Source organism: Pleuronectes platessa, chromosome 23 (assembly GCF_947347685.1).
Source record: "Pleuronectes platessa chromosome 23, fPlePla1.1, whole genome shotgun sequence".
Lineage (NCBI taxonomy): Eukaryota > Metazoa > Chordata > Actinopteri > Pleuronectiformes > Pleuronectidae > Pleuronectes > Pleuronectes platessa.
In genome coordinates, this window is record NC_070648.1 from 8529304 (window position 1) to 8671142 (window position 141839).

Here is a 141839-nt window from a genome sequence, read left to right on the forward strand (position 1 = left end):
TTAGACCCAGCCACCACCTTCTCGCTCTGCATGTTGAACACACAAGCATTCAGGTATGACTTTACAGGTCCAAAACAGGGCCATAGTATGTACTGTACATGTGTTGGTTTCCCTGGCTAAACATACTCAGAGCAGGTCAGTGCCCCCCTTATGAGTAAGCTTGTTGTCTCCCTGTAGCTGACACCAAACACAGCCGTTTGATCAGTGATATTTGGCCTGGGAGTCAAAGCGCTGCTTGTCACATGCGTTCAAAGAGAGGGCAGGAATTTGCCAGATACCAGCGAGAGAAAATGCCCTTCACGGGACACCAGCTACCTTGTTTTTGCTTTAAAGAGGCAGCTACTGCAACCGATTTTTGCTCCCAAGCGCAAACATCTCCAGATTTGACACTAGGCAATTGCAGAAATAGAATGAAAACATATAGAAACGTTTGCCATTAGGGGGAAATATACTTATTTGCTGTTTTTCCAAGACTTGGATGAGAAAACAGATTCAAATTGACTGTGTATAGAAACACACTAAAATATGCTTCTATACCCAGCTCAAGGACACTTCAGAAGGCAGACTGGAGGAGCCCGGGATCAAGACATCCTGCAACCACAGCCGCCCCAATGTCTGCCTTTAAAACATGAATTCAGTGACCGGTTCCATTCGGTTATCGATGGCGGTCTAAGCTAAGCTGAAAACTGGAAACAGGACAAAACTCGAAAGCTGCACTATAAAAAATAAGAGTACAAATTGACATCCTATTCCTTCAGTTTTGCACTGATCCAAGAACATCTACCACAAAGTGATAATTAGGGAGCATTAGAAATGTCCTATAAAGCACACAAACTCCTACGAATGTTGTTGTGGCACCTTGTTATAGCTCCCACTCCCTCGGCATGCAGTCTACAACCACTCGGTTGCCTTTCTCATCTGTCCCCGATTGCCTTTACTGCCTTGTGGAATTTGGCACACAACCTGTATGTGTGCGTGCGTGTGTGTGTGTGTATGTTTTTGTGTGTGTGTACCATGTGTTTGTACGTGTGTCTGCTCATGCTTGAGACTCCAGAGGAAACGAAAGCTCTTGCCATCGCCGGGCCGCACTGTCCCGGGAATGCCAGGCTTGCTAAGGGTACAGTAACCTGTCTGTCTGTCAGCGCAGATCTGTTTCAGCTGCAGTCATCGCGTTCCGTCAGGCATGTCACATCCACTGCTTGCTGTCTGAGGGCATCGTGCCACAGACCGCCAGTCCAAAAAAGCCTGCACGGCGGACACAACACTCCGCACTCTGTTGCCAGGGATCAGCCAAGCCTGTCTGATAACCCAAGGGTATAATTTTTTCCCTATTTCTTCAGGGAAGTATCTAATTTCATACAAATCCTTGCTTACGGCTATAACCAAATATGCTGCTCGATGAAGGTTCATAAATTTGCCTAAAATATTTCGCGATGGATAACTTTCGGCATCGAGTTCCACGCAATGAGATTAGCGGCATTCTGCACAAATCCAGGATTTCCTATTATCTAGTGACAGAGTTAATCTGAGATTCTGTATCTGATGGGGCCCTCATCAGATTTTCCGAGGATATTACAGCTCAGCAGAAATCAGAAGAAAACAATCAAGCAGCTCGAAAAAAGAAAGAAAGAGAGACGCAGCAGCAGAAAAGGATATTGTTATGTTGTAGATGAGGCTGTCTATTGTTTCAGTAAATATGCTGCAGGCTGGTTGCTGGTAAAATAGTTGAACAGAGAAATGTAGGACAGAGAGAGCTAAACAACCCCCGGGATCAGTTTCATCCATGAGAACAAGGCAAATAAGCGCCAAAGCACATTCTTCACCTTGTGTTCCACCTTCATCTTCAGTGCTGTTTGGGGGATTTTTTATTCCATGCTTCCTCTTGGTCAATTTTAATTAGTTTAAAGCAACACTAAGCAGCTTCTTTTTTAACCGGAAATAGCACCTTCAGAATTAGTTTGATGGTACACTGACTTGAAATAGGGAGAATGGAGCCCCTCCCATTCCTACTCCTCACCCTGAACGTCTGTTCTTGCTCCATCTAACTTTGGTGAGCAGGTTTGATTACTTAAGATTCCTATTTTTCCTATACTGTAATAAAGTAGTTTCAAGTCTTACCTATATTTTAACAAATATTCAGTTTCTCTGTTTTGTCTTTGAACTTGAAGTCTCTTGACTTCCTGTACATGAATCTCATTGGTCAGACATTAATAAGAGTCAGTTGCTCCGTGCAGCTTTCGGGGCATAGGGATAATCAAGAGTGCTTCCTATTGTGTCGGTACATCACAATTCACATGACTCATCTCCTTCATTGCCTTGAATCGGAAAGAAAAACGAGCCGTTGCTGAGTAGAGATGATAACCACATTGAGGCTCCTGCAACACTTCTGCTTCAAACCAGACCTCGCAGTGATTTCTGCTGCTTCCTGTGTGGTTTTTCAAATTCCAGCATCTTGTACTGGACTGCAGGCCACGGGCTACCCAGGGAGACCACCTGGGCAGAGTTCTGCTCCAGTGCACGACCTATCTGTGTCAAAGACAAAGCAATGACAGACAGCTTGGCACGGCTGTCAGCTGCCACTCGCTTCCCCCATTACGGCTTCTCCCATGTCCAGGCACCCCGTTTTGGTTTGCCTGCACGTACGCCTCAGGTACGGTGCTGGCCGCCCAGCTGAACATCCGTCTGACAAAGACACTGCAAAAAAAAAGCCCGGAGAGAAAGCAGAAATGAAACGAGGGCCCGTTTCCCACGTTGTTCTTGGCTCCTGTCTCCACCCGAAGACTCGGGCGAACACTTCCAAAACAAAGAGATTGTCTGTGTAGGTGCCCAAATAGCCGACCCACGCCTGTATGCACACTTGCGCACAGAGACAGAGACACACTCAGACGCTGGGACACAAGAAATGTTATTCTAATTCCTCCTAAGAGCCTATTTGAGCAGCTGTTTTCTGTAAACACTGGCTCAGACGGCACAACTCGGACATTTGGTTTCAGATCATGCTCAATTATAGCATAATTACCCTGACTCGGTTTGGTTGACAGCAACAGCAACCCAGAAAAAACAAAAAGCACAAACAGCCCGCCTGCTTATCCCAGCACGGCTGGAAGCACGGTGTTGTCTCACCTCCGATGTGACCCATTCGATGAATACGTTTCGTTGACCGGACGATTATATCTATACCTCGCGATGCTTTTCAAGTCTATTTTTCCCTCGCTAAGAAAATCATCATCACGGTGGATCGGGGTCAGGGTGTGGCCCTGCACGCAACACACATCTCCCTTTCAAAGCCAGGCTGGCCACATGCTGACCTTTTCTCACACTTTTAACCCTGTGCAGTTGTTGACTCCCTTTCTGACGAGACCCTCTCAGTGGGATATGTGGACGGTTAACTCGGATGGTGTAGCTAATGAGCCCAAGTCATTATTAGAGGATTATATCTGACAGGTGCACAGAGCCCTGCTTAACAAGACTCTTGTCTATACTGTCGCAGCAAATCTGCGGTTAATGCCTAAAGAAATATTGTCGGCGTTGATCTGCGATTTATTAAAAAGCTAAAGTAATGGTTATTTCAAGAGGGCAGCCATCATTTTGATAAGATGTATTTCATTTTTGCATGCACGACCTCCACAGCTCCGGGGTCGGGATGAAGCTGGGAAGAATAATAGTGCCAGATTTGGCAGTAAACGATTTGCAGCTATTTTTCGGCCCCAGATGTTGAAATGACGGCGTAAATTCACTCTGACAAGAACACAGCCAATAGTTCCTTTGCCCGCACTCGATCAAAATGACACCCAGACTTTTCTTTGTGATGGTAACGATATTCATTTCCTGTCCCTCTCCAGGCTGTTCCTGTTAAAACTGCAATTCTTTTTCTGTGTTGCGTCACTGTGCTTTGGTTGTGCAAATCTAATACTAATATTAATAATTTAAAAATAAAGTATTCTAAAAAAGGCAAAACAAAGGAGTATGCTTTGAACCAAGTGAACAGAGTTCAGCAGACAGCTGCAGCCATGCCTGTGACAAATTTGAATGCCGCTATGTTGTTGATTTTTTTATTTTCCTTTTCTGGCTCACTTATCCAACTTATAAGTTACTCATGGGTAAATACAGTAAGTTGCATTTGGCCTAATTTACATTCACAAAAATCAAATATAAAATTCTAGCTCTGTAATTTGCATGTCAGAGTTGTAGGAGGGTGCAGTTATTAAAAAGATTCTATCTGTAGTTTGATTCCTAATCCCAGTGTATTAAATGAATCCAGAGGTCCCAGATACATTTGGTGAATAGAGCAGCCACGAGGGCTGCAGCCTGACAGCAGACGATGTTTGAGGCAGCAGCAGCTTTGAGGGTATGAAGTGGGAGCTCACCAAAGCATACCACTGAACCAAAGACTTGTCACTTTCTTTCTCCCCTGCTTTAAAGCCACATGCCTTCCTCCGTTCCCCATGATCCAGAGAGCGTGAAAGGGACAGCCGCTCTCCCCAACCCTCCTTCTGTCTCTGTCTTCACATAGGGCCGCTGACGCTGTGTGAACTGGGAGAGTGACACTTTCCCAGTGGCCCTCAGATATCTGTTACTCACTACCAGACAGGGAAGCCATGGCACGCAGCCCACAGCTCTACCTATCTCAGAGAGCACAATGGTGGGTCGCCATGTGCCGAGGATCTCCTCTGCAGTCAGGCCAGAATCTATGAGTGCCACCTGCACTGCGGCAGACCCCATGGGAAACAGGAGGGCAGCGCCGCCATGACTGATCTGTCTTTTCATCTCTGCTGTCTGTTACATGAGAGAAGAGGGGAAAAAACACTGTAATGTTTCACTCAAACATCAATTTCAGCAGATGAACATAAATGATGATGATGATGATAATAATAACACTTTAAAAAATACATAACTCCATAAAAAGTAATTGACTCATACCGACTCATACGCAAGGTTTAATTCCACATGTTGAAGTTCAGGCAGAACTTTGCTGCTTTGGCGCCACTAAGTGGCTATCTCTTGTAACTACGAGGAAATATTCTCACAAAACACCAGCAATAAACCAGCACTGACTGGTATGGCCATCAGGTATTATTAGGGCCGAGCACTGACAGGCACTAACAGACAGTGAGACCCTATTGAATTGTAAGGATTATTATTATTTTTCAGGCGAATTAATTGGCTTTTTGAGGTTTTTCTTACCAAAATTTGTAGAAAATTAGAAAGTGGTGAAAATGAATGTATTCTGGAGGAATTTTAAATGATCTTCACAAAAATCAATACACAGATCTATCATGATCTGACAAACAAAAAAGTCTGAAGGTGCAATTGGAAAAACAGGAAGCCTGCTATTTTGCATTTAGTGGCTATTTTGGCCATATTCCACATTTTTACTTTGAGGTACTTGTACCAGGGCTTACATCAGATTAACTTCAAATTGAGATGAGTTTCATCACAACAAGATGGAGATCCAAACTAACTCAAAGATCGATCATCACACGGTGTGACCGTGGCGTGGCGTCAAAGTTTGATTCGCGGACATACATGGACCATGAATCCTTTGATGCTGAGCCGTCAACAAACAACTCCACTCCTGCAGTGACAGTGGTCCTAGATCTCTCTGTACACCAACTCTCTCGGCTCTGTCATTCACTCACAAGGCTTTTCCTACGATAGCTATGCTGATGACACCCAACTCATCCTGTCTTTCCCCCGATCTGAAACACAGGTAGCAGCATGAATCTCTGCCTGTCTGACTGACATCTCTTAGTGGATGTCTGCACACCACCTGAAAATTAACCTTGACAAGACTGAACTACTTTCCCTTCCAGGGAAAGACTCTCCCACCCATGACCTGACTATTAACTTTGACAACTCCGTGTTAACCCCCACTCAGACTGCCAGGAACCTGGGTGTGACACTCGACAGCCAACTCTCCCTTACTGCCAACATTACTATAACAACACGTTCCTGTAGATTCATCAGTGGCGTTTCTACATTAGGCGCACATGGGGCACGGTCCATCTTTAATTAATTTCTTCTCTGAAAATGTTGATTTTATGCGTCATTTCTTAAGAATAAACATTTCTAGGCAGAAGGATGTTGAGCCTACAGTAACCCTTTAAGGCCAATTATTCAAGAAGGTAAAATATAAGACACATTACACCTCTGAAAACCAGAGAGAGACATTATATGTTTCATCAACTCATCCTGATGAGTCATGAGTCCACATCAGATGCACTTTGATTGCTATAAAATCATATCAAAGAAAATCAATGACGACGATGTGACGTGGACGATAAAATATCATTAGATCAATGTCCAGTGTGCATGTGTGTGTGTCGTATTGTTAACTGAATAAAAATAGTTTTTGAACTAAGTACAAATAACAAATTTGGGCTCAGATAATAATCAAGGACAGGATGTTGATCTTTAGGGGTCTATATAAAATACGATACAATTAAGATGTGTATCTCACCATGTTCCTACAAAAATGTGCAAATTTGAAGATTATGGATGTTTAATATAGGAAGTAAATCATCTTATTTATTCTACAAACAGTACTGTATGATAGCGCTGGTTACAATTAGACTTTTAGGATTTATATTTTTATACTGGTGTTGTCCCAGGAGTTAGAAATCAAGTTTTCCGATGAAGTTTCTGTCTGTACTTAACGAATATGTAAGACTAATGTTATTTTCTAGATGACAACCTCTATAAAAATGTTATTAATCATCCTGTGATCAGGAGAAGCCAATGTCTTATGAAACCATAATAAATCAGTCTGCAGTCATAGGTCACAGACTCGTGACGGATGATTTCACAGGATTTCCCCAGCTCAACTTTTGGCCCCTTTACCTTTGGCCCACAAACCACGCCGCGTAAAATCTCGCGATAGTTGCGCACTCTATAAATCCAGCTGCAGCTCGTCATGCGGCATCAGTTCACTGAACGGGAAAGAGACAGACAACACTCGGTGAGTTTTAATGACTGATCGTCTCATATTGTATTTCAACCTATTGTAGCTTTTGTAATGATGCCTTCACGTAATTTTTTCAGTTTATCAAACTTTTAAAAGTTGTTATCTTTCAGGAGACATGGCAGCAGCAGACGTCATCGTACATCAGGTGAGTGTAAAAAGACTTCGATCTCCTGTTTTCAACATCACACTTGTTATTTAGGTCAATTTCTGTCAGCTGACAAATACCTAAATAAAACGTCCTTTTCAAAGTATGGAAAAGTAAGAACTTTCTGCCTTATTACTATTGATTTGAATACACCTTGACGAATTTTCAATCCATCTGATTATTGCCTTCCCTCTTTATTATAATCTGTTACATTATAAACCCTAAATGTGTATTATTTAGTTGAGTTAAATACTGAGTTTTATCCAATTCATATGCAAACAAATGTAAAGCATATCATAAGTTTACATCTGGAGAGCGGCTAAATTAATTTGGGGGGAATCGAAAACAAGAATACAAATAAAAAGTTCTAAAAAAATAGAAATCTATCTGTTCAGCAATGCAAAAATAATGTATGTGGCACATATCAGATGTTCCTCCCACACAGTATTCAGAATTAAATATGAATTACCCCATAGGAATAAGTATATAACATGAAAAACATAGATATGTATCTGTGAAAGGAGGCACCTCTGGACCAAATCACAGAATAATTTGAATAAACTAATGTTTCCTGTTTATGTCCGACAGAATGTGGTGGAGAGGGTGACCAGCCTCCCTCTGGTGAGCTCCACCTACGGCTTGGTGTCCAGCATGTACTGCACCACCAAGGACACCCACCCTTACATCAGGAGCGTGTGTGAGGCCGCCGAACAGGGAGTCCGCACCATCACCTCCGTGGCCCTCACCACTGCTTCGCCCATCATGGACAAACTGGAGCCTCAGAGTAAGAAGCCTTTGGTGGGAATTTCACTTAACTGGCTGGCCTATGTACGTAGGCGTGGCGTAAAACTTTTATCTGACTAAAGTGAAACTAAGAGAATAGTTATGTGCTGACTATGTGAGTCACACAGGATGTTCAAGTTGGGCTGCTGGCTCTGGCCCTTCCTGAACTTTCACCCAGTTTATCTGTTCCCTCATAATCACACTAGAATGAGCGAAAATGTACACTATAATCAAGGGGAACATTTTTATAGAATTGCAAAGCCTAAAGATTAAATCTGATCATGTTATTTGCTTTGTTTGTTGTTTGCAGTTGCCATTGCCAATGACCTCGCCTGCAAAGGTTTGGACAAGATTGAGAAAACCTTACCGATTCTGCACCAGCCGCCTGAGCAGGTATTAACTGGATTTCCAAATTTCAAAACTTCCTATTTCACAGTCGATGTTGACTAATCAGAGTTCAGCCACGTCTGATGTCTGGTCTTTCTCAATCGCTGTCTCCCAAATGAATAATTTATTTATTCGTCCATGTTTCTGTCCCCCGTCCAGATCGTTTCCAGTGCCAAGGATGTGGTGAGCACGGCCAAGGACACGGTCTCAGACACGCTAACCAGCGTTGTGGGGAGAACTCGGGAGGCGGTGCAGGGTGGCATGGAGAGGACCAAGACTGTGGTCACTGGGAGTGTCAGCACAGTGCTGGAGAGCAGAGTGGCCCAGCTGGTCAGCAGCGGAGTGGACACGGCGCTCAGTACGTCCGAGAGCCTGGTGGAGCAGTACCTGCCTCTGACGGAGGATGAGCTGGGTGAGTGGGGTGGCCAATTCAAACTGAGCCAAAGCACCATCACTGGTATTTACCTCCCTGGTAATGTTTCAGGCTTTGGCCCCTCTTCAGACGAGCCAATTAAAGACTTAAACAAAGACTGGTCTATTGTTATAGGTTGTTTCATTCATTTTCTTAGAGGCCTAGGATCTGATTTCATAGGAGGAAAAACATTTATATTAAAAGCTGCTCAATAGAAAGGTGTAGTTTATTTCCTATTCCATAAAAATATCCTACAATCATCTATATAATACTAAATACCAGGCTAAAAATACACAATCTTATATAGAGTTGTTTTTATTACATTGAGCAGTTTTGGTTTTAATAAGACACAAAATGAGAGTAGCTGATGAAATAAGAACTTGTTTATTTGTAACAGGCTGAATCAGGGGCCAGTTATCTTAGAGTACGTTGTTTAAGCTGGATTTGTTCAGTTTAGGGGGGGGAAATCTAAATTTGCATTGCTTGTTTTTCTCAGTCATAAAAGGAGCAGTTGTTTAGAGTGAACTGTGACCTGCAGAAGATTATAACAAGCCTGTACACTATGTGCTTCTCTTTTCAGGAATTAACCAGTATATACGTGTCGTGGCTTTAATGCTTCCAGTTACTTAAACATGCAAAATGCCAACATCATAGCAATTTATAGCAGACGCCTTCACGATTAAGGATCAATAACTTAATTGCCATCAATTTAGATTTTATTTTTTTTAACTAAACATGTTACCTTTCCCTCCCTCGTGACAGAGCTGGAGGCCAAACTTGTGAACGGCTTTGATAGGAGGAATGTGAGCTACTACGTGCGACTGGGTTCTCTCTCCACAAAGCTGAGGAAGCGGGCTTACACCAGGGCTGTGGCCAGAATCCAAGATGGCAAGCAACGCAGCATGGGATTCATCTCAGGGCTCAACTCCACTGTTGACATGGTGGGTCCGCTGGCTCTCACAATACGAAACATTCCGTTCATGAGACGTCTGAGGTCTCTACAAAAGGTGGATCAATTGCTCAGTTGCGTTTGTTTTTCCAGATTGAATACGGCAGAAAGCATATTGGCGGGGCAAACCAGATTGTAAATGACAAGCTCAACTCTTTGGTGGCCTGGAAGTCCAACAGTCCAACCCAGGAGCACGGGCACGACGCAGAGGTGAGGAGGAAACTTGGCTTGCAGTACAGTGCACCAAATAAAAAGACAACGAAACAGTACAACAAACAAATCGAATGTCTTGTTATGTACTGAACAAAGTGCAACACCACAAACGTGTTCTATTTTAATTACTAATATAGACCCTCAAGTGCAAATTGAGCAGATTTTATGCATTGGGAATGTTTCTACTTATCTTGCACTTCTAAACGACTGCTCTAAATCTCCAGCCTGAAAGAATGACTTGTGAAACCATTCTCCATTTCTTCCTCGCAGGTAATTGAGTCAAACACCTTGGCCCTGGCACGTTCCCTCACCCAGCAGCTCCAAACCACCTGTCTGGTCATCGTCTCCGGCCTGCAGGGCCTCCCCAATCACGTCCAGCAGGAGGCGCTCTCCCTCGGCCGCTCTGCCTCGCAGGTCTACGGCACCTTCAGCCAGGCCCAGGTGCTGGGAGACCTGCCCGACAGCATGCTGGCCAGCAGCAGAGCACAGCTGGGCAAAATAAGCAGCTCTCTGGACAACGTCATGGATTATCTGGTCAACAACACGCCGCTCAACTGGCTGGTCGGTCCCTTCCATCCACGACTGGCTCCTGAAGAGACGCAAGCCCAGTCCACGTCGTCCAGATCTCCCTCGGCCCCGCCACACAGCACAGCGCCCATGGAAGTGGAGATGGAGAAGCTAAAGTGATGCATTACAGCTGTGGTGTAGTTCTCTTAAGATTAAAAAGAAGTAGGTAGTTTGTTGTGACTGGGTCGATTTTTCTTGACATATTTTACAAACATGATCTTTGACTGTCTGCTGAACTTTTTTTATGAACCTGTATTTCTAAATGTTCTTTAATTTGGATTAAAAGGTTCAGCTAATTTAATCACAGGACTTTGTTTTTGTCATTTTATGGACTAAATCATACAAATGCAGCGTGTAGTCACATGATAAGGCAAATAAGCTTTATTATTTTATTTGTTAAAACACTTTAAAAAATCCTCGTGTCTCAGTGGACTTGCTCCGGAATCTTCACTCATCGCTGGCAGCGATTTTGCCTGGACAGATACTCCATCAGATTCTGAAAGTCCAAAATCCAACAAGTCGGAAAACGGTACATTTCAAGATGCTTTTGTTAACTCCTTTTGTTCTGGTAATGAACTTACGGACACCAATAAATCACATTGAAAAAAATAAAAGTGCACCACTACCGTCAGCTTCTGAATCTGGCACCATGCCACGTCATCCAGCATTTCAAGGTTTATTTCCTCCTTTGTCTCTTCAGAGAAGCTGACGGTCTAGAAGGAAGAGAACCACATGTAGAATCCATTCAGTACATACACGTTGGCAACACGTGCGTCCGGTATTAGCAGTAAAACTAAATATTAGCAAGAAGGCCAGATGTGTCTAGTCTATGGAGCTTTTATATCATGACAGAGGGATAAGCGTTTCGGTCGGTATTACATTGTTTGGTCAAATCCACAGGCCTTAAATTGAATAAATACAATGGCACTCAAAGGGATTCCCTTAAATTAGATCAAGCTGCACTAGATTGCACACATTCAAAGATATCAGTTCCCAAAATATGCCAGATTTTTTTTCCCCTTCAGAGTTTTCCTCAGCCCATATCCCATCAAGTTTAGAGAAAATCAGTCCAGGAGCTTCTCTGTAATCCTGCGTTTAGCACCATACCTGCCCCTGTGCTGTGGTGACGGTGATGTGTGCAGCCGAGCCGGCCATTGAACAGTGCAGATCACCAGCAGAGACCACCGACCTGAGACAACACAAGAGTCCAATTAACTCCTCATGTTAAAAATGAACTGGCCTTTAGAAGCCAAAAAGGTACAAATATCAGCGGCGGTGAAATGATAACCCCCCCCTTCCCAAAAACCTGAGTTTGGGTTTGGTGACTGGTATCTGCTCGCTGGTTTTTGTCAACCGGCTTTGAGTCCTCTTGGCAGTGACTGCGGAACCCCTGTAGACAAAAACAAAATAAAGAAATCAACGGCAAACATCAGCAGTCTACACGAAGCTCAGCAGAAGTCAAACATTTCTACACGTCCTACCGGATGTTTCCTGTGCTGCTACTGCCGGCCAACGTTCGGGTCCTGCTTGTGCCGTTTAAGGCCTGCAAGTAAAAACTAGAGTTACAAACCTGCAGGTATAATCTTTGAGTCCAATAGGCGACTGGTCAAAATTAAGACTGAATTCGGGCAAACTTGAGATATGTTCAAGAGGCTAAAATCATTTTTGAAAGGAATCTCGAGGCCTTTCGCGGATATGGTTTGTTCTGGATGCAAAAAAAAAAGAAGTTTGAGAGGAAACAGTGATGTTGACCTTTGACAGACTAGCTTTAAAACCTCTGAACATATAAAAGTATTAGATCAGTCACATCACTCAGTGCACACATTAGAAAGCTTTGGTCTTCTTTAACGTGCATGTGCAAACATCACCTGCTACATCATCAGATACCTTAGTGGTCTTGTGTGAGGCCCTCTGGACTGAAGCAGACTGAACTGTGGTAGAAGCACTTGATTGGACTACAAAAATAAAAGCACAAATGCCCATTGAACTATTTAAATTGGATTTTGAGCACGATTTTCAAAGATAATGTTAGTCAAAAAAAAGTCACCTCTTTTACTGTGACACCTCCTGAGGGTCTGGTGCATCTCGAGGGACTCGTTCTGCATAAAGGGAGGGACAACTAAGCCGGTTAAAACTATAATAATTTAAAAAATTAAATTATAAAAATGGTGAGATTTCTGTCAGCTCACCTTCATGGCAATTGATACATCACTGGCAGAGAGTTCCTGCTCTGTAACACAGGACCGTTGGAGAAGGGAAAAAAATCAAATTTGGTGCGATTTGGACAGACGATAAATACAATATTAAATCAAATTTAAAAAGGGGCACTGCAGCAGTCAGTGAGGGCGGGGCAGTTGATCATTTATATTATGGCAGAGTGTGTTGATCTCTGTCATAGCAACAACATTCATAGAATAACTTCTTCTTTAGCAATTTGTCTACAAAGTACAAAACACACAGTTCATTTTGTTGCTGCAATGCTCCAGAGCTTTTGGTTCAAATCTTTTTTGAACTGGTCTGAAGATTGACTTAACTGACCTCTGAAATAGTCAGCATGTAATGAAAGAACATAACACTAACTTACATCAGAGACGCACATGAACAGGAATAAAAGGAAGTTGAGTTTAATAATTCATTGCAGATAAACCAGGTAGGATGAACACAAGGTTTTCCAACTTCCTTCTTCACACAAACAATAACAAAGTCACAGTAGATTGTAGAACTAGGAGAAATACATTTTATGAACTCATTAAAAAGAAACACTCACCTCTGATTAAATCTCCAATGAGGGTGTTTTGAAGAGAAGGAGGCATCTTCATCAGCTCCACCTCGAACACCTTGTCCACCGTGGACAGCATGTTCTCCAGTTTGGCCTCCAGCTCATTCATGCGCTCTTGGGCTGGAGGACAGAAACGTGGGTGTTTTAGGGACAACGGTAGGACCCTGTTGAAGCGGGAACATTAACCAAGCTGAACCCACCTTCTTTCTCAAACTGCTGGATGAACAGAGCCAGTCTGCTGCGTCTCATCTGCTCTTGGTTCGGGATGGTCACCGCGTTCCTTGTGCGTCTCGGCGCCATCTTCCGTCTGTTCTCACCGCCGGCTCACCTGAGGGTCCGCGTGGTTAACCGTGGATCAGCTTTAATGGAAACACCTGCACCGGATTCACGAGCCACGCCGGAAACACGGCAGTTCTCCGAGAACTATGTTGCATGGCGGAAGGATATTGATGATTATAATGTCACCCGAAAGAAAGAAATTTAGTTCAAGTTAAACACAGGCTGAAGACGCTGCCTTTAATGATTACTTAATTATGAAATAAAATCTATTATTTAAGTATCACTAAAAGTGTTGTTTCTATTATTATAGATATTGATAGATATATAAATATGTGTTATATGAGTTATAGATAAATAAAGTAATACAGAGAGTGATTATAGATAGATATAGCTTTGTGGTTTTTGATCACTACATACAAGCTTGTGAGTACATATGGGACTTAATATGGGATATCATATCAAAGAAACATCCTAAATCACAGAAACAATAAAATAAAAGAATATATAGGGAAATATAAAAGGCTGAGGTAAAATTATCCCTGCAGTTTTAAAAATAAAATCGAAATGTTATATTATGATAATCTGCAAAAAATCAGCTTAAAACTAAAGCCCGTTGGACTGTTTGTGATTTGAGGAGAAATCATGTATGAAGAGCAGGTCTGACACTTTAGAGTGGGGATCAACGCAGATGAGATGGTGAAGGACGAAGACGAAAGAAATGAGGTGAGCAAGATGGAGGATACAGATTGACGCAGACCTGAAAATGAATGTGGACAGAAGGGAAAGTGTCGAAGATTTTCCGGTCTGCCGATTTAAAGTGAGTCATAAATACAAGACGGTATATTTGTGTGCTTGAGAACAGAGCTGAGGAAATAGGTACAGCACAACACCCCCATCGAAGCAGGGACAAAAACACGGACACATTTCAGTTTCGATCACTTCACAAATTCATTTATTGCAGCGCATTTAAGTTTAGACATTCAATTCCTTTTCCACAGGACGGTAAGAGATCACTTTATCTATCATTGTTAAAGAACAGTCTTTTCTGTACACCCTCTGCCACGAGGAGAACACATTTACAAAGTCAGCACAGGGGGGCCCTTAAGCCCTTAAGAGAGATTCAAAGGGAAAGAGGGGATTGTTAGTCTTAAAAATGCTAAGTTACTAAACTGTCTGCAGTCCAAATGTCAATAATACAAAAATAAATAATTGAGAATTTTCTTTTTGCTTTGTTTATTGTTAATATTCTGAGGAGGTCTCGTCCCGTCATCCCCTCGGATTTAGGTCAGGTTTTCATCGATGCAGTGCAAATTAAAATTGTTACATCTGTACAAGTCATCGTCCCATTCCCCAAATCTACAGTGGGACCATCTGCTGGCATTTCCCAGCAGTTCAGCGCAGCACTTAACTTTTATTTTTTCTCCGTCTCTTTCGGCATTTAGTGGAATGTCACGTTTCTTCCTTGACGCCGTATCAGCTGTGCAGAACGCCCCCAAAAAGTTACCACAAATATTTAAAGCATCCTGTCAGCAGTTAATATTCCTAATTAAAAAAAAAAAAGAAAAAAAAAACTTTATGCTACATTAAAGGATACATGTAATTATTACATTGCAGCTCGAATTCATAATAACAAGGCGGCGTGTAAGCTGGACAAGTACAGTGAGCTACTGTTTAAAAAGATATTTAAAATACACTGACACAAGAGAGCATGTGGGGGGGATCAGTAGTGTGGCACACGTCTTTACTTACAATTGCTTTTTTTTAATATTTTTGTTAATGGTTTCCCTCCAAATAGCAGGTTTTAATCACATGGGTGTGGTTGAAGAGATCAATGCTTCTTTAAGACCTGTCTTGCTCACAGGGAATGTGGAATGTCGTGTATCGATTTAAGCGACGATTAATTAGTGATTGTCATCGACAGTCGTCTCCCATGGACACGTCTGCTACCGACACGTATTTACACGTATATTCGACCTGTACATACGCAACGAAACATTCAATAAGACTTGGATTAAACAGTTTAGACGTCGCAAAAAAAATAATATGCAACTCCGGTTTCAGATTTCCCTGAAGTAAAAAAAAGATATGTACAAAAAGACAGGCGGACTTGAGTTACTGTTTTGTTTGTGTTTTTTGTTTGTTTTTGTTAGAAAGTGCAGAAAGGAACAGTTGGGGTGTGTACACAGCTTCAGACAAATCTCACTGAACTAATGTGGGCATAAGCAAAGTGTTGAAAAGGCTACAAGACAGAGAATTGACTCCATGATGTCTCTCTCTCTCTCACTCTTCCTCCCTCACACACACACACAGCAGATATATCGACCCCACATGGGGAGTAGATACATTCTGTACAGCGATTCATCATTCTATGCACCATCTGATTATAAAAGCCACGACAAGCTTAATAAGAAGACAGTAGGCATCTTTCTAGACATAGGGAAGAAGTAGTACCATGTAAGGACAATTGAAGGTGTTAAATTACAAATTATTTTCCGCTCACACCCCGCGCCACCAACTGATCCTTCCCGGCGATATTTTCATCTTTGCTGCTCATGTTGGCCCGTCAGATGAACGGGGCTCCGAAGCTTTTAAGACACCACTGAACGCTGGGGGTGGGCGGCTGATCGATGCGGTGCAACGACTTGAGCTGCTCGGGGCTCAGCTCGTCGTAAGCCAGGCGGTACTCCCTGTCGAAGGCCTCTGCAGGTTTAAAGGGCAAGGGGGTGGGGAGATTCACAAAGTCAGAGGAGCAGTGGTTGTCTGGGGTTTTCGCATTAAAATCACCAATGATGGTTTAAAAATATGTAAACAATGAAACAAAGACTTGGGTTTGAACCTTCTGGTGTGAATACGCCCCTGAACCTTAATGGTGTTGAGGTCATACACTCACCTACATCGATGTTCTCCCGTCCCAACGACACCAGTGACAGAAACAGTATTTCTCTATAGATACTCCTGAGAGAAAGTAACACCACACAAATGAGGCATAATACTTCTATTCACTGACACTACATGAATCACAAACGTGGGAAAGTAAAAAACAAAGAACGGGGCTGACCTTTGCCGTTTGGTCCCCTCCGGGCACTGCTTGATCTCTCGGAGCAACAGGTTGATTGGTCCGTAGACATCATTGGTCTGGATGCTGCGAACAATTGTGTTGAGGAGGGTGCGGATCTCCTGGTGGTCAGTCGGAGCCAGCGTCCCCTTCTTCTCCACTAAGAAACACAAACACATAAAGATCCCATAACGAATTAGCCACATTTCTGACCCCTGCTGACCAACAATGATTTTGCACAGTTATATAAAACTGTCTCAGAAGATAAAATAAAAAGTTGAACATCTGATTGTGGACAACATGGTGTGAAACTAATATGTGTCTTTGTGTGCACACTCACACAAGCTCCTCCAGAGCAGGTAGAGGGGTTTTCTAGGTTCCTTGTGCAGGTTGATGTTGTCCCACAGGAGCTGGACGTACACCTGCTTACTGTCCTGGGACAGTGACGTCAGAGGGAGCTGCAAAAACATTGTGTGGGTAAGTATCATCTTGCTCTAGCAGAACCAACAAAACAATCATCATAGATAAATGATTAATTATCCAACCTGTACTCCATTGTTGCAGTGTTCAGAGGTCAGAATTAGACCGGGTAAGTGAGTGGGCAGGTCCAAGCGGCGGAAATACCACACCAGGTTCCAGAAGATGATGGGGTGCTGGCTCAGGAACTTGTGGGTGTAGATCACCTGGATGGACAAAGAGAAGTTAGACAACAAACGTCTATAAAGCTTTATAGCCCTACTGTCAGAACATGTGGATACATATGTGTGCTTACCTCATCCCCCTCATTCTCCATTAGGGTCTCCAGCTCCTTACGTAGCACCAAGGGGCTGAGGTACGGCACAGACACAGGGTTGGGGTTGGGCCGTTTGGTCCCCATGCCATCCTGACAATCACACGCACATTGCATTGCACCCGTTAGTTTCACTGCATTGCAAATACAGGGTTACCAGCCACATTCATAAGTGATAAGGTTAGTTTGTGACACTGACCGACACCTCTTGCAGGCTGCAAGGCAAGCTGGTTGTGGATACACCGGGACCAGGTCTCTGGGAGTAGTCCAGGCCCTGCAACGGTCCTCCAACACTGTTGCTGCGCGTCAATGACGTCCCACTGCATCTCTGCTGCTTCCCTTCAGCGTGGTGCTCTAGCAGACCCAGAGGGTCAGACTGCACCGGCTCCGGAATCAGACTAGAAACAGAAACAGAGAGCTCGTATAGGATACAGATATTAAGCTTTTTGCAGGATTAATCCAAGTGTGCCTAGTGGAGCATGCAAGATTCCCATGAAGCTGTACCTATGAGCTCCGGGTCGATCATCTGGTGTCTCTCTATGTTCCTCCTCAGGGAAACTGATAAGGTCTTGTGTCTTAATGTCAGCTGAACTGCTGGCTGTGGGATGGGCGCTGTGGATACTGTCTCCTGAGGCACTGGGATTCATATAGAACCTGAAAGAGATAAAAAAAAGTGTTTGTTCATTATTAGATAGATCAGATTATCGATCATTTGTATTCGTTAAGACGTCTTTTCCAAGAGGAAGAAGTTTGTGTAATTCATCTGAACGCTACTTTAAAATAAGTACAGGGGTACAGATATGATGGACGACAAGATATTCCTACCCGGTTGACGTGCGCAAGTCATGAAACTCAACGTGCAAAAAGGGAAGGAAGGCTGCTTGACAGAAATGACAGTTGGTATTGAGGTTGGAGTCATCGGCTGTCCACCCTGCCATGATCTCCTCATCATACACCAGAGCCTCACAGGAGCGGCACTGGGAGCAGCTCGACATCAGCACCTGTCAGCAGAGAAATAGAACATCCCGGTTACTAATGTGATAAGCCTGGCAGCACAAGCAGCAGCACAGTAGTTTGTTGTATATGTTAAGTCTGACCTCCAATGCAAGGTTTTGGTAGATGCTTGAGGAGGAATCGTGATGTAAGGAGCTTTGCTCAGAGTCAGGACCCCTGCCTGCTCGTCCTGGGGTTGGATCTGCAGACAGAGAGAGAATTAGACTTTTTTTTACAGCCGATACCGCAGCTCTCCCACCTGATTAAACCCAGCTCTTCTACTTCTCTCATGTCTATGCTAGAGTGTGTGCTTACGCGTCTGGTGGGTCCCTCGGCCTGTGTCGCTGCTGCCACTGCTGCTGCCTAGGCTGGTGCAGCTCTGGTTCAAACCATTGGCCACCAAACCTGGGATGACCCCTCTATCAGGACTCTCATCGACATCGTGTGCAGCCAACGTGTTCTCATCCAGATGTGATGGAAAGCCACCGCCAGCACCCTGACCTTGTTCATCCTGCAGAATAAAGACCGATGGAGCATATATTTACAGATTGAATGAGGAAAATGCCTTGGCTTTGGCCACAAAACATTGACAAAATAAAAATGGGTTTAAAAATTTTGAATTATCCTTTAAGGAGCCTCACCTCATCATCTGAGTAGGAGTAAGCTGATGCCACTGCCCCCCACACTTTGCTTGCCACATTTGCCGCCTGCTTCATGCTAGACTTAAGCACATCAATTTTAGGGCCAGACAACAGAGTGTCCATCTTGATTCCTGAAATAGAGTTTATGACTGAGCCCAGAGACCCTCCCTGGGAGGACTTGACTAGTGCTGTCAGTGAGGATGACCTATTACTCGGGCTGGCGGTGGTGCGGGCATAGGTTTTTGTCTTTGCGACAAATGTCTTGGAGCGAGTGACAGTGTTGGGGCTGCGCTTGGGTGTGTCGCCCGGTGAGCCACTCGGAGTATTGACAGGAGGCACGGGAAGGCTGGACCTGCGCTCTATAGTCTTTTGGGGCTGAGGGGGGTCAGTGGAGTCTCCCTTGGACTGATGGAGTTCCATGCTGGAGGACTTGGGACCCAGAGGACTCCTCAGGCTCATGTACATTTCGATCTCCTCAGCCAGGTTGCGGGACACCACGGCTGGCACCGAGCGCGGCTGCTCCTGGCTGGTAACAGAGGCCGACTCTTCACTCTCTGATACCAGGAGGGAAAGTGGGTCAGCCCCCACCTTCACGTCTGCCCTCTCCAGAGTTGCTCCTCGCACCCCAGATTCATCTTCATGTGCTTCAGTTTGCTTTATTTCTTCTTTTTCCATTTGTTCCTCACTCCCTTCCACATTACCGTCATTGTCCTTCCCTTTTTCTGATGCTCCTGGCTCGTCTTCCGCTGGTAGCTTCCCATGCATCAAGCCCTGATCGTCTTCAGGTTCCTCCTCCAGATCTTTAAAAAGTGCTTTGGACACACTGCTTGGAGATGGAGTTTGGCCGGCACAAAGCGCTGCAGCCAGTATACGCGCATCGGCGCCCATCTGGCTGGCCATGTGGTCCACGCCTTTCTCTAGGAGCATTCCAGCACGACTTTCAGCACTGAAGCTACAGCTGCGCTCAGAGAAGGATTTCTGCCGCTGTGGTTGAGACTGGCTGGCCACATCCCCTGATGTCAGAGGGGCGTCGTCATCAGTGAGAGACACTTTATTGTTCTTGCTGTGTCTCCTGAACAGCTTCCCTGTAACTGTAGAATATGTGCAGGTATGAAACTTAAAGAGTTGAAAAGTGAAAAAAATAAAGAATCTAGATAGATATTTAAAAAAAAAAAAAGGCTGAGAAGTTTGGGTCCTCAGTTCAAATTAAATGCTCATCTTCCTCCTCACCTGCTTCACCATCATAGTTCCCTGTAGACGGCTTTACAATGCTCGGGACAGATGAGGGCACATCAACAGGACTTGGGGGTTCTGATACTGCGACTGCACTGTCCACTGAGCCGGCGATGTCGCCCCCTGGTTGTACATAATAATACACACTCAATGCTGATGTGCAAAAAGTAAAATTGAGGTATTTATATTAAAACACATACAGCACATGATTATGAAAGTAGCTTCTCTCACCGTTGTGTTGTGCTTTGGTATTTTTACTCTGTTCGGACAACAGGACGGCTGCATGTGAAGGCTCTGCCAGCTCCTGGTGCAGCTCATCCTTGGAGCCGTAGCCTTGATCAGATTGCCTTCCTGTGGGTCACACATATATTATAATAAGTATATTGTTAAACAACCAGTCTGCAGCGTTGTATAGACCTCCCTTCACCCCTTCATTTCCAAGCGTGTAGGAGAACCTATTGAGGACGTCAGGTAAAATAAACACATTAGGGAGCCAGTTTTCTATATTTATAGGTATTGATCTGAGAAAACGTATTAATTATAAATATTACATAAAATTCTGTCAGCAAATCTTCCTACATTCTACAATATGGTTCTTTAAAAGGAGATCAGTTTCTTTTTTTGACCTAACAGTTTCGTCGTTTTTTTTTTTTTTGTCATTTAGTTACAATGAATATTTTACCGATCTATTTTTATCTAATCCATAACTAAATATGGGACTACAGTGACTTTGCTAGATGGTTGATATAACTGGGTTCTATGGGGAATTTGTTTACAACTGGATTACTGCTGTGACTACCTGTGCCATGGCATCTCCAGAATTAAGCAATTGTCAGATCTTCGAAAATCTTTCCAGTGCAGCGTTTTCTGACCATCAGTCTTTAGAGATTGAGACCTGAAGCACTGCAGAGTCAGTACCTGTAATACAGTGGTTTACTGTTGCATCTCCCATGCCATGGCTGTGGGCAAATAGGTTATGTTCCTCCCCATTGACGCCATTCGAGCTGTCAGCACTGCCATGACTCAAACCGTCAACGTCAGCGTCTGCTGATACTCCTTTTGATGCAGCTGGAGTAGAAACACAAAGACGAAAGGAAGTGTGTCAGATATCATATTGACATGACACATAAAATCAGTTAAGCAGATTTTTTTCTCCCACTGTTTAGCCCCATCATATTGTATGTTCCTTTCCCACCTGTGCCACTAAGTGTGGGTCCCTTCATGGCAGTCGTTGGGCCAAGAGCTTGCTTGAACTGGGCCACTCCTCGAAGCACATTGCGAAGCTTGGTCCACATAAAAAGGCCACTGCGGTTTCGACTTGGCCAGGGGCTTTCCAAGACAGCCTGCAGATGGAACATGATGAATGATGAGTCTGCTTTTTAAATGTTTTTTTTTGTACTTAGATTGTGTATTTCGAGTGAAGTAATTCACAGAATACAAGAGCAAACAGCAGCTTCATTCAATTTAGTTTGATGGTTCACTAATTTGAAATAAAGAGAATGATGTCGCTTTCTTTCCTACTTCTCAGCTTAAACTGCCAGAAACTGGTCCAACAATTTCAGGAGTAATGTCGTACTGTAGATCAGTTAAAAGACTCAGACGTCATTAAAAACCAGGGTTTAACCCTAACCCTCCAACATTCAGCGAGGAAACTTATTAACTATGAAGTATTCTAAACTGAGTTTGGTGTATTTGTGACAGCAGCTCTCCAAATAGCAGGTTTTTTTAGTCTTCATGATCCCCAGCTTCATGAAGACTATCCACTGTTTAGTTGAGTTTCAGTTCAGTGAGTCGTACTACACAGTCAGATCGTTTGGACTAAGAGCCCAACATAATTAATCACAACATGTAGCTGCAGAGGGCGCTGTTGCTCAATAAAAGTTACATTGTGTTGCTTTAACATGACATGCAATTATTATGTGATATGTGACCTTGTTGTAGTATCCATATGTGATGGCGTTGGGATGCACACCGGCTTTCTTCATCTCAACCAGGACTCGCACAGCCATAACAGGAAGACCCCACACACCACAGAGCTGCATAACAACTCTGTAGCACACCTAAAGCCAAAGACATGAAAACATTGACATTAAATAGACATTTGAAAACACAAACGTATCATTAGATACAGATTTTTTACGATAAGTCGAAAATCTCTTGCATATAATGTAACCGTACCTCATCCAGCACCTCCACCTCAGTGGTCCTCATCTTCAGGAGGACGTTGTAGGCCTGCTGCATGGCACGGCTCTTGGACTTGGCCAGCCGCACGCCCGCTGGCAGGCAGATGAACCACATGCTATAGCAGTGACTGAAGAGACAGCGGGCCCACAGCGGAGGGTTGGAGTAGAAGCGCTTCGCCATCTTGTAAGCGAGCTTGATCTCCTGTCAGGTTGGAGGCGATACAGTATTGAAGGCATTTTGTTTGAAACGTGACCGATGCACAAGATGATGGAGACAGAGGATGAGAAGAAGAGAAAGTTCAAGTGACTCCGTGAGCATGTACACACCTGCTTCGTCCTCTTTGCCAGTAGAGCAGGGCTGCTTGACAAACTGGCCCCCGCTGCACTGGTGCTCAATGCTGGACGTAACCCTCTGGGACGGTCAAACAGATCTATCTTCAATCTGGGGAAACTTTTGTAGCTGGAAGATGAGAACGTTTTTCAGTTAAAATAAACCCACGAGGAAGCATCACACATGTTTCTATTTCTATTTATTGAAGCATTCATAACTTGCAATTTGAAAAAAAGACATACGTGTATCGAGGGGCAGGGCCAGTTCCATCATCAGGTGAAGGTTCGGCAGGCATCACAAACACGGTGTGCTCACTCTTCTGTGATTCATCCAGCTCCAGAAGTCTTGTGTCCTCCGATGACTCGCCTTCAACCTGCAGTGAATGTCACATCCGGAGCTTTAGCAATACTGAAATCTTTATCTTGAAGTTCACAAACAGAACACAATGCAGGTCACTTCCTGTCTGATGAGAGTAAACCAGTACAAGCATATTGCACTCTGATAACAGACAAGCAGGAAGTAAAACATGCTTTTGTCGTTGTGGTTTGGATTTAAGGATACAAGAAAATGGGAAATCCTCAAGCCCCTTAGCAGTGGGAAAATGGTTAATTTATTTACCTTTAAATATTAAACACAAACAAAAAAAGCAACATGCGAGGAAATCGGATTACGGTGTAAAAGATTACCTTGGTGCCCTTGTCGGTGATTTTATCAGAGGGAAAAAGCTGCAAAAAGAGGAAATAGAGCAAAGGCAGAAGAATGAATCAGAGGAAACTTTAGCTTCCTTGGTCTCCCAGCGGACACATGTTACTTTGCCAATAACGCGACATGAAACAAAGGCTTATCCGTGGATAGAAACCTTCAGAGGAAGAAACAGACATGAAACCAGCAGGCAGCGTGAAGACTGGACTGACGTCAATAATCACCTTCTCCACGCAATCGTCAAAAAACGCCAATCCGGTGTCCTTGTCGCTGACGAAGGTGCACTCCTCGATGAAGCGGATGAATATCTGGGTCTTGGTGAGCTGGGAGTAGAACTTCTGATGGGCACGGTCTCTGCTTTTGAGAAAACCTGCAGGAAGACAGGGAAAGGTTGTGAAATTATCTCTCAAATTTAACTCAAAGCAAGTATCATTCTTGATTCGGGAATTTACGGTAACATCAACATAAAGAATTTGAATGATTTGATCATATGGATTCACTTAAAGGAGAAATAAATATTTATTATTATTATTATATGTGTGGTTGTAAATTGGTTGTTTGAGCATCCTCCTTTAGGTTTTAGTGTATCTACTATCCCTGGCGACCTTCGTCTATCGACGTGCAGCTATTTACAAAAGTGCTAAAAAGAAAATGATGAGCTAATAAAAGCGAGGACCAGTTTCCCAGCAGCATTAGTGATGTCTTATAAATAGCCGAATTTAAAAGGTGATTGATCTTTAAAAACACTTAGGTTGAGTAACAGTTTGAATGCTCCTTGAAAATGAGTCGCCAATAAAAAGTAACATTAGTCAAAGCTTTCTGAGTGAAGGCTATAAATCATGCACGGGTTACAAAGCCAGGAAGTCATGAATAAATTCACGCCGTTAAACAACTCCATGAAAAGGATCCTTATCTTTATCTTAAGGTTCTAACACATTAACCAGGTTATTTCTCTTCTCATGAAAAATCTCCACTTTTAGTCAGGGACTTGTGTTTTACCTTGTAGGTCATAGAGAGAGTCGGCAGCTGTGGCCTTGACAGAGGGTGCCTGGGTGATGGGTTTGAGGTAGGAGCGGTAGCCCTTCAGGATGGAGGCCATGAAGCGCAGAAAGGTCTCCTGGATCTCCATCTCCAGGGCCGTCTTCTTTTTGTGCCAGGTGAAGTCCGCCTCGATGGGGGTTATAACCACTGCCGAGTCCTCCTCAACTGTTTGACACACGGAAACTAAAGAACAAACCAAAAGGGATTTTTACTATTCATTAGCTGACATGGCAACTATGGAGTCTTTGCTCTTATGCAGACACGAGATGTTGTTTCTACCGGTGGCCAGCTGGTGGTGCAAGTGGCTCAGTGAGTTAATGAGGCTCTTGCCAGGCTTTTTTGGGAGGTTCTTCCAGTTGTTGTGTTTCTTTTCATCAGACCTGTAACACACAATACAACTGACTTAACCAGCGTGGAGAAACAGGGGAGCTGCACAAAAAATGGAATATGCTCATAGTTTAACAAATGTGTGGCAGCAATGTTTGACACTGGTGTAAATAAACAGTACAAGGCAGAGAGAAACGCATGTTTTAGTATCAAAGCAACATCATACAGGTAGATAGTGTTGGTGTCCAGGTCCACACAGACAACATCTGGCGGGGGGTCATAAAGGTCAAAGTAGCGCGAGTCCACACCCACTATGAACGGACAAGGAGCGTTGAGGACACCAGCTAGAGAGAGTGGGCACAGGGGGATGTAGGGACACTGCCACTGGAAGGGAAAGATCATCTGAGGAGAGACAAGAGGGAGGCGCAGATTAAAAAGAGGCAGGGATAGGTTAAGGTAGAAACAGTAAAAGTGCCATAAATCATCATCTAATTATGTTTGAATGATACGTGGGACACTTGTAGGCACTTAACATAATAACAAAACTGCCTAGAAATGTCCCGACCAATCAGAATGAGCCAGACACTTCTAGGCACTTATCACTGAGGCAAAATGCCTAGAAATTTCCCACTCTTGGTGTTAGGGAAGAACAATACGTGGGACACTTGTAGGAACATTTTCCAACAAGTTTTTTTAAATCCTAACTAACAATACTTTGAGCAGAATAACATTTGGGCCACAATTCCAGCTCTGGTGTGCTAAGTGTCAATATTGTGTCAATTCAAATGCCCTTACGGGATTTTTGGGGATTGTGACATTCTGCAAATTCAAAGAGACATGCAGACAAAGTTCAGATGCCAGTAAACAAGTGATAGAAAAACACTGCACAAATGAGCGTGTGTTACAACATACTCATCAAAAGCCTCTTCTCTCTTCATGTTTTTCTGTGTTTGTAGTTCATCGCATTAAACTGTGTGATCCCAGTATTGTTAATTACTCTCATCCAATATAAAGTAAGTAGAGCAATTGATTCAGCGACAGCTTGGTGATTATGAAACTGTGTTTTTTATTATCTCCTAATTGATGCTTTTATTTATATGTATGCAGATGATTGGATTACAGTATATTTTCCTTCCAACAGAGCAGGTCAATTGAAAAACAAATTTGATGAATTTAAGGGAAGGTCTGGCTTTTAATGGCCGACTGTACACTCCTGAACATTTTTCATCTATGGGGTAATTATAAAAAAGACCATACAGGATTAAAGAGCCTCTTACATCAATGCTGTCTGACAATGTTATTTTGTGGGTTGGGATTTTAAGACGCAAAATTTATGTTTCTCAACTTAAACATACTCGCATGTCAGGAATGATAGAAATGTGCAGACTGGACATGACTAATAACTCCCTAACCGAGGCATTTAAAGCTGTAAACAAACTGTAAAACTGTGAGAAGTGTTCGGAGCCTACTCACAGCCACAACAGACTCGGCCACTCCGGTGAGCACAGCGGGCCGGAGCGAGTGCAGCAGGATCTTGCTCTCGAGGAGGACAAAGTGCAGAAGTGTGGCACAGTTCTCCGCGCCCAGGTTCATCAGGAGCGTGCCGTAGTCGGCCCCACTGACGGGGAGGGAAAGAACAGGGGAGAGAAGTGTATTCAGAGAGAGCAGTGAAGTTTCATGATAGAAAAATGGGATACAGGAGTTAACGGAGTGAAATGTTATGAGACATGCTTGAGCAATTTTGATATCAATATCTGAAACAAACTAAAATATGCAAAATAACAGTGTAGTGGAAATATAATAGAATCAACTTACAATATAGTGAAGCTTACAATTTCAAATCTCTTTTGAGACTGTGTTGCACTAATACAATTTGACAGTCGTGTCTATAAATGCACAGTAGTTTCTAATGTTGTTAAGACATTATACCATTAGGTGTCTTATGCTCAGTGAAGCCAAGAGTCGACTTGATCCACTGATGTTATTTGCTAATGCAGTTTTCTAATGTTTACATATGCTGTGAAGAATTTTCCAGAGCTTAAAATGAAAGCCTCGGTAATTGATCTCTTATTTAATTTTCTTTCTTATCTAATGTTTCAATCCAACCATTGAGAATCACAATCATAAAGGCAGCAGCAACTGCAGAAGGTCACATTAAGGTGAACTTAATTTAGCAGTTTGTGAGAGTATTGATAAAGGCCTGGAAGTCACCATCTTTGTGAGTTTTTAATGTTGCATAAGGCAGCCTTGACAGGTATAAAAGGGTAAGCCAAATATTGAGTCACAACTTGAATTGCTTTTGCAAACAAATTACACTTATGCAATGAGGCAGCGGCGAAAGGCTAAATACTTTTATGGGCCTAGGTTGTTTTCAGTGTGAGGATTTGATCAAGAAAATTAAAGCAATGAACAAACTGAATATTTTTCCAGGTGAAGGATAAGAGCTTAAAATGGCTCGAATGGGAACAAAATGTCCCAGAAAAAAAAAAAATATTGAAAAAGGACATATCGGAACATACATGTTGAGAAATGTTCTGCATGGCAGCGCTCATTGTACCTGAGGGGTAAAGGTGTGCACACGGGCTGGGAGAGGATCAAGTTGTCATGTGCTGAGAGCTGAAGAAGAAATTCAATAATGAAAAAATATATAAAAACACAAATGAAAGTATATATATGATTGGCAATGATATAAGGGGGAAATCACCTGGACCAAGATTCTTGGCCTCTGAGGGGAAGGAAATGACACATTGTGCATGAAGTGGGAGATGTGCCTGTTGACAGAAATATATAAAGACAACTCAATAAAACACAAAGTGACATTTTTGAATTCTTTACAAACATTGTCAGCAACTACATTAAGTCAGTCGAACTGTCCACACTTCTTACTTTTCAATAGGCAGCGGGTGCGGGCCCGACACAGACAGTTTGTAGAGGAACATGAGGAACTTGCGGAAGGACTCGAAGAAGGGCCAACGGGAGAGCAGACAGATGCACTTATTGGTGTTTACATGCCGGTTCGGGATCATCTTCTTTTCCACTGTGGTCATCAGGCCCAGCTGGATCTTCTGTTTCTCACTCAACAGATCCACGGAATGCGGCTCGTAGAACTGGATGGCTGATCCGTACACCTGGAACCAGAAATGGAACAAGTCTCGTCAGTATATCTTGTTTTCCTTGCCAGCTTTTAAAAGAGTACATCAATTAAATCAACATAAATCTCCATTTATATAAAAGGATTTTTAGCTGTTGTCCTTGTCAATTCTCCATCTATGAGAGTTGTCCCCGAGCGGGCTGTGTCTTACCTTTTCACCAGATGAGATGGTTAAAACAAACGTGGAGAAGACAGGCAGAGGGTTGCGTGTGTTTGGTGCCCAACACTCGATATTGGCGCCCATAGGCAAACAAAACAGGGGGACTGACTCGGACAGAGGGAAAGACTCGTAGTCCTCTTCTGGGTAACGAAAGATTAGACCTGGAGAGTGAGAGAAAAACAGGAGTATAAACTCAAGGATTCAAATAATGTAATGTAGCAGCATTGCTCATCCAACTTCAGTTTAAAGACCAGGTACAATTGAAACTCAAACTTCCTGACAGCCGATAATTATATCTCTATTTCTCTGTAAGACTAGTTCAAAAGACTAAGAAAAAGGAGATCAGTATTTTTCAGCTCAGATGAAGAACAATCATCTGCCTGCATACTCTGGTTTCATTATCAGGAAATAGGTGTTCTGCTTTTCGGTTCAACTTGTTGTTTGGTGAGCTGCCGTTCTGACAAGACGCTCACACGTGTGTACCCAAACCTGCAGACCCGAAAATCTTGGTCGTGGCAGTTAGTCCTGTTGTCTGACATGAATAAACAGTCCCCTTGCAGATAAAAGACTGGCCAAGGAGATAAAGCTAGCATGTGTGAGTCTACATGTGTGTGTGTCCACATTCATATGAGCATTGATTATATGTGTATAACACAATTAATTATCCTGAAGGCCATAGCTGTTCGGGAAACATTCAGTCAGTGAAAAGGCCACGCAACGATTTAGAAATGCCAGCTGCAGCTATTACCATCTACTGGTTGATCAGAGATAAACAATGATGGTGTCACTCCCTGAGACTGCAACAGCACACAAAGCTGCAACCATTTCTAACTGTTGCATATCTATTTATCAAGACACTGCATCTTTTATTGTATTGTATTTTATGAACTGCAAAATATGTTATTGTTATTTTACTAATCGCTGCATCCAGTCCATACAGGTTGTCAGTCTAGTGTTTTTTCAGTCATGTCACATTCTATTAATCATTTATTAGATTATCTAATGTGAAAAAACAGCAGCGGTAACATGAAAGAGTAGCCTGTTTTAAAGTAGTTTGGAAGATATAATCCCTACTGTAAGTGCTCTTAGTGGTGACTCTTGCAGGGAACATAATTAGAGGAGGAAAGCAGACTACGTTTGATTCATCTGAAAGGCATTGGAGGTGAAAGCTGATGAATGACATTACAAAAATTACTGAGTAAAGCAGGTTATAAAATAGAAAAGTGTTAAAGGTTCGGTGTTTAAGATTAAGGTGAAAGGGATCTTTTGGTAGAAAATGAACTAGTGATGTTTTCACAAGTATTTAATCATCTAAATGGTACAAATTATTGTTTTCGCTAGCGTATAATGAGCCCTTTATATTTAAATACTTTTGTATTTAAATCAGGAGCGGGTCCTCTCTAACCAACACCTAGACCTACACTAAACACATTTTGAGTTTTTAATGCCAACTCAAGGCTACCACAGGTTCTCTCTCGTGTTTGAAAGGGGAGGGTGAGGTGAGGGTTATTCAGCTGCCACATGCAACTTCACCACTAGATCTCTCTAAATTCTACACACTCATACTTTAAAAGGGAGAAAAATAACAAAAGACAAAGTATCTCTCCGTAGATACAGAAAATGACTGACAGCTGAAGATGTGATGGTATTATAAAAAGATATAAAATGTGAATTTATCATTGCAGAACATTAGAAACGATTAGATCTTTACTCACCAGCTTTGTAACTGATGGAATTGGACGCAGATACTGACTTCTTGTAACAAAGGAACACATTGGAGCCCCACTAAAAAAAGGACAAAACACAGTTGTATAAATCTTACAAATTAGAAATGATGATGCAGAAGTGTTCGCCAAGAAAATAAAAATGAGTCTTACCATGCCACAGTTGAGGTTCTTGTCCACTTTGCAAAAGGTATGTGGCGGCGTCTCCCCTTTGCTGGTGACAATGACGCAAATGTCCGTCACTGCCAGGGAATTCTGAGGCTGGACGGGCGGCGCTCGTCGGAGGGTGATGAAGATGCGCTGCGAGGTGGCCGAGCTGTTGTTGACATTGGCGCAGCGGCCGTATGGTGTGGCCTGGATGACCTCGCAGCCCTGGATCAGACGCTCCTTGCCCTCATACAGAACCCTGACGAACACAACAGGCTGTGAGCAAATGTGTAAGATTGACAAATCACAAGGCAGCATGCATTTTGTGCCTCAATAAAGAATGAAGAGGAGATAATGTGGAAAAGGAAAGGGGACAGCGGTTCCATTAAGCCTGCCCTCCACACTACTTAACAGTTTTCGATTGCTTGAAACGGATACGTTTGCAATTGTTGCAGGAACCGTTGTCATTTACAAACTTTGGGGCAGTGCTTGCTTCCTGATTGGTTCTTATCAGTCATGACTCGACAACAACCGGGTGAGGGCAAAATGTTGTAAACACTTCATTCCAATTCCACCTCGTCATCGGTCTAAGAAAAGTAATCCCTACTCTTACTTTTAACCATTGTTGTTTCTTGTGTATACTGTTAACTGTAATTATGCAAACAACTGCAGAGTAGACAATCTGCTTGCTGTTTACAGTGGCACGCACATGCCCAGTGTGCGTGAATGGTCATGTGATATGCATGTTCAAGCTTGTGAGCACGGACGGGGATTTTTACTGATACGGAGCTCAAACCCCTGTTTGAACGGAGATCGTTTTAGGTTGAAAAGGCAGTTTTCAAACTAAAGCCACATGGTATGGATGTAGCCTCAGACATAACCTCTGAGAAAGTCTATACAGCTGTGCCAAGGTGTTCAAAGTGGTGCGGAATTAAGATGGAAGATAGCCGAGCAGTGCAAAGACCTGGAATCATTCCTACACAAATTACAAAGCCCTCTAGAGAGTTAAGTGGCTCAGAGAGAGAGAGAGAGAGCGAGAGCGAGAGCGAGAGAGAGAGAGAGAGAGAGAGAGACTGTCCTTCCTTCCTTCATGATGTGCTGCCAAAAGACAAATAACTTGCATTCTAATGATGCAACTTCTTCACGGCACTACCATTCAAGTTTGAAAGTAAACAGTATAAAACAAGTTTGAAGCCGACACCAAGACAGAAAGTCCAATATAATATAATAATATACAATACTGCCTTATGACAATTTTATCCATAAACAGATTTGGAAAAAAAAAAAAAAAAAAAGCAAAATGCACAGCTATGACTCAACAGTGAAAATAATCTCTGGTTATCCTGTTTTACAGGGACAATCCATGAGTGTTCAGCATCGCCCACTTTCTCTTCAAAGCTCTTGTTTCTCTTTGAGGATTTGGTGAGAAGCCCGTCTTCATTGGATGACGTGATTCAGACATATTTCCCAGCTGACTCAGACCAGTTCCAGACATAGTAAATCAATATTTTGAAATCCAACTAAGAACATACTTAGGCATTAATATGGATTAATGCTTAAATGTTTTCACTGCTGCTATGGAACTTCACACAACTAAAAGAAAGAAAGAAATAATTGTGCCACTAAGGTGGACATCTTTGCACAACTGCACGGCTTCTATGAAAAAACCTCCACGTCCTCCATTTCCATCTGCACAATGCCATATGGGAGGCCAAAACCTTTGTTTGAGCCCCTCTTTAAACAAAACCGAACACCAAAACCCATTTTTCATCTTGTACAGGGTCCAGGGCAACCAGTGGAGAGACAATAGTCCTGCAACACTCCATTTGCTCTAAAAGGGGCTCTGGACAAACCTAAAGAGGCCAGGAGTACAGTTGGCAGCAAATTCTCATTTAGGCAACAAAAACAGAGTCCTAATGGGCACAGTGAGTCGTGACGCTGCGCAGCCCTGGGGCTGGGAATGCAAGTTTCACTGTGTTAGAATGCCTGAGCAGTCGAGGCGTCCAGAGAGGAAAAACACACGATACAGGTTAAGTTCAGGCTTGAAGCTATTATATTCACTCTGGTGCACAGGTGATACAGCATCGACCCACATCCTCAGACTGACTTCCTTGTATATAGATGGATGTCAATTAATTCAGCAGGCACATAATGTCCCCAAGAACCACCACATATTTACATATACAATTAATAAACATTTATCGAACAAACCACCGCGAAACAAATACTATTAAATGTCATAATAAAAAACCTACTAGTTTGAATGAACTTCCCCCTTCCTTATTAGTTTAACCCTCGTGGAACTGAAGTGAGCAAGTGACAAATGCACGCATTTACGAATGTTTGTTTTTTTTAAACCACATAACGATCGTTACATGACTAATATGACATGATTAATAATCGACCACACATGCATGAATTCCACATTGGGAGTCTCTAAATATCTGTCTGCAGCAATAAAGAAGCTGGTGAAATCCATTTTTCTGCCTTATTAAGCTGCATGACTGACTGATTTGTTGTTTCAGCGACTAAAAACACAACACATATTAGCTTCAGAAAGACCGTGAACTCTTGAATGTAGTATTTTCTCCAGCCCACACTTGAGGATTGCACAATCTCTTCAAGGAAAACATCACTTGACACATGATCTTCTTTTAGTGCACTCTGCACCAACAGCTGCAGTGTTTTGTGTAGTTCTGCAGTTTAAAGCTGCATTTAGAAGAAGAATCTCACACGAAAACAACCAATTCAATGCAGAACACAGCAGGAGGCAGTCAGAAGCATTTTAAATTCTTCTTAGAGTGTGAGTGTGTGTGTGTGTGTGTGTGTGTGTGTGTGTGTTTTGTTGGGGGGTTATTTCAGAGTGAGCACAGTTATGAACTGGAAACTCCAGTTTGTTAGTGGGAGACACAAAAAGGCTTCTGACAAAGACTAAGGTGTGTGTGTGTGTGTGTGTGTGTGTGTGTGTGTGTGTGTGTGTGTGTGTGTGTGTGTGTGTGTGTGTGTGTGTGTGTGAGGAACTAGAAAGCCACAGGCTGTTGCATCATAGTTCTGAATAGACATTATTGAGAGGTATAGTGCTGCTGTATTTACTGCAAACAAGTTATAAACCCCCGATGATGAAATGCCATGGCAGCTTAAGGTAAATCTACTGGATTAGGGAGAGATCAAAATGGAGTTCCTTATTATAAGACAATAAAGGGAAGCAGTAAAGTTCATATGAATGGACAGGAGCCAGGAGGTGTGGCAGAGAGGGACAACTTCATGATGAAACAAGGCAGAGGGAATGAAGCCGTTAACACACCTACTTCCTTCCATCTCTGAAAGAATGTTTTGTTGTGCGCCATCAAAGCTGATGGGACTGTGACAAACTGAAAGTTCCTGCAAGTTCCATTCAGAATCCGGCTAACAATAAGGGCCTCCATCAGAGTGAAATCGTGTGAACGTACTAGCAGGTGGCGGGTCCACGTTTTCAGCGACTGATAATGACTCATTTTGCTGCTGTAACATTCCTGATTACTAAACAAAACTGCTGACTCACCCGATGTCGATAAGGGGAGGCTTCCCCCGACCCCTCCTGTAGCACAGGAACAGCTCGGGGCTCTTAAGGCTGCCATGGTTCAGGTTGGCCGGCTGGCCGCTGTAGGTGCTGTCGATGCAGGTGTAGCCCTCAGGCACGGTCTCTCCTGCCGACCTGTTGATGACGGCCAGGTCTGTGATGGGAGCTTTGGGCCCGCTGGACTTCGCCTCTGACAGGTCCTGCTCCAAGGGCTTGGACTTGTCTGTCAGCCCGGCCACCACAAAGTAGTCGGTCACACGGTGACCCTTGTCCTCCAGCATGGCTAAGTGTACCTGGAAGCGACAGAAGAGAGATGGGATTAATTTAGAACGATATTTATACAGCCAAGTGTAAATTTGTTCTGTTAGACAATAAAACCTCTCGCACCTCGTTTGTAGAAGACATTAAGAAACTCTGTGCTCTGGGTAAATAATGTCACACAGCACAGTGTATTACTTAACACTCCCTACAGGCTATACACGGCATGTTAGTGAAAGCAATGGTCTTACATCTCACTTTGGGATAGTGGGATTGGCTCCACATGCAAACCTACACAGAATTAAATAATACTGTGGCCAAGGAAATAAAAGGATCCTTTAAGGCTGCTGCACAACAACTTAGCAAACAAACTGCGGGAAAACACAAGGGCTAGTGAAGGGACTGGCTCTGTTGACGTTCACAAACACTCTTGTCATTGTATATTAGTGCACTGCTCCAAACATGTTGGGAGAGTTAAAAGCTCTGGTGCCTGCGGAGAGCCAAGGGAGAAGCGGTGAGCCCGGAGGAATGCTCGGAAATGTCACCAAGAGCATAAATCAGAGCAGATCACCAAAGTCTTTAAACACTTGAAATAGGGCCACGAAGTCAGCTTGACTAATGAAAAGTATTAATATAGGATGAGCTACAGTCATTTCCTTTATGAAATGGTCAGAGCAAAAGGTTTTGGAGGTTGATGTCCTATTTTAATCACCAGAAATGTTCTATTTCTAGGGCATGCTCACAGAATATTTTAGTGTGCAATAAAAGAGACACAATAAATCTCATTTATATTCTATATATTAAGGTGCAAAGAAATACTGCTTCTGTTGCCAAAGAAAAGCACTTGTCTTATAAAGCCTGGCCCAAAATACCACTGGCTGTTCAAGAAGAGAGAGAAACTTCAACTCAAAGCAGATACGTCTCCATTTCAGAGCTGTTCAGACCAGTCTATGGTTCAGACTTACACAGGAAGTTCAGTTTTCCAGTGAGTCAGTAAGCTGTGGCAGGAGGAGGAAAAAGAAAAAAGAAGAAGGCTCTTTATAGGGTCACAGCAAGAACAGACAGCCCTGGATTTCATGACGCACAGTAATATCAACCATTGTAGTTCTTTTATTTATATCCTGGACTGGATGGATTACCACAAAACTTAAGGGAAGGATGCAATATGTAAAAAAAACATTACATTTTTGTATGGATCCAGGAAATTAAGAGATGTGTTTTCAACTTTTTCGTTGATTACTCAGAGAAAACCACATAAACATCCATATCTAGTGAATTTAAAAGAGGGTTCATAAGGGGACTGCTGAGATTTTGCAGAGGTACACACCCTTCTAGTTTTAACCATGCAAACACAAATTATCAGTTTAAGGTATGAGAAAACATGTAAGGCAAATGTGAAAGAATCAGTGAGGATTGAAGTAAATCTGTTTGCATTAGAAAATGATGGTGTGTATGAGCTGCAGTACAGGGGAGTGCATCAATTGGCTTGAGCTGTGCAAGGAGTTACCTGCCTGGGAGGGATATTGTTCAGCCAGGAGACAGCTGACACACTTGTCTAGACTTTTAGCGGTTGATTTCTTTCAATGATTCCGGGACAAATTACCAAACTATCGTCATCATTTAGACCAGGATATCGCATCTTATCTGAATGATACACGCAGTCCCCTTTTTGTCCTGAGCTGCCAAAATGGATTCGTTTCAAGTGTACGGCCAAACTTACAGTCCAGGTAGCTCTGAAGAACTGTAGCTGGACATTTGCCCAGAATGTGGCCCTGTTTTTCATTGCCCTTTTTAAAAGTATGTCGGTAAAACACTCGGATCAAAGAGCATGCCGTGTAACTCTGAGAGAAAGCCTCAGGGAAGCAAAAACAATACAGTCTGAATGACCTTATTTTTTCACAAAAAGAAGTGCTTGGCTGAAGATGGGATGGACGCACTTTACGCAGTGAAGATGTGGAGACCAGCTCAGTCTGGGGTAAACTTCATTGCACAGGTAAAATAAATATTATGCTCAAAGTGGGTGTAGTGTACATATTAACTTTTTTTTAAAAGGCCATCCCTATTATTTTGCTATATTTCACAATTTGTTTTGGGACATTTACTCGTTCTGAGGAATGTCAATGAAATTAAAGCTTTTATTTGTTCTCATAAATAAAATGTTCTCAAAATGATTCCAGATGTGGTTTTGACAATACAATGTAGCCTCATCTAAAAGCCACACTGCTTTAGACTGGATCCAGCTCTTGTTTTTGTGATCATGCACAACAGCAATGCAGACACAAAGAGCCGTGTTGAGACTTACTGCTCTGAAGAGAATTATCAGACTGTGTCCATGGTAACATCTGAAACCCTATTCAAAAGCAAATTGCTGGATTTTTCTTTTCACTCTTCATTCACTTTATTATAAACTTCACTGGTAAATGAGTTCTCACAAAAGACTGGCCAGTAAATGTACTCTGGCCTATTAGCCAGGGACTGGATGGTCTTCCTGTGTGGGGGGGGGATGAATTAATGTCACTTTATAGCTAGAACAGATCTCACAAAACTGAGCAAACAAGTTTATTACACAATTTCACAAGAGTATAACTGAGGTAGACCCTTTGAAAATCAAGAAAATATAAATAGCAATTCTGTTTCTGGGTCTTAATGTCATTTGAACAGTGGTTGTTTAGTTAATATAAACTGTATTTGGAATTCCACTTCAATCCCAGTTCACATCAGTGCGTAAGTATGACGTCTGGAGGGAGGACCAGCTTCTATTATGACTGTTCCACTAAGGACCTGGAATCTGCCCTCTCTTTTACACTTTTACACTGCTGACCTCTATTGTCTCCATGTCCAGTTGTTCACATATGATGGGGCTGTAGGTCAGCTAGTGGCACACAATCGGGCAGTTGCCTGCATTCCACCTGTTTCCAACACTTCCTTTGGTATTTTATTTTCAGAGAAGAATACTGTGGATTTTATTCCCTGATTTAAATGTTAATGTAACACACTTGAGCTGAACCCGTGGCATATAAGCTAACAAGTGTTTTTATAGTATATTGAACAACATTAATAACACTGAAATAACTGATTTGTTTAAACATCGTTTACGTTGAGGAAAAATAAAACAGTATTTACCTACTGGCTACTTGATGATTAAGTCCAATATTTACTCTTCTTTTAGCACAGTTTTTGGTCTCCACCTAATCCTGAGGGAAATATCTGATTCTTTAGTTGCTAACTTTTTCTTGTCTCGTTCTCTTGCTCGGAGTCAGTACGTTGGGTACAGTGGGTTTTTAAGAACATTTTCCAGCCTCCTCTTGCCATAAGCGCCACTGTGAGAACAGCGAGGCTGAACCAACACTGTTAGCTGTCCGACTGGAAAATCTAAATAACAGAGCTGCTATAAAGCTGATTAGAAAAATCTATGACATGAAACGTATTAATTTGATCAAATGTTTACATAAAAAACATTTATTATAGCCGCTTTAAAAGCCTTGAGGGAATCAGGCCAGTTCAAATGTGTCAGATAAGCAAAGACTGCCCAGAGCCAACAATTTCCAGTCAATACAAGAAAAAAAATATATAGATATCTTGAATGTTATGCTTTGTATGGGACAACTGTTTAGGTTTAATACTTAGCTATTCTAAGCAGTTTAAAAGCTGCTATACCTTAAGTGAAATGTAACTGCATATAGTGCCGCTGTAGGAAACATGAGATCACCAACTCTTCCCTAATTCTAAGCCAGGTTCTTTTGTATTAGCAGGTAATGTAAGTGCAGTGCCTCCCAGAAATAAATATTTTCATGTTGAGGAAAATAAAGGACCTTTCCTTCAGGCGCTTGTAAGGAGAGCAAAGGATATGTTTTCTACCTTTATTCAGTCGGGCATGTTGGTTTGTCCTCGACAGTTCACCTTTGTCAAACCAAAACTGACTTACGAAGAGCTGGAACTTAATACATCTCCTCTCTCTACGCTGCAAAGGGCCTTTATACATCTTTCTGTTCTTCTCCTTAATCCGTTTTTCATCTTCAAAGCAACTCAAGGTTTTCTGGATCAGTAACACCATCACCCCTATGGGCCTCTTCCTCTGTCTTTGTAATTTGTGGTATTTTCTTAATCTGCAATCAAAGAAATACATTGTGCTGCATACCATTCACATTTGAATCTCTGTCGTGAAAGTAGTTGCAACTACTTTTCATCTGCTCCAAAATGGTAATGCTGGCATGAAAAACATCAAGTCTGTGAGTCACACGGTTTCCTGACAGGAGGGGCGCAGATCACCACAAACCTCACAGCAAGGAACAAAGCAATGTTCGTGGAAAGAAAAGAAAAGCAAACACTACCCTGAGTAATCAGCAGATCTGTTAGGATCTGACTGGACTTTGAATACTGCCCCATAAATGTTGGCCAAGCCAATGAGACTCACTTAAAACACTCCATCTTAAAACTATAAGCGACAAATACTGCAGCACCTCACATACGAAACCACTGACACCTGCTTCCATGTAAAAACCCAACCACAAACTGCATCAGAGGTATGTGTAAGTGAACTCATTCATCTCTAGTATTACAGTACATGGCAGGCTGTTCTGAAAATCATTTTGTGTTCTAAGAAAACTGGAGCTACAGCAGCAACACAACACATTATTTGTTGCCTTTAGAAGTAGGATTAGTCAATGATACACGTCTGTCACGCAATATCGCTTTGGTGCAGACAGGGACAACGAACAGGGTCACCACCTTGTAGGTATCTGCCATTTTCTGGACTGTAACTGAGTCCAAATTAACATCACTGACACTGAAATGAGTCATCCCGTTTCCCTACGAGGCTTTACACCACCCAGTGCCATTACGTCTGTGGCGGGCATGCTCTCAATGCTGGAGCCCCAATGGGGCAGCCCCCTCCAACTCCACCGCACACCTCACAACCACACAAATATCTATCTGTGACAGCCCATGATAGGCTAACATCGATGCTGCCAAGGCAACCCAGCCCAAACAATGCCAGGCAGCGCGACCCTGAGCCACGACTTGTGTTATTCTAGCTGAGGAAATTGATCTGTTTCCAAGGGTACATTTAGTATTGCTGACATGTTCTCTGTAGTCTGAGTCAAAGAACGTCAAAATGAAGCTCATTTTTAAATGGACAGATAATAAAACGGCTGAAATGGCCACTATCACATTATGTGTGGCAAGTAAACAAAACATAGTGGTGGCCATAAACTGAGAAGGGGCTGACAGGGTATTAAACTAAAAGCTTTTAAGACTTGTAAATACAAGCAAACTTTACAGTATCTCTTGCCTTTTTAAAGCAGGGCGGAGAATAATCACATCAAGGAAAACGTTGTACCCTTAAGGCAAAGAACAGTGCTTCTTTGGTCATGCAGTAAAAACAATAGTCAAACTGGCAGACAAACTAGTCCCTTCAATTTTCAGTGCGTGAAGTCTTGTGTTGTAATCCGAGCCCCAGCTTCTAAAGGTTGTGCTCTGCCCCTCCCTTCCCATGTGAGAACCTGTTCCTCTGTTACTCCTGAGCCCCGGCGATCGAGTGTCAGGCCTCTTTGTCTGAGCTGCACACTCAGGGAGTAAGGTCACTGCGAGGCATGACAGAAAAATGCTACTCAGCCACAGTGGACACAGTCTAAATTCAAAAAGCCAAGGCCTTGATTGGAAGTGAGTCTCCAGTGCACAGACAGCACAGACTGTAATAAGTGATTATTTGTTATTACAATGAGATCCAATGTTAAGTTGTTTTTCATGCTGCTTATACTGTGATATTTACTAAGTTAGTATCAAACAATTGTGACAGGTCCAGCTTCGTAGATACCAATATTGGGGCTCATTAAAAAATGATTTTAACTCAAAATATGTCCCATTAGTGTTGAACCATGCAAAATCGGACCAACCACCATACATTCATTCATTTGAATCATGATCTCACTGCCTAATCTCCAACACACAAACATCTGATGCCGGATGTCTTTTGAAAAAAATACAAATTCTGTTAATTGAGTGATAAGTTTTCTAAACGGAACCAGACGTTTGGAGATCAGATGAATTAGGACTGACAACAGAAATAGTCATCTTTAACAAAGTAATTTCAGCTCAGCAGACGTACAAATACTTGTTTGTGATATTATCTAAAGTTTCAGGTAATGAGTCACAATAGCCTATTCTTTTTAAATCAGTATCTATACAGAGTAATATATACTTCAGAGGAGCAAATGTAACATGACAACACTTATAATATGCAAGTATGTGCCATTAAAGGTATTAAATGTGTGAGATATTAAATACAGGTCACAACTGGTGATCAAAATTAAATGCGTGATCACTTTTCCTCCTGAAATCCTGCCTGAGCCTGACTGGACCAATCGTCAAGGCCTCTGGTTTTCCTGCACTGGAAAGAATTGTTCCTCGTCACTTGTGTCTCAACTTGCTTACAAACGTGCCAGAGGTTGGCCGTGCACAACAACCGCCCCTGAGGGTAGAAGAAAACTCTTCAGCTTCGATAAGTAAAACTGGGGTGGTCCTACTCTTTACATTCTTGTGTACCAAATCTACTATTTGTTCATTTTTAGCACATGTCTGGTGTTGATGGCATTTCACTTGCAAGTTCCTGAATATGCACTGTGCCAGTTTCAACTTAGGCAAAGCTAAGAAAAGCTGCAGAGACTCAGGCACAAACAGAAACAGAGATTTCTCTATTTAAGTATAGTGACTGTAAACCCCTTACTCCATCCCCCATGGTCTGCCCCACAATGATCTCATCCCTTTCACACAAAAGAGCCTGGAGGCTCGTTCCCCAGGGGAAAAAGAGCCGTCCTGCGGGTGCGCGCATGCACAAGTGTGTGTGTGTTTGTGTGTGTGTAATGCTGGGTGACAGACAGTGCTGTGTTTGTCTCACTTATTTCTGCAGGAGCCCTGTCAGGAAGAAACCACTTGCAGCTTGTCTGACACAGCAGCTGAGCATGACACATGTCTCTGCAGGGTACTGTACCATCAGACTTGAACTTCGGTTTGCCCCAGTTTACATTTCACATAAGAGGAACGCAGCAGGAGATTTTCCAGATCAGAAACGTTCACAACAACAGGAAAATGTATTTAAGATCCAGACGAGTGGGTGGCACCTGGGTACAGAATGCAAGAGGCAAAACATGACGGATACATTTTGCTCTGGAAAGCGCAGTGTTTTTGTTAACAGCACATTGACACCGACGTCTCCATAAGCTCTTGAATCTTTGTCGTCTTTGCCCATTGACATCTTTCTAGGTGTATGGCATCTCTTTTTCATCCTGAGATATTTGTAACATTCCAGTTTCCCGTCCGTTGCGTGTTATAAACAACAGCAGTGGGTTTAGATGCAGACCTTTAAGAGGACAGGTGGATTATTCAGATTACTCCTCTCCTGTGACAAGTGTACATGTATATGAGCCTCTGCACCTGTGCTAAAATTCCTATTCATGCCCTTAAGATCATTCGAAAGTTCAGAGATGCACTACGACATCTTCTAAAAGGAAACGGTGACTTCTATTTGACGGTGAGGTTACCCATTGAGCTTCAGTGGAAGGCTCTAAAACACACTGCGTGTCAGCCTCCACAGCTCCAGCCTCGGCCTTAAGTGCCACTCTGTAACTCTGGAGGATCTGAAGAGCACAAGTGGCCCTCCCTGGAACCTGTCAACGCAACGTGTCGTCCGTGGTGAAAGCCAGACTTGAGAACAAGGTGCCAATGAGGTGACAAAACCTCGACGGCCACAGAGGGAAAAGGGAACAACGCTCATGTGTGTTTCCTCCCTGAGGTGGAGCGTGGCTTTCTGAGGAGGGATAAACTCACAATAAAGCCACTGGCGTTTTTTTGTCTGATTGAACTCATATGTCGCAAGCTGCAGTGTGTGTGCACAGAGTTGGCTGTGACTGTGGTGTGTAAATACCTCACTCTGCTAATTAACCCTAACAGCTTGTCGCGAGGGAGACTCCCAGCCTTACTTGTCAGAGTGATCCCTCAGCCTCAGGTTTACAACACAGAAAGGAAGAAAAAAATGGACTTTGACGTTTACTCTGAAGGAAAAAAATCCTCAAGAGCAGGAAACATATTGTTCAATATTTGCTCTAGAGTGAGAGGTGGAGCGTTCACGGTCTATCTGCCCGTTTGGCTCCAGATAAGCCTGTGCAATACCCTGGCATTATCACATCCATGTGCTAACAGCGTCTCCCTCGCTCTGCAGCGCCTCAACAAAGCAAAAAGACCAACGGTGAACCCCTTTTCCTCAGTCGTGTTTGTTTAACCCTGGCAGCTGTTTTGTTTTATAAACAGACACAAAATCCAATTTCACCGAGGGGCAGGCGACGGCTGTCAACACGGCTCTCAGAGCGGGTATCTGACTGCCAAAACCACACCGATAACAGACGTGACGGATAATCAACAGATGGTTGTTGTTTTCTATGGGTTAACTAATTTATTTCCCCCCCTTTGGCCATAGTCTGTTGGTTGTGTATGACGTTTCTTAAGTCCTAATTGAGCAAAACATTTCTGCCATCTGATTAAAATAAAATCATAAGCAAAGGAGTATACTTAAGCTGCAAAACATTTTTTTAAATCAATGACATAAATTTCTGATTAAATTATTATTTTAACTACTATTACTTAATTTATCATATGGGAAACAATAACAAATGTCCATTAACTTAAGTTTCCATTTTTTCACCAATTGAAACATAAAAACTAATATTTTTTACATTTTAGAAAGCTTCTTTATTTGCACTTTATACATAATTATCAAAAACGTCTTTCCTTACGCGAGTCAAACTGTCTGTTGTGGTTTGTGTCGGTCCCCCGGCACTCCTAACTGCACTGGATCCTTGTTTAGAGTTTTTTCAAGTTAACATCAAAGCAAACGGCGGCAGCAACCGGTGACTCAAAGCGAGATCAGGGGAGAAATGGCACCAATCCAAATAAGTGAAGCTGAAGATTACAACTTTTTTCCACTAGGCTTACTTTTCCCCTTTCTGGTTGATCGTCTCTATTTTTCCTCCTGGCTGATTTGCTGTTGATGTGAGCACATTTATTTGCTGAGGTGTGTCAAAAACAACTGCTGCCTGCAGAGAGCCGACGGCAGCAGCAGGTAGGTTGTGTCTCCCACAACATGAGACCTCACTGATGGAGGGTTTTTCACATCGAACGAACCATTGTGCAGTACATGCCTCTCAACCATACACACACACACACACACACATCAACAAGCAAGGGCAGTTTGGGAATTAGAATAGAGCCCGACCGATTTTTGGCCGAAGATATTGATCTATAGAGTCCATCGGCCTTTCACAGACACATTTGTATCAGCGTTTATATTTCTTAAACCATTTTTTACAGAATAAACCATGTTTAAATTGTACGTAATAAATAGTGTTTATTTTGTTAATTCAAGTTCTATATATCGGGCTGTATTTGTGTTTTCCATTTTTCGTCTGCATCTTCTACTCTTAAAACACCTCTTTCAAATCTTCTTCATTTCTATCAGCTTTTTAGTCTGATGCAAGCCATCGACATGCCCAATGTCAGTGCATCTCTGAAGCAGCTTTAGTCATAAGGGTTTGATAACGACATCTTATATATAATTATATATATATCGTTTGATATGGTCAGTTAAAAACATCCTGGGGAGACGGACGTATGATTAGCGGCTCAGAGCAGAGAGGCCAGGCTCAGCTGCAACGTCACAAGACTGCCTCCCTCCTGGAGCGTGACAGCCCGGCAGACACAGAGCATTCTTTCCACTCCGAGGAGAAGGCAGAGAGGGCAAAGTCATTGCCCCTGCTAACAAGGGCTTAAACCAGCTGAGACGCAGGTTCACTGAAAGACGGTGACTGGAAACACTACCGGCACAGCACACCTAAGCTCAAAGGTCGGAGGAAGAAAATGGGTAACTGGAGAGATTTTCTGGCTGCATTGCAAGATTCTCATTTTTGCTCTTTGGCTAGAGATGTCTGCCTGGAGTTAATGTGTGTTAAGACAAGCGAACAGACTGATAAGCAATACGCACTGAGGTGTTTCAGGGAAGCGTTGACTCAGGAGATTGTAACTTCAGTCGTCTCTGCATCAAATCGGGAGTTACTTCTGGATAATTGAGTAGAAACGCCAGGTTAAAAAAAACATACATAAACTGCTTTCAAACATTAACTGAACTCTGAATAATCTCCTGTCAGTGTCCGGGGGGGGGGGGGGGGGGGGGCTGTCTGCAAGGACGCAGATGTGCAAATGAGACAGTCCATCTTGTTTACACCCAGGACATGTGTCATTCATGCATTTTGGTAACTGCTGTATGTCAATGACGCAAAATGCTGTGAAAAGTTCAACAGGGCTTTATAATACGTTTAAGACGTATTGCTACAAAAGGTCAGAATACTCCACTTCTTAATTTGATTATGCTTCTTCCAAGAATGATCTTATTCAGGTTAAGATAATGCTGTTTCCATGGCAGTGTCTTATTCCAACTATTAAATCGGGTTAACATCGGAATATTGGCGTCCTTCTAAACACAGTTAATGTCTGAGCTGTAATGTCACCTGAGGAATAGCATAACTTTAAGTTAACTCCTAGTGGACTGACCTTCCTAAAAAAATCGGCACTAATCGTTTACAGAAGACATTTCACACAGTCACACTTGTTGCAGCTTTTCTCACACTCATAAAAATCCTACTTGACTTTTGCCTAGGCAGCCACAAAGTCCTTGGCCGGCCTCCTGGTCAGCTGACTGAGCCCGTGAACGACCAGGAGCAGTGACAAAGTGCGAGGTCAATGTACACACAGCCGCAGCGAGTGCAGGCATGACCCACTTATTTAAACTGTAACAGTTAGTAGGAGGCAACAGTCATTCCACTCCCTTTTTCCAGCGGCTGTCAGGCCAAGCCAAGGTCAAGGAAGAGTATTTTTTCCTCCGCTGTGGGTCAGCAGCTCAGTGCTGATGCAACTAAAACTTGCACGATTGACCTGCTCCACCGGCCTCGGTTATTCTCACAGCCTGGCCTCCCTGCTGCATCTTCAGGTGGTAAAACACTCAGATGAGTGCCACCGGTTCATGGCAAGCGGAAGTTGCATCATTGGGCTCTGCTGGGACTCGTGCCAACGCTGTCACAACAGGAACGTCACACACACACACACCGTGAATCATGGTGGGAAGCCGGAGCAGGGAGAACGACGCTGCCCTTAGGGGTTATAGACTCCTGTCAGCTGGCAAACAGTCAAGTGCTGAGGCATAGATATGTGAGCAGCTTGGCATTGCATGTAGTGGCATTAGCTCTAACCCCAACACACACACACACAGCCACAAAAAAAAACTGCATGTCCTAGGGTTGGGGGTCCCAGAAAAACAGAGACACAACTGCAGCATCAAAGACTCTGCAGGAGCAGACAATAAGAATGGCCACTGCTTTAATATAAAAAATTATGATTCCATGTTGTTTTTCTTTGAGCACTCGATCAAATGGTCCCTCAGTGCATTGGTGTTTGGCTTGCGTCCGACCATGCATTTGATCACTAGCTCCTGTTCAACAACATTGTCAGGTGTTAACTAATGATATCTCAGCAACTTTACAAACCAAGGACCAAGCTTTCTGGAGGTCTTGATGATATTATAAACCATAACTTTAGTGAAGTTTGACCAATTTTAAATATTTTTTGGGGCAATTCAACTTTAAAAGTTATAATCGATCAAAAGGCTTGTTTGTTGTATTGAGGAAAGCGTACTGCAAAATAAATGAATTGATCTTGCACCATTTTCGACTAGTTGTAAAAATGCCTCATTCTATTTTCTTGTGGTTATTTGTTGCCATTGTTTTTGTTTTTTCTGAGAGTTTATTTATCTGTATTTATTCTGACTGGAGGGAGAAGCCTCTTTGTACCCGAGCGAGGTGACAATGAAGATCTTTAAACCTTTCACATCGATCAGGCTGTAATCGATCGATGTTAACACTTGTATCTGTTTATGATCAGTGGCCATATCGACCACGCTGCACTCAGGGCAGGCACCTGCAGGGCTGGGGGGGGGTTGCAGGAGGTAGAGGAGGAAGAAGAGGAGTGGGGGTGTTTTGTTCCAACTGTTGCATCTGACCCACAACTCGATAAACATAAACACAAACATGTCCTCCCGTGTTGAGCCCGTGCAGTGATACGTGGCTATGTCCCTCTCTCTCTCTCTCTCTCTCTCTCCGCGGCTGCAGGACACACGGTGAGAGGAGAAGCAGGAGGACGAGGAGGCGACATTTCAACGCAAGACCTCAGCGACACTAAAGTCCCTCAAACACTTCACCTGAGGACCCGCGTCCTCCTCGGTTCACTCACCAGCTGTTTACTCTGCGGCCGCGGACTCTGTTGACATGGAGGCAACTTGCTGGCTTCGTCTCCCTCCGCTTGTTGTAGTCCGTGTTTCTCTTTGCGCACAACAGGTCGAAGCAGGAAGCAGCGTCCAGGAAATCGAACACACACACACACACACGCGCGCGCGCGAGCAGCACCTCCGGAAGAGTCTTCACAAAGTTTGATGGCCGCTTCTTCCCCCCGCCTTACTTTTCATCCGCTGCTGGGGCTGGAGGCCGCCGCCATGTTGGTGTCTGAGAGTTTACAGGCTTGTTGAGCTTTTTCCTCCCTAAAACGAACGGACCCGCCCAGAGGAGGAGGAAGGAGAGAAGGAGAGAGGGGAGGAGAGAAGGGGAGAGGGGAGGAGACAGGGGGCACAAGAGAGGGGACAGAGGGAAAGGAGAGAGGAGAGGAGACAGAAGAAGAGGAGAGAAGGAGAGAGGAGAGAAGACAGGGGACAGAAGAGAGGGGAGAGGAGAGAAGAAGGTGATTGTTCATATATTTTGTTAATATTGATCCAAACATAACACTAACATTACTAAGATGTTTTATTGTGTATATTAAATGACTTCCGGTCTTCTGTCACTGTTGCTTTGACTAACTTGATTTTTATTTTGTCTTTTTTTTTTATTCGGTCTCTGCCGCCCCCTGCTGTCTAAATATAGCAATTACACTAATTTAAAAAGCAACAGGTGTTTTAGTTTTTGTTGCTCTTTGTTGGACATTTGGAGCTTTTATCTGAATAAAGAAACTAAGTTAATCTGTTCAATAAATGTAATTATATTATGATATCGTAATGGCATGGTTTTAAGATGTATTGTGCTGTAGCAGACAGAATAAATGAGAAGACCTCCGAATTAAATGTGGTTGTATTTGTGATGTGGTATTGGTTCAATATCGGACTTTAACCACAAGAGGGCGGCATTTTAACACAAACACATTTCCACAAAGGAGAGAGGAGAGATGAGAGGAGAGAAAAAAGGAGAGAGGAGAGGATAGGGGAGAAGGACAGAGGAGAGGAGAAGAGAGGAGAGGATGAGAGAGGGGAGGAGAGAAGTGAAGGAGAGAAGGGACAATGAGAGGAGAGAAGGCGAGATGAAGAGTAAAGAGGAGAGGAGGAGAGGAATAGAGACGGAGAGAAGGAAAGGAAAGAAGAAGAGAGGGAAAGAGGAGAAGACAGAAGGAGAGAGAGAAGGGGAGAGGGGAGGAGACAGGGGACAGAAGAGAGGGGACAGAAGGAAAGGAGAGTGGAGAGAAGGAGAGAGGAGAAAGGAGAGAAGGAGAGAGGGGAGGAGACAGGGCACAGAAGTAAAGGAGAGAGGAGAGAAGAAGGAGAGTGTTCTTATATTTTGTGTTAACATTGATACAAACACAACACTAACGTTACTAAGATGTTTTATTGTGTATATTAAATGACTTCCGGTCGTCTGTCACTGTTGCTTTGACTAACTTGATTTTTGTTTTTGATCGGTCTCTGCCGCCCCCTGCTGTCTAAATATAGCAATTACACAAATTAAAAAAGCAACAGGTGTTTTAGTTTGTGTTGCTCTTTGTTGGACATTTGGAGCTTTTATCTGAATAAAGAAACTAAGTTAATTAGTTCAATAAATGTAATTATATTATTATATAGTAATTGCATGGTTTTAAGATGTATTGTGCTGTAGCAGACAGAATAAATGAGAAGACATCCGAATTAAATGTGGCTGTATTTGTGATGTGGTATTGGTTCAATTCGGACTTTAACCACAAGAGGGCGGCATTTGAAAACACATTTCCACAAAGGAGAGAGGGGAGGAGAGAAGAGAAGGAACAATGAGAGGAGAGAAGGCAAAGTAGAGGAAAGAGGAGAGGAGGAGAGGAGAGAAGAAGAGAGGGATATTGGAGAAGAGAGAAGGAGAGAGAGAAGGGGAGAGGGGACGAGACAGGGCACAGAAGAAAAGGAGAGAGGTGAGAAGGAGAGAGGAGAGAGGACAGGGGACAGAAGAAAAGGAAATGGGAGAGAAGGAGATTGTTCATATATTTTGTGTTTACATTGATACAAACATAAAACTAACATTGCTAAGATGTTTTATTGTGTATATCAAATGACTTCCGGTCTTCTATCACTGTTGCTTTGACTAACTTGATTTTTATTTAGTTTTTGATGGATCTCTGCCGCCCCCTGCTGTCTAAATATAGCAATTACACCAATTTAAAAAGCAACAGGTGTTTTAGTTTTTGTTGCTCTTTGGACATTTTATCTGAATAAAGAATAAAGAGTTAATCTGTTCAATAATTTTAATTATTGTATTATGCAGTAACTGCATGGTTTTATGATCCATTTGGCTGTAGCAGACAGAATAAATGAGATGACCTCTGAATTAAATGTGGTTTCATTTGTAATGTGGCTTTGGTTCAATAACGGACTTTGACCAAATGAGGGCAGCATTTTAACAAACATATTTCTCTACTGTTATGATAAATCTTAGTTTATTAGACAAACTTCACTTTAATAAAACAAACATGTTACTATACATTCTTGGTGTCTAATGGTGCTTTGAAATTCAGTATTTGTCATGTGATGGCTTCATAGCTGTTAATTCAGCAGCATTCAGGTTTTCAAGATGATGCTTAATGGTAACAAAATCAGAGCCATTTAATTTTAGCTTTAATAATTGACCTGTTAGTGATCTAAGACAGATACATGATATCTCTCACACATCATCTTTTCACAAAAGACGCTCGTAATACAATGAAATGTTGCGGGGAAAGGAGGACAAGTGTTTCCTCTCACTTAGAACCACTTGTTATTCTACTTGTTAATGACAAACACATCGATTAGAAACATCTCTTAAAAAGCCAGCTTCAAGTTGACAAGAAATAAACACATTTGCACAATTTTATTAAGGCAGTCCATAGTCTTATTTTAAATTAAAACCAATCAACTCCAACACAGGCAACTAGTGGCTATTTAACAGTTATAAATTGATATTTTTACATTTCAGGTTTCTTATCAAAAACCAAGTCAGGCAGTTTAAGACATTAAAGGCTATCATGTGCATATGTTTGACTGTCTGTTAACACTTCATGTTGTCTATGGGAGAGAACGTGATGAGTTGGGGGAGGCTGAACTCTGGTGTCTGTGGAGGCGAGGGCGTCGCCAGTGTGTCGAGGTCGAGTGAGAAGACCTGGTCCGAGGCCTCCGCCGACTGTACGGGCGTCATGAGCCAGCTTCTGTCCACACCAGACACTGTGTCGCCCGAGAGGAGACACTCCGGTGTCTTTGTACTACGTTGGATAAAGGAGCCACCGTCGCACACCTGCTGGGTGTGATCCCGATGAGGCGTAGGGTGCGGTGACAGCGTGGCTTCAGTCCTTAGCGAGGGGATGAGGAAGTCGTCATCATCGCAGCTCTTCATATCGACCGCTTCATCGTCAAGACTCAGCAAACTGTCGCAGCTCGACATCTCGGGAAGCGTTTCTTGGTCAAGGGTGAACTTCACTGCGCTGCTGCCGGTGCCACTCGGGCTGTCGAATGTGTCGCAGGTGTCCCACAACAGAGTGGTTTTGAATGAGGCCCCCTGCTGGCAGATAGGGGGGTCAGTGCTGAGGGAGAGGCTCTGGGTGTACGAGCTCGTCGAGACATCGTGACCCTCCTTGGAGGAAGCAAGCAGCTGCGTGACGCTGTCATTAAACTTGGCTGAGCGTCGGAGCTTCTCTGTTCGGTCCTCTTCAACTGCCTTCCGCCATGAGGTTTTCACATCCTCTACTGGTTGAGGAAACAAAAAGAGCCAAACATTTGAGTTCCTTAAAGAAAAATAAGCAGTTTATGCCACTTGCATAGAGATATAAAGCTTAATAACATCCCGTGACTTACTCAAGCTCTCAGGTGTACGAGTCAGTTGTTTTTTAGTAGAGAAGGGATCTCCCTGAAGAGTGGTGAGGAGACCCTCCAAGTCCAGACCTTTGACCCGGACCTCTGAAGGACTTGTGGTAGTTACAGCATCTGCAAACTAACACATGCACAAACATGCTTTAGTGTTTAGAAAGTTGATGTAGATGAGGATGAAAACTATTTGTAATCCCATATATAAAACAGAATAGGTTATACAGATTTATCTCTAGTGTTCTCACATTCCACAATCTAAATACATTTCTAAGCCTATAACATTTCCATTCAGTTGAGTCATTGTTATACCTGATCAGCGAGGTTATCACACTCCATGTCCAATATCTGAGTCTTGGTCCTCATGGGAGCCACCTTCTCATGAACTGGAGTCGTCTTCCTCACACTGGTCTAAAAAAAAAGAAAAAGAAAAATGTTACACATGATTTACTCCAAAAACAAAAATGTTGCACAGATAAAAAAAAAAAAAAAAAAAAAAAAAACCAAGGATGGGTGAATGAACCACTCACCTGAGGTGGTGGTGATGCTGGAGCGCAGTGAGGGGGGGACGGAGGGGTGTCAAACAGCCAGTCGAGGGAGGTGTTCGCTGGTGATGAAGCTTCAGTGGGGCCAACGGGACCATCAGTCCCCTCAGCTAGTGCAAAGCAGGAGCTGTTTCAAGAGAGACCAATAATATATAAATACTAAACAAGTTCCATTTCCCTCACAATTCAGTCCATGTAAAAGTTACATTGAGTTTCTTTAAGCGAGTAAACACAACTATTTCTTGTTATATAAATAGAGAAATTACAGTACAGGCACACATTTCCTTTACAAAATACTATGTATCAATAAACTGACTATTGAATACATTTAATGTCTTCTGTCTCAGGGAAAACTAAATGTATCTGCTCCGTATCTGTCCGTGGCGATTTCTCTCAATTCGCCTCGGTCATCAGAGAGCACGTATGTTCTAGGGAGGACTAGTGACGGACAGATCACAGATCAGAACTGCCCAGGTATCTGCCTCCCAAAAATCTGATTTATTTCCTTTAAAAGCCGGATTACATTACCGTTTAATTTCCGAATAACTCGGGGTGGCGGCCTCATGCGATTTACTCTCTGCAGAATTCTCCTCTGAAAAATTTATATAGTACAATTACAAACAAAATATAAAATTGCAAACCTCTATCAACTGAAGTGTAATTGGGTCCTGCTTACCAAGAAGTTTAGCAGGATACTGGGAGAAGACACTTCTTCTGTAATTAGCTTCAGTCATTGGCTTAAATGACAACGGTGCCATTGGGGAGAGAAAGCCAAGAGCCTAGAAACCCAAAAGAGATTATAAATAAATCAAGCCTTGCAACTTCAGTGAAAAAGGTGGTGTTGTGGTGAGGAGCAAGATCTCCACCAACTGAGATCTGTCTCTAAATCATCAAATCATCCCAATTTAGCATTTGCCTGAAGAAAGTAGGATTTGATTGGTTTCAACACTCACAGGATCTTCATTCAGAAAAGAGAAGAGTGGCGTTTCTTTGAGGGTGTCCCTCCACTTCCTGTCCCACTCAGCCTCCAAGTCTCTGATGGTACCACTGACCTCGGGAATTTCTTCCTTAGAAATGTTCTGCCTGAGGAGAGAAGACAAAGACATCAATACACAGATACTCAGGTTATTATTCTCAGATTAAATTATTCCCTCAGGTTTCAAACATAACACAGCCTGTACTGGACATTCCTTATTGTCTACGCGTCTGACGAGGACCATCTCGCTGCGTTCTTCACTTGTGTGAGGAAACCCCACTAAAAGCCTTATCCTAGATCTCAGCACCAGTTGTAGGTCTATGGGAATGTGGGTTGGTGTATACCTGATGAGGTGGAGGTCCTGCAGCACACGGGCCATCTGCTGACACTTCTCCTGCAGGTTCTGAGGACTGAGCTGAAGCTTCGGGGCGCGAGGGACTTGAGAACGCTCGTCCTTAAGGATCTGCAGCGCGTGGTTCATCAGCTCCAACACACACAGGAGGTTCAGCTGGCCGGCCTCATAGACATTCCCTGAACTCAACTGGAAGGCACACACACAGGAAACAGGGATTTATTCATACTGCAGTGCATCCCCTGTAGCCACCAATAGTTTCTTTAAACATTCAAAGTACCTCAATCCAAATGGAGGTAAAAAAAAGACTAACCATAAAAATGTTATGTGGAGATTTGAAAGCCTCAAGAAAAATGCCCACAAACAATAATATAAACTAAAAACAAAGTAAAACAAATATACTTGTGTACTATGATTCACAGGCGCCCCACCGGCCAATCATCCGGTCTAAGGTTTAACAGAAACTAAATGTATCTGCTCCGTATCTGTCCGTGGCGATTTCTCTCAATTCGCCTCGGTCATCAGAGAGCACGTATGTTCTAGGGAGGACTAGTGACGGACAGATCACAGATCAGAACTGCCCAGGTATCTGCCTCCCAATAATGTACTATGTATAGAAAATCCACAGGCGCCCCGCCGGCCAATCATCTTCACTCTCACCTGATGCGGTAGACGTTCGATTCTCTCCAACAGACAACGGGGAATTTTGAGCTCTCGATCCGTCCCATCCAGGACATGTTTGTCAACGTCTCCTTTCAAAACACTTGCCACCGCATTCTGCTCCACTTTGGTAGTCGACAGCATTCGATCAATGTCTGACCACAACGAGCGCACCTTTGGATGATTAACTTTCTGTGAGTTATTTGAAAAAAATACCAAGGTCCCAACAGAACAAGGACTTACTAAAACATGTTTGACTCCTAGAATGGAAATCCCCAACATGCATCCTGTCATAGTCTGATGCTTGTGATCAGAAATGTACAATTAAGACTAATAACACTAATATTGTAAACGTTATTGTCCCCTAGATCAACACTAAGACACATTTCAACATGGGGTAACCCAGAGATAAGACAATATAACGCATGATAAAAATGTCACATGGGGATAACTACCTTCTTGGTCTTCTCAGAGAGAGAAGCTCCCTCCTGTGCAGAATCGCTGCTGTAACGCCTAAAAGAGGAGAATGCAAAGTGTTTACTTTGTCCAACAGCATTAGTCAGAAGTACAGACAGGGGAAAAAGCCATACATACTTGAGCAGGTCCCCATACTTTGCACCCTCTTCTCTCAGATCCCTAATAGACTTCACCAGAAGCCTTCAGGAGAGAACAAACAAAACAGCATAAATAAGTAGAATGAGACTTCCGTGGGACCTGAAGCTAAACCGATTCCTCCACAGCAGACGCATGCTTCATGTGCAAACCTCTACCCTCTTCAACATTAAGTAGTCTTGTGCACATGGCTGTAATCACACTGATTGCCGACACCTTCCAGCGGTGGGTTTTACCAATTAGTGCAAAGGGGTGGGGCATGAAACAAACAGCCAATCACATGCAACATGAACAGCAGCTTCTAATATCGCACAAAACAAAGTGAAACAGCCAACGTTTTATAATAAATAGACAGACAATGCTTGAAATTATTTATTTAAAAGTAACACTGTTGCGAAACAGAGAAATTAAGAGAAACTGAAATACTATGATCAAATTTTTTGGGTATCTATTTTAAAGAGATCCTCGCCATTTTTTGGGTGTATTTAGTTTTTGTTAATTAAAAAGAAGCTGGATTAACTGCCCTGTACGTTTGATTGCAATGCACGACTCAGATTTATTCATAGCTTGCTTCCTGTGATGTAATTGTAAACAGCCAGGGACTTCACAGGACTTACTGTGCTCGTCTATGATACTCCTGGAGAAAATGATCTTGATCCACCGCTGTTTTCAAAAACCTTCTACTGGTCAGGTCGAGTCTCCTCTCTGCCATGTGCAGGGAGGAAGCGGGCATTGCTGCAGCCTCAGGAACCCAACTGTCTTCTGCCAATGACAATATTCAAGATTTATAGACTCACAATTCGTTTGCATGCCAACTTTGTAACAAATACAATTAAATGAGATTAAAGAAAGCTTGGACATTTTTGTTTCGTTCAACACTTTACGGTTGTGTTAAGCTTGTGAAGACTTGCTACTGGTGGTGAAATGTTCTCTTATGAAGACCTACCTGTGGTGAACGTCTTCATTTCCTGCAGCATGACATAGTTTGCCAACTGAAGCATCAAGCCAATGAACTTGGGGCCTCCAGGGGAAAGGAACAAGGAAGCAACCACTTTGGATCCCGCATTTGCAATTTCATCCTACACAAGGTTAAAAACTAATTAATGTATATGTATCATATAGTACACTAAACCTGTATTTGTAAAGTTAAATACATTTTATCAACAGTTTTATACATTTTGGGATTAAATGAGCAGGAAACAGCTGAGAGGAAGGCAGGAAATATCTGTTGAGAATGGGATAACATGCAACTAAAAGATCTCAGCAGTTTCAAACACTGGACCCAGCTGTTTACATTGTATGCATCTAAGATCTTAGGCCATAATTACACACCAATATGAAAAATTCGAATTAATGTGACTTATATGTATTTCAAAAACTGTACACAAAAAAAGGGTGAGGACCTTACAAGAATGACAGGAATTCATAAGGAATGAAGCAACAGAGAAAACCTGATCGTTACCCTCCCATTTCCAGGGACGTAACTGGATTATATCATCAGTGAAATGATCTTTCAGAACAGACCAAAAACATGAACATAAAAGTGTAACACCCTCAAGAGCTCACCATGATTTCTCGCAGCCAGGCGCAGGTAACTTTGCGGAACTCTGCGTCTGCTTTGGGGTTCAGAATAGGCCAGCAATGCCTTAAAAAAAAGAAAGAAAAGATTAGATCAACTTGTTTGATCACAGTTAGTAAATGTATTTGTTACAGCAACAGATTGTCCCAACGAGATCAGAGCCAAGAAACCAAAACAAGAAGTCAAGTGAAGATACAAACAGTATGTTTAATAAACAGTGAATCCTGCACATATTTCTATAGGACTGGGAATACATGATCAAGCATATATTTACCTGTATGCGTCATGAAATCGTGTTGGGCTGAGTTTGACCAACAGGAAATGGATTACTATGTAGGAAGCGTCTTTGTTTGGTTTGTCAAACATGCTCCTGTTGGAAATAACACCACACGCAGTTAATATAAACTTCATTTTAGAGTATCGTGAGTGACATTTTACGTGTTACTTGAAATCGAAGTAGAGTGGATGGCGTTTAAAAGGTCATAATACAGCAAACAACACAAGACTGTCATTGTTGTCCATCCTAAAAGCGGACTCACGGCCCCAGGTTGATGTGTTTAGCATTGATGTTGGATTTGGTGATGGACGACGTCGCAGTGTCCGCTTGAAATCCGAGTCCGAGGAGAGAGAACCACAGATGTCTCCCGTTCTTCTTCTGCAACGACGCCGGGTTCGCCATTATTCTCAGACGGAGGAAGAAGCGACGTGAGCGTCCGGTTGTGATTTAGCGGAGAGCCAACATGGCTAATACCACACTGCTAGCCGGCTAGCTTAGCCGCTAGCCACACAAGTTTAACTGTTAGCGGAGTTAGCTTCAGAGCTTGTCAGCGCACATTTCACAAAGCGCTGTGAAATCAACACGTGTTATAAGATCTGTTAAAGTTGTCCTGACGTTGAATAACACGTTTATTAAAGTTAATTAAACTAATCAGCTGTCGGGAAACGCAGCGATTCGAACGCCACCCGCCAATTTCTGTTCCTGGAGTCACCCGGAAGTTGTTAGCAAGTACTTCCGTTGAATGATACTTTCTTCTTCTTTTAATGGTTTATTTATAATTTTACATAGTCTGTGTGCTTTTTCTAGCATCTTCGATTAATACATATTATTAAAAAATAAATAACTTTTACCTATATTTATTAAAATATATATTGTGAATATTTAATATAATATAATGCAACATGACTATATAAAAGTTGGATAATGTTCAGTGGTTCCACAGTATCCTCCAAAGAAATATTACTGATTTACACGCAGCATTAACAAGTTTTGAAAAATCTTAAATAATAAACTATTTACTCAAAGGACTTCAACGTGTAAATTAATTTTTTTAATCTTAGAAGCAATCTCAACAATCTCACTGTCCACAAGTGCGACACAGCAGTTTCTTTTCCAAAGTTAGAATTTGAAATCACTTGCCCTGAAATACGATATTTCACTGAGGTATTCCTCCAGTTTAACATGTTACAGTGCTACATGACGGTAGGAAAAATATAAAACATATTTGGCTAAATATATATTTAACGTCTTAACATCTTTAAACCACGTGCCTTTAACTCTTCTATTTGCCATTATATTATTATAGCATTCAACCAACAAATTAGTTAATGAGGAGATGAAATAAAAACGCAGACTAAGCATATGCAGTGACTTCATTTGTCCTTTTTATATTACAGAACATACATTTATTTAAGTCTCCACCACAACTGATCAAGCAGAACAGAGCAACAGTAAGAAAGACGTGCTCTTTTGTGTTTTCTAATCAATTACCCCTATTGCATTTCTTTTAAAACCAACTGGCAACACTCGGCCACCTTAGTTGAATCAGACACTGTTGAGTACTTGGATATCTGAGAATTGACCCCCAATGAGCGAGCCAGGTCCTTGGCTGATTGGTCTGATGCCACTGTGGTTCCCAAAGCCACCAGCAGTCGGAACACAGCCTCTTTGTCTTGCACCGTCTCCAGAGCTCTGCTGGCCACAGACAAGCACTGGGCCTTGGCCTCAAGATCGGGTTGGCTGTGCAGGCAGGCGGCATAGTTAAGCACCAGAGTGGCCAGGGCAACGTGGATGTTCTTATTGCTTACGCTGGTCAGGTCAGCGGCACGTGATAGCACAGTCTCACGCTGGGCCATGAGGAGGGCTCGGCCGTGCCTTCCACTGAAGCAGTTACACAGAGTCCGCAGCGCCAGCATCTGGTTGGCAGGACGTCCCTCATGCCTCATGAGGCTCAGCAGAAGGTTGCACAGCTGGACTCCCTCTGCCTCGCCACAGAGGCTCTCGTTAACCTGCGGGTGGCGCACCGCCAGCCTCATTATGTCCAGGACAGGAAACACTATGTCTACAATCCAGGGGAGAGGAAAAGGGAGTTTGGTTAGTGGATATTATTGTACTGGAAAAACTTTTGGATTCTAATATTTTGGAATAACTTTGCAATAAAACATAAAACCAATGAACAAAGACCATCATAGATTGGGTTTGAAAGCTGTCGCTGTACCTTCAGGCCAGTGACAAGCCTTCCAGAGGAGGTTGATCTGCTGCAGGTTTGGAGGATCTTCAGAGGAGTTCGGTGCACAGACTGACACCAGCAGCCGGTTAAGGCTTTCCAGAATCTCTTCAGACAGCTTGTGCTCCTGAGGGGCATGTTCATTCAGCTCCCTCAGCTTGTCTGATAAAAACAAATTGGGAAGCTATATGGTAATGGTATTTTGTCCAATATCCTCACGAGAAGAAGTGCGTGTGTAGTGTTTACTTTTGAAAATTATGATAACCTAAAGAAACACAGCTCACGTGTATATGCAAGTGTTTACAACAGCTACATAGCCAACATTAGCATTAGTTCAAATTTTACAGATGCATTTTAAATCTCCAGTATCTAATGATAATAAATATAATGAATTAATAAAGACGTTTTGTCATTACAACTCATTCAGCATGTTTTGAAGCAGACTGTAGCTGCACATCATCAAGCACACAGAATACTTACCAATGATCTGTATGACATTGGCCTGCTCAAAAGTCACACCATCAGTCTTAGGGAAATAGATGTTGGTTCCGATCTGCCTGCGGGTTGCTGAGGAGTAGGATTCTCGACCTGTCAGGAAAGAAAATGATCTGCCTTGTGCTTGTGCCATTTAAATATTGTAGACATTCGATTGACACGGGTTTGTGTTATCTACTCATATCATGATTCATCAACAAACTTAGAAGCCTCATGACCTCATCTTACAGAGTGTTTGTATAGTTTGTGTTTTGTCAACATTAAATGTCCAAAATCTATCAGGTTCCATAGCAATGAACTCACCTGTGAAAGGATCTGACCCACCTACAGGAGCAGTTGTGGTGTCACCAGACCCCGGGATGTAGCGACCAGAGCCTGTGGTGAAAATAGAACACACACACCAGTAAAAAAAAACCCCATCTCTGGTGATGTTCAACTTGTGGAAAACCTTTACAGTAAAAATACTGTACCTGTGAAGGGGTCAGCTCCAAAGCCTTGTCTGTTATCAGAAGCCCCAGGAATATACCGAGCTCCTCCTGTGAGATTAAAAGACAGAACATTTTAAGGACAATTTAATCTTAAATACGATAATTAAAATATGAAAAGTGTACAGTTTATAAATCACAAAACACTAGTAGAAAAACAAGTGAGTATGTTTTGTCTCACCAGTGAATGGATCACCACCAGCAGGCTGAGCTGGTCCCACCACGTGACCTTTAGTGTTCTCGATGATAAAATGGGCAACCTGGTCAAGGAACATGGGGCTCAGGTCATTCTTCTGTAAGAAGTTGTGCGCTGTCAGCCAAGGGTCCTCTGACAGGTTGTAAGGCAGCTTCATGGATGGCCCTCCCTCGTTCACATCGATGGTGAAGACGTAGTCATACTCCTGGGGGAAAGATCAGGAGTCAGTGATGACTTTTCTCATTGCAGAGTTCATACCTGGTCAATTGTCTTGTGTCCTTACCTTTCCTTCATACATCACACTCTTGGAAGTCTGGTTTGAGCCTCCCACCACATCCCCGATTTTTTCCCAGCGGGCATTGTTGACACTCCACTGATATGCCTCCACCTTCTCATCCTCTTTAATGAGCCGTGTCTGTCCATCACGATTTCCTGGAGGAATAAAGAGAGCAAAACTATCCTTAAGCAGAAGGGCTACTTTCTCTTTATGCTTGTGAACCAGTGACACCAGATGCAATAATGTGAAACATGATAAAATACATGTCTATTTTCTGACAATATCTTTTCTGGTATTCATCTTCCTTCATCATGAGTCCTACATGTTCCATTTAATTATATGTTTTAATAAGACAGAGGTACCTCCAGTAGTTTTGATTTATGTTGGCTTTTCTGCCCAAACATTTGATGGAATATCAAATATTAGTATGACAAGATTTTTCAATTTTGTATCATATGTTTTCCTCAAGGACTATGTACATATGTCACCAAGTCTATTTAGCTTTGTTGCTTTTTTGTATATATTGATATTAACGTAGATAGTGAGCATTTAAGATAAATCCTTTAAACAGGAGCTTCTAGTCGAGTAGATCTTCTCCTTTTTTTCAAACGTTCAGTGATAATTCCTTACCAGGCTCATCCAGGTGTTCCCTTCCAGGAAGATCCTCCACTTTGATGTCTCCAAAGTCGCCTGTCTTTGGGTCAATGGTGGCTCTGGAGAGCTCATCCTCAAAGGCCTGTATGTCCTCTGCACTGGCTATGCGGTCCTGAGCTTCCGTAAAAACACGGATAATTCCATCACTGTGGGCAGAGAGGCAGCATCTGGGTTAGTCACAAAACTACTTACTCTAAGGTCACCTAAGAATCTACACCACGTTGTTTGGACAAAACATTAAAAAAAAAAAATGCTGTGAAAAATAGTATGAGAAGGTCTTTAAGTGTTTATGATGTGACAAATGGAGAATGGATGTGCTTTGGGAAATGGTTATTGACTAAATATGCTACATTCAGTTCTGTTACCTGGCTCCAACAGCTATATCTCCATTAGGAAGGATACAGCAGCACCAGACAGACTGGGCAGGCAGGCGGATGGTCTGGGAGCACTCTCCCTTCCTCCATATCCTCAACGACCTGTCCTCTCCTGTGCTTACAAAATCTGACAGGGAAAAAATATCGTCTGTGGTCAGTATGAACAGCATAAGAAAATGGATGTTGGTTGAAGTGGTTACTTACGCCCACATTTCCGGCATTTAACTAAGAATGTAACACACCTTGGCAATTGGGGAAGACGGCTATGCTGTAGATGTAGTTGGTGTGGCTGTAATAGACCTCTACACATTCGCCTGTCACCAGCCACCTTCTGATACTAGCGTCATTGCTGCAGGAGAAGAACTCAGTGTCGCTGATCACTGCGAGTCCCCTGACACAGTCCTCATGGCCTAAAATGAAAGAAAGAAAAGATTGTTGTATTTGCAGCTTGTAAACCTTTAGCTCCTGTACAATTCTACAACATTTGTTAAAATTGGGAATGTGGAGAATGGAATGGAGGAGGACATTTGGTTTATTCTCATCAAACTATGACTGAATTTGTGTTATACTACAAACTTCTTCTCAATGTGTGTTCTTAAATATGGCCCTAATACGCCATTGTAATTTACTCAGTTTTAACTTTTGCAAACATTCACCTGTATATGTTTTCTCACAACGACCAGCCTTCCAAAGCTTTATGGTCTTATCTGCTGATCCAGACAACATGAGGCCTTGTTCAGGTAATATGATCACTGCCCAAACTGCTGCAGTGTGGCCCTGTATTCAAAATAAAAAGCAGACAATATCCTCTGTCACAATATCTAATCATGTATTTACTTGTCAAAGGTTCAGAGGAAAAACAAACATATTTTTTTTAAACATTCAAAAGGTCAGCTACAGTCAGTGTCAAAGAAGAGACGCATTGACATACCTGCAGGGTCATCATGCACTTCTCATTGAGCCAGACTTTGGCCGTGGTGTCCCAGGAGCCGCTCAGGAGTGTCCCGAACTTCCCAGATGACAGAGTGCAGACTGAGGAATATCAAAAGTTAGAAAACTTGAACCAGGATACACAAACTATCAACACGCAGAGCAAATATAGGCTGTTTACTTGTGTGCTTAGCCGGACCCACCTGTGTTTTTGTGACCCTTGAGGGTGAACAGGGGCTCCGGTCGGTCCAGTGAGAAGACACATATGTTGTTATCATTCCCACCTGTCGCGATGAGTCCTCGGGGATATTTGTCACTGGGTGTGATCATACACACGCAGGATACAAAGTTTGAGTGGCCAGACACGCAGTGCGACTCTGTGAAGCCTTTGTCTGGGCTGTCAAGAGGAGGGCACAGAGCAAACAGTCATGTGAGGTGAAGAAAAGTGGGAACAAGTACCGTATAAGGGTTTTGCTGATCATAGTCAGGAGACACAGTAAATGGACTAACAGGCACAACACGTGAACCAATGGCGGTCCGGTGAATAAAGCTGTTACCACAACAACCCCGAGTTACAGCTGAATGAATGACAAGGCTAATTTGAGTGCATGTTAGCATTGCGCTAACAAACACGGCTACCAACGTTAGGTGACACCTCTGACAAGTGGGTTACTTGCGTGGTGGTTGCTATTAAAGCTTTTGTGACCAGTGTATCTTTTCCTGAGGATAATGTTACAGGGAAACTCGCTTAAACAGCAGATGGCTTCCCCGGGTTGTTAGCTGGTAGCAGGCTAATGCTCGCTACCTCGGTACCCAGACTCTTCCGGTTCGGTCTCTGGACACGGATACGAAAGCTCCCTCCGGGAAAACAGCAGCTGCGAGTCCCCTGACGTCCATTTCGTGTCCCGGTATGGAGCAGCGGAGTTTGTACGCGCTTGAAGACGCCATTTCAACCCCCGACAACACCTCCAGTAAGGACAAGCTCAAATCGTGGCAGCGCTAGCTTGTAGAGGCGCTTCCGGTGGAAACAGAAACTGCCACTGATATGGAAGGGCAGCCCCCCTCGATGCCACACTGTTTGGATGCAGCTGTCACAGTTGCCACTAGTGTTTTGGGGCAGTTGTCCCTCATAGTTTATGAACGTTTATTGGATAGTTGATGCTGCCCATGGAGTCATGGACAACAATATTGATGCCGGCTGGCTAATCTTTATAAAATAAAGTGAAGTGTATTGATATTGAAGCAAACTGTTATTTATATTTCCTTGCTAACCAGTAATTTCAAGTACATCGCCACCGATGTGATTGCTTGAAAATGATTATTAATATACATTTTTTGCAAATTTTGCAGCTAAATGGAAACAAACAATACAATATAAAAGCCTATCAGATTTGCCTATATGCAAAAAAGTCCAGATATTGATACAGATAAAGAAATGCACAATAGGCACTAGGCATATGGAAATACCGGAATGTACAGATGGTAAAGTGAAGTGTCCACTTCTCACTTGTTGCACATTGTTTCAGTGCAAAGTAATAATGATGTTCTCTAAAAGTTCTTTTGATAGCAGTACATGTAATATAGCATCAACGTATCCAACAGTAATATCACTTAATTTTTTTAATGCAGTTCAAAAAACATAATTACTAAGCAATATGAGGACAAGTTACATAAATCTTTGATCTTTAGGGAAACCTTGTGTGGGTAGCCCAAGCGCTCATCTACATTATCTGCGACTAGTCAACTACATTTTCCATGGAGAATGGATTTCTTTGGCGTTAAAAATATTATGATGGTAATTGTTCTGTGTCGCTGTTAGGAGTCTGAAGTGTGGCAAAGTCAGTAGACAAAACTAAAAGAACTAACATGACATGGAGCCACAAAATGCTTGATAAATCTTGTAAAAGTTTAACTAAACCAGTCAGATGAAAACCAGTAGCCTACATCTGGATATTTAGTTGAAAAAATATCTATTTGGAAATTCTGCCATATTGAAATACACTACATATGAGCACAGAGAGTAGAAAATAATCAAACAGATGTGAAGGGATGACACCATAACACCATAAGTTCCAGTTCAATGACACAAAACATAGGCAAAGCATTGACAGCATTTAAGCAGAATCGGTACAAATATGACAAAGTCATATCACATATAAACGAGCATGTTTTTTTCACATTACAAGTGGAGAAATACAGATCAATTATTCATGGTGCTCAGAGCAGTAACACACTGCTAAACATTCATAAACTAGGTATAGATCTCAGGGATTAAGTCATAAACAGCGGTAGTTGCCCTCAAACAGGGTGGCAGCAGGGGCAGCTGCCTTAACAATTCAGAGGCAGTTTCTGTTGCCTCCGGAAGTGCTTCTACGAGCTGCCATGATTTGAGCTAGCTTGTCTCTCTCGACCAAACGGCGCAGCTCCAGCTGCGTTGTTACTGCTAGGTGACGTTGCTGTCAACAAACACCGGCTGCTAATGCTAGCGAAAGTAGAATTATGCTATTTCCGTGGCCGTTTTACGTAATGTTGTTTCATTCAGTTGGATTATAAACACGTGGCGTCGGATGCAGATCAATATAAATTAGATCAGTCCTCTTTGTATACAGTGTATGGATCAGACACATTTTAAAATCCAACAAAGTTACAAAACACGCCGCACCCTCACGTGTGGTAACCAGTCTATGGTGGTAACCGGGTTTGACAGGCAGTTTGCACTTCGCTGCACCGCCCACCTGCACACAGATGCTGCGTCAAGTTAGCGTCGACCACCACGATACTACTGCTGATGTTGATATAAACAGCATACAAATAAGTAAATAAAAGCTAAACTGAGAAGATAACAGTAGTGAATTGAGGCCATTTTGCCTCAAGAATGATGTCTTGAAAATAATTTTGCTGCAGGTTTATTGCTTATGATCAACCAATCATTTAATCGAATAATTGCTTTATTGTAACCAGTACCAGAATTAAATTACCAAGCTGTTGGAAAATTCATGCACAAGACTTTTTATTGTTAAACTTTTTATACAAGAACAACACTTCGCTTCTTTATCATAAAAAGATAAGGATGTCATATAATGAGAATACTGTATGGACATAATGGGCACTTAATATTACGATATACATGCAGGTGGATTTAACGTTTTCCATCAGTCACTATATTTAAAAAACAATTAATAAATCAATTTAAATCAAAAAGAGAAATTAAATACATTATACATTTGTATTTATTCATGTGTTTATTATTGTTAGTATAATTACTATTATTATTTCAATTATTATGCTTATTATAATTCTTCTTCTTCTTCTTCTTCTTCTTCTTCTTCTTCCTCTTCTTCTTCTTCTTCTTCTTCTTCTTCTTCTTCTTCTTCTTCTTCTTCTTCTTCTTATGATTATGATTATGATTATTATTACTTTTGTTCCATAGAGTGTTGTCTGATTTGACAGCAGGAATCCACCGGAAGTGAGCCTATCCTCTGCAGGTAACGCCACTGATCCTGTCCAGCCCACAGATGCTCGGATGAGGAAGTAGCTTCACTGGTTCCGTCGCTGAACCGGACAGCGATCACATAAAAGTAGGTTTGTTTCCGTTGAAGGGTTTAAAATCATGACTGGCGATAAGTAAGTGGGACTGTTTCTGTCTGTACGTGAAGGCGTGTGTTTTGAATCCGGTTAGCTTAGTGAGGTTAGCTAGCAGCACAGCAGGGCTACAGAGCCCAGCCCATCACAATGTTTCCTGTGTGAATAATGCTAGAGCAACCTGCTCATAATGAACACCGGCAGTGATGTGGAGGCGGATTCAGACTGTGTGGATCTGTGAGGTGTGAAGTGTTGTGCAGGTAAATGAGGCTGAGCTTGTTTACACTAACCTGCTTTATAACACAGTACTAAGGCCTTTGTTAAAAAGGTTTCATCTCCAGCAAAATATGACTTTTTGAGCACGTGTCAGGTAGTGGTGTTCTCAGTCAATGTGTTTAATAGATAAATAGATAGATAGATAGATAGATACTTCAAACAAAACAGTCAAGCACAAGTGCATAATAATAATATTAGGCTGAAATGTGTCAAGAATTTATTCACTGCAGTGAGATGAATGTCTCGCCACCAGAGCTGCTACAAAGCTGCTCCCTGTAAAGCACATGCATTAGTATTGAAGCCAAATATAAATACAGATTTAAAGATAAATGACTGAAGCTATCCAAAGTTGTTCATTAGACCAACATAGCGTTTAAAATTATGGCACAGCAGATGTAAGTGTTTTGTTTATTCAAGTGAAAACATTGCAAGAATAAAACTTAAAATCAAGACCAGAGATATACAAAATATAAAATCAAATAATGGCTTTGTGATAGATATTTTATTTAAAACAGCATTTCTACAAACTCCACACTAATAGTAATTGTTGACTCACACACACTCACACACAGACACCAAACACACGTTTAAATCTGCATGTGCGTTGTGGTCTTCTGTAGGTTTCCCCGGAGCCCCCCCGCAGCCATGAAGCTTCGACTGCACTTTGTGGTGGACCCAATGGGGTGGTTGTGCATCAGTATGGTATTTGGGATCTGGCTCTACAACACTTTCTTCATTCCCAAGCTGGTTCTGCTTCCCCACTACAATGAAGGACACATTCCCTGGGCCATGGTTGTTTGTGAGTGTCCTTTTTATTGATATGAACAAAGAAGGTGTCTCATGCATTACTTAGGGGCCACAGACAGTTGTGACATATTATGGCCACAATAATAGTCGACATTGGATTTCTTGTGTGAAAACGCAGAATAATTACTCTGGATTGAAAGTGCGTTGATCACACTCTGTGCATTTCTTCAGGTTATTACATGTCATCAGCCCTCTGCCTAGCGGCCCTCTTCAGAGCTTCCACAGCAGATCCCGGTCGCCTTCCTGTGGACCCCCACATACCTCACTCTGGTGCGGAAACAGTAAAGCCTACCTTACTCTCCTCCTGCTTTTCTATAATGCAAAGTTCCAAGGTGTCAGATAATGCATATTTTCACTGTTTACCCATAAATCATTACACCTGTAAATAAGTGACTATGATCATTAAAGTGACATCTCTCCTTGGTAAAAATAGATTGTTTGTAGATTGTTGATTTATTGTGTCCCTTTGTCATTTGTTAGCCAGTTTGTTAACCAGTAATAAAGTACATGTTGTTGTCTTTATGTCACAGAGCGGGAGCACTGGGAGCTGTGCAATAAGTGCAACTTAATGAGACCCAAAAGGTCCCACCACTGCAGTCGCTGTGGCCACTGTGTGCGCAGGATGGACCACCACTGTCCCTGGTAAGGATGCACACCACTAATGACATTCTTGCTGTGTATCTGGACTGTATCTATACAGCACTTTTCAAGTCGAATCCACAACTCAAAAGAGATTTACGCGACGTCGCATTCACCCAGTAACACACACACATTCATACGTACTTTTGTGCTACGTCAGACCAGATCTTGTTATGTATCTTATTATCTTTATCAATATAAACATAGATTATACAAGATTATTGGCTAAATCAAGTTTATTCCCAGGATCAATAACTGTGTGGGAGAAGACAACCACTGGCTCTTCCTGCAGCTCTGCCTCTACACTCAGGTGTTAAGTTTGTTCACGCTGGTGTTGGACTTCTGCCAGTACTATTACTTCCAGCCACTGACGGGAATGGACCAGGTATGTGCTGGAATATTAGTAAATTATATCATCAAAAATGCATCTGCTGCTTCTATTTACTTATCTGAAAGCTTGTGTGTCAACATTACCACAATAGTTGAGCTGAATGCTTTGCTGTATGCCTTAGGAGTCATCCACAGCACTTGTGAAATATAAAAGTTAATAATACACTCATAAAAATGCATCAGATAATAGCATAAAACATGGAAACGTCACCGCTCTCTTTTCAGGAGAAGTTTACAACACGCCACGAACTGGCTCTGCTGCGGGTGTCAGCGTTCATGGGCATGGTCATGTTTGGTGGCATGGCCAGTTTGTTTTACACCCAGATGACGGGCGTCCTTTCTGTGAGTACTCAGTAACCACAAAAGGGATCATTATCTTGTTTCAAATTACATTCTCTGAATGTAATAGAGGTGTGTAGATAATGAGTGAATTTTCATTTTTGGATGAACTATTCCTTTAAGTGACGTGACAAAATCATTTTATGACAACCAAATGTAATTTTTAAGCTTTCACAGTTGTAATGTTTGAGATTTCAGAACTTAGCCTCCATGATCAGAGCTGTCAACAGGAGTTTGTTGTTTTGGCTGATCGTGGGACTCTCCAATGATTCATCATGAAGGAGCTTCTTTGGTGAAAATACGCATTTATTTTGTATTGATCTTGGCTTTTCTGTCTTTACAGGATACTACCACCATTGAGAAAATGGCTCAGTTCTCAAATGACGCGTGAGTCTGCTTTACTTACCCTTTTTCCTGTCTTTATGCTAAGCTAAGCTAACCAGCTGATGGCTCCAGCTCTAAGTTGAACCATGGACAGCTCCTCAAAAATTAAGCCAAAGCGTCTTGATCGCTACTGCGCCTGTCTCCCCCTATTGTTACCGTGCAGGCACCAAATACGGAAGACGGCAGCGTTCATATATGGGATATTTTAGCTTAGCCCCTGGATAGTTGGAGATGCCTCACCCATCTTTATATACAGTCTATATGTTGAACAGAGACATGAAAGGGGTATCTGTCTTTTTAGCATTACAAGAAAGCAAATAAGGGCGTTTTCCAACATGTTGAACTCGTCCCTTCCATTGTTGTTGTAATGTCCCTTTGACATCAGTAATTACCTTTTTCTTTCCTCCTCTCAGATGTGGCTCAAAGAGGTCCTGGCAGTGGGCACTAGCCGAAGTTTGCGGCACACGCTGGAAACTCCTGTGGCTGCTCCCGCTCCGAGTCAGGCAGCCGCTTCATGCCAGCCACCTCTTCCGCACCCACGTGTAGGTCAGCAGCACTACACTACCTCCTGCCTGCACGGATGCTACAGGCTGCCACAATGAAGCACTGTATGCACACTTAGAGAATTAATTTGCTCGCCTTCACTGTCCTCTTTTGTGCTATGGGAGCTTTGTTTTTTCTGTGGATACTGGAAGCTTTTATTTTTGTGTGTGTTCTTTAGAAGGTTTTTTGCCTTTCTCTACAAGACCCAGACTGGCAGTAAACAGGGTCAAGAAACACCTTTGGGAGTGATGGGAAAGTTTTGCTTGTTTTACTCACTGTGATGGCTACTTTCAGCATTTGGAAACCACTTTAACGGCTAATTGCATCAGAAGGATGGAAGTCTTCACCTGAAAGCTGCTGGCGAAAAAAGGGACCCCTCTCAGGTTACGTTAATAAAAAAGAGCCTTTACTACTGACATTTAATCAACCACAGACAGAACTAGGGTAACTCGGGTGTGTTTGTCAGAAAGGCAATTTTTTGTATAAGATTTGTGCCTTGTTTCTTTTAGCTATGTCTATTTTATTTGTTACGCATGAGCAGTGTTTCTGCTTTATGTTTGCTGGTTGGTGTTTATCCACTTAAGAATTTCCGTGTGAATAAGGGATCTGGCGTCAGATGCTTTCTAATAACCCCTGATCATTTAATGATTCATGAATGTTTCTTTGAACGTTTTATCTCCGAAAGGATGTTTTATGATGTGTGGTCACAGAACAAAGTTGATAACTTGAATGCTGATGACACAGGAACAGCCGGGTATGAAGATATGTTATCACAAGCTGAAGGTTAACCCTTTATCATGCCATGGGGAAAATAATCCAGATTTAAAAACTGTATATGTCATAGACCAACCAAGTGTATAATCCATTTGTTTAACAAAGTATAACAAACACTCCACTGCCAATTAATATCATTATCCCTTAAATCACTATGTTTATCTTAAAAGGACTAGTGGTCGAGGGGTAGAGTCAAGAAGTTAAATTCCACTGTCTGCCTATATGTTAAAGATGAAGCTACAGCCAGCAGCTGTTTAGCTTGGTTTATACAAATGTATTTGATTTGTATTTAAAACAAATTATTTGGACCTTCCCCTACCCATTTACACGGAGGAGGCGGGTTTATGACTTCTAGACGTTTTGGCTTCACTTTTTGTGAGCAGCCATGTCGTCCATCTTCATATACAGTCTATGTTTCAACATAGACGTAACTTGTTGATAAACACATTTTGTTTACTTTTTACGTAGCCAGGCTATGCTAAGCTAATCACTTGCTAGCTACAGCTTCACATTGACAGAACAGACAGGTGAATGACATTGAGCCCATACTCTTGTCTGTTTAGCTTAAATCTGCTCTATCAACCAAAGCAACTTTCGAATCAAGAGTAATTTCTCCTTCTCATCTTAGTGCTGCCCCTGTCATATTTGCTTGTGACATACACCTTGTTAAATTGACACACTGAAAATGTATTTATGTGATTTTGCTGTTACTCTATGGTACCGATTAGAGATTTTTTATCAATTCTTTCAACGGATAAGATGATTCTGCATAATATGCATAATAATACTAGCATAGCATGGTTGTCATTGTCTATAATACTTGGCAATCGCTTATACGTAAACAAAGCTTTTCATGTGTTGGAAAAATTACACTATCCAAGTAGTTTTAAGTGCCTATCTAGGTCTTCTTGTTATGCTCACATTACATCATCATCATCATTACCATCATCATGTTGGTCTCCATAAAAGCCAAAGACCTTGGGAAATGTTGCAATAGTCAGCAAGTATTCAGCAAATGCATGTTTCACCAAACCTTTTCAGAGTGGTTGAATATTATGCACAGATTTTTCACGTTAGCAACTTAGCATGCAGTCTGTTCCACTGCATCAATCTCAGAAGAAACATGTTCACTTGAAGTTGTTTTAGTTGACGTGTATGCTTTGCTCTGTTCATACCTCGTAGTCGAGTTGATCACGTTTGCATGAGTGTGTGTTGATAACTTTGCTCAGTGGTTTTTATAAATAGATTCAGGTTTTTGGATGTTTCGGAATTTTTTTGTGGGGGTCGTGGGATAAGTGGTGTGATTGACAGTAAAAGGAGAGGGTACTGCTGATAAATAACACTCTATTTCTTTTATATGATTTTTTAAAAAGCAATAAGCATTGTGGGTTTTTAAAGCCATCTTTATTGTTATATTGGTGTTGAAAATCTGATATGTATTATGAAGTATACGAAGTGGGTGAAAGCAGGTTTTTGCTTATTTCTCACTAACCCGTCGTAACTACTTGATTGTTTGTCAGAACTTCTTTAACCTCAGCCAAGACAACTGCAGCTGCTGTGTGTAGTTGTAAAGGATTTCTTCAATTATAACACGTCAGCCACATTCATTTAATGAATACTTAAGAACTGCAGGAGACTGGAGATGGAAAAATATCGGAGCCATTATATGGTGTTCACCAGGGCTCTCTGTTAAGATCTGTTCTCTTTTGTTCACAATGTTTATTGTGTTTTCATGCTGTATATGTATATACTTTTTATTCAAACCTCATTCACTGGAACAGCTACTTTTTGTGGACTGAATTAATGCACCATGAACACAGTATGTTATACCCTAATGATGTCTAGAAAGCTGGTAAACATTCATTTTCAGTTAATTATATCAGAAAAGTGTGTTGTTTGTGATTATAGAAAATATCATATTGGTATTCATGTTCCTAATAAATTAGATTCTGAATAGGTCTGAGCTTTTTCTTTTCTCCTTTTTCAACTTTCTCCACAGCAGCTCTAGCTCTTTCGCCAAAGCTGAAGCTTTTATTTCCATTTCATGGAAATGAGGAGGGTACTTAATAACCTATAGCATGCGATATGTCTATTTTCATCTACATTTAATTATTGTATTGTATTATAATAAGATTATGTAGAAGTATATATTCAATTGAATTACTGAATTAAAGTGCAAATGTCTCGAAAAATATTACATTATAATCTACTCAACACGGTGTTTACCTATCTTTAACTTTAAAATGTGTAATGTGATGACATACATTACACACAGTTAAATATGGCAACGGTGATCCTTCTGACTCATCAAACACTATTTATTATGAATCTACAAAATGATAGAATATCTTGAATCTATGCAGCAAATATGTGTCATAGCAGGAAACATTTGGATGTAAATGATAACAGTAAAAACGGTAAATGCATTCCATTTAGATGACCTAGATCCTGGGTACTAGTATTGTGCATGCTGTCCAACAGGTATGGCTTACTTGGAAGCTTCTTGTGCATGAGTCATTGTAATGACATGTCCGGTTTTTCCTGCAATTATAAGTCAAAATGTTGTTGGGAAGAAGCTTGATTAGCTGTTTAATATTCAATATAAACTATTAAAATGCACCTATATAGACTATAGTTGTTTACATCAAAACATGACTGCAGCATAAAAGTCTGACTACATGAATGCTTCACTTTCTGTTTGGTTCTCTCTGCACTACGTGTCACATTAAGAGCCCAAGCATCAGTTCAGTTGTCTCATAACAAATGGCCATTGTCCTAAAAAGTCCTTAAGTCCCAGTGAGGCGTACGTAATGTGTGCATGATCCGTGAACATAATCTATGAGTGTTGTCTAAAATGGTTGCATTTTATTAACATTATCTGCACACACACACACACACACACACACACACACACACACAAACACACGCACACGCACACAGACACGCACACACACGCAAACACACACGCACACACACACAAGCACAGTATTTCCCTTGGCAAATCCAACATTAAATATAAATCTTAAACTGTACACAGCCCCAGCTGAATTATTCAAGTGAGCTAAGAGAAACTGATAATTTAAGCATAGTGATAAATCATCATTGGTGGAGGTATCTTTTAAATAGGATATAACATAGCTTTAAACATCACCATGAAATACAAAGCTTGAGCCAGTTATTCTATACTAACCTTGTGCTCACTGCTTGGTCCTATTGTATGTTCTTTATTGCATTTGTTTGGTGATAGTTCATTTAAAGGACAAACAGAGACGAACATGCTCCCTAAATTATCACATGTCTATCGTACTTTTTAAATCTGGCTGTGTCTTTAAATTGATCAGTTTTAATATCAGTGGTGTTTCTAGAAGTCAAAGCAAGTACCTATATCACACCAAAGAAAGTAATCTTCAATATATCTGCAATAGAGATATTATCTACATTAGTGCTGAACCTCTAGTATGTTTTAAAGTGCCTGGGTTGAAATTTAATTTGTCAATTTAAGCCTTATGATAATAAAAATTAAGGGAAGTCCTTTCTAGATAATAGCAGGCGGGAGCAGCCTGAGTTAAATGTGCTCTTAATCTCTGGCAATTGGTTGGTCAACCCAACTAATTAAATAAGTGACCACCTGCTAGTTTTACAGTCTATGACATCTGGCTGAACAAAAGAAATAATTGGCCACATGCTTGATAAACATAAACTGCGCTCGGAACAGTTATCGCTCACATACAAGGCTGTTTACCTGTCTAGGATTGGAGTTATTGGCTTGGCGTGTTCTGCTGCCATTTTTTGCCAAAGCCCAGACACGGATTAAGTCTACACGATGGAACATAGAATTTATTATCTGATCACTAATTATGGGTAGCGCGTTTTTTTTAGTTTACCATCCATATGGGCCATATTTCCTGTATGATTTGGCGATTAGGGTCACCCCCATCATCAGCTATGCTTTACTTTGATGCTTGTTACGTATTAGAGAACTGTACATTTGAACGGTATCTTCTTATAATTTGAGAACGATCCACTTTCTTTATACATATGAAGGAACATACAGTTATCAGAACTTCTTTTAAATTTAGTTTTCTAATTAAAAACTAAAATTCCAACTCTTAAAATTAATACAGTGACCCCAACTCTTAATAAAAGCATGATTACGTTTGTCAGACTTCATTGAGTCACATGGGTGGGCCTCCATTTTCCCTCGCTGCTCCACAGCTGAAGTTCCTGAACAAGGAGGTATTGATTGGCATATTGATTTTCAAATAAGCTCTCATTGTAGAAAGTAGAAATCCAATTAAAAGTTGAACTTGAAACGGTTAATCCAATCAAGACTATGAAACTTATCGATTTTACCCTCAAAATCAATAAGGTGCATGCGGCGTTCGTCTATGAGATCGCCCCAAACATTTTCCTTTCTCCATAATCATGGAGCGCGTTTGGCATCAGCTGAATAACGTGTCAGAAATGTTGTTCTTTTGATTTGCTTAACAAATTTTTTCACAGAAGTGATCAAACTCTTGAAACTGGGTCCCGTGACCTATAACACATTAAAGAACAATTTAATTCCAAATTAAGTTATAATTTATTAAATTATTTTTACATTAATAATGTATTAGTTGGCCTCACAGCAAAAAGGTTTGAATCCCAGGTGGGCGAGGAGTTTCTATTTTCTCTCAGTATCTTTATGGGTTTTCTCTGGCTTCCACCCTAAATCCAATGACATGCAGATTGTGGTGAGGTTGCCTGGAGGCTCTAAATTGACTGTAGGAGTGAATGGTTGTTTGTCTTGTATATCAGGACTGGTGACCTGTCCAAGGTGTACCACTCCTCTCGCCTAATGTCAGCAGGGACTGATTCCAGGACCCCCTGCGACCATTCGGATATCATGGTTGGATGGATGACTGGTTTTAGCCTCTTCACATTGGCTTCCAGTACATTCTAGAATTGATTTTAAGGTTATTTTAAGAACTTACGAGGAACTTAATGGTCTGACTCCAAATTATAACTTAAGGAATAATAAACAGTTCCATAAGCCTCGAAAGATGCTTCTTCCAAATACACAGTTCCCATCAGCTGTTTCCGTAGTATCACTTCTGATAATATTAACACACTCAGTGTTCAGTGAGAGTTTATATTTCTCGTCTTTCCTCCCCCACAGAGTAAAATTCATCTGCCTGTTCTGTGTCACGAGCAGAAGACATTTGCTTTCCATGACGACTGTGGAGTGTCTCATTGTTCCCCATGCTTAAGAACCAATTAAGTTCCCCAGCTCCTAATTAGGCTCCTAATTATCGCTTTATTAAAGTGCAATGAAAAGGTCAATTCGAGCAGGTACTTATTAAAAAGCAGCTACACAGAGCAATCAGCCCCATAACAACATAACATGCAGCTGGTTGTCTGCACCACATGTGCACAATTTGTGTGATTAAGACTTCATGTTTCTAACTTTAGGTCATTTGAAATTAACATAGTAAGATTGAACCCTATACATCGGAAAATATAGTGTTCAGTAACCTCTGACTTCAGTGGGCAACACAATCAAGTGAAGTCCTTGTCTTCATTTCCACAGTTTTCCCTTTATCTCCTCTATTTGTTGTAAGTAATGCTAAGTTACTGTTGCTAAGTCCACCCACCTTCCCCGTGGGGAAATCCAGCTGCCACTGAGCGGCCTCGGCGAGGAGGATCGGAATGCGGTGGTGGAGAAAAGGCCTTTTCAGCCGGCGTTCAGATAACATTTACATGGACACGCCAAGACGTCTTAATTCATGGATCAAAATACAGTCGGCCCCAGTGAAGCCCCACGCAGAGGCTTAGGGGGAAATCTAACGCAACAGTTCTCTTGATAACTGCTTGATCTTCAGGATTGGTTTTAGTGCTATTCGACTGGGGTCACCTTTGAATGTAAAGAATACTTTTCATTGACATCAGATAATCCTTTCACACAATACAGCGTTTTTATTCACAGGAGTCAGTGGGATCTCAGTGTCTGAAAGGAGCTTTGTGTCAGTCACAAAATTGGATATTTCACAGTAGGCGGGTTTCGTTTACTTGAAAATAAGTTAAAACTGAGAGATGTCAGCACTGACCAACAGCCAGCTTGTTTCTGACTCTGAGTAAATTAAGATAGATAGATAGATAGATAGATAGATAGATAGACAGACAGACAGACAGACAGACAGACAGACAGACAGACAGACAGACAGACAGACAGACAGACAGATAGATAGATAGATAGATAGATAGATCCATCTGCTCCTGCTCTCTGCCACTTGAACATTAACTGATTCTTTACAGTCCATCAAATTCCTTTAATAACAAAACCATCTAATTTCCCTTGACTGCTTCATTTTGACACTACATATCAACATTGTTGTAATTCATCTAAATGTCCTGTGTAACTTCCTCTGCAGAACAAATGCAAAAGAGGGGAGAGGGGGTTAGGGACAGGGGAGGAGGTTTGTTTAGTGGGAGGGGGGTTGGCGAGGGTTGCAGGGGTCATGGCTCTTGTAATTACCACAGTCAGGTCCAAGTCCCTGGTCAAGCTGTTGCTGATTTTTTTTCTTTCTCTCTCCTCTCCCCCTCCCTCCATAATTCTGTGTTGTCAAGGACCAGCCTTCATGTGGCACAGCATGCCTCCACTGCTGATGCCCCTCTGATTTGGTTTTCTTATCTTCCACCGGCCGGGTGTCGGATGAGAGCCTGGGAGGGAGTGCAGCCATGGCCGGGAAACTGACAGAGAGGTCCATCAAATGGCAGCTTTGTTATGACGTGTCAGCCAGGACGTGGTGGATGGTGAGTGTGGTGAAGCTCTTTTGTCTTGTCTGCCTCCTCTTGGTTCCCTTAACCTCAAAAAAGGTTGGCAGGGTTTTTTGTCATAACCTCATTTTGTAAATTGTCAAAATCTAAAAGTGGGTGGTGACACATTTGGAGACTTTGTGAATACATACAGCTGATTTGGGATGGCAACCCTTATTGATTCCACCTCCTAACAGTCCTGTCATAAATTAATTTACTTTTATTTTAACCTATTTTTGGTTTTTTTTTGATTATTTTATTGCTAATGGGTCTTTGGTTTGAGTCTAAATTTGTCTCTGCCCAGGACCAGATTGACCAGATTGACTTTTGTGAGGGATTTTTGTAGAAAAGGTTTCAACGTGTAACTATATAGTTGACTACAGCAACAATTAGCATGTGACTGAGTGCTACTTTTTACTTTAAAATTGCTATAATTGTTTTACCGAAAAAGTCTAATTTTTCTATACGATCATGTGATCCTCAAGGCCAGTATTCGTGACTTTCCTACTCTTCGATTGACCGGCAAAGAAATCAACGATTTTAGAGGTGTGTGTGATCAAAATGTGCTCAAAGGCTATATATTCTCCTGTAGACGAACGACTGAGAGACCCACTTTGTCTTCAGTAGAAGCGTGTTCCTCAACTGCACCTCTCTGTGCACCCTCCGCAGTGTTGATTTGATAGTGTCGAACAAAGAATCCTTGTCCAGCCCGCGCCTTTCCCATGCTGAAGAGGCAACACGGGCTGACATTTCATTCTGAATATTTATTTACTCGCCGGACAACAGGCGTGCTTTTATTGTGCCCCATCTCCAGGGTTTGACCCGAGGTTGGTTTGTCTGTCTCGATCCATGTAGGCTGAGAGAAATGACCCATTCATTGCAGGCCCTGCTGCTCCTTATCTGCTCCTCTGTTCTGCCCTCTTTTCAGCCAATGTCTGTTGCACTGGCTACTTGACTTTACGCCCTTTAACTGATTTTGTTTCAAAGGATGACACAGAATCAGTTTCCTCCTATATCTGCAGCTTGGTATGAAAACCGAGGCTAGGTGCTTTTAATAATTAATGCAGGAGGGATGAAGAGAGAGCCGTCCCTGCAAGCGCCCTGCAAGTTGTTCAAAACTTCATATAAAGATAAGAGATTGAGGGATTAAGCAGGTGAGAGGCTGTGTTGTTATGAAAAGATACTGACTGGTTGAGGAAGGCCCAGAGGAAATGGTGCAATGGGAGGAAGTTGCATCACACACACTAAAGCCCTCATAGTATATCGAGGACGGGGGCATCTAAGGTCACAAGATATCTTTCAAGCTTTATTTGTCACATGTGACATGTCTACTTTGGTTCATTAACTTTATTTTCAAACGTGCTGATATATGGAGTTGTATAATACCACACTGAAAAAGTATCTTTGCCCAGTCAGTCAAAGAAGTAAATGATGGCACATCTATCAACTGCTTTTTCCCCGTTCTATGAAACAATATTCCAACAAGTGATCATCAGCAGTGGTTTGGCTGCAGTGTCATCGTTTTACTGCTCATTTCACTACATGTGGTGTGCATGTGTGTTTTCTTTAGCATTGTTTAGTGCTTGATACGCCTGGGTCCATGTTGTCATATGTCATAAAGTTATGAGATTAATTTATGCATTATGAATGGTATGTGTCTGTGTATGTACTTCTGTGTTTTTCATAAATGTGTCTGCAGATGAACACTAGACTGGCTGGTCAATATGATACATTTACATGTTGGACTTAAGTTTGCATGTTAATTAATATGGATTGTACTTTTGAATCAATAGAAATAAACTTATAATATTTGGGACAAGGTTGTAACTATATGCCTCGTGCCACTGACATGTCTTACTGGGGTTTAAATATGAGAGCACCAATCTTATACTCTCCCTTGTGGTTTTCATAATATTGTATTGCTAAGTATGGTGGTAATTATGAGTATTTGCACTCAACATGATTTTATTATTATTAAAAATGTTACCATTTTTATTGTTGGCTGGCAAATTTCTACTTAGGAAGAACTTGTATGATATGGACGTTATTCTACCTGTTATCACCACATTAACAATTTGTAATCTTCATAGGATAAACCTGTCTTTTCATTGGGACTTGCAGAGGTGGCCATAGTAATAAATGAATAGCCTAAATGCCATTTAAACAGGCGCACTTAAAAAAAAAACTGCAAGATGTGTGGCTTTTATTTGCCGCCACGTGAGGGCGGTAGAACCTTATTCAGAGGACTGAATCATGCCATCTGATTCATTAGACTGGTGTCATATAGTTTGGGGCTAAAAGGAAGAGACTAAAGAGTCAGTGCATTAGATAATAATCGAGCCGTTTATAGCATCTTAGCTATAACAACCATTAATATGTCAAATGGAGGAAATCTGAAGTGACACATTACTAAAAGAATACTTCTAAATCTAAAATCTAAATGTATTAATTAAAATGTAAACAATAGGAGCCTGAAATAAGTTTTTTAAAGACTTAATAGTCAGAGAGACAAGATTTATTTACTCTTCACCCTTGGAGTAGCTTTGCCTCAACGATGCCACACAAAGACTGAAGACCAGGCCTGAACTTTTCCTTGAGATGATTATTGATTAGCATTTTATAATCATGTGGGGACTGAAAGCTCTTAGCTTAATTATTCCCGAGCATCGCATCACAACTGCTGATGGCTGCACTTGATGCAGACACATGAACCCATATGACCACTGTGACATGTTCAGATATTGTGGGAACAGTGTGTTAATGTCACGATCGCAGTGATGAAAGGGAAGGGACATTTTCTGTTGTAAGATGAAACATTCAATCACATTTCCTACGGCTGCTGCCACACAGCATATAATGTATGATTAGTCAAGGTTGTCCCCCCCCCCCCCCCCCCTTTAAATATCCCATCAGTCATTTACCCTGGCACCATTACTACCACACGAAATACTTATACTATTACAACAGTGTTTACCATCGCTGCAGTCACTGATTTGAATTTTTAACCTTCACTCATCTGGAAAGGACTTTCTGCTTCAACTTTAAAAATGTTATGTAAACATAGAAATGATTCGTCTATTATACCATAATTTCCTATTAGTTTGCACTAGCAGCTATATCAGTGCCTTCAACGCAAATTGAAACACTATCAGACACATGTGTACATATGTATTATTAATACCATCTCTTTTCTTTCTACTGCCTCTGCAAATAATAATAATAATAATAATAATAATAATAATGATAATAATGATAATAATGATAATAATGATAGTAATGATAATAATGATAATAATATATTATGGAGCTATAATCATAGCAGTGTTGTGATTGTCAGCATCAGTCAGTGGCTCTTCATCGCTATTCAACACATACTGACTGACTGTCCGGCTCTGTCAAGCCCCCCCACAGCACGTCAGAGGAGCGGAAATGAGGGGCCCAGGGTACAGAGTCCCGGGGCCACCGCTGCTGGCCAATGAGAGGCCAGAATGCAAACACCATTACAAAACTCTGCTGCGTCAAGCTGCAGAGAAACAGCTCGATGGTCGACCAAGGGAAATAGGTTGGGGAACTTTCAAAATAAGAGACCCCAATTCTTCACGTCTGGAGGTCAGACAATGTGTAAAAATAGCAAATGTGGCCCAAATATGGCAAAACAAATGTCGTCGATTTTTGTGCCAAGGCGTGAACTGGATATGAACCTCAAGTGTGGTAAATGGTGATTATGGCCCAAATACCAAAAAACTAATTCTGGCCTTTCTTGGTTGACATGCGGTATTGCTGTGGCTCACTTGTGGCCCAGATCTGGCAAACAGGAGCAGGTAGCCCAAGTGCCATTATTACATGTGGTATGCAGGCCAGATGTGGGATGTAGACTAAATCTGGGCCAAAACAATTTTGATATACATGTTTTCCTCTGTTTCTTCTACGTGTTAGGCACCATTTTTTCATTAGTAGATTTTTAATTTCTTCTCGGTTTCTACTTTTTTGCTTCTGTGGCGTGTTAGAAGCATCATCAACAAATCCACTCCTCGGCGGCAAATCCTGCGGCGGGATCTCCTGTCGTGTTCTCACATCGGCTTCTCCGGACTTTCTGCAGACTCTCTACCAAGGGGCCAGCCAGAAAAGGTCCGGAGGCTCTCAGTCGGACATGTGCGTTCTCACATAAACTGCCTTCAGACATAAACTGAACATGACTTGCAGCTCCTTCGTATTTTCTGTAGGAGGTGCGTGTGTGAATTCAAATGTCAGAGTGAGACGCTCCACAGTCTCTCCGGAGTTTCTCCGCCTGGCCTCCAGGAGTATAAGGTCTGTAGAAATCCAGGAGAAGTGGATGTGGGAACACAGCAGGGGATCCCTGCTGCATTCACCGCAAGTGAGTGGGGGGGGGGGGGGGGGGGGGGGGGGGGGAGGGGAGGACTAAAAAAACTGAAAGAAAACAAACCACTCAGTGAAAAAGCGGCGACATACGTAGAGGAAAGTCTGGAGAGTTTGTGGTGATTAGAGCTGACACCAGTGTGTGTTATCACGTGATCTCTGCAGCGGAGTTAACACGTCACTTCCTGCCTCTCTCTGCTGCACCCCGCTGCTCCACTTCTCACCTGAATAATGTAGTGGATTTGTTGCTGTTGTGAACAAGTCTGTGCAGAGGACCTCCTGCTGTGTTGTGCATATGTAAAAGGCAAACGCTGGGTAAACTCCAGAGACAATTCTTTGGACTTTACCCACAGGTCACTTCTGAAAACGCCTATACAGCCCCTCTAGAGGAAGGTGTTCACAGGAGTTCTGTGCATGTCCGAAAGCAGCTAAAGTGTGTTTCTACTGCAGCATAGACTGTGCACAAGCAGGGTTAAAGAGGCTTTTATTTGGAAAAGCCCCACCGGAATGTGAGTGAGTCAAAGCACCGTGCTACTTGATGGACGCTGCTGCTGCGAGCGGAGGGGCGGCAGTCCGGCAGACAGTGAAAGTGAAGGCGGAGACCAGCCCAGCGCCGAGAACTCAGCCTCTTCTGGATCCCGTTCAACTCCGCTGAACAAGCCCCAAAAGAGCGGTCCAAAAAAAGTGAGACCCGAAGAGGAAGGAAGACAAGAAAAAAAGATAGAGGGGGAGAGAAAAGAGCCGAGGTGCTCCTAACTTCTTTTCACCGCTATCTGCCAAGAATTGTCTTCCGGTGTTTGACTTTTTTTTTTCACTGCAAGAGAAAATACCCTGCAAAGCACAAAGTTGAACGTGAGAATATGTGAAGCCACCGGCTTGTGTGTTTCAACCCGGCTCCAGGACCCCACAGTAATCCATGCAGTACAGTGCAATGGTACGTGAACGTGGATTGTTGTTGTTTATTTCCAAAATGTTGTGATAATAAGTGAACGGCTCTGTGTGGTTTATACTTGACGATTGGGGGCATATGTTGAGAATTGGGTTCAACTTTTTTTTTTACATTTTTTTTAAACATGGACCACAACATGACTTTTTTTGGCACGGTTTTGGCCAAAGAAAAAAAAACTGTACTAAACTTGGCACGGCTGCCTGTGTTAACATCCCATTCCCCTTATTTTGGTAAATTAACTCTTATGTGGACTGTTGACACACACACACGCACACACACACACTCACACACACACGCACACACAGACACACACACACACACACACACTGTAGCCACAAAGTAACAATTTAACTTCCACTCCTTTCAGCATTCAGGCCACACTGTCACTTTCCTTCTGGGTGTTTTATATTGTGTTCCATTTAAATTATTTAATTGTTATTGATGAAGACAAATTACATTTCAAATAAAAAGTTCATTATTATCTTCAGAAATTATCACTTTATATTAGAGATTAAAGCATTTCAATATTTAAATTTTTATAAGAACGAACCTTTTCAGGGAAATTCATGTCTCCTTGGCCCACATGGGGCCGACAGACTAATAAGAGTGTGTGTTTGCTTTTTACTGATCAACACACACACTCCTGAATTATCTGAATTTGGAGGAGAATAAGCAGGGAGCGCATGTTGTTGTTGTCAGGGGAGCTCCAGGGTTGGGGATCGCACGTTGCCAAATCTGCGCAGGGAAATGTTCCCTTTTTCCGCGTCTGTTCAGTCCAAAGTCCCCGAGGCTCTTTAGACATTATCCCGCAGGAGTGAGTGAGTGTGTCTGAGGAGGAGGAGGAGTGGAGTGGTGGTGGTAAATGAATTGTCCGGAGGAGGAGAGGAAGGTGCTGTGTGGTTAGATTAAAAGTTGTGCGTTTTGGATGAGGAGCAGCAGGAGGAGGAGGATGAGGCAAAGGAGGAGGAGGAGTGTGACTGTGTAATTACGTGGCTGCAAGAAAAAAAAAAGAGTGAGAGAGGGGGAGAGAGAGAAAAAAAAAAGTTGGGTCTGATTTGCTGGAATCGCGCAGGAGCCGGAGGTGCAGCGAACGGTTTCACATCAAGTTTTGAGGAACGCAGGGGTGAACATCGCACACTCTTCTTCTCCAGCGCCGCCTCTGCTGAAGTGATGCTTTTTAAGAACGAGGCACCGCTGCGCCGATAAGACGATCCGCGCGTACCGGAGCGAGGAGTGCGCACGGCCGCTCCGCTTGCACCGGCTCCACTGCCAGAGAGCTCCCCGTGCATGTCCGAAAATATATAACAATCTCCTGCTTAAAAACGTTTTTTTCTCAGCGGAGACGACAATCTTTGGATCGCAAAAAAACATTTCATGGATGTCATTGGATAATCTTTTTTGTTTTACGCGGATAGCTGCTGCTCCTCCACAGTCTCACACGGTGCACGTCGGTTCAGGAATGGCGCGATAAAGTGATCAGAGGAATCAGTCCTAGTACATTCACTTTGTGTGTAGCCGTCTCGCCATGTACTCTCCAATTTGTCTCACTCAGGTATTTGTGTCTTTTATTTTTATTAAATATACATTTAATGGCTTGCGCATTTATGTTAAAATAGGGTTATTGAAAGTTTTGTGTGTGTGTGTGTGTGTGTGAGGATTGCACAGTTTCACCTCTGCGTGGTAAAAATAAGTTTTGCCTTTACGCGAAAATTAAGCGATGGAACTTTGTAATCCACATTGCTCGTGTTTGTGTTGGGTTTCACTGTCGACATCTTATTTTCGTGTGAAAGTCCAGGCGAAGAAAATATTTCACACCTCTATAGTCACCTTAAAGTAAAAGATTCCTCTCTATTCCTGCGCTCTCTTCGTGCGTAAAGTTGTGCGTAAAAGGGGATTTTAAGGTTTTTGGCTACCCTGTATAATTAACATAGGTACCTCTGGTTTATTTAGGTTCTTTGCGTCCTCTAATAACCTCACGCACACTCCCCGGCTTTGCTTGAGCCGTGTTTGTATTTTTTTCCCCTCCACGTGTATATTTTTATTTAGAGTAGAACCCCTATATTTTGAGTTTGGAAGTGAGAGGTGGAGGCAGATAAAGCCACTTTCACTGTAGGTAGATCAAACGCACGATAAGCTCGGTGCGGCGTTGGAACAGAGTAGCTGACTGTTTTGGCTGACTCAGTTTTACTGTTTATATTTTACTTGGCATAAGTAAGTGATTGACTGAGATGTGGTTTAGTTTGTACTTAAGAGGATTGTGCTTTTATGGCCCCAGCTGAAGTACACCGTGTAGGCCCTGGCCAAGTCATTTATCTTTACAGCATTTGGCTTTAGACTGGGTGAAAAGAAGAAGAAAAAAATTAAACGTATTATTTAGTGTTTTTGAACAGGAAGCCAGAAGTGAAAAGGATTTAAGTCACTGTGACTGCAGATCACATTTACTGCTCACTTCTGTCAGTTTAATTGGTCACTTTATAGTTGAGAGCTGACTTTAAAAGCAGTTCTGAATTATTTTTTTAACATCTCTAAAAGAATGTGGATAGGTAGCATCCACAGTAAATATAATACGCATGGAATAAAACAGAATAGAGAAAACATTTGTTAAAAATTATGATTTAACATTTGTAACCGGGAGCAGCATTTTATTGGCCAAGAGCTGGAAATGTGTCTTGTCAGAGGAGCACCAGCAGTGGTCACAGATAGGGAGTGGATTTCTGTGGTTTCCCCTGCCTGTCTGGCTGCCTACAAAAAGAACAATATGTGGTTTAACTCTTCAAAAGCCTGCTCAGAAAAGGGGGCCGCTTACACTTATTAGATTTGACATTTTAACGACCTAAAACAAAGATAAGTCAAAGTTTGTCGACTCCTCTCGCAGCTGCAGTAATTTCTGACTACTCTTAAATCATCCGTTCCGCCATCCTGTACATTCCTACACCTACGGAGAACAAGCTCTAAGAGATTACTATAATTTGTTTTAGACTTACCGATGTATTATTGATGTGCACTGCCTTTAGGCCGGTGAACTTCTGGTTTGTTGTGGAAATTAATGTTTGCATTTAGCTCCTAGGATCAAGACAAATTCTGTCAAATGAGCACGGCTAAAGTTTCTCTTTTTGACTCATATTTGCAAAAAAAGAAATCAGTTTAGAATGAAAGATCACACGGAACAGAGTGTACTGAGGATTAATACATAGAAAACCCATATAAAAAAGGGCTGAAAATATTCCCCCTAATATTGATATGAATATCTGGTAATTGATGAGGAGAATAAGATTCAGAAAGACATTTTTATTTAATTAAAGCAAGAGGAAGCATTTTGAAAGTAGGCTAAGGTTTTCACCGTCACACCTCAGGGTTTTGGAATGAAGCTGGGCGAGTGTCATTCCATGTGTTAACCTTAACGCCCGAGATGATTTGGCACTAACCTCAGAATGAATCCTAATTTAACCTTTGTAGAATACCTTTCACATGGTTGCCTCACACGCCGCCTCGCTCCTCTGCTTGTGTTTTTAATACAGTTTCTGTACGTTCGACATGCGTACAACGATGCTCTTTGTATAGTGCCCCGGAGAATGGGAATCTCTTCAACCTCCTATTTAACTGACTGCAAAACCCCTTGGCCCTCGCGGCTTCAACTCCATCCTTCGTGAAAAGTGCGATAAATTCACGTTTGGATTGTGAATAGTTTGATAAGATAAATACAACTGCAAGGGGCGCATGCTCTCTGTTTCAGCAGCGGCACAGGCGTCCCGCTCAGAGCATGCTCGGGAAACGAGAGCGGAGACTCCAGTGCATTCAGTCACAGAGTCGGTGCTATTGTAGTGCTGGCAGTTGATATAAACAGTGGAATTTCCTTGTCATAGCCGCAGTACATCCAGATACATCCAGAATGGTAAAATCAGTTGCTGCCGTATGAAGAGAAACTTCTGGACTCAAAGCTGCTGAAACTGCCAAGAAGAAATTATGTGGCTCATGATGAGGAATTGTTTATTTGTGGTCTGGCTTCCCCTCTGCCTCAGATTAGTAGCTGACTAAACCCATATTTCTTCTTCACGTTTGACGACATGAGTCTCTGATTACATTTCTCTCCTTCTCTTTTCCCTCTCCTCTCCCTCTGGATGCTCCAGGATGAATTTCATCCCTTCATCGAGGCACTTCTCCCTCACGTCCGTGCCATCGCCTACACATGGTTCAACCTCCAGGCCAGAAAGCGCAAGTACTTCAAGAAGCACGAGAAGCGGATGTCCAAGGACGAGGAGCGTGCGGTGAAGGACGAGCTCCTGAGTGAGAAGGCCGAGGTAAAGCAGAAGTGGGCGTCCAGGCTGCTGGCCAAGCTGCGTAAGGACATTCGGCAGGAGTACCGGGAGGACTTTGTCCTCAGTGTGACGGGCAAGAAGCACCCGTGTTGCGTGCTGTCCAACCCGGACCAGAAGGGCAAGATCCGCCGGATTGACTGTTTGCGGCAAGCCGACAAAGTTTGGCGTCTGGACCTGGTGATGGTCATCCTCTTCAAAGGCATCCCTCTGGAAAGTACAGACGGCGAGCGCCTAGTCAAGTCTCTACATTGCACCAACCCAGCACTTTGTGTCCAGCCACACCACATAACAGTATCGGTCAAGGAGCTGGACTTGTTTCTAGCATACTATGTCCAGGACCAAGGTAAGTCCCAGCTCACACTGTCTGTGTTTGTGTCTCTTTGTGGGTGTGTTACTTTTTGGCAGCCTAACAATCCCCACTACACATATTTAAAATAAACGTCAACACAAAAACCGTGACATTTAGTGCTGTAAATATACAGCGTACATTTTTATGTGGTTCCACTGTATCATGAAGCAAAACAAAAAGCCAATCTGTTATCAATACTCATATATTTTAAATGTATCTTTGCTCTTCTAGCGCCTACTCATGATCAGTTATTATTCTGTTGTGGTCGACACACACACACACACACACACACACACACACACACACACACAGTGCGCAGCTCGTATTAAATAGAGACATTTGTGTAAAGTTGCAGCCCAGATTCATAACTCATAATGTAATTTTTGTCTTTAACATGTATTTAAACAGCATATTTTAAAACAATAATCTGAAGCTGTCCTTACTGAGTTAAAAAATATAGCCTCCATCCCCAGAGTGCCCATTATATAACATTATGTAATTTTAAAACTCTCCTGTTGTCCTCAGAACAATTTAAAATCAGATTCCCCTCATTAAAACAGGTACATTACACTCAACATACTTATTAACTAAATTACTAACCAACAGATTACTGACAGAAGTCATGCCAGTTTGGCAATTAAAAGTGTGAATAACCTTTAAGCGTTCATTAATATTTGCAGTAAATTTCAGTTGTAATTTCTTAAAGTATATGAAAGATATGTTGTAATGTGAGCGAATGGAAACCTCTCTTTTCTTTTTAGTCTTTGTGAAATCTTTGTATTTTTTTTCCAGCAAAGTGTGAATACGAGATAGAAAAAAAAAGCATCCTGGTGCTGGAATAGTATTTGACGAGTGCGCATATTTACGAACTATGGTTTTATTTTACAGAATTGAATTGTCCTAAATAATTTTTTGGGCATCGACATCGAGCCAAAAGAATCCTGCATACTCATGATGTCGAGGCATATTCTGAGCACATGAGGTGACGTCCAACACGGACAATTCGAGCCCAAGTCTATCACAGGACATTCTTTTTATCATCCAAAATATACATTTTAAGCCACTATTTGATGTCAGGAACACAAGTTTTATTCTGATATTAAGGAGGAGAGGAAAAAAAGACAAATATTGGACAAATTCTTCACAAAAAACAGCCTAAAAATTGATGATGAATTACCTAATTGATGCTGCTTTTTAATTCTTTATTTACACATCAGATCTAGATATTTTTTCCTGAATTAAAGGCCCCTTGAACCACTCATTCAAAATGATTATTTTTGCTTCCTATAAAACAGGGTTGTTGCAGCACATAAATAAACATCAGTCATTCATGTCTTTTAGTTTTAACTTCCTCCCTTAATCTCTTGTCACCATAGGAATCCTCTCCAATCGTATTCCTCTGTGAGATTCCCCCTCCGTTAAAATCTGTCGCAGCAACACTGAACAACCACCAGTGCTCTGCCATTGAGGGAGACACGGTGCTATAGCTAGCTCATTGTCATCAAACCTTGAGCGCCATTTTGTGTTTGATAAGTGCCAGGGAAAGCAGAAGGCACAGCACAGAGACAATAATGGTTGCCACTGGCACCGGGGTTGGCATCAGACCCTCTTTTGTGTCTTTTGTCGGATGCCACCACCGCTTCCCTGGTTTGCATCTGCTGCATTTTTGAACGGTTCAGCACCAACATGAGAACGTTTCTCCCGTGCCGTTTTTTTTCTTTCTTTCATAATACGCACAATTTGGACGGTAAGTTAGCGCTCGCATTTTACGCTACAGACGATATTTCACCAGCCTTTATTTTAGGAAGAATGTGTTCGCTCAGGAGGAAGGGCATATTATTGGCAAGAAGATTCATTTTCGTGTTTTAAATGGATGGCGAACATACTGTTCTCCTTCAACATCGCATCGCACATCACACAAGCGATTATCACCGAAACCTTGGCAAATACAAAATAGCATTCTTTTACCGGGATCGCAGTGAAAGCGATCCTTTTTTTCCCCGTCTCCTTTTCCGTTTTTTGCAAGCCACAGCGTCTTTCTCCTATCTCCAAGTTACCAAGCAGTGCCCACTTCCAGACAATGCAGCCATATTGTGTGGTAGCGTGCGGCACGGCGCCATTTTGTTTTGCAACGTGCCAGGGAGGCAGGCAACTCACCAGTAATGGTTGTTAGAGGTTTGGAGGTTGGCATCAAACCCTCTTTGTCTGCCTGCAGCGTGCCTTTGATTCGTTGGTTGGCATCCGCAATGCAGTGGGCACGTTGGAAAGTTTTTTAGACAGTGGCAGAATGGAAGCTGCCGCCTTTGTTCTGCTGCAACTGCACGAAACAAACAAACACACAATCGAACACAAAGAAAGTGGTAAACAGCTCTGGCCGAAACCGAACCTGCTATTTGTGCGAGGTGCTAGAAAAAAATAAAAGCTCCCTAGCTTTGGTTTCAAAATTGTTCTCCCTGCTCTCTGGCACCTCTGCTGTGTTGTGTAATTAGATAGCTTAAAATATGTTCCTGCTCTTATTGACACCATCTTTCTTGTTCTTTTTTTTTCCGTGGCAAAAATCAAAAGTTCGGGGCACGTTTGTCCCTGATCCTGGTGGGCTGCTGCTGCCTGAGAAAGGTCGGCGGGTTGGCAGTGAGTGCGCGGGTTGAATTTAGAGAGGGCACTCAGCCCCCTTGTTCTGGGGCACAGACGCATTTAGCCAGGCAGGGCTGTAGCACCCATGTGCATGCCCAGATGAATGCCCGCTGGGAAGTAGGCTGGGGGCTGGGAGTGGGGGTTGTGGCATCCATTGTGCCAACTGGCTGCCTGTGTTCAATACAGGGCCCTGGCTTCTCACACACACACATCTACGCCCACAAATACACACTGCCGTTGAACACCAATTTTGATCTTTAACGGATAAAACAAGGGGTTCCATTCTTCTTTTTTTTTAAATCATTGCCTCTGCCCACTGGATTCATATTTTGCATATCCAGTTTGACAGATTGATGGAATAGCTGTAACAAGGCATGAAGATAATCGTCCTGTTAGGACATGTCAGAGCACTGTGGGCCTCGCTTGAATCGGCTTTTAGCTGCTCGTCACTATTCCTACGACAAATGAAAGAATGTAGGTATTGTTCTTACTGAAAAATCTCGGATCTGCTTATTTAATTGTCCTGTTCTCGTTACACATGCGCACAATTAATAAAATATGAGGATAAAATAAAAAAAATAAAATAATCAATCATGTCATCAGATTTACAGGAATCTTGGTCTTAAACAACCCCAGCTATAAATTAGTTTAGAAAACAAGGGGTATGAGGAAATACAAATCATTTCTAGCATATTGAGTTGAAAGGGGATTACCTCATAACCAGTGACAGAAAGGGAATGTCCAATGGCAGACTGCAGAAGTCAAGGTCAAGCAGCGATGCCATTACTCTGGTGCTGAAAGTTAACACGGCCGTAAAACATCATCACCTTGACCCCCGCCCCCAGCCCCCCATCGGTATCGCAACTTTTCACTTTTCCTTTTTTCACACTGTCATGATAGTTGTGCAAATGGATGGATTACCCCTGCGTACATGCTGCCCCGTTAATGGAGACCCTGTTTTACGAGTGCCTGACTTAACCTTTGGCCCCCGGGTCATGACCTTTGCAAAGAGATGTGGCCGGGTGTCCTCTGAAGTTTAATTGAGCAAATCAGATCAGTGAAAAAGCACCGTCGTGGTCACAGGGCACGTGGAGGAGAGGGACTTTTTTGGCCTTGGGGGGAATGGCAGTCAGTGGAGGGAGGCTTAAGCCCCCTTGTTGACCTCCTCAATCGGGGTCAAACCACGGCCGTCGCAGTTTCACCGGTGGTCTCTTGGCAACAGTTTTTACTCATCTCCCCCGCCACTCCTGGTCTGGCTGGTGGTCCCTTGGTTCGCTGGCCTAAGTGAGGGGGAGTATTCACCAGTGACCCCATGCACCACCCCACACCCACATATCCTCACTCCCCTCTCCGATCCCTCAGGCTGCGTAGTCTGGCTGGTCCCTATCTTCTAGACTGGCGTGTGGTAGCTGTTTGCATCTCGTTTTCCGCCCGGCTGCCTCGGAGTCTTTGGTCAGGCGGCCAGTGGCAGAGGCCTGACCTTCTGGGTCACAGTGGAGGCCTGTGACTAAGCACAACATCTATCCCTCCCTCCCTGCATCCCCTTATCCTCCTCTGCCATCAGGAATCACCCCTGCGGCACACGGCCCGGCCAAATGACTCTCTCACTCCTTCTCGCTCTCAGTCTCTTTTCTTCTCCCACTGCCCGGCTTTCCCCTCACGTTCCAGACTCCGACCATGACAGCTGTCCCAAGGCCCAGGCGCTTGGCCAGAGAAATAGCAGCTGGGTTTGTGCCAGAAGTGTGAAACAAAACTTGTTGTAAGCACACAGCGTTAAGGACGCTACTGTTTGCCTCCTCTCTATTTTGGTTAAGTCGAGTTTAGCTTCCTTTTAATTTGAAGTTTTTTTTTTTTCCAGTGAGATGATATTGGGAAAGAAAATGTCAGGGATGGCTCTTTCAAAAGCTGAGTGGAATTTTATTCACGGACATAAATTTTAAGCGTGGACGTTCAGAGCAGATTCAGTGGGACTGTAAAATAAAAAACCCTGGGAAAAACCTTAACCGATGACTCCGGAGCCATATAGAAAAACTCTTCAGAGTGAACTGCACAACCTTGTGCTTAGCTTCCATTCTGGCTCCCTTATTAGTATGCAATAGAGCCTGCGGTGTCTGGCTACCTCTCTCTCAGAGCCATAACCTATCGAACACATTCTCTCAATCTAATCCACTTAGAACTCCCTCCCAGCTTCACCGCTTGCCTTATTGATTTCCGCTTCCCACTAAATGTCTTCCCGGTCCTTTTTCTCTTAACCCGGGAGCTATTTATGTTTTGCAGTGATCTTTCATTCTTGCTTACTTCTTGCTTTCTTCTTCGCCTCTTCTTCTTTTCTATCTCTATTTCTCATTCTCGCTCTCTCTCTCTCTCTCGCTCTCCCTTTCTTTCTTGCGCTCCTCCTTTTTTTCCTCTCTCTTTCTTTCTTGCGTCAGTTCTTTCTGTCTGAAGGCCTTCGCCTCCTCCCCGGGATCTTTGGTTGTTTGTGATCTTCATCTGACTTTCCTCTGCCTTCTTCTTTCTCCCCTCCCCTCCTGCTCCTTCTCAAACACCAACCTGGGTGCAGTGCATCCAGGTTGCCTGGCTCAGTGTGAAGCTTGTGTTATTAGCAGCGGGGTTTTGCTCGAGCAAATACCTCAAGGCTTAAACAGGCCGTGTTACCTCCTTAGCCCTCTTTTGTGTGCCATGTGTACATAAATCTCCATGGAAACAAGGCAACTCGGAGCAGAGGCCACTGAGAAATGTGGATGCTTTCTTTCTCTGCAAAATTTACAACTCTCTTTTTGCCCGGCTGCAGTGTATTTAATTCGCTTGTGTCACAGTTTGCACTGTTGCATCCGTCAAAAAAAAGGAGACGAGACCTTTCTCCGGCATTCTGAGGCTGGGGCATTGTGTCCAAAAGGGCTTTTCTTGTGTGTTTCAGCAGGAGACTCGTTTTGCGTCGTTGTCTACACTGCAGTTTGTGTCATTAGTCTATGGTTAAGATCTCAGCTCGACCACACTTTCCCAGGCTTTTGGGGAGGACCCCAAATGCATTTCAAATCCCCCTGAGGCCACTTGACTGGAGGACCGGCACCTCCCACTCCTCGCAGATAGATTCCCAACCCCCACCCTGTCTGCCGGTCCTCCCAAATGAAGACAAATGGGTACATTCACCCCCTATCCCAGGCACTACACTGTACCTCACTGTCCTGCCTTTACAAAGCAGGCTCTCCCTGCTGCCGGAGTTTCTCCATCCAGTTGCTCCCCTCTCTTCACTTTAACATCACACAAGAGTTGCTGCTAGAAAAACGTTATGTTAGTGAGCTGGGTCTTTAGTGGAAACAAGGATTTAATTCCAGACGAGAGAAAGTTAGTTTCTTTTAGATTGAGGATTCATCTCTTTTTTTTCACATCGCGTTTTTTTTTGCAACTCAGCCTGGAGAGAAAAGCACTCTCAAGTGCAAGACTGAGACTTTCATGTAAAAAGCCATTCCCCCCTACCCAGGAAGAAGGCTTGTTAGGAACCAATGAAGGGTAGAACAAAATGAGAAGGGGTAGTTGGTGGGGTGTGATGGGGAACTTTGGGCAGGGACAGACAATCAGAGTGGTTGCCCAGGAGACACTAACTTCTGTGTGCAGCACCCCCCGCCCCGCACTGCCCCATCAAAGTCTTTTCAGTCCAGACAGGGCCGATCAGTGGCCCAGAGTGATGGTTGTCTCTTCTTTTGTCCGCGGGTACAGTACGTCTCATCACTGTTGGCTCGACGAGACCTGAGCGGGACAGAGAGAGAGAGAGAGAGAAAGGCCTGGCAGTGCAGCACGAAATGTACTTTTTGGGTGGGCGCGTTGCAGTTTTTTAGGGGTTGGGGGGGTTGGCGTTGAATCCCCAGAGGAGTTCTCCCCAATGTCAGTGCAGCAGGTCAAAGTAGGGATGTGGCGTCTGGGGCTTGGGAATGGCCTGCTCGGGGACGGATTCATCAGCGCCCCATTGAGTTGTCAAAGCGAGCTAAAGGGTTTCCACTCCTCCTTCGCATATGTCAGGTCCATGTCTCAAAAAACGCCCCCAAATTTAGAAACCAACTCTGGATCAGCAGAAGATGCCATAATATTGGCAAGTTTGTAAGAAATGTTATCGAAACAGTAGAAAAGGCGAGTCGGGTAAGAAAATCAGGCATTTATATTTTTAGCACTAACAAACATGTTGTCGTTTACGAAAAGGCAACCTTGGGGCTGTGTATGATTAAAGTGAGCTGTATAGAGGGAGTGGCAGGAGGAGAGGAAATATGGACACCATGTTGATTGGAACAGCATGGAAATCTCATATCTCAGGACTCCCAAACCAGCAGATGTTACAGATTTTCTACACAAGCACTTCCTCCATTGTGACAGAGAGATTTGGTTCTCACACTGCGTCTTTAAATCCAGGCATTAAAACAACAACGTGATGGAGTGTATAAATGGAAAAATTGTGGAATGCACCTTTTCCAAATTTCCGCCTGTTGGAGATTTCAAATGAAGAAATGAGACAGACATTCCACAGCAAATGAAAAATTGCTGTGAATGAAAATTTTAGATTTTTACACATGTTGAATTGAACTCAATCTAACAGCCCTTCCCTTTTGCGTTGACTTCTTTCATTAGATTAAGGCTACATCCATACTGCTACTTGATCTTTTCGGTTATGGCATAGCCTTTGCTGATTCGTCAGGCTCCTATCACAGGACCCGCTTCCGGGAGGAAACAGCCGGCTTCGTCCTCGGCTATCAGTGCAGAGCGCAACATGGATAATCGATTAAAAGCATTGCTGACCCTGTTGTCATTGCTAACAGCTGTTGTGCAGTTAAATTCAGCATTTAACAGCGATATAACTTCTTACATGTGTAGGAGTCATTCTGCAACTAGTTCTCGAATGCTTCACGTTTACATTTAGTTTTCACATTAAATCTTTGTATTGATGCATTAATAATAATACAAAGCCTGCGCTGTTGAAGTTTTTCACAGAGATAATCTGTATGATTTAACACTTATCCCTATTGCCATGACTAATGTCATTGGATTTAGATATTTTGATTCTTTTTATCTAGTGGGAAACACTTTTCCGATTTAGCGATGATGAAATAGTTTGGCCTCCCAAACTGGACAATCAAATCCAGTTGCTGTCTGGATCTTGTGATTAAAGTCTGCAGCAGCACCAGCAGGATGGTTAATGAAGCCCATTACTTTTACTGGGGGAAGAACAGGCCTTGTTACCACAGTGTCTTCTGAAAAGCCTATATGATCGCTCTCCAGATAGCTAGAATTCTTTTGAAATTGCCCCAACTCTCTCGGCTGGCACCAGGCTGCAGCTGGTAGTTTGAGCTAGTTTTTTTTACATGCAACACATGGGGACACGTGTTTACACTCATATACGCCCAGATACACGTGCATGCAGAAAAACAAAATCATGAAGTCATTTACTGCACACACGCTGCAGATTATTGCTCACTTCAGCTCAAAAAGACTACATTTAGATTCTATGAACCGCAGCCCCTCAACAACAGCGGTGCTCGGGCGTCTGGCAGGCATAAAAAAACTGAAAGTGCGAGCTGCTTTAAAAGCTTGTTCCGGATTTACCATGTCAAGATTGTAATTAGGCCTCCAACATGTGCTCAGACCTACAACCCACAATTACACTGTGGATTCTTACCAAAAAATAACTCTACTCCACCATCCCTCTCTTAAAACGCCTACATTACCAGGGAGGTTTGGCCAACGAGGGGTCAGCAGGCTATAACAGTCACTAGCTCTTTTGTTGTCCCACTGATGCCTGTCTAATAAAACGCAGACCCTGGATAATTTGAACTGGGTCCAGAAGGGCCGTGATGTAATCGTTGATCTTCCCTCATTGTTTTCACAGAGTTGTTTGCAACCTGTGGTCTGGGATTTCTACTGGCTTAACAGAGCTTTTTAAGCAGTTATGATAATGGCCCCAGTTGACCTACAGATGGCTAAATGAGTAATGCTCAAACTCATCATCTCTTATGGGATCCCAGCTGAGTCTGCGTGGTGTTTCCCAAGGACATCTTTATCTGCTTATGCAGCTCTGTTTTACAAACTATTAGATGCTCACTAGACATTTTCTCTCCCCTATTTTTTTCTTCTGTAAAACCACTGGCTGTAACTTGGTTTGCCATGTGTGTCTTGTTAAGGGCAGTTATGACAAATGGCAGCAGCTGTACAAACTAATCTCTCTGTTGCTTTCACACATGGCGCCCAATTAACAATGGACCACTGTGGGGCCCTAATCCACGGTGCAGCCATCCTCTGGTCCCGCTTGCCGAGCCAACTGCCCCAGGAGACTCTTTTACCCTGCGCTCCTGCTCGCCAGCCTCTAACTCCATTCGGATTGGAGGTGGCGAAGGCTACAAGGCGTTGGTGGAAACACGGTAGTCCCCTTGTTTGTCTCCGTGCTGACAATCCTGGTTCCCAACGCTAAAGAGCCTGGGTTTTATTTGTCACTTAGGGGTTCACTGGGATTAGGTTGCAGCCTTGAGAGTGTGTACGGTACATTTGAGCGTTTGGACTCAGAGGATCAGATGCACATATGAGCTCACTCGCATTCAGCTCGAGAGAATGCACTAAAACTCATGCATGCAGCTGATAGATTTAGCAAAGCGAGGGGCTCAACAGGTGGGTTTGCATTTGAATGTATGTGTGATGTAGCTTTCCTGTCAGTGTGCATATTTCCAGTAGTTGCATGATGATAAACTGCTGTTTCTTTGGGCCTCATATAGCTCGATGCATTGTGTGATGCACATCAAGTGTGTGGGAGAGAGCTAAACTTCCTCTGCAGTCTTATAGGATAATTTACAATAAGAAGGCAGGGGTATGTTAACCCACACTCTTTCCTAAAAACAAAATCCATGCACTTTTCCAGGATAGGTTTCAATGTGGGAAGTCCTTCTCTCTGCCCAAAAGTACGTCATGAGTGCTTTTCACAGCCCTGCTAAAATTCAATTTTAGATTCCAACTGATAAGACCAAAGTGGAAATAATGCAATTTTCAAGATGTCACTTGGATGCAAACCAGTGTGAATTGCTGTTTCCTTCTGATTCTTCACTCTGATGCACAAACAGGAGCCTGACACTCCAAAGAAGAGTGCTGAAGGGCCGATGGCCACCAGGAAAACGGTGCGGGGCCCCTGCCAATTCTATGACATGAATGAGACAAACGGATGAAGGAAAATGAAAATGGTCGGGGTGTGAGCTCTGGCAGGCAGTGCGAAACCAGTGCCAACTATTATGAATGGGAAACCGCTGCTGAGCTAATGAAAAAAAAAAAGAGAAAGAAGAAAAGATCTCAGTTTTTTCATCCGCCATCCAAGAATAATTAACTGCGTGCAGGCTTTCTGGTGAGGGTGGAGAAAGCCACGAGACACTTGACTTGTGTCTCGCTGCGCAGGAGGACAGTGAGACACAAAGACGGGGGAGAAACAGAAGCAAAAAAAGTTGTGTTATGGGGACAGAGGGGAGGGGTTATTGGTTGCTATCTATAAGGAGGGCAGGTGAACCCAAAAGTGGAGTAAAAACTGAAAATATCAAGATGTGTTTCTATAACACTTTGACTTTATCAAAGAAAATAAATAAAAGCCCCTGAAGTCAGATTTATCATAATGATGTTAAATATTAAGTTTGTAGATATAAAACCGTTTAAGACACTCTGTTAGCCAGAAATGTAAAACATGATTGTTGACATACCTTATCACATCTCTCTTTAGTATTTATAATTATATATCCTAATTTTTATATTATATATATTTACATATATGCAATGCACATAGCTCAGGGTGTGTGTTGACAGGGCATTAGGAATATGCAGCAATCATCATGTATTATAATGTAGTGCTGATGTGAATAGTTGGTGACTCGGTCGACAAAAAACTATTTCAGTGTAAAATCTAAAAATGTTCAACAGAATTGCTTATTTTTCTGTTTTTTAATCTTTAGAAATCAAATTCTCTTAAGCCTGTTGGTCAGAGATATCTTCATGGGCTCTGGGAAATTACGATGGGTATTTTCACTATTTTCTTTGTAAATAGCATTTAAAACTAAATTAAATAATTGAATCCATAATGCAAAAATAATAACTCGCTCCATCCTGTACCATACTGTCCCATAGTGTCTGTATCTCTTACAGCCTTTTGTTACAGTGTGTAGAAAGGATGACACGATGGAAAGATCAGAATGTGTGCCAGATGTACATACCATATATAGGACCTGACAAGGGTACAGGGTAGGACACCAGGCCGAGGCGCTGTATATAACATGTGCCCTTTCACGTACACCACATCCCATAGTGATAAGAACTATATGTACTGTATGTAAAGTAAAGAAAAGAACAGCTGTTAATGAAGCCCGATGGCCCGAGCTTCATGTGCCCAGACGGTTTTATACTTGAAGAGGTACATAGGGTATTTATCTGAGTTAGAGGGTATAATCAACCAAATCACAATATAAAGTCTTGTGTTTTAAAACTATATATATAGCAATTTTTTTTAAATGCATGCAGCGTTCAACTTTGAGCTCGCAGTGTTGGGGTCCTTGGGTCGGTTCAATTGCTTTTTTTGTATCTGAAGAGGCCCAAAGGCGCAGAAATGTATTTTAATCCATTATCGACTCCCGCTCCAGCCAAGAACATCGTTTTTGTTTTACCGTTAAACCTTTTCTTAATCGGCATCTTGTGTGCCACGAACATCACCCCCGCGCCGACAAAGCTCTCACTGTTTGGAGGCAAACGCTCAAAACAAAAAAAAGTAGTTTCCCCATTATGGCAATCAAAGCAGTGTTATCAGCGATCAACATGTTCTCACCCGGAGACAGAGAGAAGAATGCCCCATTGACTGATACTGCCTGCAAGGCCGGTCGCGCTGATCTCCTAAAGAAAAGACCAGTGTCGCTGGCAGACCCCCCTCCACAAAACTACACCCCCACCCCCCCACTCTTTGCCTTCTTCCCTCTATATATGTCTCAATACATGGGGGGGGATCCTAGAAAGGGGGCGAGCTGCAGAGGGCTGCATGTGTGTATGTGTGTGTGTGTGTGTCTGTGTGCGTGTATTGTCGAGGGGCTGCCGGGCGACTCTGTCCCATGCTGGCCGTGTGAGGGCGGAGGAGGAGGGTGGCTGGGGAGCTGAAAAGACGGAGCCGTCACCTGCCAGACTGCTGGAATGTTAATGCCGTGGCTCTGATAATTGGATTTTGTACACACCGTCTGTGAGGAACGTCCAGCAACTTTCCCCCTCTTATTGTTCAGCCCCGGCCCGGACCCTCAATAGGGCTTGTCTATGTTTATATAAGCACTCACGTCTCAATAAAGACTGTTTACAATGTGTGTGTGTGTGTGTGTGTAAGTGTGGTGTGAGTGTGTGTCACAGTGAAATTGTGTTCAACAGGGCAACTGAAAACGAGAGCAGGAGTGTGCAAGATCTGGCAAATATCAAACATATTAAGAGATTTGTTTGGTCTTAAAAAGGATTTTGCAGATTTTAGGGGTGTTGCAGTAAGAGCTTGTGTACACTTGGATTAAATATTTTTTTCTCCACATTGTACACTGAGACTTCACAAAGATTAATTCTTCGCCAACTGTTCAGTCCGCCACATTAGCGCCGTGTCCCGCACGCCCTGAACGCCGTGGCACAGTCGAAGGTAGGCACACCCACTCTGAGGTCAAAGGTGAGGAGGAAGGCGCTCCCCGTGGGCGGAATGTGTGCGAGGCGTACATGATCTGGGATCATTAGGGAAGTTATGGCTCTTGTTTGCGTCGGGTGGGGAGGGGTGGGGGGCTGGAATCGGGCCGGGAGCTGTGACGCACTGGTTTCCCTCTCCATGGCCTCCCATGCTATTTCCACCCAGGCTGCAGCGGCTTGAGCTGGTTAAACGTCTCGGCTGCACTGACCTAAATTCCACATATTCACCTCAGAAGACCCTTATCCAACCAACCGTTCCCCCCCCCCCTCGTCCCTATAGTCTTCCTATGCAATGAGTGTGTGCTTTATATGTATAAATGTTCCTTCCTGTACATAAGGAAGCGCCTTTTGAAAGAAAAAAAAAATCATCATGCTCCCAGCTGTAATCCCTCCGAGTAGAACTGCTTGAAACAATGACAGAGGGTTTTCGTTTGGCAGAGAGACCTGTTGTGGTTAGATAAACAGCTTCTAATTGCATTTAATCTGTGTTAAAGTAAGGCATTTGACACAATTACTTTGGTATGTTTACCAAGCAGCTGTTTGTGTGGATCTCTCTCTCAGATTGAAATGGATTTGGTTCACCTCGCTGGTTTTGTGGGAAAATAAGATGGTAGGCGCTCCATTAACTTATGCATGGATTCAACAGTTAGGAAATAGCAGCGTAAAGTCTATTTAGTTTGGGAACGATTTTATTTGAATTAAATTTACTTTGGTTAAGGAGCCTGATTTTCCTTTTGTTTAGGGATGTCTTTTTCAAAACCCATTCTAAATCATAGATCATCACCTACAGTATATTATTTATGAACAGCCTTATTCTTTTATGTCCAATTCAACTGAAACCAGGAGCATTTTACAAAGAGATTAGTTTTCAAAATGTGCAATGGGAAAAAATACAATCTGCTGTTGGCGCGTGAGAAAGCATGACTCTGTCTGTGCGGCCCTCCGTGTTTATCCACTTTTCCCTTTAACCTGGCAGTAGTGCGCTGTTGCATAAACAACGGTCTGGGCAGCCACCTTTGGGCTATTGTAGCCCTTCCACGGGCCTGAACTCTGGCCAAAAGGATGTTGTTGCAGGAGACTGCGCCGCGGCCAAAACATACGAGCCAACCAGAGGCCTCCGTTCCAGGAGGCGAGCGCTACACTGGACGATACCCAAAGATAGTGGTGTTTGACAGCACTTGGAGCGCCGCAGAAGGAGCTAGACTTGTAAATTCAAACAGAGAGCGATGATTTGGCCACCGCCGCTGAAAAAGAAACACGCTCGCTGCGAACGCCACGGACGAAATGACACTTGAGTCACATTATTGGTACAGGGCGCTTGTGCCCGTGTGATTCGACACGCCGCCTGTGTTTAGTATCCGTAATGAGGTGTTGCAAAATGCATGCTCTCTGCATATCTCGCTCGACTCACCCACCACCTGTATAAACAACAGTGGTGTTGCGAAACAGTTCCAGGGAAAGGCTCTTCCCGGGCTTGTTGTCAGAATGAGGTCAGCGAACACTACTCTTTCTTGCTCCTTCTCTCTCTCTCTCTCTCTGTCTCTCTCTTTCTCCCTCATTTTCACACTGTCTTTGCTCTTTGCTTGTACTTCTAGAGCACAGGAGGAATAAGGCCACCAGATCGACCTCAAGGCATCTGTCGCTGTATGAAGAGGCTCAGTTATTTCCATCAGGGACAAACAACAATATTTCCCCTCATAATCCAGAAATAATTTTTGTCATGTTTTGGTTCGGGATTATTTTTATAAGCGTGTAAATTTATATTTTGAATCACATATTGAACTTTCCAGGAAACTGACCAGAAAATAACCTGGTTCATCTGAAGTTGTAATGCACTGAATGTGCTTGAGCAATATTGTAGTTACTATAGAACTGTGGGGCTTTGGGGAATCTGTTCAATTCCACTTGTATGTTTTCTTAGTTGGTAACGAGGAACAGGAGGTTGCTCTATTTGAATTGCCTCATCATGACATCATCTGACCCCCGCCGTCGTTTTACTGCGCAGTCGCACAAGAAAGCGCGCGTTGAGACCAAAGAGGGGTGCAGGCGTATCGTATGCTCGAAGTTGAGGAAGCAGCTCAAAGCGCCGCCCCACCGCCAAACGCTCCCAGAGGCACCGGTGGTGGACCGCTCCGTGTCTGGTACACTGTAACAGGATCTCCAGAGAGGAGCACAAAATGGGCGCTTTGTGTCTCAAGATTTGTCCAGCCAAAACCAGATAAGGAAACCCAACAAGGGTGAGCCGAAGGAGCAAACCTCTGCGACTTGAGCAAATAACCTTTAATCTAGGTCACTCAGCCAGATAGGGCCAACAGCAGCGGTAGCCTAATGACCAGCGACGACATAAGCGGTGACGTTAGTGATAAAGAGAAGGTTAATATGGTTATTCTCAGTTTTCAATTTTTTTTTATGTAATGATTATTTTCAAGGGGGCTGTTTGTGTTAATGGATCAATAGCTTAAATATTAGTGAACTGTTTATTGAAGGTCTAGGGTTTATTCCTCATATGGTCATATCTGCTAAAGTATCCTTGGGAAGGAAGCTTAACCTTTCTCCACTATAGTGTTTGACTTGTTTAACCAGGGAGTTTGTTGTAGATAACAGGAGTTCCTGCACGTTTTATTTCTTGAACACGAAGACCTGAACCCTGCTGGTGCAAGTGAACAAGCATTTTATTTGGCCGATCCCACACTCTGATTGCAGCAGTGACCCGATGGAGCCCAATCCACATGGCAGTCAAAACAAGGCCCGTGCATGCCTCCTCCCCATTACTGTGGCCAGCACCCTGGGGCTGTGTGTCGGTCTCCCTCTGCCCACATCTCCCCTACACGGCCCAAAAAAAAAAAAACCATCAATGGGAAGAGGTGGGGGGGGAAAAAACAGGACCAGATCGCTACATGGACCATATGTGTCGGCGAGACCACAAAATGCTGAAGCCATTACTTGGCCCATTCTAGCGAAATTGAAAGCAGGAGCCAGCATCAACAGCAGCAGCAGCAACAATAGCTAGTTTTGGCTGGGTGCATGGGGGCAGTGTCAGGAAAGCCCAGTCAGATGGTAGTGCTCACGCTGACTTGTTGACGGCAGCAGGCTGCAGACGGCTGATGTCTTGTTGTCATAGCACCAGCTCCTCCCTCTCACGACCCCTGAGTGATGACGCTCGTCTGCTCCTCTCTGTTTCAACTTTGGAAACGCGTCTGCATGTGTGTGGTTATAGAAAGCCCCCCCACCCCCCTTTGGATTCAAACTTGTTTGCTTTTATGAAGAATAAACACCTAATTTTAATTATAAGACCCGGGCGGGACCGATCAGCGCTATAAGATTACATTACATGAGCTGAAAACTATTTACGCAACACTGTCTCATGTTCATCTTATATTAATGATGAAACATTTGTCCTGCTGCCGTGTCATTGTAAGCTGCAACACTACTCTTGCACTCTGCGTTCTTTTAAAAGGGCCGGCATGAACAGTATCCTCTTGGCGTTTGTTTGCTGCGCCCGGTATCCAGCTTCTCTTATACCTTCATGCTGCCATATGTCTTGAAGGAACCACATGCAACTAACGCATTAGTTCAGGGTGTAGCGTTACACGCGGCACACATCTTGCATTGTGATTGTTGGTAATTTATGTGCAAGATGATTTTAGATTTTTTTTTTGCCAAGTTTAAAAAAAGTTTTTGAGGGGGAATAATTATTTTCTCATGAGAAATACAGATATTATTATCGAGGACTTGTTCTTCTTTGCGTGTTCTTTTCGTTCCCTGCACTGTCTTTGTCTTCATATGTGACTATGTGTGTTTTTTCTTCCACGCTCGGCCGAATTCCTTTCAGCTGAGTTATCCGTGGTGGCTCGCGCACTCAGCTCTGCCTGTCTGGTGCCACTGGGTTTAGGTATCATCTCAAGGCCCTCTGCTGTAAAGGGAACATTTACTGGGAAAATACCCCCACTGAAGCCCCTGAAGGTGGGATCCCATGCGGCCGTGTTTGTAATCTTTTCTATGTATTTCTTTTGGTCGTACGACGGCGGGGTGTTCGAAGGATAAGGGCTCATGGAGAAGACTTATCTTCAAGCGCGCGTCTGTCATCTGCTGCTGCAGACAGAGTGCTCTTTCATTCGCTCCAGTGAAAGAGGGTTCACAGAGATTTAAGGGCCAGCATTGTTTGTGCTCCGCGATGCTTAATCACTTTTGATTGGACACCATATTAAAACTTGGGCTCTAGACGAGAGAGAGAGAGGCTCCGCGTCTAAAACAAGGAGCCCGTCCTCTGCAAAAAGGGGGCGGCGCGGCCTCGCGGGGGTGGGTGACGGGGACAAAAGACATAGTGAGAGAGCGATGCCAAAGAGACAGAGGAGATGAGGAGAGATGAGAGAGGAGGTCTTCAGTAAAAGTTAATGCCAAAGCTCCCAACAATTCTTCTTGCATCAGACTTAAAAAGTGGATGTAAGTTGTATAAACACGACAAATAGTGCCTGGCTTTCTGCATCTTTGCTTCCCATGTGCCATCTTTGCCCGAGCTCAAGGAGTAAGATGGCGGCTTATTCCTAAAGCACTTCACTTTCTCACACACACCCCCCCCCCCCCCGCACTCCATTTCACTGCAGCGCTGATTACACATAGTGTTTACATATTCCATAGAGCACAGTGACAGAGATAAACCTCTCCTGATGCTTATCCCCTGGCCACAATGTGGAAACCACTAAGATATAATGTAAACCAAACGTCGCAGCTGCCCTTTCATGTCTCAAGTGCCAGTTCTGCGTGCTGAGCGAGAATTTTGCGAGCCCGGCTTTAAGTGGAATTGGCTAAATTGGAGTTAAAGCCATCACACGTTTTTCCCCCTTTTAATGAGTAAGTGCATTTTCACATGGTAGCACTGAAATACTTGTGTGGAGGTACTTGAAGGCCCTCAAAAGTCTCCCAGATTTAGCACTGTTGATTTTCTTTTCTTTTTTTTTTTTCACAAAATAAACATTACATTCACTTTAACCAGCTCATCTCTCTTGATGATTGGTCATGGAAAGTCTGAGTAGTTCGCTCGGGTGAAGAGGAGCATTTGACACACATAGCTCGGAGTTTGGGGATTGAATATTTGTGGCAAGGGACGTGCATTTGATAAGAAATGTGATTAATGATCCGCACATCAGCAAAAGGCGGGAACGCTCCCCCCACAAAGTAGGTTGGGGGGATTATACAGAGGGGCTGTGCTTGGAGGACTTTTTCTTGGCATTAATTGGCCTGTCTCTCCTGTGGCTGCAAGTATCACTGTCACTTTTCCTCAGCCCACTGCGATCTGGGCATGTTATCACTCTTGAGGTCCTTTACAGTAAATGTGTCACGGGGAAATTGCACTGCTCTAAAAATACCCTCGCATGTGCATTTCCCATCGTCTCACATTTGAGTTGGTGAGCGTCTCAGGTCGCCGCCAAGAGTAAAATCCAACTGCTTAAATCATCAAGGCACGAAACACTTTGAGGCCGGCTCGTATGTTTTCTGCCATTCAGGTTACAAGCTCGTGAGGTGCTCTGCATCGACGACAACAAGCTCCACTGCCTTAACATTAAGTTTAGTCCACAGGTTCCCCCACAGCTCCTCCTGTAGCACCTGCACCACACCCTTTTCTTATGAAGTGCCGGCAAATCGAGAGCGCTTGCGGCAGGACTGCTGCTCAGTATGCAGAACCTATCGGGACACACAACACACACACACACACACGCGCTGTCATACTCTTAAAGCTGTATTTACCAAACAGCCTGTACTACAGTTGCCAAGGTTAACAAAGGGAAATGAGGCTGCTGTCTTCATTAATGAGAAGTGCTCTGTCAAGTCGAGCCGGTTTGTAATGTACCCTCAGATACTCTTTGTTGGAACGACTCCACGACCTAATAACTCTATAAAATGCCTCTCATTGTGCCACACGCTTCAACCTCAGTCATTTTCATCAACAAATGTGGGAAGGTGGTTAAGTCAGTGTAAACTATGCGGACGTCGTCTCAGCCTTGACGGACTTGTTTTCTCTCCCAGCTCTGAGTTGCCTCCATAAATCTAAAACTAATCCACCAAGTGCGAGCTCATCCCTCTTAATTTGTTTGCCCGCTTTACGTCCATGAAGATGTTCTCCAGTGACATCTAAGCCATCACATTGACAACCCCAAGTGGCTTCTAATTCTCCGACTGATTCTTCTCTTACGGCTGCTTTGAAGCTCCCTTTATTATGCTTGGCAAATTTTCTTTTCCTCCCTCCTCCTCCTCCTCCTCCTCTTGTTTACGAAAGCGTCTCGATAAGGCGTTTCGCTGCGCGCCATACTTGAACTTGCAGTCTGCCACTCGGCCACTTGGGCAAAGCCGAGGCCTACTTTAATCAAGACATGAGAATGACCCACTTCATCTCTTGCTAATTTGTTTTGTTTTTTTATGGGAAAATAAGGGACTTTAAAGAAGTGATTTTGCTGCCTTGTATAAGCTCATATCAAAGTGATATCTGTGCATTGAAGTAGGCTATGCAGACATAATTCCTCTGTGGCTTTCTGCTTCTACATATGCCAGAACCCTGTTTTCCACACTCTTGCGTGATAGCTTTGAATCTCTTTGCTTGGCTGTTTGTATGAAAGCCGGCCTAATCTGCTGTAAAACAGAGAAGTGGCCCTTTTTACGAGGTGCTAATGGCCTCCTAATTCTTGGGGAAAGGCAAGTGACCAATTCATTCAGCCAAGCATTTACTACCTATTGCCCTTTGACCCCTCCGCTGACATGTTGATTTTACAGTCCTCAATGCTGTGCACCATCACATATGCAATTACCGTGCATGGCAGTGATTCATGGTCATGGAATCACCATATTATAAAGAGCATGGGTACATTTTAGTGACATCTTTGTAATCTTATACAATTCAGCCATGAATTAGTCAGATCATCAAAGACATAATTAAGTGTTATGCATTGCTTAAAGTGATTTTAAAAGTTACATGAGTGAATCAGCACCTCTCTGGCACATATTTAACACCAACAATTAAAATAAGTTGTATTTATTGCAGTGCGATTTTACTAGATATTACAGTTTGTTTTCTGTGTACATGTGTCACTTCAAAAGCTTGTATATCTAACTATCCATATCATTCAATTAGCTAACAGCCTGTGCTCCCTTCTCTCCAGCAAGCCGCTTTACTAGGCCTTGTTGTCTTTATGGTTTCCTCCGGCGAAAACGCGCGTAAACAGCGGTGGATAAAACGAGAGGTGATTTAGTGGCCTCGTCACAATGCGCCCTGCTCCGGCGGCCGCTTCCTACCTTTGTGTGGTCGAGGGCTCAGGGGTGCGGCAGCGGATACACGGCCCAGGTCCCGGCAGGCTCCGAGGAGGGAAGGAAACCTGGTGTCAAAGGTGATCGCGAGCTGCTCCTGTTATCTGAGTAACAGACACTTTGCAGTGAGTGTCGCTGACTGTCAGTGCCTAAATGTGTTGTTCGGATACTATTAACTAGTTTTATTAAAAAGGTGTCACCACTTTTTTTTAATTCCTCCACATTTAAGTGTTCACAACAAAAGGAAAGTAAAGCATATGTCAAAGCGCCACAAACCAGAGTCCAGTACAAACCATGTTGCGTGCAGACTGCTGCATTCTGCTGCAGGCTTTCTTTCCCCTGCTCCTCTCCTCACAGGCCTCTCCTATAACCTTGAGAGAAGCCCGCGCAGGCCCCAAGTTCAACGAGTGCATGAGGCATATTTTCGCTGAGCGTGCTTGGACCGCCCCACTAAACCCCTCGACCCCCTCCCCCCACCCCCCCCGTCCCTCCTCGCCATACATACAGCTTTTTTTTTCTTCTCCCCTCCTCCTAAAGAGGACTCCCTGTAGGCCTCGCCTTTCACAGTGCCTGTAAAGGAAATACATTATGTGTAAAAAGAATTCCATATGGTGTCATATGATCTGTGTAATTCTCTCTCAATTGATAGAAAAAAAAGTCACCTTGTACACACAATTCTGTCCTTTGTGAAAGGCTGTGCAGCCCCTGTACTGTATGTCCTGGCCGGTAACATAAATTCCACTTATTTTCTCTGAGTCTCAAACATGTTCCTCTACATGTATGACACATGTAATTATATTTGGAGGTTCTGCCCAAGTGCTTACACTAAACACACATGTGTTGTTTATTTATCACGGTTCAAAAAAACTGTTGAGCAGTTCAACAGGGGAAACGCTGATAAGAAGACTTGCCACCTCCTTCTTCCTGTGGCTGACTTTGGCTGCCGTGGTTTACAGTGAGGCCTCCTGCCTTGGCTGAGGTGGAGGGTGTGTGGCAGTCCTACGGGTAGGCTGTTCCCAGGTGAGCCCATGCCAAGTTCAAGTGGCTTGGAGCATGCCCCGCACCGCGAATGGGAAGTGTTTCCTTCAAGGCTGCCAACCTCTGCGAGTGTAACAAGCCTGTTGAGCCGTCAGTGTCAGTGAAGAGATACTTATTTTTTTTATTCAAGCAGGCCTCAAGGAGAATAAAAAAACTTAAGAGAGATGAAGATGTTTTGCCAAAAGGAGGATTATTCTTTCTTGTTCCCATGATGCAATGCTGTGGCTAGCATCAAGAGATTATGGTTTTATGGCCTTCGGACCGTTGTCACTCTGTATTCAGTGCATCTTTAGTGAAGTGAAACAACTGAAATCCTCAGTTTGAAGACATTGTATAATTTTGATGAATGAAAATATTGATTTAAGGCAACAGAGAAAGATCCTTTTGAAGGACATCGGTAGAGGAGGAGTTCAGACAATGGAAAATCACTTGGAGGCAAATGTCATCAATGCATTTGACATCCGTGTAATATTTCTGTTAACATTTGTCTGCCTGGGAGGCACCGCTAAGTGTTCAGGAGAGGAAAAATGGAAACTCTACGTAAGCGTATGAGCACTTTTTTTGTGCCGCTTGCTGTTTGAACCAGCATCAGTGAGGGGTGTGGGTGAGAATCGCTGCACAGAGACGACTTTTCCAGAAATATAAAACAAAGACAGCCCTGATTGCCCTGTGTGCCTTCCTGAGCTGAACCAGGCAGAGCAGGACTCATCTCTCTCCTCATCCCTCCCTGCAGCACTCACTGTAAACCCTATTGGCCCTCCCACACACCCCTGATCTGCAGCGAACAAGCGTTCTCGCATCTCCGATAAAAGGAAAACAACATGCTTGAACGAGTGGAAAGCATGAACTGTGGGAGCCGGCTGTGAAGGGGTTGTGAAGGCCCCAGCCGTGTAGCCTGAGTGGACGAATCCTAGCTGGCTGAGGAAGTGGAGGAAGGAGGGCAGGGAGGGTCGTGCGGGTCGGGAAGAGATCTGCGTGCGGCTTACAGGGAAAAGGGGAATTCCTGTTCCTGTACTGAAAAGTGATGGAAAAAGTGACGGCGAGATCTCGCTCATGCCGCTCTATGTCAAAACAGCCGGGCCCTGCCGTCATCTGTGCAAATATTTCAAGAGATTATGGTTTGGGAGCCTCGTGGGAAAGGCTGAAGCCGAGCTCTGAGGACAGCCCGACTTAAAGTTGCTTTTAATAGGAAAGCCTTCCCTTTTTAACTTTATCAGAGCAAGAATATAACCGCAGAACCACTATCTTCGGGGTACCTTCAGACAAACTGAAACCTGCCGAGTGAGTCACACTGACAATATCTTTGTTCTATGCTTGACGAAACAAATGCTCGTTACGTTCTCGTCCAAAATAGCAAAGGAAGACCAGGCTTGTCTTGCCTGAGGACACAGCGTGCCTGCTTTGCGTACATTGAGTTCAATGTTACCGCAGTTTGCAATGCAAATTTGGTTTGTTACATATCAGATAATATGGCCCCAGAACCCAGAGAAGCTGCCAATGTCACATGGGACCAAACAATGCAGCCGCATCTCTGGATGCCATGCTTTGCTGCAACATTGTTTACGAGTCTCAAACAACAGAATCTGAAATTAATTTAGCGCCTCCCCTCTTCCCACTGTAAACCGGTGCTGTGCAGCCAAACCACATGTTGTTATTCCTGCAGTGGCAGAGGGGGCTGCCCCAGCAGGCCTTAGTAGCACAGAACAGATTTGCCCTGTGTTTTTGCCAGGAATGTGGAATAGAGCGCTCTCTCTCTCTGCGTGTGTCTCTCTCTGGCTGTGAATATCTTGCTTAGCATGCACTTAAGTATGATTTATAAATCACACACTTGTGGTGTGGCAGTGGGAATACTCTGTTAACCCTGAGAGATAAGATTTGCATTTTGATCTCCTGTAAGACCGGGATGTTTTGTCATGATTATACAGTGCTTTATTGCGGTAAGTGACGGGCTGCTGACTGCATTGAGTCTCTGGGTGTTTGTGTTTCAACTGTGCATGGGGGGCCTACAGCCACAAAGAGTAAAACCTGGCTTGCACCTTCACCGCTGTGCGTTGGATACCTCCAGACAGTTGGAGTATCCAGGAGGAGCGGAGGAGCTCCACTGTCTCTGGACCGCTGCCAACACTTTGACCTTGTGGCGGTCACTTCCTTTTGAATTATGTGAGAGCCTGTTTTATGATGCTGTTTTTCTTTAGTTTTTTTAAATCGCTGCTCCATATCTGACTATGAGTCACCAAACAGGCACTTACCTGAAGCAGTGAGAACCACCAATGCTTTTCTTTATAAGAGCAGTGGTTTTGTCAAATTACTCCTATAATTTCCCCTGTTGCTCTAAAAGCTTCACGCCCTGGTCTTGTGCCAGTGAAGAGACCCGAACTCCACTCCCTCAAGAAACCCTCTTGGCCCCGAGCCTTGATCCCCATGGATGCTTTGATTTGGGCCAGCTCCGACTGGGGGCCTCTGAAAGCCCTGTCTCCGGGCTCATTAACAGGAAAGGAGGGGTTTTACTGGCCATGCGGCAGGCAGCCGGCATTAAAAAACCACCAACAATCTCGCCTCCTACATCTGAAAGACTCACAGCCTAAAGAGTTAAAACATCTTTCTATCATTACTGCACTATTTGGGAGTTGGGAGTTCTGAAAAGTGGGGGCAATATTAGAAATTAGGCTCCACGCTTTGCCAGAGGGTACAGTCCTCACCCATGTGGTGCATACGTAATATCTTATCCACATGTAGGCCAAAACCTCAGCTTCAATACATATTAATTGCTTGATCCAATATGAAGCGGATGACAGATGAGGAGAAATGATGATGCAGCAGCACAGTAGCCGGGATAGTAAAGAAGAAAGCTACAAGACTGCGTTCTTTTGCACCTGCTGCTTCATTCCCTACTGGAGTTGTAATGGCAAAAATAAACTGGCTCGACATCTGTTGGCAATGTCAGTAGTCTGTTTTTATGCTTGTAATGACACATTAAACTCTGTGGTTGATTCTCCCCCTTTCTCCACCCGATGTCCCGTTCCAGGGGAGCAGTGCCAGCAAAATCGTCTGAATGAGTGCACGCTTTGTTTTCTTTGTCTGTTTTGGGCCAAGATCTGGTCTTAGATGTGGTGGCATTCTATGATCGGATAAATCCTACCACGTCCCCAGTTTAAAGGTGTGGGCAGGCGTGTGTGTGTGTGTGCGCGCTTCACCACTGCTCCCTTGGCAGAGCTCAGAGAGTGCAAACAGTGGCAATGGGTGGCAGGGATCCTTGGTGGCCTCTCGCCCAGCTGGAGTTGAGCCATTTTGCCCTGCGAGGGAGCACCCAGTCGCCCTGGCTTGGCCTGCTGCTCTCAGCCAGTGGGAACTCCTCTTGGCTGAGGCCTGACGCCTCCGTAAGCGCTGACAATCACTGACACATCACTGGCAGAGGACTCGCAGACACAACATTACACAGGCCTTCAGTCAAAATGAAGTGGCCTTGCTTCTGCAGCTGAAATAAGACAAGAAAAAATGAAAAGAATTATCGGCATCAAAAAAGAACGACACAATGTAATAAGAGGTTGTCTTATTATTTTTTTTGTATTTACAAGATTTTCTTTTACAAATAGATTTTTGCTGGCATAGAGTTGTTGAGTGCAGTTGAATGTCCGCTGCCTGTTTGCTTCAGGGGTAAGGCTGCACTGCTATACGCGTGGTGGGTGCGAGATAAAGATGTAGGTGCCGTTGCAGTTGCTTATCAGGGCAGAGCAGAGCGCCATTCAGTACACTAATAAAACGACAGACGTGCCAGCTGCGTGTCAGAAAATCTGGGTAATTTGCTTCAGATGAATTTCAGAAAAGTGCGTTTGAAAACCAAACAATAGCAGTAATGTGTGTTTGTGTGTGTGTGTGTGTGTGTGTGTGTGTGTGTGTTGAAAGAGAATTGGTGGCTAAAAAGCAGTTGAGACCTCGCTAGTATCGCAACCAGGCTGTCCCTGAACTATGATCTGTGGGCCAACTCGTCTCTCTTGGGAGAGTGGGGAAATTCCCAGACCCCCGAAACACCCCCACCAGTGAACATTCCCCCCCTACCCCTCCCTCTGGACCAGTCGAGACGTGCAGGTTTGAACCCTCTCTCTGTGTTTCTGGCCTCCCATGCCCATTGCCACTCAAGCAGCGGGGGTCCGGTGCATTTGTCTCATAATTATCCGAGTGTATAGGGGGGTTCTGAAGATGAAAGAGGCGAATCACAGAGCTCCTCTGTCAAAGGTCTGTCTGCCTGACTGGGGGGTTTTGGATCTATCTCCCTTGTCCCCCTTTCTTTCGCGGCATCCAGCGCCCACCCCACCACCTCTATACTCCGTCACACACACACACACACACACAGTCTTACTTTTCCTAATCGCCGACAGTGAACGCTCGTGCACAGGCCCCCGCACCCCACCCCAGCAGCCACCCCGCTGATTCATTCACAACTACAAAACTGCAGAAATACCCCCCACCCTCACATCCTGAAAGACTTCAGACTCTCTTCTCTTTTTTTTCTTCTTCTCCCCCTCACATGCTCCGCCCACCAGCCCATCGGCTAGCCGCCCACCTCACCCGCGTGACCCCCCCCAGCCACCCCCAGCCTTATCCGCCTCCTCTTTTTCTCCCCTGCACCCCCCCGCCACCACCTTTCTCCTTCTTCTCCTCTTAACTACTGGCTAGGAGTTAATGGACTGTTTTGGCTAGTCTCCAGACGGTGAGTGTCACCTCATTAGCCTATAGCGGCTCGCTCCCAGACTGCTCCTTGTGTGTGTGTGTCTGTGTGTCTGTGTGTGTGTGTGTGTGTAGGAGGAGGACTACAACGACGGAATGCCATTGGTTTGCCCCCCCTCACCAACCCTCCCACCATGCACCCCTTACCCCTCTCCCCTTCCCACCACTACAATGAATGAGAAAACACGCATGCATAATGAAATCTATAGTCTCGTCCTCACTCCGCCCTCCATTCCCTCCTTCCGCCACAGCCGTGCATTAAAAAAAACAAAAAAAAAACGCTCCTGCTTGGAAGTTTGCCACCGTGGAGGAAAAAAAAAAGTCTCTTCGAGCGATGTGGCCAACCTTCCACCCTCGTATGGACCCATTCTTTTCTATTCGGGCTCGCCGAATGGCAGGGTGGCAACAGCGGGCGAATGTAAATGCCACCCGGTCCTGCCAGTCAATTATGCCACAACAAAGCTAATTGTTTGTTTGGTGCATACCAGAAAGATGCCGAGGTTGGCCATTGATGGGCCCATTGTTTCAGCGCAGATGCTAAGTTCCCTTTTTCTCACAGGCCAGACTTAACGCTGATTAAACCTGTGAATGAGGAGTCTGCACTTTTGGAAAATCGGCTCATACATGTCTAAACCATTTGAAGGCCTCATCCACAAATTATTTTCACTATCAATAAACCGTTTCATTTGTTTTATCCACTAATTTATTAAGTTTTTCCCCCCCATATCTCTCAGATTTCTTACTTTAAGGATTAAGATTATCATTGTCATTCATTGTCACTTTTTTGGCACATATTATTTTTGACGACCATGTAGGGATGTGTCTTAACACTTAATGCAATGGAAGGTGCCAGGTGCCATGGAGGAGATAAAAAGTTATTGCAGTAAGCTGACAGGAAGGGAGAGAACTAAAAGGGACACAGTAAAAAGCATAGAAAAAGAAAGGAATGTAATAAAAAAAAGGCAAAAGGAAAGGCAGCATTGTGAGAAAACGACAAACACAGTGGGAGGAGGTGGAAACCATAAGTGGGGCGCTGCGCTGACTAGAGGCCAGCTTGGTCATTTTTCACGGGATAGATGATCCACCGTGTCGCGTTGTTCAGTTTGTCTGCAGCTCGGTTTGACTGCATCGCGTATGTACGGCACAGCTCGCCGCAGGATGCCGGGTCGGCGGAGGTGTGTGTGTGTGTGTGTGTGTGTGTGTTTACATGTGGCAAGACTACACAGAGTGAGTGTTTTCAGCTTTGTATGCACAGGGATCGAGTCGTGGACGCAAGTAATCTTCATTTCACAAATTAAAAGGTGGAGAAGTTGAATCTAGATGGCTTAACCCTCATCTGCATCTTTGGTGTTGTGGCTGTGTATCTCTTTGTGCTAGCCCGGTTCCTGCGTCTCCTCTCTCGGGCCGGTGTGGCTAATGATCCGTCAGTCCATTCAGTCCCTTGTTCAAGGCCCACTCGCCACTGAATGTGCTCCCTCCCCGTCCACACTGTTTGGTGACCTCAATGAGGAGCCTGTTGTCCTCCCAGCTCGGTTAAAACGCTCTCCTCTTTTCACTGCCGTGAGAGTTTACGGAGGAGAAGGCACAGAGACCCGGCGCAGAGAAAGAGGGCCCGCTCTTCACCGGCATTAGTATGCACTGATTAGAAACAAACACACACTGATGATCTCCATGCGTGCGCACCCATACACACGCATATGTGTGTGTGTTCAGATACACACACACAAGTGAGCCGGGTCACACACAGTCAACCACGTACAGACAAATATACACACAAACACACTCACACACACACACACATGCTTGTCATTGTTCTTGTTTGGGCTGGGATCCCACTTGATTCCATAAGTCTCAAAACCCTGACAGTCCTACTGTGTGTGTCTGTGTGTGTGTGTGTGTGTCTGTGTGTGTGTGTGTGTGTGTGTGTGTCTGTGTGTGTGTGTGTGTGTGTGTGTGTCCTCCTGCTCTATTGAACAAGTCTGTGGTGTCTGTCTTGGAGAAAAGAAGCAAAATGTCATTGTTCTCACAGACGTTTCAACTTTGCCCCCTCTCACTTTCTCCCAGCCTTTCTCTTATGTTCGTCTGAATCTGTGTGTGTGTGTGTGTGTGTGTGTGTTTGTGTGTGTGTGTGAGTGTGAGTGTGCCTCTGTGTGTAACTCATCCTATTGTACCTGCATTCCCCGTCAGTTGCAGTCATTTGATAGGGTAGCTATCGGGATTACCAGGTGCTCCTTTAAGTCAATAAGACAGGTCAACTAGCCTTGTTCCAATTATGAGATAATAGTTACAGTGTCACACAGTGAATGTGAACTACTGGTGGAACACCATCTTAGCAACACAATACTCTCCATATCTGTCTGGTCAGAGGTATCAGTCTTAATAAATGATGAACAGTAATAAATGGGAGGGGTTAACATCCACAAATACTAAAAAACATTTAAAATAGTTAAACCAAGAAGACTCTCTGCATTTGAGTTTTTATTTCACTGCTGTCAAAGCTCGTCTTCCTTGTGAGACAGTGCCACCCCAAGATGGCGTCCTGTTCCCATGCACATTTGTCTCCCCTCACCCACGGCGGCAACATCTCTCTCCTTTCGGCCGGGTCAGGTGCCAGCCCCTTTGCAGAATGCCATGCACGAGCCCGGGTGGGGGGGCGCCGGGATGCCAGCATTTGGTGTGTGTGTGTGAATGTGTTTGCAGGGAGGGGTCAGCGGTGCGGGGGGCATCGCCAGTTGGCAGGCTGGCACACAATGGCTGGCACGATAAGATCCTCCCTCTTTTGCGGGCAGATTTCCTCGCCCATATCTTTTGTTTGGCTCTAATTTGGGTTGCGGCTCATCCTGATAAAGGCCACTTTGTTTAGACAACAAAGCGCGAGGGATGGAGAGAAGAGAGAGATAGAGAGACAAAGAGGTAGAAAGAGAAGAGAGAGAGGGGGCATAAAAAGGCGGCAAAGCGGGGAGAGCGCCAACGCAGAAAGAAAAAGAAGATATGAGGTGAACAAAATCTGCAAATAACGAAAAAGATACACTTTTCACCAGATAAGACGATATGGTCGCAGATACACTCTGAATAGTAGATATACACAGAGGCGGGTATGAAAAGGTACAATGGAGGACAGATACTGTTGCAGGCGCAGGGACAGCGATAGACAGATAGTGAGGAGAAGAAAGAAAGAGAGATTTGGAGAAAGGAGCAGGTTCTGCCGGCTGTTGGAAGCCAGCCCAAGTAGTGTGAGGTCATCAACAAAGCTGCGAATGATAGAAGCCAGGAGCAGGGGAGGACATGGAACAAAGTGCACGCACATGCATGCACGCACACACACACGGCACATGTACAGTCATTTGTGCATACTGTCAAGACTTGCATGACCCTGTGCCGTGCACACACACAGACACACATTCATTTTTCACTTCCAACAAGGGACACGCTGGAGTCTCCCGCAGCGGAACAGGAAAGAAAAGCAGGAGGACACTGAGCAGAAAGTGTGCTCGGCCACATCAAATATTTACTCAGGAGCAGCTGTATTGTCGAAACATTACGCATCGGAGCTGCTCCGTAATTAGGTCGATATTCTCTGCCCCTACTCCCTCTCCCTGTTTCCCTACTTCTCTGCGAGTCCACCCCTCTCCACCTCTCCTCCACACTGCCCTCCCCTCGCCTCCCCGGGCTGCTGAAATGCGTCTTGGCTCGGGACCCATGCCTCTGGCAGCCAGAGTGTTATACATGTGCACAGAACCCCGCTCGGCATAAAATGGCTGCCAGACAGGCTTCTCCTCCTGAAATGTCGACAGCGGTATGCATCTGCAGGGTGTGCGTGTCGCGCGTGCGCACAGATTTTTGTGGAGGATATCTGAACATGTCTGCGAGTGTTTGCGGGCTGGGAACGTGCACCGCCGCTGTCCAAAAAAATAAAAAAGAAGAAGTCACATACTACAGCATTTGGATAATTTAATCCACACTGTGAATGTGTATGTGTGTTCCGCAATTTAGTGTGAACAGAAAGGGTATCATGCCAAAAAATGAGTGGGTGGGTTAGGGAGAGTGTGTGTGAGTGTTTAAGTGATTATAAAATCCAGGCGAGCAACACACTTGGGCGTGGAGACGCCTCATGAGCACTGAGAAACTTTCTTGCTGAGCCAGATTTCTGTTGCCATTACCCCTAATTGCCCTAATCGTTACTGTGGAATGATAAGTATCCCACCGGACAAGAAGGTGTAAGAACTCATGGACACATTCAAAATATCCACAAGCCCCCTCTGCTACTTTTTTCCCTTTCTTTTTTTTTTTAGCTGAGTAACAACAGATTATCTGATTCATACGTGGTACGGCTTTTTTCACTTCCCTCATGAACCGGTTTGTTTATTTAAACAAGTGGCAGGGACGGTGGGTGCCAAGAAATGTTGTTTTTGGAAAAGTGCCGTGTGTGTACGTGCGTGTTTATGTGTGTTTATGTGAGAGAGACAGAGAGAGAGAGAGAGAGTGTGTGTGGTGTCTGGCTCTGTGATCGAGCCCTGCCAAGCTTCCAGGGCAAAGCTCAGGCTCCTCGGCCGCAACTGTTTATTTGCAGGTTACACTACTGTTTATTTGAAGACTATCAGATTGGCCCGGGCTTCTGCACAGGACACCTCTGTGCTACAGATAACAGGACTCATGCCCCTCTTATTGTTTTTTTTTACCTTTTTTAAATACAAAATTTGCAGTTAATTTATATTTGCACTTAAATTTGTAATCCAGGATAATGTAGTTATTTACTTGTGTATGATTAAAAAATTTGGTTTCATTTGAATACCTGTTGATTTAAAAAAACATCCTTAATCGATAAAAATAGCAACCTCACGGCCTGGCTGACATATATGCACCTGCGCGTACTCAATAATAAAATCCCATTAGAACTAGAAGAAGGACAGGGAGCATGAAGCCTACCTGGGTCAAAGGTAAAATGTAATGCAATAGAGGAGGTGTTTCCAGGTCTGGCGCAGGCCTGGCAGATGCTCCATATGCTTGCATCCCACCTTGAGTCATCCAGGTGGTCTCTCCTGGTGCTACGGTGGGGCCTCATGCTGGAGGATGCTTCCTGGGATCTCTAATTGCCACGGCCATCTGCTCTTTTTTGTCATGGCTGCCTGTTCAGCCCCCGACAAAGACGAGGAAAAACAAACCGGTGCACCGCTCCCACCTCCACCTCCTCGCTCCATTTCTCCCCTTGCTACCTTTTCAGGGTCTATCTCCTCTCCTCTCCTCTGCCCCCCCCCCCCCCCCCCCCGCCATCCCTCAATCCGTTTATTTCCCTCTCAGCAGTTCTCGGGGAGCGAGCTTGGGGTTGGCAGTCATAACTACACTGATGGATGACTCTCAATGTGGCATGGGGGTGGTGGTGGTGGTGTGAGGAGACAGGGAGACAAGGCCACTGAGCTCCCTGCAATCACTCTGTGGACATGTGCCGTGCCAAATCCACACAAACCTCAGCTCACCCACAAAAGCTGCTTTACGGACTTTGAGTGTGTGTGTGTGTGTGTGTGTGTGTGTCAGGGGCAGGACTGGGGGAACCTTTAAGTATCGCGGGCCATTTACATTTTTATAACATCCTTTGTGGGCCATACTAAATTACTAAACACACATATCCCTCTAACCTCTTTATGGCGATTGTTTGCAACTCTCTGGCGAGGCATCTGATGTCAGATGGTACGATGAGGATGCTACTTGCAGCCAGTTCGGTTTGGGTCAGTCCATCTTGAGCGAGCCAGATTTGACAAGAACTGCTGACATGGTCTTGTTGGAATGTGAAAGTCGGTTCTGTTTGTAGAACTCGAGCAGAGCGAGGTTGTTGGACCGAACAAGGATTTCACATTATACATCCTCTGGTTTCACATTGAACAGTGTAGCGAAGAGGTTCGGCTCCTTTCATTTACTTTTCATGCGTCGAAACCTCTCACGCTTTTGTTTTATATCAGCGGCACCGCTTTATATTTAATTGTATAAAGACCATTATTTTAGTTTTGGACTACTAATTGGACAAAACGAGCAATTTTAAAACACAGTTGTAGGTTCTGAGAAATTGAGACGTACAGTTTTAAGACTTAGAAACAGTCAAGAATTCCTCAACCTCTTTGGCTCTGAGAGACTGTAAAAAGATCCTCTAAGACCTCCAAAAGCACACGTCAAGTTTTAACTGTTTTACGAAGCAGAGCAGAGATATATCGTAGGGCCATAACTTCTCGTGTGTTTTTGGGGCTAAGCACCCAGAAAAGAGGGGGATTTTTTCTTCTTCTTCTTCCTCTTAACGTATGGTCCTGTTCCCTCCCTACTTTGTCATTGTTGAGCTTCGGCCAAGAACATTCTGTTTTTGCAGCGCTGTTTAATAGTCAAATTTAGTAGAGGGGGAACAAGAGTGAGAGGGAGAGAGACATAGAGGGAGAGCAAGAAAGGGATAAATCTTTCAACTTTTTTTTCTTCTTTCTCTTCGCTCCCCCCCCTCTCTTCCCCCTTTTCTCCATTGCCTGTGTAATGCAGCTCATGAGAGCTTCGGCAGGAACATGGGTGTTGTTGCTAGACAGGGGTATCTGAGTTCACTGTTTCCACCTTGTCGTCTCGGCTCGGGCCGGTTTGAATCCGTGTGGGGGTTCCGCTCAAGACGCTGCACTCACAAAAAACGCCATCCACTCATGCACGGGTGGAAATCAGACATTGTTTCATATCGTCAATTGTGATGTTTCACAACTTTAATGCTGAACAATTTAAAAGAGGCAAAAAGGGCCCTGGGTCTGTCAGCGTGAACGAGAGCAGGAGCTACTGACGGACTGATAGATTCCCCTCCCAGCGGGGCTCGGAGGTAAAAGACGTCAACTCGGGCCGTCTCATACCAAAGCCTGTGCACCGTAGCGGGTGGAAAGAATTCCACTCATGTTTCCTTGTGTTTTCCCGCCCCTCTTGTCCTCTCTCCACATTTTGTTCTGTGCTCGTACCTTGCACAGCAGGACTGAACACATTCTGTACCCTCTCGACACTCCCTCGGCCCCCTTTGAAAAATTACCTCGAGGTCTGCCGGTAAAAAACATTCAGGCTATCCTGTGTCAGACACAGAGCTTTTTTCTTCTTCGGTTTACCCTCCCATTCATGATAGTACTGTTCAAACAAGGCTGTCTTGTGTAACGTACAGTAGGTATGCTCTCCTCGACTTGCAGATAAGGAAAAAACATTTAGTCATCCCGGAAGGAAACTGAAGGAAACAACCTGAGTCCTGAATTGCACTTTGTCCTCTTGTGCATTATGATAGAATGTGTTTCTTAATTTTAAAGTGCCAGTAAGAGGCAAGCATTCATTTCAAGTAAATAAATGCTTATGAATAAAGTAATAGTTCAGATTTATGTATTTTCTATTATAAGGAAACAATGTTTTCATGCGGCCATGAGGCTCTTTACTGGAAGTTATCAGTCCTGACAGGATAAACCAGAAAAGGTATGTTGTTGTCCTCATGTTAAACTAACGTGGCCCCTCCTCTCTGTCTCTCTCTACATGTTTGCAGACTCACAGCAGTCAGGAAGTCCAAGTAACAATGAGCCAGGCAAGAATCCTATTCCAGGTATGTACAGTATCACTTGTCCTCCCCTTTCCCATCTGTCACTACTCCATTGTTCCCCTGCAGCGCACCCGCTGTACAGTAAACTGTGCGCAGCACAACTTGCCTCATTTGAATAGTGCTGAGCTGCTGTGAACCCGGTGACTTGCAGAGTAGCAAAGCCTTCCCTGTAATAAAACCAGGCTGCAACCTCGTCACAAACCATGTGTTCTACTGTCAAGTTCGTAAAAGCAGCCATTTTCAAATGAAAAAAACACTCCTGCTGATAGTATAGTTATTAAACTGCATACAAAGGGTCCATCAATACACACTACATAACCTGAATTGACATATTTTCTGTAAAAGGTGTTAAATTAAAATCTGAACTATTTTTCAACTTCTTTGTGACATACACTAGCCAAGGCTATCGTTTTTTTAACTTTGCGTGGACTCAGGAGGAATTACAATTTTAAAGGATCATTCAATTTGAATTGTCATCATCCCATTGGCAACATCAAACACATTGCATAAAGTGTCACAGCAGATTGCAACTTTGGCTGGTGGTGGACTGCATCAAGGTGAGTCGAGCCAGCGGAGAGTATTCTCTGACAGAGCTATTCCCCTGAACTGACCCGAGCTGTGTCGTCACAATGTTGGTATGAAAATAGTTCCAGAAGTATAATTAGTTTTCTACCTCAAGAGCAGGTTCTGCCGAGGCGTCTGCCAACGAAAACATGCCAGTGAGCCAATGACTCAGGCCTGGGAGGCCTTCGGCAGTGGCACGGTTCCCCCCCCGCCCCCTGCAAAAGCCGTTGGCTCACAGGAGTCATTAGGCTTTGTAGGTACCAGTCGAGCTGCCTATCTTTCTGGCACGGCCAGAGAGCCCTCGGCACAGCATCAAAGCATAGCTGGAGTCATTTGGGTGTCAATAACACATTTAACTGTTTCACTTGACTGGCAGGCTCTGATTAGCGTTGCACCGAACATTTCAGCATTGCAAGAAATATACATTATAATTATCATTAAAAACTTATATTTTTCCTGAAAACAGGAGCGGAAAAATCTGACTGTGCTGAAAGGGCCTCATCTTGCTCCCGAAGCAAGCTCCCCTTGTCAGAATAATCTAATACCACGTTTAATAACTCGGCAAGGTGGATGCTTCTTGCTGTGATAGTGCATCCAAGGATAATAGTGTAATTGTCGACAGTTAAGTTTTATGTGTCTATCTGATAAACTGTGTTCAACAGAGGCTCATTCGTTCCAGGAGTTTGAGTCTGACTCAAAAAGTGCGTCACTACATTGTCCACACACACACACACACACACACACACACACACACACACACACACACACACACACACACACACACATTCACCATACACACCTGTCGTGTCACTCTTTCTTTGAACTGAACGGAAGGGTTTAGTCCAGCGGAACAGAACAAAATTTACTGTAATGCATATTTATATAATATAAATATATAAAAAAAACTAGAAGGGCAAGTTTTCGTTCTGCGTCTCATTTCGACCGCTAGATTTAAAATGTAATAAAAAGAAGAGAGTTAAAAATGAATATGAAATACATCAAAATAAAAGACAAGCACCTTTATTAATGGCAAAATAAAGAATGATCCAGCCATAGTTTTGGGATTATTTTGCATTTAATACAAAATTATTGTTAATTTAACACCCAAAGAAATACATAACACAGAGGCAAGTCCTTATCCCTAATTTAATTCTACTCATTTTTATTATGTATCTAGTAAATTGCAAGGATATCTGATTTGTTTAGCTAATGCTCAAGCTTATGATTATTGTATTTCTGTTAATATTTCCCTGTATGTGCCTGTGTCCACAGTCTACTTGGAAGACAGCTTCATCAAATCAGGAGTCTTCAGTGTTTCAGAACTGGTGCGAGTGTCCAGAAGTAAGAACATAACTGTCACGTTCTTATTTAGTTGCACCCTGCACACACATGCACAAACATGCACGCACGCACACACAGAAGTGTTCTTCAGTTATTCTTTCAGTTATCAGCAATCAGCCCCGAGCCAAGCGAAGTCCCTCGACGGTTATTTTCTGGTTCCCGCCTAAATTAATGTGGGAGCGAGGCACAACCGCACTTTCATTGAGCACCGGGACGTAAAACAGTTGTAGAATCACCAGTCCGATCTGAAGAAAAGCCACTTCAGAGGTTTGTCGACTTTGCACTATAGTAAGATTCGCAGTCAACTCATCCCACCAGGGCACTGAAACAAATATGCTTTAAGTCTGAGTCAACATCTCGATGTTCGAATAAATAAAGATGAATTATCACCGCAGGCGTTTGGTAATGGGTGCAGATTAGTTAACCCTCAGCCGTGTGCTCGCATCAGCGGAATATTACGATTGGCTGGATGTGGTATAGCTGTTACTAAGTAGACAACTCGCTTTTTTGGGGGGAAGAGGTGGCATTTTGTCCGCCATCTTTTCTAGTTCGGCTCCTGTCTTATAATGAGAGTCAGGCTGGTGTCAATCAATTGCAGTCTGGACACGCCCACGCAGCCGTGAGAAGAGGTCTAGCCAGGTGATACAACTGAAAACACCTGTGTGAATGTGCAGAGCCCATAAATCTCTCCTTGCGTTTCACACACTCGTGTATTTAAACCACTGAGAACATATATCAGTGGATTTACCTTGAAATATCACAAAAAAAAGTCACTTCAATCTGAATATTTACTGACATCCACCGCTATAGAACTTTAGGGAGGCGGTAGATCCGGTTTGGCAAATCTGCTTCGCAATAAGAGAATACCTGAGTGCTCAGCCATCTGCACGGACCTGCGCGTGTCTGCATCAACACGTCTGCCCTCTGCGAAGTCGTTGGCAGTTGTTCTTCCAGGAGTGCTCTTCCCTCTAATAGTTGAGGGCACCCCGAGGCACCGTTTACCTGTGCTGTCCCCAGCCTCAGCGTGAACATGCTTGTGGTAAACAATAACCCCTGTGTTCGGAAGAAATACACATCGTGTGCTTTCTGTTGAACTGTGTGTTCCAGTCTATTCTGGTCTTGTGGTTAAAGCTGTCATCGGTCATGAATACTTCAGTGTAGGTTAATTAATGGATTATTGAACCATGTCAAATTAAATCAACAACTTTTCTGGTTATCACATCAGTCTGTTTTTACTTAAAAAAATGTATATGTATAACTGCTAATTGTGGTGTAAAAGAGGTATTTGTCAAGTGACAGCAAATTGAGGAATTAATTTGTTACTGTCTGTCAGAAAAAATTAACCACATCATCTTCGGCAGAACGTTAATGTGATGAAGTCGCTCACATTACACGTGAATTTCTTACTAAAAAAAAACAGAAAATCCTGGATCTGCCCCCTGATCTGGATCTGCACCAAAATTTGATGGGTAGTTCCGTGACCCATTAAACATCTATCCACTGAGTTTCTTGAAAATCTGTCCAGTTGTCTTATTCACAATCAAACAAATGGTGAAAACATCACCCCCTTGAACTTGAGCAGCATTTAACATTTCACAACATACGTGAAATACAAATATCACTATTAGTTAATATGGTTTCTATTTCCTGACTGTATCAAAGTGGTTCTGATGTAGGAGCACGGACCACAACTGAATATCCTTTTATAGACTGTTTTTTTGTAAGGTGTTTAATTTGCAATCCCCCCCGACACACCCACACACACACACTCGACCAGATGGCCGTTGTGCCGGCGTGCCTGCCTCTCATGCGACCAAAAGCCCGGTTCCACCAAAGACTCAACTGAAGTCGGGCTGGAATTTTAAAAAGGTCGACAGACGCACAGGAATTGTCCCTCACTCAGCCGGTCACTCCCCAGGAAGATATCTGAGCGGCCGCCCGTCCGTCGTCACGCTCCTCTCCAAACTCTCCAGGCTGTTGGGACATTCTTTGAAGTCCATCAAAGCGGGCTGGCGAGTTCAAGGCAGCGTTTCTCGACGAGGACACTCATTAATGCAACAGGAGCCTCGGCTGCGAGCGTCAAAACATTTTGTCAACAGAAAAAAACGGAGGCAAGCACGGGCAAATTAAACAGTTGATCTAAATTTGCGAGGACAATATTTTCTCTTATACAGCAATTATAGCATAATTTATAGTACACAGTAAGATGAGGTAATCTGCTGGAAGAGGCACTTTGCCAAATGTTTTTTTTTTCGCAGAATGATTTATTTCATTCACAGTTTTTTGAGCTTGAAAGTCAAAGCCCAGATTATTAAATGAGATGATTGGCAGGGCGACCAAGTGGCATCGCAAATATGGTTCCAAGCCAAGAAGAGAGAAAGAGCGATAGAGAGAAACCAGCACAGAGAGAGAGAGAGAGAGAGAGAGAGAGAGAGAGAGAGAGAGAGAGAGAGATGATTGGACGGTAAGCTCAGCCATGAATGAGAAGGCAAAACAATGGTCTCGCATTCAGCGTCCTCAGGCCGGATGCATTCCACCACAAACAGCTCTGTGCGGGTGGCAGCGGGCAGGGGCCTTTGCCAGAGCTGCAGTGGGCTGCCAGGGCGGAGGCTGGCAGGGGGATCGTGCCAGTGGTGAACCTCAGACCACAACAGACGCCGCCACACACTCCGTCCTCTCATCGACTGCAAAACCCGACCGACCGCTCCGAGCTGCCGGCTGCCTCGCGGGGGCCACACACTGGAGAGAGAGAGAGACAGAGAAGAGAGAGAGAGAATAGAGGGAGAGAGAGTGAGGATGGGTGGTGAACTCCTTTTGTTCTGTAAACACTGGCCTGGCCTCCCTGGAAACAATATCCCTCACCTTGACCGCAGCAAGAAAAACAACACCTTTTCCATCGTAAATCACTGGGCGAGAAAACTGCTGAGTGCTGCACTGGGCCACAGAGAAGTGAAGGAAGTTGATGGTTGGGTATTAGAGTTAAACTTTCTCAGATCCAACTTTTGATGCATCTCGAATGATTCTGTTTAGTAACGATAGCCTGCTTTGGGGAAGGCTTTTAGCAATAAATACACTGTGCATATTCATTTTGAGTTCTCATACCTCTTTTACACCAAAATTAGCAGGTACTCTATATGCAGGTTTTTTAAACATGGGTAAAACGTGCTAAAATACAATTATCCCTCCCATTCTCCTTTCCCTTTGCATGCAGAGGAGTTTGCCCTTCTGTTTTTGCGTCATGTCCGGGTGCCATGTTTCCTCCGCTGTCGATTTGAGCCAGAAACGTCCCTGCTGCAGAGTCATTCCTCATTTTTGCCGACAAAAGCAAGATGTTATTGGGCTTTTTTGACTTTTGGAAAAGAGGCTTTAGATGATAACAGTAATATACATTCATTTATTCATAATAAAGATTCATTCATACTGGAGAAAATGTTCCTCCCTGTGCACAGCCAAGTGAAAACAGTCGCTTTGTTAATCCGTGCTCAGCAGAAACGCCTGTGATGGTCAGACAGTTAACCTGTGCGTAGGGAGCGCTTAATTTGATACACTGCGCCTCTTAAAACGCGAAGCATCAATAACGCTCAGTCACGCCGTCTTGTAATTAATTGTGCGTCTCCGGATGCAAGGTTGGGGGAAAAAGACAGCACTCAATCTGACAACGCTGCTGACATTGAACTGCGATCACAGCGTAACTGTTTCCCTTTGTTTCTTCTCCTCTGTGTCCTCTGCAGTGCCCATCACCCACGGTGCAGCGGTAAACTTCTCCATGGCCGACATGCCCAGCCAACCCTACTACCACGACCTGAACTCCAGCGTGGGGCTGCACCGCTCCCTGTCCTCCCCTCCCGGCAGGTCAGTTGAAGTCACGGCAGCAAAATAAGCTCTTTTGCTCCGAGTGGGGGTGGAAAGGTTCTTTCTTTTATAACATCACAGCACCGGCAGCGTTTTATGATATTATTATTTGCACAGAAGGATCCATGTGAGGTTCATTTGAAGCCATGCATATCCTTGATATCTTTTATATTTAATTTTAGCCTTAATTAACTGTCTTTCATATTTTTTTATGTAATATGTTTATTTGATATACTGTAATCAAGTTATCCTGTCCTTCTACATGTATTGCCAGCATTTAGTTAACTTAGCTTATCATAAAGACTGGAAATAGGTGGATACAGGTAGTCTGGCTCTGTCCAAAGGTTAAAAAGCTCTCAACTCAACAATCGAAAACTCACAAATTAATTGGTAACAGCATTCACGTCTGTCGGGTCTGCACAAACATTTACTGACTTCTTCGTTGACCTATACCGTTTCCTTCTACCAAGTTTCATCGAAAAAACGCCCTGAATTTTTTAATGCATAATATTCCTTTCAAATAAACAAAGCAACCAACAAACAGACGAAAGGGATGCAAACATAACTTTGTTAAATTTTCATGATATAAAACATGTTAAAGCCAAATTCTTCATGTCTGCAGCAAAAGGCCCAAAACCGTCAACATGGAGGAGAACATGGACACGAGCCCGACAGGACCTGACTTCTACTCGTCACCCAGCTCGCCTGCCAGCAGTCGGGCAAACTGGCACGACAGAGATGGAGGTGATTTTCCAGTTTCTTTTATTGTTTACCCACATGGGTGGTTAGCCTCGCACGGACACACTCCGTCAGCGACACCCTGCACCGCACTCCCACATTTGCACAAATGCTCAAACACAACGCAGCACCAGAGGGTGTTGATTTCCTGTCCTCGTCGCATGCAAATAGACGGACGGGATCAAAGCGAACACCTCTCATTGTGTGTTTTTACTGTCGACTGAACTCTTTCTAACTCTCGGCCTCGTCATGAGTCACCGCATGTCAATGCCGCCACCCTGTTCGCTGCGGATGAACTGCATCTGGCTGTATCTGCACATGAACTTGTTCAACCCTCTTAAAATACATACCGTGACAGAGATAGCCCCAGGCAAAGCCAGTCACATAAATGTTTAAACCCATTTGAACTGCCGAATGTAAATCTGTATTCTTTCACACCTGCTGCATACACAGAGTGCACAGAGGGTCCGCCGAGAACAAATTGTTCCCGGGCCACGCTTGCGACTTGGTTACCCATAAACAAGCACCCTGGTTATTTGAATTACTGATGAACAAGGTGTGTGTTTTCAAATGTCAGGTGAAGCGTCCTCTTTATGAACAGGCATTGAGGTGATTGAGAGGCAGTTTTCTTAGAGAAATTGCTGTTGGCCTGCGGGGCAATCGCGTCACATGATCCTCTCTCATCAGGAAACGGAGCTCTACGTCTTGGCTTGACTTTACAGAAAAAACACCCCAGCGGTTGAACTTTGACGATGTTGTGCCAGTTGTACTGCACAGAACCAGTTGGAGAGGAGTTGAAAATACAGCTCATAAACAGAGAGAGGCGCACCTATTGGAGAAACACGTGTGCTTGAAAGAGAAAAGGTCTCATTGCGTTGTGCTGCTGGAAAGTTTGATCTGACGACAGGCACATGCAAAATGATCGGAAAACCTCCAGACCTTTCCCTCAACGGGCGCATTGCGTTTTTAGCTTTTGTTTGAACTCTGTACACCTCTTCTGTTGTGTTTCTCTGCAGCTCTTTTTTTTTAGTTTTAATGTAATAAGTAGAAAGGCTCTCGTGGGATGTAACCACAGCCCAATGTGGGTACATTGAAATTTCAGTGCGTCCCATTGCACAAGGCCTGACTGTTGCTCTGCGTAAACTTAGACACTCGGGGTGAGGAGAAAGGGAAAGCAGTGGGTAGGAAACTCTCCAAAGACAGCCATTATTCTGTCAGGGGAGAATAAATGAGAAGTGGGGTGATATTAAACCCATATGAGGCCGTTCCATGTGCCAAGCGGTCATTCCTCGCACATGGTTGTCATTCGGCAAATCCTCACCGTGTAGGAAGACATAGTTTCTCTCGTGCATTTTGCTCTAGGTAAAATTCTGTTCGCTTAAAGAGCTGGAGTTTTTTTAGTTGTTGTCATTTTGATGTTCTCGTACACATTCACCCATTTAACACGAAATAAATCAGATTACAAATGGCCATTAATCTCATTTCAATGCAAGAACACTTTGGTCCTTTTTTTATTCTGACTAATTAAAGTGTTTGATTCCTGGTAATTAATTGTCCTGTGTAATATCCCAGAGGCAGTCCAGCGTATTCTCTGGAGGATTTAATTAGTGAGCTAAACTCAAACACCTCCAAACGCAGAGAGTATTTCCTATTTTCACATGGAAAAACTGTCAATCTTCTTAAAGAGTTATTTCTCCGTCTGACTCAAATATGAAAACATTCAAGCCTTTATCCTCTTGCAACCTCAGACTGGGAAATCCCCCTGAATTCCAGCCACCTTTGGTCGCTCTCTCCCCGCTCTGGAAGTGAGTGATTCTTCCCGTCTCCCGGGTGGATCCTTCCCCTGTTGTGGGAAAGCAGTTCATGCCGCAGATATCTAACGCACGTTCAGGGACAGAGATTTTGAAAGTTATACTCCCCGAGAAACCGTGACGTGGCAGAGAAGCACTTGATGAATGTTCGCAGGCCACTGACCCTTGCATCTTTTTGTTATCGAGTTCCCCTCGGACACCGTGGAAAATTGAAAGCCGCGCGTTCGTGGCAGCAGCAGAGCGTTGCTCGTGAAAGTGTCGAGCCGCAGTAACGAGCAACTTGTCCCAATTTCTTATCTTTAGCTGAGCCTTAGCCGAGATTATTCATGGGGAATTAGAATAGCTTGTCCGACAGCGTGTTAGGCCGAGGTGAGCAGATGTTATGTTGTAATAGTCTATTAAAGATTACGTCAGGGTCTTGAAATTCATTAAATCCTCTTTTGAGGGACCAACTGTACACCACGGTGAACTTAACTGTGCGTCAGATCGCTGGATTAAACTGTTCAGCTGGGACGTGACAAAAGGTTCTCTGCCAAGTCCAGTACATTTGTAGTGATACCACAGATTATATTTGATTTTGAACCTTTGCATGTCTTTAATTTGCAAACTCTGTCTTCATTGCCTACTTCATTTGTAGAAGAAATATGTCCCCTGATAATATGAATCCAATATAGTTCAAATTTGCCTAATTTCAGCCATAATTCACTTTTGGCACTTCATTTTAGCTGAAGTTACATATTGTACATTTAAGAACTATGAGGCATCTAAGCATATATGGTTTTGTGTTTTTTTCCTACTAGCAGACATGTCCTCTCCCACCATGAAGAAGCCGGAGAAGACGCTGTTCAGTCCGACCTCTCCGCAGGACTCCTCACCACGACTCAGCACTTTCCCTCAGCCTCATCACCCAGGCCTAACAGGTGTAGGACACAGTGGTGAGTTACCCGGTGACTTAAAAACCACCATGTGAAGCTTTAATGGACTTTCTCCTCATAAACGCAGTTGAAAGAAAAAAATCTATGTTGATACTTAATTTAGCCGCGCAGATCGATGATGATCGCTTTATCTTAACTCCCTCTGTACCCCGCAGACACACACACTCAATCTCTATCTCCCTCTCAACTCTCCTGTCTGTGTCTCTGGCAGTTATATCGACGAGGAGCCCCCCTCCACACTCGCCCCTGCAGTTCCCGGCCTCGGCTATCTTGCCCCCGGCGCCGTCACCCTACTTCTCGCACACCACCATCCGCTACCCGCCCCACCTCAACCCTGGCGATCCCCTCAAGAGCTACGTGCCGTCATACGACCCGTCCAGCCCACAGAGCAGCCAGGTCAGTCTTCTTCTTCTTCTCCTTCTTCTTCTTCTTCGTCCTTTTCTTTTTTGTGCTGTCTTTGAAGAAGCCAGAAGTCTGAGGCTGCTTTGTCTCGTTTGTTACCTTGTTTGGCTTCACTTCCATCTGACCTCAACAGATTAACGATTAAATAAGTTGCAGCATGCATTTGTCATTATTTCATTACTAGTGCTTTTGCAAGTAGAGAAACATCATCCTGTTTTTCCTGTTTGTTTTTTATTCTTTTATGTGAAACCGGCTGCCGGTCATTCTCTTCATTTACGGCATAGGTTACAATTAAATTTAAATTCTTGGTTCCTGGTTCAATTACTGGCTCCTTACAGATTGTGTTGAAGTCTCCTCGAGCAAGACACTGAACCCTTTACTGCTCCAGATGCTGTGTATGAATATGTGTTTGAAAGAAACATTTAAATGTGTTGAGTTTATTATTCTCAAGCCCTGAAGTTCATATATATATATATACACATATATTACACCCTAAAGGTGACCACAGTTTGGGAACCCTTCAATAGAGCCTTCACATGGAGATTTAATATTGGCCAGAGAGAAACCTCTAATTCCAATAGAGAGCTTAAGTATTAGCATCATTTACAGAGAATTAAATAATACTCACATTAAACCATTTTTAAGTTGAGTTTGATATAACTCTCATAGCCAATATTTTAGCAGATTTTCAACACCCTTGTATTTTCACAAAAAAAAAAGACAACAACCAGTTGACTCCAACCAAGAAGTCAACCAAACTATTGCTCTCTCAGCCGCATGTGATACGCAAAACTGTATCGAGTCATTGTTGTAAATCAAATAGCTGAGGGCTTTACGTTCTGGGTGCACACTGCGGCCTGTGTGTGTGTGTGTGTGTGTGTGTGTGTGTGTGTGTGTGTGTGTGTGAGAGAGAGAGAGAAAAAGGCGTCTCTATAGATGAGAGAGCCGTGTGTGATATTTATGTGAGTTTTATATCCCCGCTGTTCTCACTGTAAACAAAGGCCTCGTAGACGGCTCCATCTCCAGATCAGGGAGCGGGTTAGAGAGAGGGGTTGTGGGCGGCGGGGAGGGGGGGCCGGTTAGGCGGAGAGACTGTTACTCTAGAGAGAAACCGCGGGGAATGATAAAGGTTGTAAATATTTGCCGTTGCCGGGGCCCGGCTCTTGTGCAGAATTAACTGGCCCTCTGCTGGGGTGCTGGAGAAAGGGGAGCGAAAAGAGGGTAGGAGGGGGGAGCCGGAGACGGGGTCCTGTAGGGAAGAGAGAGCTAGAAGACCAGCTGGGGGAGGAGGATTGGAGGAGGTGGTGGTGGGGTGGGCTCAGCAAATAACACAGCGCTTATAATCCCATGGACAAGTGCCAGAATGTTTTTATGCTTGCTTTAACGCAGATTATATTACACTCTAATTAAACATTCTATTCACATCGCAGGGAACCCTGTGGACACAATTCTCTCCCGAAAAGGCCTGTTTGAGTTTTGAACCCGGGGCGGCCCCCGAAAACGAACGCCCCAGACAGTCTCCAGCCGTCTGAAAGAGTAGCTCCCACTAGCTTCCTTTATTTTCCCCCTCCATATATGCAGTCTCTCCGACTCGCTTTCCCAATACTCTCTCATTCATCCCATTGTAGCAGGTCACTCCTTGCCCGCGCTCTCAGCCTCTTTACACCCGCGTCCTCTTAAATTTCATTTATGGCTGCCATTAAAATCATTGTTGAAAATCATGTAGGAAATCCAGCGCCGGGGACTGAGGATCTATTGTTGCTCGTGCCCCCCAGAGTTTAAGTAATAACTGTGACAATACAGCGACTGCAAGTACTAAAATCTTTTCTTCAGGCGGAGCATTAAGTGCAAGAGTGAGTGGGCTTTTGAGGGCAAACTGAGCAGTTAAGGGATATGAGGGGGGTGGGACATGAGGGTGTGATAGAACATTTAGTTTGTTTTGTGCTGCTAACCATTTTAGAAATGTGTAGTTTGTTACGTGTGGGCTGTGCCCAACTGCTGCTAAACATATGTCACCGGACACAGTGTGTTCTGTGAGGTCAGAGGTTTGATGGAAGACAAAACAAGTGCACCTTTCTTAAAGCAGAAGCGTCTTTTGCAATTGTGTGATTTTGTGTATGATTTCCTGGCATATAACAACATTTGTCAGTTATAATTACTATTAAAATATACATTTGAAGGCTCTTTTTCCTGCACATGCTCTGGATTATGTTTTCACTTCTAGTTCAGCACTCTATAACTCATTTCAAAAGAGAGCCGACACATTGTTCTCATCTTACCAAACAAGAAAAGCTGATAAACTCCAGAAATCGATGGAACCACTCCACATGTTTCTCATGAACATCCTTCAGATCTGGACAAAACTAATTATAGTCTGAAATAAAATATAAAAAATGTTTTTCCCTGTTTGTCCATCCCCCACCTGCAGCCTAACAGCAGTGGTCAGGGAAAGGTTCCAGGCCACTTCACCCCAGTCCTGGCTCCCTCCCCACATCACAGCGCCGTGCGATCATCCTCGCTCTCCATGTCAGACACCAAGCCCATCACCACATCCACAGAAGGTGAGTCTCCCACTGACACCCACTACCAATCATCCAGCACTCCCAAAATCAATTCATTCAAAGTTTTGTGTGTCTCTTACATGACAGTTTGCAGATTTTGTCGTAGGGGCACTAAAGTTCTGAACTTGCAATGTTAAGAAGGGTAGTAATGTTTAAAAATAAGATGCTAGTACAGTGCTAAAAAGTTATTAAACTTTAACATCTTCAATGCAAAATCTGAAAAGAAGCCTAAAAAATTCACATTATAAAAAAACTGGGAAATTTAAGCAGTAGTGGGCCCTACATAGAACCCTGTGGGACCTCACATGCACTTTGTTTTGACAACTGGTTATTTTTAATCTTGATAAATGTCTCTAAATTCATAGTCAACTGCAACTGACAGCTACATGGGGAATTCCTGAAATGCTCATTGCAATGCAATCATGGTTTTCTGTGTTTTTGTGATGGTGTGTTACCCAGGCTACTCATCCCCCGGCCCCCCGACGGCTAATCGTTTCGTAGGCCTGAGCTCCAGAGAGCCTACCTTCCTCCACCAGCAACAGGTGAGAGCTCACCCTTACGCCATCCGACCCACCCCCTTCTGCACTCAGCCTCAGCTCACCCGCTACTCTTATCCTGTCTTTTTCTGTCACCCCCAATGTCCCCCCGCATATCAGATGTGAATCCCCTGCCCTCCGCAAAAAGTCACACTCTAAATTTGATTTGTAGGAAGCATTAAACTTTCTCGTTAGTCCTGAGCACCTCCAGATCAGATTAGAGTACTGGTGGGCTGAGGTCAAGCGTAGCACTCACTGTTGGCATAATAAATAGCAACATATATTCTTTTTAGTCAGGCCTCAAAAGAACGGAGGCTTATCGGGGCTAAAGATAGCAGCTCATACTGATCCTCAAATGTTGCTTGCTTTAAATTCTACCGTGCTGTTCTCTCTTTGCTGCTGTAAATTTTAGTTTCACCCACAGCTCAGGTTTAGCTTCGATCCTTAAAGGTCCTTCAACAACCTAGAATTTAATATTTACAATGTGTCCAGAATTTGAATTTGAACATATCTATTGTATATTAACAACAAAACACTTTGTAGGCAGCGTAGAATCAAGCACATTCGTGATACATCCTTTAAATAGATTAAAAAAATTACGGATCTCACAAACGACACTGCTGCTACATTTTCTCTTGAATTATAAGTCCTGATAAAAAAGTAATATTTACATTATAGTGACTGTATTTTAATTTAATTCCCAGTCTAGACTAGAAGAGGGCATCTGTTTCCTGAGGTGACTTTAAACACAGAAATGAGAAAGTGTCAGGAAATCCACTGTCATTGACGTGTGGGTGTCTCTGAGAGTGTAATGTGCTCAACTGTATATTCCCTTCGCACATTACTTCAGAAACTCACACACACACATGCACACACCAGTTGTAATCAGTGCACTCCCTCATTTACAGTACGCGAGCAGGAATATTTAGAGTTTGCGTCACGCGGTTTCTCCTAGGACAGATGTGGTGACCCTGTGTGTGTGGGTTTTGTGGGTTTTGTGAGAGTGTGTGTGTGTGTGTGTGTGATTTTTGTGCATCTGCGAGGCGAGGAGTGTTGCGGTGTTGTCGGACGGGAGAGAGTGCCTCTCCCCCCACCCCGTCTTGTTGAGAGAGCTGGTCTGAGGCCAAGGCTTTTCCAACCACAACTAATTGAATGCATCTGCACGCGGCTACGCCATGATCGCTGGGTTTCTGCTCGGCTCGCTTTTTTTCCCCCTCTTCTATGTTTAGTAAAAAAAAATCACAAAGCTGGCCTCTGTATCCTTGCTTCTCTTTCTGTGTCTTTCGTTTTCTCTCTCTGCCTTTCATTTTCCTAAAATCAGAGTAGGTGAAAAAAAATGAAAAACCTTAATGTTTGTCGGAAGACGTGGGATGCTTTTATTCGGCACAGGAGGAGGAGGAGGAGGAGGAGAGGGAGGATTCACTTGGCTGATGTCGCACAGTTTGTCTTCCACATTTTTCTAGTAGCCTTGCTACTTCTTTCAGCGGGGTACAAAGTGACCACACAAGACAGCAGCCGTCTGAGCGAAGCTGCATGTCCCGCTGAACGTTGTCCAACGCTCTGCCCCGAGAGCCTGTGAGGACTTTTTGTTCCAGAATCTGAAGTGTAAATCAGCCCGATACGCATATAAATATCCTCCTAAGAAATACAGTTAGATAATCGAATAAAAAAACATTTACTGTTATTTTCATTTGATAAATAGTAATGATTCAAAATTGAATTATCCCAAAACAGAGTTTTGTGATCCCGTTGCTTGCCAAAATGAATTACTTCTGGCCTAGCGGAGGAGAACACATCATCTTGGATATCTTTGGATTTACCCAATTCAGAGTTTTGGCAGGCTTAAGATGTGAAATTAAAAATGGGAGATTTGTACGTGCAACAGTGACACCTCTCTAGAAGGTGATTACTTGCTATATACAGATGAATAAATGCCCTTGTCGACTTGAGGAACTCTAAACAGTCTCCACATTGATTCATCACACTTCTGCTTGTCTCAGTTGTTTTTGTTTTCTGTCGTATGATTTAACTGCCTGGGATCTGGGCTCGCCGAGCAGCACCGACGCTGAGCCAGAGTCCCTCAGGACGAAACACTTTCACTGAACGCTCCGTCATTGTCCTCATGTGGCGATGGGATGTTTATTATGTGGGATCCACAAGGCTTTTACTGGCACATTGGGTTGTTTTGTTTCGGCCGTTTAGCGCCGCCTGGCTGGGTAGGAAAGGGAAACACGTCACACATGCCTGGAGAATTGAGTGAGATTCTCGGATGCTGAGTTTTTTTTCTTTTTTAAATGTGGTCAGCATTGGAGCTGTGCCACGGAGGTGGACTGTCCTTTGTCTGTCCGTCTGTGTGATGGATGGAGGCCATGAATTGCTCTGCATCTGGTCCTGCTGCTGACAGATCCAACTTTGATTTCTTTTAAAGATCCCCTGGATTCTGTATGGGTCAGGGAGGAACCCAATAATTTTGATGTTGATCCGGATCAGGGGGCGTATCCAAGAATATTTTTTCCCCCTTTCTTTAACATTGCGAGAAAGGGCGTTTTTCACCATTCTCACCATTTTCCGAGAGAATAATGAATGGATCTTAATATAAAAACTGCATGCAAATTTAGGGAACTGAGTTCTATTAGAATTAAAGGGGTCTGTTGGGCCTTGGTGTTAAAATAACTTGAAAGTTGCCCGATGACTCTGTATCAAAACCTACCTTTCCATGCAGAGCCTATTTTAAGATGTGGCACCATAAAAATAGAAATCCCTGGACACACACACACACACACACACACACACACACACACACACACGCACAGTAGGCTTCAGAAAATGAGAAAACACACACACACACACACAACAACACCACCACCCCGCACTCCCACACCTGCTCTACGATTCCCAGGCAGCGAATGTGTGAAAAACCCCTCCATTCATCTCTCGCCTTGGTTAACCCCTCGAGGGAATGCCACCATCTAGCATTCCGCAGGGAAAGATCCGTGATCAGATGTCATTTGGTATTATCTAAGGAAGGATCCTAATCCACAATCTGCCCGCATCTGTTTAGCTAACGTTCCCCTTCTCCCCGCTGCCTGTGCCACTCTGATGTGCCGGTGCCAGCGGACAGATGGCGAGCCCCTCGAGGAGCGGTGGCACCGAGCGTCTGGCCCAACCCGCACATTCTCTACCAGGCTTTTGTCAGGCTGGAGAGTGCGGGAGCAGCATGGGGGGGGTGGGGTGGGGGGGTAGGGGGGTTCAGTCTCCCAACCTTCGATGATTACAAAACACACTGGATGGAACAACATTTCTTCTTATTCAGTTTTAATCATCAGGAGTTGGAGAATGAGAATATCCAGTTGCAACATAGTTGAAACACTGCAGAGCTTTTTAGGATTTGTTTTCTGTGGTAGCTTGTGTCTTAATCCGCCCGTTTCTTGCCACTACTTCACAGTTGTTCCAGAAAAAAGCAGCAGAAAAACAAACTGAACATAACTGAATTTCAATGTGGCAAAAACTCGGAAACCAATCATCATCTCTTGATGTGTTCATCCAGGTGCACGGAGGAAAAAGAAAAGAACACAGTTCTTGACCGCTGCAAATGTCTTTGAATATTCAGCGTGCGCGTATATCTGATTAAATCCCTCTTAAGTGCCTCTGCACAACGTCTGCCAGTGCACGCAGAGTGCTAACAGTGCAGTTTTAGCCCGATACATTACTAAATGAATGTGTTGACCACAGGGCAAGGTTAGGTTGGTATTGGCAGAGATAGCTCTCAGCTGGATTGCCGACACGTGCGCTCGCATAATGCATGCAAAGGAGATGCCGTTTTGTGTGTGGCGTGTTTTCCTTTTTTTTTTGGTTGCAGTAATTTGTAATCTGTATGTAAGGTTTGCATGTCGGGAGAAGAGCGGAGGGGAACGGGTTTGTGTGTGTGTGTGTGTGTGTGTTTGTGTGTGTGTGTGTGTGAGTGAGTGTGTGTGGGTGCGTGAGTGTTTAACTCCATTGTAATTTTGACCCCTAATCAATAAAAACAGTTAGCTAATGAAAAAGCGTCTGAATGTTTGAGGGCATGCTCGCGCACTCCATCCTGAATCTGAAAGTGCACTTACAGCAGAGCGGCGCTTATCGACAGGGTGCATGCATCCAGCGGATTGCATGGCTTCATTGCAACAAAAGCAGTAACCACTCACATATGAACTACCGATATGATGCCACTCACATTATGTCACTAACTCCGTCTTGTTTTTTTTTTATTCCAGGTTAGCCTCTAACTTTGTCTGCATGCTTTTTCTTTCTATATTTCAGCCATAGCTTTGATTTACCTGTTATTTGTAACCAATTAAGTAATGAATATGCTGATGCCATTCACTATTTTCATGATTGTGAGTAACCGTTAGGACTCGTTTTGGAGTCATTGTGTCTGTACCTGTGCTGCTTATTGCTTTATAGGCCCTTTTGCATGCATCTGTGTCTGTATAGTGTTGAGTTGTAGTGTGATGTGAAGTGGAAGTTGTCTTGGCCCAGTGATCTGACTGCTAGGTTTCAATTGACAGCTGAGGAAGTGTGACTGGAGCGTGACTCAAAACGGCAGGCATTATGGCCCCAGTGCCACTGACGACACTTTGGGGATTGCTTGGCAAAGGTAACCTTTTCATTCTTTCATGCCATCTCTCTGTCTCCCTTGCACCACACACACACACACACACATATGATTGACAATGCCATATAATGTCTGTTTTTCCTGATTGTCTTCCTCTCACATCTCAGAAATTCACATATCTTACATATCTATTCACATATACGTGTAATTTTCCGGCCGGTATACTGTGACTGTTATTCCTGAAGTGAAATCTCACAAGTTCGCCTTTTGGACTCTTGAGATGAGGTCATGCATTTCTATGATAAACGTAACTCACTTTTGATTTCCTTGTGTCTCTGGTGCTTTCTGTTCCCTCATCTCGTTCTCTCCGTAAAGTTGCTTTCAGACATTGTGCTGAACATGCACTTTCCAGAGGGGCTGGATGCGAGAATGCAAATGTCCCGAGTCAGTGCCTCCAGACATTCTGCGAAACTCCCCCCCCGCCCTCGTAAAAATGTCCGACAAATGTCCGAGCTAGCCCATGCAAAAATACAGGGGGGGAATGTCCGGGGAATTTACAGTGTGGAGGAAGGCGTGTTGATGATGTTTATTTTAGAAAACTGAAAAAAACTAAAAGAATATAAATATCTCAGGATTCAAAAGAGGAGCCATACATGTAGAAGATGTAGACGAAGAAGTAAACCTATCTCCATTTCATCTTTCCCAATACTTTCCGAGAGTTTTTTTTTTTACATAAGAAGACTTTTATGTGATTTAGAGATTTTATGGCACCCTAAACTAAATCTAGCAAATGTTAGAGCTTGATTTCAGTCAGATTTATTATGATTTAATTCCTCTGCTCTGTGATTCTTCACTACAAAATGACTGCAGCGTTCCTCATGGATTCACACAAGACAAACACACAGCGCTCATATTTCAAACACTAAAGTTCGATCAAGCCATTTAGAACAAAATCAAATCATGTAGAGTAAAAGTCATTTCAGGTCAGATTTCCAGCCATTAAGTCTCTATGTTGGAACAAGCATAGCTTTGTTTAATTTTATGCTGAGGTCATGCTTTACCCTCCCTAACTTAAAGTTACAGAATGCCCCCTCCCCTCCTTCTTCTCCCCCTGCCTCCATACTGTATCTCTCTGCCTCCTCGGGGGAGAAAAACCTGGACCATTTCACCACGGAGCAAGCTGAGCTAAGCCTTTTCCTGTTACGTCTCCCTTTTTCCCCCTTTTTCCCCTGGAAGTGTAGAGAATCTGTGTGTGTGTGCATGCCAGTGCACTTTGTGCTCGCTGAAGTTACTCTTTTTTTTTTTTACAAACACACATGCACACAGCAGAGCCCCCTTCAACAGGCCTCCTAATAGGCCAGTGGAGGTAGCAGAGAAAAATGTCCCCTGCAGCAGCAGCAGCAGCTCCAAGTCTCTTATTCCTCTCACACAGCAGCAAACGCCTCCACTTTTCTCCATGTGGGTGTACACTAATGAGTGCAGATAAAAACAGACTCCAACTGGATTTAGTCTATGTTGTTACGAGGATGGAGATGGTAATTTTATTATATTTCTTTTAAACCCTCCTCTTCACAAAACCGTCAGACGCATAGATGAAATCGCTTCGATTCCTCTTCTTTATCTCGCTTGCCCTTTAAACGCTGCGCTCTGCCATGCCTCTTCAGTGCTAGCCCCCAAATTAAAACGCTGCCAGACTCGCATGTTGCCATTGTGCAGGAAATGGGTCAGCAATCCATTAAGATGCCATTAGATAATCTAATTTAGGGAGCTAATCCTTAAACGAAGCACGCTGTATGCCCGGGCTGTGCTTGCGGGGAGTAGAATTAGTGAGGTTTGGGAGCCGGACAGGGTGAGGGAAGGCCGCCTTGAAGGTTACCTGAGGAAATGCACCGACGGAGGTCAGGATTTAGTCCCGTCCGAAGTGGCCCTGAGTGCAAAAACATAAAGTCATAAGAATAGAGGGATTTTAAAGCCTTGTGAGGATCAAGTGTTTGACATATATGAACTACATTACCCAGAATTCCTATAATATAGCATATTGAAAAGTTAATTTGTATGTGCTCTCTTAATGCAACTCATTTTCAAAGTGCAAGTCTTTATATTTGGTGGGTCTAACTTTCTTTCAATAGGGTCCTCAGTCATACTAATGCACACGATCAGATGAGTTCAGTCCACACACACACACACACACACACACACACACACACACACACACACTTTCCTTTAACTCCACCTGAGCGTAGCTTTATGCTATAAGACGCAGATACAGACAGACAGCCATCAATTCTAACAAGATTAAAACCGATCTGGCGGTTTAGCGCTCACAAAGGCCCGCGCGTCTGCTTTTGTGGCTGTGTGGTCCCCCTAATGTGAACCATTACCTGAGCCGAGTTTCAAGCACCGAGCGGTGGAAGGAGAGAGGGAGGACAGACAGAAAGAAAGAGGGCGAACGGGGGGAAATAGAGAGAGAAGCTGCAGCACTTGGCCACTCTGTGCGCTCTTTGTTCAGCAAGGTAGGAAAAACTTAATCCCTCGTTTCCTGTCCGATGATTTTTGGCAGGGTAGACGAGGGAGGGAGGGAGGGAAGCAGGCGAGAGAGGATAGCACGAGGACAAAAAAAAAGATATAGAAGCTCAGCCTTGAGGTTTTTCTCTTTTTTTTCCCTTCTTGCATACGGAAGTCTAAAACTCTGAATGATTTTTTATTTTGAACACATCTCTTCTTCTCTGTCCTTCCTTTCTTTCACTATTTAGGCCATGAGTTGAATTGAATTTGCACTTCCATTGTTTCCCCTAAAAAGAGCAGTGACTGGTGATTTGTAGAAAACTCAGACTGGTTGATGAGTCGCTTTCATGGACACAGACATTGTTGTTGAAGCTCCACAGAATCGAGTCTGGTTTTTTTCCAACTCCACGAACCAGAATCTTTAGCCTTTTTCGGGGTTTTGTTTCTCTTCCTCTCATCATTTATGTTCTCCTCTGGATCTCTCTCCTCCTCATTTGTCCTCTTCCTCTTTGTGCCTCAGTCATCTCTCTTCCCCACGGCCCTCTTCGTCCACCCAGCACACTTTTAGGACAGAGTCAAAAGTTTCTAACAGGTATTCTTAGACTGAGCAGGGCTGGTGGGAGAGGGTGTCAGATGAGCGCACCCTGGGGACCTGTGGTGATGGTGGGTGGGGGGGGGGGGCGCAGGGGGTGGGGGCTAATTATCCGACATCTACGTAGCACGGCGCCCCTCGGGAACAACGCGCTGCTTGTTCCCCCGCTCGGCGTTTTCAGTTAGCACCGTTGCTCACCAGGAACAATCACTGTGTTGTTTTGCCATTAGCGTGAGATGAATAGGGATGGGACAGCTTTGTGTAGCCCCCCCCCCCCCACCCTCCACACACCCCTCCACTTTTTACCCACAACCCACCCCCCCTCCACCGCAGCCACCACCGACCACACTCCCCCTCCTTGTTCTTTCTCAATGCTGCCTGTGCCACGGCCCCTCTCACACGACGTCCTTCACTGGGAATCAAGTGGCATCACCTCGGCTCAGATTAACGAGCGAGTGCTTCTATTCCCCTCTGCCTGAATGACAGAAATAAAGGGGGGGAAATAATAAAAATAAGACCTTGAATCTTGATGACTGTCAGCAGAGCAGTGATGCCGGTCATTGGCGTTCAGGATAATTAAAAGAGAGAATTTGATTGCATGCTGCACAAACAAGATTATTGGCATATGACTAATCTCTCCGTCTGTGTCTTTTCTTTTCTCTCTCTCTCTCTCTCTCCGCAGTCCTGGTACCTGGGCGAGCTTAGTTCCATTCCAAGTGTCGAACGGGACTCCGATTCTGCCAACAAATGTCCACCAGAACTACAGCATAAACATCATTGGTGAGCCCCTGGTCCCCGCTGAGACAGGGAACTGAAACACACACACACACACACACACACAAACACGAGAGGCCAGACGACACCCCCGTGGGCGAACGGGCAGGTTGGGGGGTGTCGGTGGTGCAGAGCTCGCACTACAGGTGTCCGCAGCCCATGGATGAAACCAGCAAAGCAGCACGAGCTGCACAACCTCGATCTCACCCCTTCTGTGCCCCCACATCCCCCCCGACTCCCGTCCCCCCCCCCCCCCCCGTGATGGACCCTGTCCGTGAAGTGAAGACGAGGGTTGGTTCAGAGGAAAAAAGGAAGAAAAAAAAGAGAAAGACCCGGCCCGGCCCAATCCCACACCCAGCACCCACCAGTCAGTTGTTGTGTTTGCAGAACTTTTCAGTTCATTCAAATACTGTGATGTATAGATGCCTTAATGTTTCATTGCATGACACTCTAGTCTCTTAGCGGCAATTCCCACTATTTTCTCATGTCGGGGGAAGGATGTAAAATCTTGATGCATAGACACACACGTACACACGAGTGAAGAGGTCTGTGTTAAAACAACCTCTGCCTGGTGGATGGCTCCGAGACTCTAAGCTCTCTTAACTGCGACCTCTTGAAAAGAGGCGTTCCCATGTCAAACGATTCACTGTGTACACCATAGGAACAAAAAAAATTGTGAATTCAGAGTGTTTTTCTTCTTCCGTTTTGAGTTCAGTTTACTGTGATATGACTCTTTGTTCAGAAAATGTGTTGACTTTGTTTATTCTGTTATTGCTACTTACTCCAAGAATTAATGTATAAGAAAAAACAAAACACTTACAGTAAGAGTTGAGAACTCTTTATGCGGTTTTCAAAAAACACTAAATGTTCGGCTTGAGATTGGACCCCTCATTAAAGAATTTGCAACTCCTTTACAAAAGGACTTAAAAAGAAAAGACGGAGAGTTAAGTAAAATCTCGAATAGAGGCAAGTGCAATTGAATTTTTTGAAGGGAAGCTATCAGTCTGTCAGCCCTAAGACTCTAAAGGAAGGGGGATAAATATTAAATGGTTTTATGGGGGGGAAAAAAATGTTTTAGAAAACATTGGAATTTGATTTCAGTCACGTGACCGTCTCCTCACACGAGAAAAACATAGAGCATGAAAGACATGTGAAGGCAAGCACTAAGCTACCTGTGCAGCCCTGATGAGCAAAACCAGCACATCTTCCTCTTGAGCCCTTCCCGTCAATATGGGGAGTTGTTTCTTTTCTAATTTTAATTTATTTTTAGAGGAAGACAAAATGAACATAAATAATGAGACGCACATAGTGTGTAAAAATGGCATTTCTTTTTATTTTGTTTTTATTTTAAATGTTCATGATAAGATCAAGAGCATATGCATTTGGCCATCAGCTTCAAAAGCTTATGTTTACAGAATATATAAAAAAAAAAAAATAAGGAATGCAAAGTTTGAATCCATGGAGATGTACATGAGGCTTATGTGCAAAGCTACAGTTTGTGCAAGGTTAACGCTGCAAGTGGAAGAGGTTGGAAACTGAAATGATCGACTCCAGGTGGTGGCAGATCCCTGAAATCTAGAATTGTGCACGGCATGTTCGCGCGGCCATTGCCTCTCCAAGTCCAGACGTATTTATACCAGGAAAAAAGAAATTCTCAAATACTCTTAATTTGCACGATGACATATAGTCCACATTACGTGCCTTGCCTTTGAATATAGAGACATCACTACACTTGTTTTTGCTGCATTTATCATTATAGAAAAAAAAATTAACATTTTTACGATAAGAATTGTTTTGTACTCTGAATGAAATTGTTGATTTTTAACTTCATGTACTACTCTATCTCACAGTTACATTGCATATCAAGGCTGTGTATAGTTGCCGTTTTAAAGTTTGTAATCAACCAGCGTTTTTTTGTTTTGTTTTTTTCCTCAGTATTTTGGTGGTTTTTCAAATAACCTGTCATCTTTTATTTTGTTGTTTTCTTTTATCTCTCAATGCTCATTTGTGTTCATCTTCCAGTTACTATTGTGGAGGGTGGATGTCAGAATTATGAAAATTATGCAATACCAAGTTTTGCCTATGTAGGTAGTGCTTATAGATGCGTCAATTATTAGAGGCTAGATGGAGATAGACAATATTGTAATGCATTTATTTTGTTGATATCGTTGTTTGTCGTTGTTGTTGTTGATGATGTTGTTGTTGTTGTGGGTGTTTTTCCTTTTTTATTGACCAAAGTGGGCTCTGCTTTCTATGCAGTGTATGACAAGGTCTTTTTTTTTTTTTTTTAAATCTTCTTTCTTAAGCTTACAGGCCTACCGAGCGACAGTAAGACATGTTCCAGTGTATTGTTTGATTTGGAAGTTTTAGCGGGAGGGGCGGTATTTTTCTAGAATGCACCCTTGGTCTTTCTACGGCTGCAAAGTCACTGATTGGTCTACTGTGACTCCTACTTTCAACTTTCCACATGGGGTGCTAGCGCCTGACCTTGAAGGAACTTCATTTTTTCCCACAGGAGAGACGG

At 43.5% G+C, this 141839-nt stretch overlaps 7 protein-coding genes and 2 non-coding genes across 19 annotated transcripts; 3 read left to right on the forward strand and 6 right to left on the reverse strand.

Annotated features, from left to right (window-relative positions):
- Positions 1-6903: 6903 nt before the first annotated feature.
- plin2 (perilipin 2) lies at positions 6904-10721 on the forward strand. 3 transcript variants are annotated; one of them, XM_053415611.1, is made up of 8 exons: positions 6904-6958; positions 7075-7109; positions 7698-7893; positions 8203-8285; positions 8439-8691; positions 9454-9632; positions 9734-9850; positions 10124-10721. In XM_053415611.1, exons 2-8 carry the CDS (start codon positions 7080-7082, stop codon positions 10538-10540), a joined length of 1275 nt encoding a protein of 424 aa, XP_053271586.1. In that variant the 5' UTR covers positions 6904-6958; positions 7075-7079; the 3' UTR covers positions 10541-10721. The 3 variants fall into 3 exon arrangements, with proteins under 3 accessions (XP_053271586.1, XP_053271587.1, XP_053271589.1); XM_053415612.1 differs by having other exon boundaries at positions 6924-6958; positions 7078-7109; XM_053415614.1 differs by having other exon boundaries at positions 6927-6958; positions 7061-7109.
- Positions 10528-13530, reverse strand: cdca9 (cell division cycle associated 9). Its single transcript, XM_053415615.1, has 10 exons — positions 13400-13530; positions 13188-13319; positions 12610-12650; positions 12468-12519; positions 12308-12375; positions 11902-11963; positions 11727-11810; positions 11528-11609; positions 11047-11133; positions 10528-10916 (listed from the first exon to the last, which is right to left on the reverse strand). The coding sequence occupies exons 1-10, from the start codon at positions 13497-13499 to the stop codon at positions 10872-10874; spliced, it is 753 nt and encodes a 250-aa protein (XP_053271590.1). The 5' UTR covers positions 13500-13530; the 3' UTR covers positions 10528-10871.
- Positions 13531-14407: 877 nt separating this feature from the next.
- Positions 14408-46508, reverse strand: dennd4c (DENN/MADD domain containing 4C). Of its 2 annotated transcripts, XM_053415609.1 has the most exons (34): positions 46101-46508; positions 33498-33808; positions 29963-30215; positions 29801-29870; positions 28077-28246; positions 27661-27902; positions 27479-27545; positions 27332-27390; positions 26248-26392; positions 25001-25176; positions 24727-24827; positions 24406-24630; positions 23631-23776; positions 23391-23429; positions 22947-23077; positions 22701-22833; positions 22369-22575; positions 22122-22250; positions 21386-21533; positions 21109-21258; positions 20422-20541; positions 20188-20313; positions 18958-20048; positions 18632-18827; positions 18421-18518; positions 18149-18324; positions 17828-17977; positions 17523-17721; positions 17306-17416; positions 17079-17216; positions 16874-16991; positions 16537-16693; positions 16369-16433; positions 14408-16178 (listed from the first exon to the last, which is right to left on the reverse strand). In XM_053415609.1, the coding sequence occupies exons 2-34, from the start codon at positions 33794-33796 to the stop codon at positions 16042-16044; spliced, it is 5772 nt and encodes a 1923-aa protein (XP_053271584.1). In that variant the 5' UTR covers positions 33797-33808; positions 46101-46508; the 3' UTR covers positions 14408-16041. The 2 variants fall into 2 exon arrangements, with proteins under 2 accessions (XP_053271584.1, XP_053271585.1); XM_053415610.1 differs by lacking the exon at positions 23391-23429.
- A 1872-nt stretch (positions 46509-48380) lies between these two features.
- Positions 48381-55690, reverse strand: haus6 (HAUS augmin-like complex, subunit 6). Of its 2 annotated transcripts, none has more exons than XM_053416117.1 (16): positions 55244-55690; positions 54979-55074; positions 54692-54770; positions 54072-54204; positions 53743-53887; positions 53108-53170; positions 52969-53026; positions 52514-52687; positions 51846-52042; positions 51479-51608; positions 51202-51304; positions 51054-51117; positions 50511-50652; positions 50293-50391; positions 49972-50107; positions 48381-49860 (listed from the first exon to the last, which is right to left on the reverse strand). In XM_053416117.1, exons 1-16 carry the CDS (start codon positions 55381-55383, stop codon positions 49172-49174), a joined length of 2448 nt encoding a protein of 815 aa, XP_053272092.1. In that variant the 5' UTR covers positions 55384-55690; the 3' UTR covers positions 48381-49171. The 2 variants fall into 2 exon arrangements, with proteins under 2 accessions (XP_053272092.1, XP_053272091.1); XM_053416116.1 differs by having other exon boundaries at positions 48381-49863.
- Positions 50883-51013, reverse strand: LOC128430715 (small Cajal body-specific RNA 8). Its single transcript, XR_008334070.1, has one exon. It is a non-coding gene; the product is annotated as a small Cajal body-specific RNA 8 (non-coding RNA).
- LOC128430716 (small Cajal body-specific RNA 8) lies at positions 52322-52452 on the reverse strand. Its single transcript, XR_008334071.1, has one exon. It is a non-coding gene; the product is annotated as a small Cajal body-specific RNA 8 (non-coding RNA).
- A 654-nt stretch (positions 55691-56344) lies between the features above and the next one.
- plaa (phospholipase A2-activating protein) lies at positions 56345-61652 on the reverse strand. The gene is made up of 14 exons (XM_053416036.1): positions 61425-61652; positions 60823-61016; positions 60621-60721; positions 60346-60466; positions 59932-60099; positions 59681-59816; positions 59292-59461; positions 58668-58816; positions 58370-58589; positions 58174-58239; positions 58007-58078; positions 57689-57796; positions 57200-57370; positions 56345-57043 (listed from the first exon to the last, which is right to left on the reverse strand). Exons 1-14 carry the CDS (start codon positions 61565-61567, stop codon positions 56475-56477), a joined length of 2388 nt encoding a protein of 795 aa, XP_053272011.1. The 5' UTR covers positions 61568-61652; the 3' UTR covers positions 56345-56474.
- A 2392-nt stretch (positions 61653-64044) lies between these two features.
- zdhhc21 (zinc finger DHHC-type palmitoyltransferase 21) lies at positions 64045-70311 on the forward strand. Of its 2 annotated transcripts, none has more exons than XM_053416491.1 (8): positions 64045-64197; positions 65098-65276; positions 65456-65554; positions 65815-65926; positions 66170-66308; positions 66539-66655; positions 66996-67039; positions 67450-70311. In XM_053416491.1, the coding sequence occupies exons 2-8, from the start codon at positions 65123-65125 to the stop codon at positions 67580-67582; spliced, it is 798 nt and encodes a 265-aa protein (XP_053272466.1). In that variant the 5' UTR covers positions 64045-64197; positions 65098-65122; the 3' UTR covers positions 67583-70311. The 2 variants fall into 2 exon arrangements, with proteins under 2 accessions (XP_053272466.1, XP_053272467.1); XM_053416492.1 differs by lacking the exon at positions 64045-64197 and adding an exon at positions 64204-64461.
- A 9783-nt stretch (positions 70312-80094) lies between these two features.
- On the forward strand, positions 80095-139558 carry LOC128430074 (nuclear factor 1 B-type). Of its 6 annotated transcripts, none has more exons than XM_053416023.1 (12): positions 80095-80459; positions 84602-85133; positions 118057-118113; positions 119947-120015; positions 123747-123867; positions 124490-124611; positions 127217-127351; positions 127563-127747; positions 130182-130314; positions 130774-130856; positions 135398-135486; positions 139224-139556. In XM_053416023.1, the coding sequence occupies exons 1-12, from the start codon at positions 80442-80444 to the stop codon at positions 139354-139356; spliced, it is 1677 nt and encodes a 558-aa protein (XP_053271998.1). In that variant the 5' UTR covers positions 80095-80441; the 3' UTR covers positions 139357-139556. The 6 variants fall into 6 exon arrangements, with proteins under 6 accessions (XP_053271998.1, XP_053271999.1, XP_053272000.1 ...); XM_053416024.1 differs by having other exon boundaries at positions 127220-127351; XM_053416021.1 differs by lacking the exon at positions 80095-80459 and adding an exon at positions 81302-82026 and having other exon boundaries at positions 139224-139558.
- Positions 139559-141839: the final 2281 nt, after the last annotated feature.

Bases quoted from the DNA above. Each gene is read 5' to 3' on its own strand.
- dennd4c (XM_053415609.1), bottom strand. From the start codon at position 33,796: ATGCTGGAGGACAAGGGTCACCGTGTGACCGACTACTTTGTGGTGGCC. The intron at 21,534-22,121 runs GTCACATATCAC...TTCCATCTGCAG, and splicing joins CATATGGATACTACAACAAG to GCTGTCTTGGAAAGCCCCTG. The intron at 17,722-17,827 runs GTACAGCTTCAT...TTCTGTTTCTAG, and splicing joins GATCGACCCGGAGCTCATAG to TCTGATTCCGGAGCCGGTGC.
- cdca9 (XM_053415615.1), bottom strand. From the start codon at position 13,499: ATGGCGCCGAGACGCACAAGGAACGCGGTGACCATCCCGAACCAAGAG. The intron at 11,610-11,726 runs GTTTTTGGGAAG...GTGTTGTCTCAG, and splicing joins GTCACCAAACCCAAACTCAG to GTCGGTGGTCTCTGCTGGTG. The intron at 10,917-11,046 runs GTAGTGGTGCAC...TTGGACTTTCAG, and splicing joins GCCAGATTCAGAAGCTGACG to AATCTGATGGAGTATCTGTC.
- zdhhc21 (XM_053416491.1), top strand. From the start codon at position 65,123: ATGAAGCTTCGACTGCACTTTGTGGTGGACCCAATGGGGTGGTTGTGC. The intron at 65,555-65,814 runs GTGCGGAAACAG...TTTATGTCACAG, and splicing joins CCCCCACATACCTCACTCTG to AGCGGGAGCACTGGGAGCTG. The intron at 65,927-66,169 runs GTAAGGATGCAC...GTTTATTCCCAG, and splicing joins ATGGACCACCACTGTCCCTG to GATCAATAACTGTGTGGGAG.
- haus6 (XM_053416116.1), bottom strand. From the start codon at position 55,383: ATGGCGAACCCGGCGTCGTTGCAGAAGAAGAACGGGAGACATCTGTGG. The intron at 51,305-51,478 runs GTGAGTGTTGAA...TTGGGTTTCTAG, and splicing joins CTTTTCTGAATGAAGATCCT to GCTCTTGGCTTTCTCTCCCC. The intron at 50,392-50,510 runs GTGAGTGGTTCA...CTTTTTTTTTAG, and splicing joins CAGCATCACCACCACCTCAG to ACCAGTGTGAGGAAGACGAC.
- plin2 (XM_053415611.1), top strand. From the start codon at position 7,080: ATGGCAGCAGCAGACGTCATCGTACATCAG. The intron at 7,894-8,202 runs GTAAGAAGCCTT...TGTTGTTTGCAG, and splicing joins GGACAAACTGGAGCCTCAGA to TTGCCATTGCCAATGACCTC. The intron at 9,851-10,123 runs GTGAGGAGGAAA...TCTTCCTCGCAG, and splicing joins AGCACGGGCACGACGCAGAG to GTAATTGAGTCAAACACCTT.
- plaa (XM_053416036.1), bottom strand. From the start codon at position 61,567: ATGGCGTCTTCAAGCGCGTACAAACTCCGCTGCTCCATACCGGGACAC. The intron at 58,079-58,173 runs GTACAGTATTTT...TTTTCACCACAG, and splicing joins TGGAGCTGACCCCTTCACAG to GCTCTGGTCGCTACATCCCG. The intron at 57,797-58,006 runs GTGAGTTCATTG...CTTTCCTGACAG, and splicing joins TGGGTCAGATCCTTTCACAG to GTCGAGAATCCTACTCCTCA.
- LOC128430074 (XM_053416021.1), top strand. From the start codon at position 82,000: ATGTACTCTCCAATTTGTCTCACTCAG. The intron at 123,868-124,489 runs GTCAGTTGAAGT...TCATGTCTGCAG, and splicing joins CTGTCCTCCCCTCCCGGCAG to CAAAAGGCCCAAAACCGTCA. The intron at 130,857-135,397 runs GTGAGAGCTCAC...TTCAATTGACAG, and splicing joins CCTTCCTCCACCAGCAACAG to CTGAGGAAGTGTGACTGGAG.